Below are 144,179 nucleotides of genomic sequence, written 5' to 3' on the forward strand. Positions count from 1 at the left end.
TATAGTTTTCTTTCTGTTTTTACTCTCCCTGGTTTAGGTGTTAAAATCATATTTGTGTCACGGAAGGAATTTAGTAGGACGTCTATATCTATGTTTTCTAACAGTTTATGTAGCATTGTGATTGATCATTCCTTAGAGGCTTGAAAGAATTCACTTGTAAATTCCATCTGGCCCTAAGTTTTGTTTTGTTTTGTTTTTTCCTAAGGGAGCTCATTTACAGCTTGTCCAATTTCTTCCATTTCATTTAGATTGTCACTTTTGTTGGCATATAATTGGGCAAAATACTCCTAATAATTGCTTTAATTTCTTCTTCGTTGATTGTGCATTCACCATTTTAATTTTTATACTGGTAGTTGTTCTCTCTTTTTTAAACAAATTAACCAAAGGTTTATCTTTTTTTTTAATTAAAAATAGCTTCTAATTTTATTCAACTTTTTAAACTTTCAATCTCATTAATCTCTCCTTTGATTTGCAGGATTTTGGTGCTAGGAAATTTTTTAATTGGTTATTTTCTTAGTTTTATTAGTTGCATGCCCTAATCATTGATATGTTCTTTCTCTGTTTTATTGATATAAGCATTTATAAATATTTACCTTAAGTATTTAGAAATTTTATAATCGAATCCCCTCATTTATAGATGGAGAAAATAAGGCCCATAGAACTTAAGTTGCTCAAGTCACAAAGGTTGTAAGTCAGGATTTGAACTTAGGTCCTATGATTCCAAATTCAGTATTCTTTCCACTTTACCACATTCCCTCACTAAATTTTCCTAGATTTTTGTCATAGTCACATTTTGTCCTTAAGTTGGTAGGGCATGACTGATTCAATATTTCTACATATAGTTAAGCCTGAAAAAGGTAGTGAAGTATAATAGAAAGAGTATTGTATTTGAAGTCAGAAGATCTGAGTTTGAGTTCCAAGACTGCCACTTACTAGATGTGTAATTTTTATGAAGGCAGTTCCCATCTCTGAACCTTGTTTTTCTCATCTGTAAAGTAAGGAATATATACAAATATGGATATATGTGTGTATACATGTAAATATGTATATAAATGAAAGAATAAATAATGTAATGTAAATATACCCTGCCTCACAGGGTTGTTGGGATAAAAATGTTTTATAAAATGCTATATAAATGTGAGCTGTTCTTATATGTATAGTGAATGTGCATAGACATTGCTCAGAATCCTAAGAACCCTACTGATAAGGGATTTGTTGTGGCATTATTAATGTCTCTTAAGCAAGATGTGAAATTCTGTCAGCAAAGTTAACTCAATAAATTGTTAATTCTTTATGCTGTCCTAGGTGGCCCCATTCATACCACACTAAGGATTCAATTTTCAATTAAATTTTCAATTCATAAATCTGGGCCATAAACTCAGATCTGGGCCTTTAAATGGAAAGCTAGATAGATAGGAGAATAATAGTCAGGAGGTTGTAAAGAAAAATTGTTCAGACACAAGCAGGCTCTCTTTCCTCCAGAGGCAGCCATCCAGACAACATGCCATCCAGAAAAACATGTGCTCTAGGAAGTTATATGCATTAGTTTCCCAGACTAATCTTCCTGAACCTAGAAAAGAAATTCTTGGACAAAGTAGAAATTAAAAATGAGAGTCAGAAAGAGATGGAATCACAACATAGAGCAGCAAACCTGGACCTTGCTCTTTACTGGTACAGTGAGTTTCTTCAACTGTGTAAGTCTTAGAAAAGGGGACTCTACTCTCCAGTGACTCTGAGTTCTTTTCCCTATTTGTGGGGAGAGGGTAGCTAAGGTAATACTGTATGTATAGGTGCCATAGAGGGGGATTGTTCGACTCTTTAGCAGTCTTGAGTTCTTTCTTTTATGTTGTACCCTTCCATCCACCATGCCCTAAGCCCTGAATCCAGAGAAGTGATACTGAAGGATTATATAGTACCCCGGGGAAAGTTTGATGTTATGCCTGTCCGAGTACCTGCTAAGGGCCCTTTTCCTTTTTATCAGAGATGTAGACATATAACCAAATTCTGATATTCCCAGGGAAAAGCCTGGGTATGGCTAAAACAAATCAACCTTCTCAAGGAAAACTTTGGTTGAGCCATGAGGCAAATGAAGAGATACTTAATAAGATTTCTCAATATTTAGACCCAGTTAACGTGAACCCAGAATTTCAGTTGTCTGTCATAGGTTAGCAATAATTATACATTAATCTCCTGAATCAACTGGATAATGTTACTTATTGACAGGTAAGACTCCTGAAATGATTGGGTAGTAGGCCCTTCTGTTTTTTCATTATTTCATTTATTTAGAAATTACCTTAGTCATTCTTTCAGTGTCAAAACATACCTGCCATCATTTCTCTCAAAGTTGGAGCAAATTTGCACAGCTCACCCTGCAGACTTTAATGACTTCCTTCCTTAACTTTAACAGATTTCACTTTAGTCCACCTATTCTTTTACCCATTCTTAATCATGGATTCCTTTCAGGGGACCCAGGAACTTGGATGGGAAGAAGTTACATCTTTATTTTTACTGACCCCCTAACTGAAATTAAACATTTTATTCAATTAAAAACAATACAAAAAACCCCCCAAAAAACAATACCACCCTATTATTCTGAGAAGGGTTCACAAGCCTCAACAGATTGCCCAAAGGGTCTAGGACAGTGAAAAGGTTAAGAACCCCTGTTTTAATCTATTACCAAAGACTTGATTGTAAGTATTGACAGTAGGTGCATATCAATCTTATCATTGGGCTTGGAACTATATAAATCTTCCTTAAAAAGAAAAACACAAAAAAAATCCCCCACTGGTGAATCCATGTGACTTCTGATCCCTCCCTAAATACAAGTGAAATTAATATAGGCCGGCAATTTTCATACCTTTTAATATCAAGATACCTTTAACCTCTTGAAAATTATTGAGGACCCCGAAGAGCTTTTGTTTATTGAGTTATATCAATTGACACCTACATTACAAATTAAAATTAATCAAATTTCAAATTATTTATTAATTCATTTTAAAATAACCATGATAAACCCATTACCTATCAACAGAAATATAATTCTTTTGAAAAATATTTCCTCCCCAATAAGATAGTAACTTTTTTTTTAATATTTCTATAAATCTCTTTAATGTGTGCTTAATAGGAGACAGGTAGATTCTCATATCTGCTGCTATATTCAGTGTGCTATAATATATTGTTTTGGTTGAAATCCAGGAAGAAAATCTGGCCTCACACAGATACATAGTTGAAAAAAGGAGGAGTATTCTAAATAGGCAAATAATGCTTTAGTATTATTGTGAAAATAATTTTGACTTCACAGACCACCTGAAAGGGGGTTGGGGACCTCAAAGGTCCTTAGAGACCACACTTATAGAAACACTGATATAGAGTAAACAAGTTTTAATTATTACAAACGACAAACAGCATAATTCTGTATGCTTTCCATACAAACAGATGACAAGGTTCTTAAGGCAGTCTTAAAGAAAATTTTAAGGATTTTGCCGTTGCTCATTTGTTTGAGTTGTAGTCTTCTATCTGTGACCTCATTTGGGGTTTTCTTGGCAAAGATACTGGAGGGGTTTGCCATTTCCTTCTCCAGCTCAGATTATAGATAAGGAACTGAGGCAAACAAGGTTAACTGACTTGACTAGTCACACAGCTAGTAAGTGTCGGAGTCCAGATTTGATCTCAGATTTGTAATGCCTTACTGGAATAGTGGGAACCCAGTATAAAATAAGATGAATTAGTGGTAAGCAGAATATTCGGCCAACAAGATATATATTCAGAAGTTTGAGGCCTTCCTTAATTTTGCAATTTGCGTATTTGTTATTTTCCCCGTCCTTCTGGTTTAAGATATTTCACATAAGCACTGTGGAGAAGTAGACAGCTATTGAGAGAGAGTGAAGACATCTACCTCAATCTACATGAAATGTTCTTGTCTCTCTTTTTAATAGTAACCACTTAATCCAATAAGGGTTCTTAGCACAACATGTTTCAAAGTACATCCATCTTTCTCTGGGGCCTGTAAGCAATACGTGAGGTCAGGACAAAGCAAGAAGGGAGAGGAAAGAGAACTTCATTTAGTTCACTCTCAATATGATGAAGAGGCAGAGGTTTGTCCCGATTCCAAAATAAGATTTATTTCAAATGAACTCTTCAGTTTGCTGAAATAAAGTGAGGTGATTTTCATTTAAGTCTTTCATTACATAGTCTCATGATATCTTTAAAACCAGCTACTTGACTTGGTCACCTTGAAGACTAAACTTTTGGAAGAATGGGCAATGATTCATTTCCCAGGGGGTCTGAAGAAAACAACAATTCACTTGGCAATTTTGGCAGGCATCAAATATCGAAGATTCTTCCAAAATCTTGAGTTGTAAGGAAGAGACTTATTTGCCTTCCACTTTAAGATCCTGTGAGATTTCAGAAGCTGCAATGACTGTGGTAAGAATGTAAAGTCACTAATAGGTGTGAATTCGATTAAGATTATTTTAATTTTTCTTTCCACCAGTGCTTCATGGAGTCCACTTTCAAGTTCATATCTGACTTTATCACACATGTAATTTTCACTCAGGACAATGATTAGCCTTCTGCTTTTTTTAATCAATGAGTGGATGTCATCAACAATAGCTGATAATTAAAAATGTATATTTGGTTAGATCAGCTAGAAGGATAGCTAGGAAATTACAATCATCCGAAAATCTTTTAAATAGGAGTAATATAGCTTAATCTATTTGTGGACCTTATAAAATTAGGGTGTCTTCTTGGAAGTCATAGCATTACTCTCATATAGAAAATGAGACTAAAAAGCTATTCCCAAATAGAAAACAAAATTAAAAAATAATTTTATCAGGCCTATTTAAAATGAACTCGTCTTTTCTAAATTATAATAACCTCACATTTACATAATATTTGAATTTATAAAATGTTTTCTTCAAAACCATCACATAAGGGAGATAGTACAAGTATCATCTCAATTTTACAGGTAAGGAAACTGAATGTAGAAAAATAACATGACTTGCCCAAGTTAACACAATCAGTATGTGTCTGAGGAAGGTTACAAATTCAGTATCTGAATTTTAAGTCCAGTTTTCTCATTCCACAAATATAGGGATTAGACCCATGATTTGATATAGAGAACTCTCAACTTAGAAAATTGACTCTACCAATACAGGTAGTTAATTTCTCTGCAACATATAGTCTTAGAGAGTTGCCTAGACTACTAAGAGTTTAAGGGATCTGCTCATGGTCACAGTGTCAGTAAGTGGCAAAGGGAAGATTTTAACTCAGGCAGCTTTAAGGGCAGCCAGCTGTCTACCCACTAAGTTATGGTGCCTCTCAAATGTCACTTAATAAATATATTGCACAATACACACCTGTGTATAAAGAAAACAGTGATTTTCTTGATGACAAGAATGTAGAACAAAAGGGTACACACAGGACATCATTCAATTACCCCTTTGATCCTTCCTCAGTCAGCCTTTCTGATGTGCATGGATCATGCTTGGCATCATGGGATTGCTAAGAAGTTGAAAATAATTTTCTTAACTCTAAATCAAATACAATTTCACACTGAAAGAAACCACAAGTAACAGCAGGAAAAAAACAATTCAAAAGACAGCATCGAATGCCTGAAGTCTTTTCTAGCTAGTTAGCTAGGGGCAGTTAGTTGTTGTGGGTTGCCATCTCTGGAAATCATCTGAGCTTTTTAGAGCTAAGATTCTGTAGCTGTGGTGTAGCAAAGAACCCACATCCCAGCTGAAGACCAGTGCTGAAAGAAAAGCCCAACCACTTAGCACTAAATCAGCAGACACCTGCTGAGAGTGGCAGAAAACAGAATTGTGACATCATCAGAGAAGATGAGCAGCTTTGCCCCATGAGTAACCCCAGTCCTACATTTTTCCCCTGTCACTAGTAACATGAGTTAACCATTAGGGGAGTGTACAAGAGTATGTGTGGGGTGCAATTTTTCTTCTTACTTATGTGGTTTGATTAAGTATATTTTATTCTGAAATGACATTTTCTGGTTGCTTAAATAAAAACAAGCAAACGAACTGAAGAATGGATGAAAGAATCAACAGAAGAATAGGCTATTTCAGTTTTGGTGAGAGGCAGAGGTTGAAGTCATAAGCATGTCTTTAGAATTGCTTTTCTCCTCCTCCTCCTCCTCCTACTGATGGATTCTTTCAATCTAAACACTTACTTGAATTAGCAGGAGAAAATTCTTTTTAATGCCTTTCCACTCCTGCAATGCCAACTATGACCCATGCAAACCATAGGAGCTAGGTAAAGACTGAATGGGGCTTTGTCCAACTCAACTTTTGTTCTGCATTTGTGCCAGCAAAAAATTGCCCTTACACATACACACACACACACACACACACACACACACACACACACACACACACAATTCATTGATTTAGGTACTCCTACTGACATAGATCACAGCCACTCTGTCATCCCTGCAACTGAAAAACTCATCACTTTCTGGTCAATTGGATGGTGAACCTCTCCAAAAATTCATGAATAAAGAGATAATGATCATTTCTTATACTTATCCACTACCAACTCACCAATTTTCTGTATTTTTTTGTCAGCTGAGGCTTTGTCTTTGTAAAGACCAGTAAATATTTTATGGAAGGATATTACTTGTGCTAATTGCATAGTGGTTAGTTTCTTAATAGGGGGAACTGCTTTTGTTACACAAAATGTTTCATCAAAATAGGTATAGGATTCTGACTTTCTAGATCAAAGGAATTTGATTAGTTTAATATCAAAATTGATCTTAAAAACAATATGCCTACCCCACAGTTTCAGAGAAATGTGTGAAGCACAGAAAATAAACAGATTCTTAGAAAGGAAGTTATCAGGGCTACCACAATTAACATGTGTTTAGTTGCTGGGTAAACCTAAAATAAAAGCACAGATGCCAAAGATTTCTGTGTGCTGTTCCTTTTTTTTTCTTTTTAGAAAAGATGAGAAAAAAATAGTCATTTACAAGATTAAAATACTAAGTCATAACTACTTTTGTCCCTTTATCTTTTATTTAGACAGAAAACACTGGCTTCCCACCCTGAATTATCTTTGCTTACCTCCTCCAGGAATTATATCCCTTTCAAATATGCATAATTTATAGCCAAAATGTTTTTCCAAGGCTCCAGGTAAAATCTCTAGAGCAAACTTGTGCTCATCTCCATTATCTGGTTGGCAGTCTTTCAGGTAAGACACAAATGCATCATATTCTTTTCCATCTGAGGGGGAAAAGATTTTCTTTTAAGTTACTGGATATGTAAATAAAATTTGATCCATACCATAATGTGAAGAAAATGCTCAACATATTAATAATCTTTAGATGTCACTTGAATAAGTTATAATGTCAGTTTTAAAAGACATCCAGCTAAGAAATAGAGTATTCCCTGTCATATAAATACATTTTAAGGAAACTTGAGTATTTTAGGAAGCTTTATCTGATATATGTATGTATGTGTATATATACATATATGTATGTACACACACATACACATATGTATATATACATGCATATCAGATATGTATACATGTATAATCTTTATTTATATATATACATATATAATATATAATGAAACATTTTTATGGTTAAAATTTTTTCTGAACTTAGATAACTAATATGTAAAAAATCACCAAAAGATCACAATCAAAGGTGAGGAAAATATTCGCTTTAGCATACACCCCTACATATGTCATTTTCTCCTTTTAGAAGATTTGTTGAATTTCTGTAATAAATTTTAGCTGTAATCTTTTACTGAGTACAACATTGGGTAGAGATCAATGAGCAAGTATTTAGTGAATGCCTGCTCTGCTATTAGTTATTACTAAGTGCCTGTTATGTGCCTAGCATTGTGTTAGGCAGTGCAGGGGTAGGGAACCTGCAGCCTTGAGGCCACATGTGGCCCTCTAGGTCCTCAAGTATGGCCCTTTGACTGAATCCAAACTTCATAGCTGTGGCCCCAAGGCCACAGGTTCCCCACCCCTGGGTAGGGGATGGAAAGAAGTATAAGTTGCTCTGGGACTTGAAGACCTTTAAATCTAACTGCAGGGATGTCACACATACAAGAAAAAGTTAAATCATGGCAAATGGCTGACAAGCTAACTAATATTCCCGTGAGTTGATAATGAAGGAATGTAACCAATCATTTCTTTGTTACATGATAGCAGGAATGTCTGACCTTGGATTTGATTTATCTCTATGGCCAATCTCAATAACACTTCAAGTGATGGATATATTCAAGGGATAGAAAAAAATAGAGATAAAGATTGAGGAATCTATACTAGAAAGTGGTGTATAAGACATTAATATAATACACTCCTTGATGTGTCATTACCTTTTAATAAGAAAGCTTCTTCTGGCATAGAGGAAAGCATTACTCACTGAAAATAACACTACCCCTATTGGGTCCACAAGGATGTAATTGTTTGCTGCTCAAGGAACAAAGGGGAAAACTGAGGAGGGTTAGTTTTTTTTTTAAAAAGGACTTTTTGCATAATATTGCATAGGACACCCCTTCAAATTAGAAGATGCTCCAAACTTCTAGGATCTTCTGATCTAGTTGAAGAGACAAAACATACAACAATGAAATAATAACAATCACAAAGCAACATAACAGTGTGTGCAAAGTAACATGACATAAATTGAAAAGCCATGGATGTTAATGAGACAGAAAGAAAATGTGTTCAGAGTGTGAGGAATGTACATTAGGGAATGCATCCTAGGAGACATAAGTTTTAAGTCATGTCTTGAAGTATGTGATACATATAAATTAGGAGAGGAAGGAAGTATTACAAGGGATGGGAATATGAGAATGGTCTAATTTTGATGGCTAAAAGGACCTAACTGGCACAGATGGAATCGTAGGAGAGAATTCAGTATTCTTGTAAGAGTTGCACTTACTAATCCATTTAGCAAGTCATACCTGAAGGCTATTGTGTTTTTTGGTTAGATTTTTTTAATATAAAATATTCCAGTAGCATAATTCATCACCTCAATAAGCTATGCTTGAACTCATAAAATGTTGGAGTTGGAAAGGACCCTTTCATTTTACAGATAAGAAACATTTATACCTGTCAGCATGCTATTTTCTCTCCAACCAATTCCCATCACACTAATCTTGAATATCTTTCAGTCTCACCAGCTTCAGGATGAAATTGTTTCCTACTTTACCATTATAATTTTGATTGCTGAAGACTCATAGTAAATTTTCTTTTATATACTATCCCCCATTCCTTATTTTAATCAGTGTTAGGGCCTTTGAACTAAAACAGGGAGTCACTATTGTGAACTGTTATTTTCCTATTGTGAAAAATTATTAGTTAGAATAAGATTCTAACTTTCTGAGAAGTGCCACCATAACAGACTATGGAGCAAAGCTGGATCTCGAAACACAAGACATGTATAAAAGCACATATAATTGCATAGTTTAAGCACATTTTCAATAGAGGTAGGCTGTAAAAAATAAACTAAGACAGATTCAAACCAACAAATGAACACATCTGACATTACTGTGTATACAACCACAATTCAACAATATGTTAATAGTCCATCCTGAAGCAAATATATAATGTTTTAAAAATTATTCTGTGAATACTGAATTTTAGTCAAATCATGTGCTTTATAGAATTAGTAGCAGATGAGTTATGTGTATATGTGTTATGGACTTTTAAAATGTCCTAAAATAAATGCGTACTAAATAAGACACAGCTGCTTTGGATGACTACTTGTGAAGAGGACAGAATAATGAATTAACCAGCAATTTTCCATTCATCAAAATTGCTGAACTTTTCATTTTGGTATTACATCTGTAATGCCCACTCTCCCAAAGAATCATCTGTTCCTAAGTTTATTTCACCTTAAAAAATCAAGTGGACCCATATATTTCACTGGTCCTACTAGCAAAAAATCCCCAAAAACAAAAACATAATTTCAAAAAAAATGTACAAATATTCTATGATATAATCTGATCATTTAAAATAAACACCTAAATAAGCATTTCTATGAATTAGCCAGCTTGAGAAAAATGAGCAGAAAAACTTACACTTAAGAATATTTCCAACTCAGATCCAACATACCTAGAAAATACTTGCTTGAAAAACAAAGGAGGCTATTAAAATTGCTGGACTTTGGGTCCTTTATAATTTATTACATATGATTATAAATAACATTATAATATCATTTTATTATATATATTATAGTATATTATATAACATATTATCTAATAACTATATAATTATAAAAGCCAAATTGTAAACATAATAGATTTCTCACAGTTTGCCATAGCTTCTCTTCACCAGAAAGCCATGCATCTCACAACCAAGCTTATGAGCTTTTTTTTCTCACAGTGTTATTTTTTTAAATCTCCATAAATCCAACAGATTATAATTACCTTATCCTACATTAATTTTAGGGTCACAGAATCAGATTCTGGCAGCTAGTTGGCACAGTGGAGTCAAGAAGATCTGAGCTCAAATCCAGCCTGTACTTACTAGCTGTGTGACCCTGGGCAAGTCACTTAACACTGTTTGCCTTAGTTTCCTCATCTGTAAAACAATCTGGAGAAGGAAATGAAAAACCACTCCAGTAGTATCTTTGCCAAGAAAACCCCAAAAGGGTGTCACAAAGAGTTGGACATGGCTGAAAACAGCAAAACAACAACATAAATATAATACTTTAAAGTTTACAAAGTGTTTTACAAATATTATTTCATTTTATCTTCACAAAAAACCCTGGGCTATGATTATTCTTGTTTTAGAGAAGAGGAAACTGAAGCAGACAGAGTATAAGTGACTTAACCAGGGTCACATGGCTAGTAAGTGCATGGGTCTAGATTTGAACTCAGACCTTCGTGTCTCCAGATCCAGCACTCTATCCTCTGCCACCCAAGTCATTTAGTACTTATCCTTCATACTGAAAATGAGCAAACTCGGGTTCAAAATGACAAATGATTTGCCTGATGTCACACACTAGGGAGGGAAAAAGCTAATACTACAAATAACCAAGGTTTTGTGACTCTGTATATAATGTTCCTTCCATTACCCAACGTTGTCCTCTTGCCAGGCCAAAATAATCATAGCAATTCAGCTTAATTCAGCAAGTATTTATTAAGAATATAACACCATACAGCACATGCAAAAGAAAAAGATCTGTTCTCGAGGAGGTTCCCACATGTTTGAAGGGGACAAGACTGACAGACATATAACTATAAAACAACCAGAGCAGAATTCCTAGATAACATTTAGACAACTGGAAAAGAGCACAGTAAAAACTCATTGAGTGCTAAGGTAATTCAAAGTGTCACCTCAGATAATGGGAGGTATTGTTTAGCCCTACAACCCTCTTTACTATTATATCTAACAACAAATATTATGTCATAACAATGCAATACAATTAAATGCACACTAACTTCTCATTTGAGAACGGAGTATATACAAGAAACAAGAAAAGAAAGCCCAGTAAAGCGATAAATTTTACCTGTTAAAGTCTCATCTCTTCTAATTAGGTCCCTGTAACATAAAAGTATATCAACTCTATAAATGACACACATAATCACTAGAAAGATGAAAGCAGCTGAAGATACAAGGACAATAATGAAAATGTGTCTGGAAACATCAGCAGCACCTTCTGGGGAAAAAAGAGAAAGAAAAGAATTATTATTTTTTTAAATTAAAAATTTAATTATCCAGCCTCTTTAATGCCATCCTCTCCCATTACAGATTTACAAACTCAAGCATTTGCCCCTTTGGCTCAGTAGAATGCTCTGCCTCGAAGGCAAATTGGGATACCTGTCCCTGTTTTCCATCACAAAATCTGTGCAAATATTAATTTTGAGCCTTGAAGTAGTCATGTGGAAGCATTTTAAATTATGACGCCTTTAAGGGTAGAAACTTAATGTGAGAGGAAAAAGGAGAAATGAAGGGAGAAGCATTTGGAAATAATGCAGCTATAAACTCAGGAACACAGCTATTATTGCAGTGCCAACAGTGCCCTTAAAGTGGGGGAAAGTCCAGTTCTCTAGCAGGATTCTTAGTTATAGCCTTTCATTTAAGAACTCTTCATCAATATAATTGACCATCACGATTGCAGAGATAAAACAGACTACCCACCTTCTGTCATGGAGGTGACAGACTTAGGATGCTATTGAAACAAATATTTTTTAGATGTGACCAGTGTGGGAATTTGTTTTGCTTGACTTTGCATATTTGTCACTAGGGTTTTGTTTTTCTTTTTCTTTTTTCCCCTCAGTGTTTGGGAGGAAATGGGACGAAAATATTTTTTTATTAACTGAAAAAAAAAGTAATTTTAAAAAGAAATGAAAGTTTTTAAAAAAAGAAAAAAGATGAAGGTGATATAAAAGCAAAGTATCAATTAAAATAAGATTTTTAAAAGATGAAATAAAACAAACAACCACAGAAGTTCTAATATAATTAGCTATGAAAACAATACAGAAACGACTGTGGTTGTTAAGTAAGGAACCTGTCTAGTTAAAGCCATGTCAATATATCTCTGGACCTTTTACAGGACTAAACATCTTGGTTTTGCTATATTCCTCATGCCTAACCCACTACCATCCAGACCTCCTCCTTGGAGCAGAAGGAGCTTCATCTCTTGCCTTTCCTCCACAGTTGGTGACCTTGCATAGAAAGAGCGAGCAGGAGGAAAACTGGCGTGGCAGAAGCACTAAAGGCAGTGGAGGTTGGGGGACTGGAAGCAGGAGGAAAGGCCAAAAAAGAAGTGAGGAAGAACAGTAGCAGCAGCAGCAACCCCTTGGACTCACTTCATAGCCCCTCTCATCTCCTGGCCTCTAACCTAGGGTACTGTGCACTTACGAGTCAAGCAAAAATAAACTGAACGTGAAAATGATAAAGGACTTGCAGGCCTCCAGCTAGGATGCAATACATACATACATGTATGTGTGTGTGTGTGTGTGTGTACATGTATATGTATATATATATACAAATGCACATACACACACACACACACACACACACATATATACTTGTAGATGAAGTGTTTGATGTACTTGCATCCTCATGAAGAAAAATAATTATGGTTGAGAGTTTCATAATTCATCTAGTATTCCTTTGGTTTGCAGGGATGGGGAACCTGTGGCCTCAAGGTCCCATGTGTCCTTCTAGGTCCTTGGGTGTGGTCTTTTGACTGAGTCCAAGTTTTACAGAACAAATTCTTTTATTAAGGGGATTTGCTCTGGGAAGTTCAGATTCAGTCAAAAGGCCACACTTGAGGACCTAGAGGGTCACATGTGGCCTTGAGGCTTCAGGTTCCCCACCCCTGGTTCAAAGTGATGCATTTTTTCTTTCTTCCTTCCTTCCTTCCTTCCTTCCTTCCTTCCTTCCTTCCTTCCTTCCTTCCTTCCTTCCTTCCTTCCTTCCTTCCTTCCTTTCTTTCTTTCTTCTTCTTTCTTTCTTTCTTTCTTTCTTTCTTTCTTTCTTTCTTTCTTTCTTTCTTTCTTTCTTTCTTTCTTTCTTTCTTTCTTGCCAATTGGGGTTAAGTGACCTGGCCAGGGACACACAGCCAGTAAGTGTCAAGTGTTTGGTCTGAGGCCGGATTTGAACTCAGGTTCTCCTGACTTTAGGGCTGGTGCTCTATCCACTGCACCACCTACCAGCCCCTAAAGTGATGTATTTTCAAGTAGGGGAGATTGTTGAGTTGCAAGTCATTGTAGACTCCTAGAAAGTTCTGTCCATGAGAAAGTCACTGCCTGTTAACTTTTCAAGTTCTTCTCAGCTCCTCACCCATCCTCATCTTCCTAGCAAATCTGCCTTTCTTCTGATCCCAACCTCCTTTGCATCTTTCTTCCTGGGAACTTCACAGCCTAAGGTGGTAGCAGGAAGTGCAAGACCTGCTGTAGTCCTGCCAAGAGCCACTGACTGCAGGCATGAGGGTTATGGTAGCCTTCTACTGAGAAACACCTATTTAGAGCAACCATGTGAGAAGAAAATTGCTGATATGCCTAGCATAGTGATTCACACATGTTGGGCATGCAATAAATATTGGAAGGAAGGAAAGGAAGGAAGGAAGGAAGGAAGGAAGGAAGGAAGGAAGGAAGGAAGGAAGGAAGGAAGGAAGGAAGGAAGGAAGGAAGGAAGGAAGGAAGGAAGGAAAGAAGAGATATGTTCAAGGACTCTAAACCTAAGTGTCAATGAAAAGAGACTTGGGAGCCAGAAATTATCACTAATTTTTAATTTTCATGCCCCACCATTTGGCCCGAAACCTTACTTTATTCATCTAAACGTAAAGAGGAGCTGAGGAAGAAAGAGAGAAGAAGAGGCCCCTCAATTTCATGCTAACTGATTTCAACCACCTCCAAAGCCTACAACATTAGACTCTCAGTTCTTAGCTCTGGTCACTAGTTTCTGTATCAGAAATAGAAAACAGAATGAAATGAAAACCATCTTTCTATTTCCTCATCTGATATAAAGAATTATCTGTTTGTTATAATGGAAAGCAATGAGGTCTGGATTCTAGTATCAGTTATGGTATTAACTAGTTGTGTGGCAAATAACTATCTTTTCTGTTCTCAATTTCTCTCTTGGTAAAATGTAGTAGTGGTTGACACTCTATGATTTACAAACACCCTTCCAGAGATAAGACACTATCAAATCCCTGAAGTAAAATTGGGCTAACAAACCTTTCTTCTTCAAGAAGAATCCTATAGTCTCCAAGACTCCAGCAGATGCCAAGGTACAATTATACCAGACATTCAAATTCTCTTCTTTGACAAGTTTAATCTTCAGGAGACTGGAAACATATAACTTGCCATTTGAACCACTGTAAGAGAAGCTCAAATTTAGTAATAGTGTTTGCTTAATTAACATTACCAAAATACTACTTGAATAAAATAATCTGTATGTGGCCAGTTCTTCAAATGCACTGACTATATTTACCTGTGTAATTTCCCCCCAGTAATAGGTATTTTAAGAGGAGAGATAGTGAGACAGAATAACAGTAGTCACTCTAATGACCTATCAAGTGACATCAGAGATTGCTTAGGATCAATATTAAAAGAGTGATTCAGGACTAAAATTCTTGGGAGATAATGGTAATAGAGTGAAAATATAAAAAGATCAAATATAAAAAAATAATTAATTATTCCCCTCTCTCCCAAAATAAGGTAGAGACAGAATTTGAAATTTGAAACTACTTAGATCAGACCAACACGGACTTGCAAGGACTTTTTAAAAGCAAACCTTTTTTTTTTGAATTTGGAATTGTTTCAGAAAATCTTAAATCTAGAATCTTTCCTTCATATATGGTACATTCATAACTTGGGCCTCTGTAAGTCTAGGACTAACTAGAAGAGGAATTATACCACCATATCACATATGGAGATGTTGCCAATGAATTTTTCATGATGCAGAGAAAGTAATTATAAGACAATGAGAGCAAACAGGTCAAATCTTATGCAATGAAAGCATGTATAACAAAGATTTCCAAACTCCACCTGATAATCTTATTACTTATTCTTTTGCTTGACCTGTGATTTTATTGGTATCAGGAACTCCCAATTAAGGAAATTCCCTGTACAAAGGGTGCTAAATAGGTACCTTCTCTGCAGCCCAAAGTCTTAGAGATTTACCTCGTGCATTGCCCAGGAGCATGAAACCAATGTGAATCAGAAGGAAGACTTAAATTTAGGCCTTCTGATTTCCCAAGGCAGGCTCTCTATCCTGGGGACTCAAGTTAGTGCAACATTGTACCTCCATTATTTAGTGCAACAATATGTCAATTTCATTAAAAAGAAAATGTCCTGTCTCTTGGGTGGCTAGGTGGCTCAGTATATAGCATGCCAGGCCCGGAGTCCAGAAGAATCAACCTCCTGAATTCAAATCTGGCTCAAAACACTTACTAGCTGTGTGACCCTGGGCAAGTCACTTGATCTTGTTTACCTCATTTTCCTCATCTGTAAAATGAGCTGGAGGAGGAAATGGCAAGCCATTCTAGTATCTTTGTCACAAAGAGTTGGATACAACTGAAAACAACTGAACAACAAAAATAACTGTCCTTTGGAGTTATTTGCAATGGGATTTGTCCTCTAGTGTGTGAACGTATTTAAAAGTCACTTTCATGTTAGGGGAAAAATAGAAGGGAATAAACATTTATGTAGCACCTATTAAGTGCCAGGCACTGTACTAAGCTCTTTTACAAATACTATCATATTTGATCCTTGCAACAATGCTGACAGGTAGGTGCTATTATTATTCCCATTTTACAGAATAAGTAAATGGAAATAGGTTAAATGACTTGTCCAAAGTCACACAGCTAGTATGTTGTCTGAGGCTGGATTTGAACTCAGGCCCAGGCCCAGAACTCTATCCACTATGCTACCAGCTATGGTAAGGTTGCTGGTGCTAAGGTGACATATTAAAATAACCTTGTAATGATTTGGGGTAATGAATGTCTCTTTTGTATGAGTACTTTCAGGAACTTGTGGCTCTCTTTTTGCTTGACCCTGAACCCTTTGCTGACTAGGCAGGAAGAACAGTGGCCACTGACAATAACTCCTTGTACCAACACCTCCTGTGGTCTCAGACAAGCAATATTATCACTGATATTCACTGCCTATTTCCAGGGTAGTTCCAGGCATTTGCAGCCAGATGGCTCAAGGGGTAGAATGGTAGACTTCGGGGTTGATGTGGTTGGTGGTGATGGGGGGGGGGGCGGTGAAGACCTGAGTCCCAATTCTACCTCTTTCATGAAATAGCTGTGGGACCTGGGCAAGTCATTTAACCTCACCTACCCTCAGTTTTCTCCTTTGTAAAATGGAGATAACAATGGCACCTACTTTATAAGGTTGCTGTGAAGACAAACTAAATAGCATATATAAAATGCTTTGCTAACCCTAAATGCTATAAGTGCTGTGTAAATGCTCATTATGTAACTGAGTAGAGATGATTATTGAACCACTGAATAGATTTTTTTCCCTTTTAATTTGAAAAGCTGAAGAATCCATTTTATTTCCATTGTTATATATTAGCATAGCAATTTGTATTGTGCTCCATATTCCTTTATCAAAATATAGATTAGACTGCTATAATTGGGCTGCAAATTAAAGAAAAAAATTAATATATTTAAATCTTGAGCTTGAGTTCTTTTTAGAAATATGTTTTTCGTCACTGAAGAAACATTTGCATGTTACTGACTAGATTCAGGAAATAGGTGTCGTCTAATTGGATGGGAAATAATTTTCAGGGAATGGATTGTGACCTCATTCTGTGTGAAAGGATCTGACTTGAGGGAGAACAGTTGTTGATACATCATTTTCTTTGCAACAGGGGAGTTGGCAAATATAGGCTTTGGCAATATGAAATACAGTAAATGAATCTACTGGTTGCACAATATGCTGTTGCTAACAGCAAAATAAGAACATCAATTAGCAAATCCACACAAAACTTTTAGTGAGAGAAAGAAGTCAGATTTCCCACGAACTAGGAAAGTTGGTGTTTGGTGGAGGAATCTGTTGGTACCTAGGCAAAAGAAATAAAAGGTTTTTAAGTCCTCTGAAGTTACATGTTTAAATCGCATGATATTAAGTTAAATGTTTCCATAATAGATGTTTGAAAGGAGCCTAGGTTTCTTTATCTCTAAGATGAGGGATTGAGACAAACGTCCTTTGAGGACTTTTCCATCTGCAGATCTATGATGCTATTAACTGAGTGTGCTAAAAAGAAATTAAAGGCTATACTTATGGTGAATCACTATAAAGATTTGGCTCCACTAGATAAAGCTCCTAGAAAATAACAACTATATGCAGTGACAATTCAGAAACTGGATATACAAAGGACTATGTCTATGAAAAAAAGTGAAACAGTAATTTAATTGATTAAGAAGAGTCCCTTACCCACCCATTCAATGTAAGATCCTGACCTGTTTATACATATAATCAAAAATATAGCAATACAATTACAGACTGAAATTTCAGAGCTGAAAGGGACCCTAGAGATCATCTGGTACAGTGATGAAGCTCTGTGCCTATAGTTAGAAGGACCTGAGTTCTAATTCAGCCTCAGATACTTCCTAGCTGTGTGACCTTGGGCAAGTTACTTATCTTTTGTTTTCTTCTTTTTCCCCAACTGTAAAACTGGGATGATAAGAGCACTTACCTCCCAGGGTTGGTGTGAGGATCAATGAGATCATATTTGTAAAAAGTGTTTAGCCTAGTGCATGGTACATACTAAGGGTTATATAAGTGTTCATTCCCTTCTTTTCCCCTTCCCCATTTAGTCTACCCCCCTCATTTTAAAGCCAGGGTAATTGAAGTCTTGAAGTACTTTCCTCAATCACTCAGATAGTGAATGTGAGACAAATGACTCAGTCCTATTTCTTGATTCTCAGTCCAATGTTCATTTTATTATATCAATTTGTCTCCATCATGTTCACTAGAAAAAGAAATAATATTCATCTAGAAGGCCTGTGTAAAATTTGGGTGGGGATTTGGGTGTTCTCAGCATTTTTAGGAATCTCTCTCCTTCCTCAGAGAATCTGATGAAAAACTCTAGTAGGTGGACATCAATGTCTGCAGTATGCTAAAATAAAAACACCAAAGTAAATGCTACCATGACTTTAATTTTCATCATCAAAAGTCATAGGATCACAAATTGTGAGCTGGAGAGGCCATCAGAGTCTATCTGATCAAATGCTCTCATTTTATAAACAAGGAAACTGAGGTCTAAAAAGTTTAAATTATTTGTCTAAGGTCAAATAGATAGTAAATAGTCAAAGGTGGGTGTTGAACCAAGGTGTATTGGCTCCACAGCCAATGTACTTGGCTCCACATCCTCCTATACATCATTTCTGTCAGTTCAACTAATGAGATACCACATGGAATTGGGAGTTGGAAGGCAAGGTAGTATAAATGTTATTATCTCCTTTCTCCAAACAAGAAATCTGATGCTCAGCAGGGTAAGTTACTTGACCATTGTTACCCAAGATGAAGTGGGAAAGGGTGAAGTAATCTTTTGATTGAACACTTAACAGGAGTAGGTTTGCTTTGACTAGCATAGGAAGAATACATTTACATTTGGTTTAGACAGATGCAGCAACCCAGGTTTCTTTCCATGGTACTGTGTTAATAAAGAATAGAGTCTCTAATGGAGTCCTCTATGTTCAGAACTAGGAAAATATTCCCCTGAAGTTCCCAAATCCATGGACTACTATATAGCTACCCAGATATCTGCTGGAAAAGCCAAGCTTTTAAGTGTTTTTTTTGTGCTGACCAAAGGGAATTAAAAGGAAGTGAGTTAGAACTGTAAAGCCCCTTTCAGTTCTGAAATGTCCATAACTGTTTTTAGACTGAAATCTATAAACAAATTGAAATGATTCTGGATGAGTGGGTGGCTGAGAAACCCTATTTACCATTTCAATTTTTGCCACATGAGCGCAGCTCTGTGTATGGTCTAGTTTATGTGGTCAGTCTTCTACTTGCTTTTTCTGGTTTGAAGGTCTGTAGTAATTTCCTGCTCAATAAATTAGAACACAGCTCTGTGTATGGTCTAGTTTATGTGGTCAGTCTTCTACCTGCTTTTTCTAGTTTGAAAGTCTGTAGTAACTTCCTGCACAGTCAATTAGACTAGTCAAGTACTTAATCTGATTTGATAAATAAAATGGCATGCTACAAGTCATAATATCATGTGAAAAAAAATATTTTATATATTATAAAGTACACTCATATACCACCTGGATATTAGCTTCTCTTTATATATATTGGTATCATTATCATGCTCTTCATTCCAGTAAATTATACCAGTAGGATCCCTCAATAAAGCAGTACAGTTGAGTGTTTTTTCTTTCCCTAGAAAAAGATACACAACCTTAAGGAAAGATTTCCTCTTTAGTAGAACCCCAAAGCTACAGTTTTCCCCCCCAAATAACATTGAGATTTATACTGCCCAAATTCCCATCGTCACCAAAATATATTGAGTATACAGAACTAGACACTTAAAAATGTAAATATTCAAGTCTTGTTTTGAGAAACCTGATTTACAGAAATCTAAATGCAGGAAAGAGACAAATTAGGTGGTTATTTTTAAGTTGTTTCCAACTTTACAAATAGAGTGTGAGCCAAAATTTTATTTTTAAATTGATGTTTAGAATGAGAATACATTAATTATCCCATGGTAATAATGCCATCAAGGGTGGTTTAGGTTCCCAGGATAGGATGTAAAATAGGCTATTTTAATTCTAATTCTAGGCTATAGAATCATAGAATATCAGAGTGAGAAGAGATCTCAAAGGTCAACTAGCACAACTCATTAAATAAAAGATGGTGGATAAAGAATTGGCCTCAGACTTTGAAGGACCTGAGTTCAAGTCCCAGTTCTGATACAAATTGGTTGGGGGAGCCTTGAGTGTCAAGTCACTTAACCAGTCAGTGTCCCAAGCAACTCTCTTAAGACGATCAGTTACAGAAAAGGTGCCAAGCTGCATTGATTGAGAAAGTTGTTCAGAGAGAGTAAAATCAGTTCCAAGAATCCTAGACCCAAGAATTTGAAAGCAAGACCAGACCTTAGAGATAATCCAGTCTATTGGATTGGGAAATAGAGACCCTGAACACCTAAATAACTTGCTCAGGTCACACAGCTGATGTTTATATAACATTTCAAAATTCACAAAGTGTTTTATATTATTTTAGCCTCACCACCAATCTGTGAGGTTGTTATTAATATTATTTCACAGATAAACTGACTGAGGATCAAACAAGTTAAGTGACTTGCCTATGGTTATATAAGTAGTGTCAGAAAATTTAAAGCCAGGTCTTCTTAACTCCAAGTCCAGCACTCTAAACACTCCCTCATACTATGAATGCACTTTCCTCTGATTCAGAATCCAGAAATCAGCCAATGTTCCATGTTCAAGTAGCAAGACCAAATGGAATAATTATTTTCATAGTGTTTTTCCTAACTTTACAACCAAATGTAACTGTAATGGCACCATGAAGATAGCCTCTAAAACATTCGAGTATTATGTTCAATTCTAGATACTATAGTTGAAAGACATTGTGCATCTACAATGCATCTACAGAAGTGTAACCAAGATTGGGAAGGGCTGTGATTGAAGGAATTGGCAATATTTAGCTTAAAAAGGAGAAGACATGAGACAAGAGAGGGAACATAAGGGCTGTCTTCAAAATATCCACAAGAAAGTCCTGTAGAAGAGGGATTAAGCTCGTTTTGTTTCACCCCAGAGGAAAGAACTAGGAACAATGTGTGGAAATTATGGAAAGGCAAATTTAGATTTGATATCAGGAAAAATTCCCTAGTAATTAAACTGTCCAAAACTAGAATTGGGTGCTTGAAGAGACAGTGATTTCCCTATCACTAGAAGTCTTCAAGCTGAGGCTGGATGACCTCTTTCGGATATATTAGCAAGGAGATTCCTTTTCCATACTAGGTAATAGCTGAGCTCCCTTCCAACTCCCTAATTCCATGAAGATGAGAACTTTTAACTTCCCCTAGGATAGGATCATCAGCACAATGCCGGATAGACCACTGACCTAGATATTTGACCATTTCATTACCATGTAGTTGACCTATTCTAATTCATTTGGCCAAAGGTTAGTTAATTATTCTTTGAAACCCCATTTGCTCCAATTTCCTCATCTGTAAAATGAGGAAGGGAAGGAAACAGCAAACCACTTAAGTATCTTTGCCAAGAAAACTCCAAATTGGGTCACAGAGAGTTGGACATGACAGAAACAACTAAACAACAGCAATAACTTCGAAACCCAACTCTATTCTTTTCCCTACCTTCATATAAACTTACCACTTTCATACAAATATAGGACATAAACTCACCACTTCATATAAATATAGGATATATATGTATTATAAATATACCTAATTCAGCTTCGACATAATTAATGTTGTTCCCATATAGTGCTGGCATTATATCCATGTTATCTGGTTTTTTTTTGAAGAGAGAAAAAAATACATTATTCTTGTTCAGTGCTTTTCTAATGCAAACATTAAGGTATATGAACTAAATTCAACACACTAGAAGTTCATAGGTTTACCACATTTATGACATGTTTTCATTTAGCAAATTTTCATAACATCTCATAATAACTAGCAAATGTACAAATTATCTGGGGGTTAAGTAACCAAGACATACTCAAGACATTAAAAAAAACTGTAAAATTCCCTTTACAGAAATTTTTAAAAAGACTGAAATAACTGGCAGAATATTTGTTACACTTGGCGGGGTCCTATACATACAATAAAAATGATGATGCTACCTAAATTAATTTATAGATTAATGTTTTCAAAATCAAGCCACCAAGGAGTCACTTTACAGAACTAGACAAAATAACAAAATTTATTTGAATGAAGAAAGAGTCTAGTCTAGAATCTCAAGGGAAATAATGTATAAAAGTAGAAATGAAGGGGAAATAGCACTCCTAGACTTCAAACCATATGATAAAACAACAATCATCTAATCCATTTAGCACAAGTTAAAAAATAGAAAATTAGTTCAGTGGTAAAGACATATGAACAATATGAACAAAAATCAGAAACAAATTCAATAGCCTAGTGCTCAATAAATGCAAAAATATATAGTGTTTTTAAAAGATTTCCCTACTGAACAAGAAAAAAAAACTAGAAAAAAACTGGAAAAAAAACCTGGAAAAACTAGAAAGCAGTTTTGCCAAAGGAAAACAAGATAAAAAAAATTAATCTGACATCTTATGCCATATACCACACCTAATTTCCAATAGATAGTTTAGCTAAATATGAAGCATAAAACTATTCAAAACTTTTTCTTAAATGAGAATTCTTAGACAAACCATACATAGGAGTGGTCACAAAAGATAAAAAGACTATTTCAACTACATGAAATTAAAAATCTTTTGCAGGGACAAAATCACTACAGTGAGGATAAAAAGGGAAACTCAAGAGGGCAAGAAATAATCTTTGGATCAAGTATCTTTGATAAGGGTCTGACATGCAATATAAAGAGGGAATTCACATGCACTGTATATATATATATACACACACACATATATATTATGTATATATCATATGAAATACTATGTGAATATAAATATATGAGATCAAGAGCCATTCCCCAATGGATAATTGGGCAACAGATACAGCAATTCTCAAAAGAACTGCAGCTATTAAAAACAATACAAAAGATTTTTCCCAATCACTCATAATAAGAGAAATGCAAATTAGAACAATTCTGAGGTTTAACCTCACACTCAGCAAATTGGCAAAGACGGCACAGTTTAGTGAATGTGATGGGCTACAAGATGATAGGCATGCTAATATGCTATTGGTGGATCCGTAAGTAGGTTCAACCATTCTGGAAAACAATTTGGAATTAAATGGGAGAAAAAGTAATTAAAATATACACATTTTTCAACCCAGGACATGCTACTGTCTGGCATATCTCTCAGAGGGCAAAGACAGAAAGAAAGATCTCATTCACATATCAAAATATTCATAATCACTTTTTTGTGCTATCAAGTAACTGGAAATACAATAGATTATTCATTAGTTGGGGAATAACTAAACAAATGCAATTATATAAATGGAATGAAGTAGCATTGTGCTATACAAAATAATAAATATGAGCAATACTAGAAGATTTCATTAGCTCATAAAGTACTTAAGTGTAAATTATATCTAAGGCTCTAACTTACTCAAATTCACAAAAGGATCAGTGAGGAAAAACATTTTCAGCACAAGGTAAATATTAACTCATAAAAATGTTCCCTTACTCTTTTGCTTTTTGCTTTTGCTTCTTCCATGTAGTTAAGAGCTCAAAATAAAGTCTTATTCCTCTGTGGTCCACTGGTCCTCTGACTATCATAGAACAAATATAAAACAAGCCTGTAATTCAAAAACTCTCAGCCTTTTATTTTCCAGAATTATTCTTACCTTTTATTTTCACATTGAAAGTTTTAGTGACATTAAATGATCTTCTATTTTTATAAAGGAAAAATATACAGGTATAATTTCCTGCATCATTCAACACAGCATTCTTCCTAATGTATGGTTTGTGATTCCCTGGAATTGGAGAACAGTCCTGTATGTTTATAAAACAAAGAAGTTTAAATACTTTACATAAGCAAAAGCAGTGTTAATATCAGGTCCATATGTAATCTTGGACAACTAGGTGGCATAGTGGATGGAGCACTGGGCTTGGAGTCAGGAAGAGACATCTTCAAGAGTTCAAATACAGACTCAGACACTTACTAGCTGTGTGACCCTGGGCAAGTCACTTTACCCTGTTTGCCTCCATTACATTTCTTCATCTATAAGATGAACTGGAGAAGGAAATGGCAAACCACTCCAATATTTTTGCCAAGAAAACATCAAATGGGTTCACAAAGAGTTGGACATGAGTGAAAAAAACAGTAACAATCTGTAGTTATACGATTAAAGATATTTTGCCCTTTAAAAATTAAAACAGGGGCAGCTAGGTGGCACAGTGGATAGAGCACCGGCCCTGAAGTCAGGAGGACCTGAGTTCAAATCTGGCCTCAGACTAAACACTTGACACTTAACTAGCTGTGTGACCCTGGGCAAGTCACTTAACCCCAATTGCCTAAAAACAAAAAAGCAAAAATAAAATAAAAATTAAAACAAATGAAAAGTAGCAAATGATGAATCAAAAAGTTCTAGTAGTCTATGATTATTTCTAGGAGTATACTGGATCTCTGAAATAATAATAATTGATATTATCATTAATATTAAGAAATAATCCTTTCTTCACAGCCAGTAGTTTTAAGTATTTTGTTTTGCTTATTGGTATCATCACACTCTTTAGAGATTTTGCAAATATATCCTTTGCCATGTCAGTGTGGCAAACAGTGGAGGTTAAAGAAAACACCTTTTTTGTTAGCCATGAATCAAAATTGAATCACACACACACACACACACACACAAATGGTACTATTAATGTCAGAAAAAATTCACAGGATGGTAGCCCATGAAATCACTAGAGGTAGCTAGGTGGTATAGTAGATAGAGTGCTGTGCCTAGAGTCAAGAAGACCTGAGTTCAAATCCAGCCTCAGATACTTACTAGCTGTATGATCCTGGGTGAGTCACTTAACCTAATCTCTGTCTGCCTCAGTATCCTCATCAGTAAAAAGGGGTAATAATAACACCTATTTCACAGGCTTACTGTGAGGATCAATTGAGATAATATTTGTAAAGTTTTTAGGATGTAACTGATACTTGGTAAATATTTGTTTCCCCTCCCTTTTTTATTCAATATATTCACGTCTAATAATACTTCGCAATGTTCAAACAATTGTACCTCATTTAAGATCTGGGGAAAAGGAAAACCATAACTGTGTTGCATGAATTTTTAACAAACAAAAACAAAGTGTAGAAGGTGAGGAAGCTGAAATCCACTCCCACTCCACCATACCTACCCCTCCCCTGCCTTTGGTCAATGATGACTAGCTTTGAAATGGCAATGATCCAAGCCATCAAGGTTGAGTTTCCAACCACATCTCATCAAGGATCCTATTTTCACTTCTTCCAGTGAATGAGAAGTCTACAAGCCAACTGTCTGAAAAAATGCTAGGGGAAAGATGACAACTCTACTTTGAAGGTTTGTCCACCTCTGAGTTCTGGAACTCATCCCAGCTCCAGGTGTTGCTGTTTTGTTTTTTGGAATGCCATACCATGCCAAAAGAATGATCACCTTCACCAGGTTCTGACCTACTTGACAAGCAGTATAGCATAGTATAGTACAGTATAGTATAGTATAGCATAGCATAGCATAGCATAGCATAGCAAAGCATAGCATAGCATAGCATAGCATAGCATAGCATAGCATAGCATAGCATAGTATAGTATAGTATAGTATAGTATAGTATAGTATAGTATAGTATAGTATAGCAGGGTGAGAGCTGGACTTGGACTAATAAGCATAATAATGACAATAACTAACATTTATATAGTGTCTTATGTGCTATGTCTATCTATCTATCTATACATATATAGTGTCCACTGTGCTAAGTGCTTTATAATTATTAGATCACTTGCTCCTCACAACAACCCTGGGAGGTAGTTGCTATTATTATCCCCATTTTAGAGATGAGGAAACTGAGGCAAACAGCAGTAAATCTACTTGTGTAGGGTCACAGCTAGCAAATGTCTGAGGCCAGTTTTAACTCTGATCTTCCTGACTCCAGGTCCAATGCTCTATCCACTGCACCACCTAGCTGTCCCCAAGGACATCTGGAAAATCTAGACTTGAATCCCACCCCATTTGTTTAATAACCAGATGACCTTGGGTATCTCACTTAGGCTATCTGAGCCTCAATTTCCCTAAATATAGAAGGGTAATGACGAAAAGAACACCTACCTCTCAGAACTGTTGCAGATTTCAAATGTGATAAAATATGTGAAGTGGTTTGTGCAAATTTTAAGTCATTACATAAATGTAAGTTATTTTTATTTATATATTTTATATATTTTTATTTATATATTATTATTTATTAATCTGAGCAAAAAATGTGGAACTCTTATGAAAACATGCCCATGGGCTAGATGAAAATAATGACATTGGTGGTCATTCCATCAGATTGTATCTAGTGGCCAATTACGCTCAGGAAGTTCACTGAATAAACAATATCTGAATAAAGTACTCAAGATACACAGCATTAGCAGAAAGCACTTATCCTTATTTCAAAAGATGGTACAGAAAGGCTGATAGCGGTCTATGTCTGGAGTCTTAATGTAAATATTTGAAACTAATTTTAATCAGCTGCTCATACCCCTGGTACTACTCTTTGTGTTGTTACTGTTTTATGATACAGTATCACACCATGTCTGGAACACCATGAAAAATAAGATGCAGGGGCAGTTAGGTAGCACAGTGGATAGAGCACTGGCCCTGAAGTCAGGAGGAACTGAGTTCAAACCCAGACTCAGACACATGATACTTACTAGCTGTGTGACCCTAGGCAAGTCACTTAAAAGTCACCAAAAAGATTTAAAAAAATAAATAAAATTCAGTGGAACTTACTCTCCGGTAGATGATGTTTCATTAGCAATAATGACCAGTGGATATGTCCTAAATAGGCTTATGAATAATGATAGCTTATAAATTGATGGAGCATTTACGATTTATAAAATTTCTGGACTACATACATGTAAGGTAATTAGTACAAGTAATCTCTTCCTTATTGACCTGATGAGGAAACTGAGGTTCAAAGACAGTCACCTGCTCTCAGTCTCAGTGGTCTAATGAAGACATAAAGTAAGACATATTGCTCTTTCCACTAACTCATAATGCCTTTCAATCGATAAATTGATCAAGTTCACAAAGCTAAATGAAACAGTAAAAAAAAAAATAAAACAGGGGTCAACATATTTAAAAGGGATTAAAATCATCACTACTCTATACTGAATGCTCATTTTGATAAGTGTTTTTAGTTTTTCATTGCAATTCATGTTAAATGTTCTTAAATAAATTATTTTAAAATGCCTAAAATGTTCAAAGCAACTAAAATTAAAAATAAAAAACATACCAATGTGATACAAAAATACTTACTTAGCAGAATATAAAACCATAAGAGTAATTTTTTAAAAATCTCTCAGGTGGAAAACACAACTAAAACGCTGTAAAAATCCTTGCCTAATGAATGATTAGGCAAGCTGATCATTAAGCAAATTAACTTAAACAAACTGGCTTTCATCAAATCAAACCAAAAAAGTTGACTTGAGTTGAAATTTCACTGTTTCTCATGGAAAGGATGACAGGTAAAGGTAGTGTATGACTACTCTTTGTGGATTTATTCCCTTGGCCTGCCAAAGGCAACAGGGAAATCCAAAACTATCAGGCAACTCAGGAGATGATGCTTTAATCAGAGGCTTCTGCACCCATCTATATAAAAATATATGTCTCCATGAAAATTCCTTTCACCTCTAATTCATCTATCTGAGTCATAGAAAAAAAAAGTGCTTCCTTCTCCAATATGAGCCCCAATGAAGAATGACTGTGGAGGAACAGAATTGGTGTGCTCTACAAACATTTTGCTGCTTTCTTTCATGTAGGCCAGTTTATGCCAACTATGTGGTCTGGGAAACTTGTTTGGAGTATGCTATTCACATTTCTCCAATGGACTAACCCACTGCCAAGTGCCCATCTACCTCCAACAAAGCAAGAATGGACCAGTGGTAGCAGAAGCTAACTGCCTGAAAAGGATCTGGGATTCTAGGATTGCTACAATTTCATATGTAGGAGTGCCTTGCTCCTGTGTATAGCAAGTTGGATTTCCATCAAACAAATCAAATTTTCCCTTTCACTTTATTTTAAGGACTCTATTTTAATTTTTGATAAATTTCTGGTTAGCAATGGCATCTAGCATCAATCCATTGCAAGAAGACTACTTATCTTGAGTTGAATCCCTAATGGACATACGGCAAAACCAAAACCTTGTGACAAATTTCATCTCAACATTTAAATTGTCTCAGATCTTAATATTCAGATCAATCCTCCTCACAACTTTATAAAGCTTCTAAGACAGATTCAAACTAAAGCCTTTGGCTCCAATTAAAAAGAAATCTCAATGGAGATTGAGAATTTACTATGAAAGAAAGGAACAAAAAGTCATTGAACTGATAATCCTATAACTATTAATGAACTTTACAGATGAACAGAACAGAAGCAATACGTTACAAAGAGACTAGCCTTTCTTGAATTCTGTGTCTCCCCCCTTAGTCTTTACAGAACTTTTCAATAATTGTTACCTTAAATAAAGATATCTGATAGGCCTCTGTCTGGTAGTAATCATGGGTACAGTTTATGCTTAAGGATTTCCCAACTTCTACTTCTTTAGTCATTAAATATTTTGGGTGAAAACAACCATGCTCACTTCTTTTAGTGACAGTTATATTCCATTGATTTTCTTTGCGTCTGTATGGAGGAAAACGTTTAAGGACAATTTAAAGCATTTTAATACAGTGAAATCCTGCATGTGATTTAAAAAAAAATATTACCACCACCTACTTTCTCACCCTGCCCTATTCTATGAGATACTTTTTTTCATGAAAAAAAAAGGAAATGGAAAAAAAAACCGCATAGAATCACACCCACTTTCACACACCCAGACCCATTCTTCCTGCTTTGCAGCAGATTCAGCAGTAGCAATCTTACCAACCAACTATATTAGAAAATAGTAACTGGAGATGAAAAATAATCACAGAATCTTAAAGCTGGAAAGGACTTTAAAGATCAGATAATTCAACTCCTTTATTTTACAGATGAGGAAAACGAGGTCCAGAAGGGTTAAATTGGTCACAGAATGAAGAAATGGTGGACCTGGGATGTGAATCTTGGGCTTCATGATTCTGGCCCAATGCTCTTTCTATCATATCACACAGCCCCTCTACCACAGTAGCAGTGATCTTTAGGGGTAATCATCTTTTCCTTATAGTTTCTTTGCCAAAGAATAAACCATTAAAGACAATAACAACCCCATAAAACCTGGTTAAGTTCATCTTATTTATGCTGCTATATGTGCCCACTCATGAGGCTGGGGCACAAATTTATCATATTTGTAGATGACATAGAGCTGGGAGAATTAGAAAATACAATGGATAGCAGAACTGGGATTCCCAAAGCATTCTAAACAAGCTGAAACTATGCCCAATAAACTGAAATTTACTAACGATGAATAGATAATCTTGTCCCTAAGCAATATATACATATACATACATATGTGTATATATATGTGTGTGTGTGTGTGTTTATATGTGTTCAAAATGGGAAGATAAGAGTATGCATCATTCAAGTAGAAAAGACTTGGGGGATTTTGTAGATTAAAAGTTCAGTATAACACAATATTGTTAGGTAAAAAATTTTAAAACCTTAATAATCCTTAGGCTGCATTTGCAGAAATATAGTATTTTGAATAAGAGATGTGCCAATTCCACTGCATCCTGCATTCTGATAAGACCATATCTAAAGTATTGTGTCCAATTCAGGATCTACATTTTAGGAAGAACATTAAATTGAAAATTATAAGATGAGAATGGTAAGAAGATTCCAAATTATGATATAAAGAATTGGTTTTCTCTAACTTTTTATCTCCAGCCACCACCTTTATATTCTGTGTGTGTGTGTGTGTGTGTGTGTGTGTGTGTGTGTACATATGAGGCAATCAGGGTTAAGTGCTTGCCCAGGGTCACACAGCTAGTAAGTGTCTGAGGCCAGATCTGAATTCAGGAAAATGAGTCTTCCTGGCTCTAGGACTGGCACTCTATCCACTGTGCCACTTAGATGTCCCACATACATTATACTTATATACATTTTGGCTTCATATAAGAAACAACTTCCTAACAATGAATAGCATTGGAAAGGGCTATCTCAGAAATCATCCCATCATTACAACAATGCCAATGACTTTGGTGACAAGAACTTTCTGGGTCTTGGGTTGTTGTGGATGTAGCATCTGCAGGAGCAGCTGCCAGGCTAAGATCCCACAGGGATTGTTTTCCCAGGATAAAGGCTGAGTGCACTCAGCTAGAGCACCCTAAGGCTCCTGGGTTCAGGATCCTGGGCTACCTTCATTGGGATCTGGGGGGAGATGGTGGTCATGGTGGTAGGAGGGGAAGGGGTAGTGGTTTGACTTGTGTAGAACGTTCTGCTTTCTTTCTCTTCTTCGAGGGGCCTTGCTGCTTCAATTAGACTGGCTTGTCTATTCTGGGTGTGGCAGTTGTGGGGACGGCTGGCTCCTTTTCCATAGAAATTGCTCCCCTCTAGATGATGACTGTGGGTGTAAGGCTAGAAGAAGGATTGGTGGTGTGTGTACCATAATTCCCAGGGTTCCTGTCCCTATCTGATGGCTAATGGCAGTTGATCAGCAGTTTTTTTCTGGTGGTAATGAGCCAGATAGGTCCTCTCTCCATAATGATTTCTCCCCTCAATGATAGAGATGTGGGCTGCGCTTTAAGTAGGTCTAATGGTAATGGGGTGTAGGGATGGCTATTCCCAATACTCTTCAACTCAAGGTCCTGGGCTGTCTTTATCACAGTCATGTTGCTTAGACTCATACTCAACTGTGAGTCAGTAGCAGCATACTTACTCATGAAACCTAGTACAATGATTTAATGTCAAGAGGCAGGCTTTGTTGTATGACCACATTTTAACCAGTCCTGTTAAATCTGTGATATATAGATAATGCTAGTGAAACTTTAAAAAAATGTGCTACTATAGATAGCCTTGACTCTGAAAGTCACAATTAAATAGATAACAGTTGCCTATAAGGGTGTGGCTTGATGGGGACCTTTGTGGCCCCAAATGTTTCTCTCACTGGCGATAATCATGATGAGTGAAGTTTCTACCAAAAGAGATTCATTCCTTTGGGTTAAGAGGCTCAATTGTGATGAAAAACAAACACTTTTTTAAAGATAGCACATTTAGCTAGTCACTAATATCTTAGTTTACTGGGCCTTTTTTAGCCTAATAGTTATAAATTAGTGTAACAGTACATAGTGAACTGCCTGGGCAGTGAAATTCTACGGAAGTTTCAATTCTGTATTCTAAGTACAAATCAGTGTGTGAAGTTTTTCTAGCTCAGACTTGTAAGGGACCTCAGTTTTTGTTTTTGTTTTTGGTCCTGTTTCAGGTTTATAGCATTTCAATTAACTCTGCAAAATGGTCTTTAATCTTTTCCATACCTCCTCATATCAGTCTTTTGAGAACAGCTTTGTATCTTTCTAGAAAAAAATAATTTCTTTCTATATTCTGACAACCCTTGCCAACACTCTGCCCTTTCTTCTCCATGCACACTGACAAATTAAAAATAAAAAGATCAGTTGAAGAATCGTTGACAGAATTTTCAGCATCCTATGTATGAAGTGTGCAAGTGGCATACAGGATATGTCAGCTAAAAGTTCAGTATAATTTTTAATTATACTGGATCATGTAGTCTCAAAGTTACAAGAGACCCCAGACCTTGACTACATGTAATCTGATAGTATTTATTTTTTTTCCCCAATTACAGTTTAAGACAATTTTTAGCATTTAGTTTTAAAAGATTTTGAGTTCCAAATTTTTCTTCCTCCCTCACTACCCTCCCCTCTTCTGAAAATGGTAGGCAATTTGATATAAGTTATACATGTGCTACTATGTAAAACATAGCTCTGTATTAGTTATAGATGTGAAAGAAGAAACAGATCAAAAGGGGAAAAAACCATAAAAAAGAATAAAGTAAATGAAAAAAATTATGCTCTGATATGCAATCCGAGTTCATCATTTCTTTATCTGGAAATGGACAGCATTTTTCTTTGTGAGTCTTTTGTACTTGTCTTGGATCATTGGGTTGCTGAGAACAGCTGAGTCATTCATAGTTGATCATCCCACAATGTTGCTACTGTTCACAGTGTTTTGCTGGTCCTGCTCATTTTACTTTGCATCAGTTTGGACAAGTCTTTCCAGGTTTTTCTGAAATCTACCTGTTTATCATTTCTTATTGCACAATAGTATTCCATTACATTCAAATACCACAGCTTATTCAGCCATTCCCCAATTGACGGGCATCTCCTCAATTTCCGATATTTTGCCACCACAAAAAGAGATGCAATAAATATTTTTGCACATGTAGGTCCTGTCCCCTTTTTTGTGATTTTTTTGGGATACAGACCTGGTAGTGGTATTGCTGGATCAAAGGATATGCAGAGTTTGGTTGCCCTTTGAGCATAGTTCCAAATTGCTCTTCAGAATGGTTGGATCAGTTCACAACTCCACCAACAATGCATTAGTGTCCCAATTTTCCCACATCCTCTCCAACAGTTCATTTCCCTTTTTTGTAATATTAACCAATCTGACAGGTGTGAGGTGGTACCTCATAGTTGTTTTCATTTACATTTCTCTAATAAAAAAGGATTTAGAGTCCTTCCTCATAAGCCTATAAATATCTTTGATTTCTTCACCTGAAAACTGACTGTTCATATCCTTTGACCATTTATGAACTGGGGAATGGCTGGTATTCTTATAAATTTTACTCAGTTCTCTATGTATTTGAGAAATGAGGCCTTAATCAGAGACAGTTGCTATAAAGATTGTTTCACAGATTTCTGATTTCCTTCTAATCTTGGTTTTGTTTGTACAAAAGCTATTTATCTTAATATAATCAAAATGTATCTATCTTATATTTTATAATGCCTGTAACCCCCTTAACTTCTCCTCTAAGAATCTGGATGCTATACCACTTAGTGTATATGTGTTTAGTATTGATATTGCTTCATTGTCTATGGTACTTTTTAGCAAGTTGTCGTTTCCTTCCTCATCTCTTTAAATTAGGTCTAGTTTTGTTTTTACTTTGTCTGAAATCAGGATTGCTACCATTGCTTTTTTCACTTCAGATGAAGCATAATAGATTCTGTTTCAGCCTCTTACCTTTACTCTCTGTGTGTGTGTCTCTCTGCTTCAAGTGTGTTTCTTATAAACAACATATTGTAGGATTCTGGTTTTTGATCCACTCTGCTATCTACTTCTGTTTTATAGGAGAGTTCATCTTGTTCACATTCAGTTATGATTACTAACTGTGTATTTCCCTCCATCCTATTTTTCCTCCTGTTTGTCCTCTTTCTTCTTTCACCCCTTTCCACCTCACCAGTGTTTTGCTTCTGCCAACCACCTCCCCCAGTCTGCCCTCTCGTCTGTCAGTTCCCTCCCCCCTTTTACTTCATCTCCTCCCCGCCTACTTCCCTGTCTGGAAAGACAGATTCTTAAATTCAACTGACTGTGTGTATTATTCTCTCTTTAAGCCAATACTGATGAGAGTAAGGTTCAAATTATGCCCATCACCCACCCTCACATCTTCCCCTCCCTTGTGCCTCTTCATGTGAAATTTACCCTATTCTACTTCTTCCTTCCTTCTGTCCCCAGTGCACTCCTCTTTCTCATGCCTCAATTTTTTTATATCATTCCTTCAAATTCACCTTATATGCATAGACTCTGCCTATGTATATTCCTTCTATCTGTACTGTTGTTGATACAATTTTTAAGAATTACAAATACTATCTTTCCACAGTGAAGTAAAAAAGTTTAGCTCTTTTGAATCACTTATGTCTTCTTTTCCCTTTTTACCTGTTTATGCTACTCTTGGGTCTTGATATTGAAGATCAACTATTTGGTTTAATTCTGGTCTTTTTATGAAAGCTTGAAATCCTTCTATTTTGCTGAATGACCATTTTTCCTCTTGGAGTATTATGCTTAATTTTGCTGGGTGAGTAATTCTTGGTTGTAGTCCTAGCTCTTTTGCCTTCCAGAATATTATGTTCCATGACCTCCAATCTTTTAATGTTGCAGCTGCTGAGTTCTATGTCATCCTGATTGTGGCTCCTTGATATTTGAACTGTTTCTTTCTGGCCACTTGCAGTATTTTTTTTCTTGACCTGATAGTTCTGAAATTTGGCTATAATGCTCTTTGGAGTTTTTATTTTGGGATCTCTTTCCTGAGGAGATTGGTGGATTCTTTCAACGCTTATTTTGCCCTCTGGTTCCAGGACATCAGGGCAACTTTCCTTCATAATTTATTGAAAGATGCTGTCCAGGTCTTCCTTTTGATAATAACTTTCAGGTAGTCCAATGATTCTGATATTGTCTCTCCTGGATCTATTTTCCAGGTCAGTTGTTTTTCCCATGAGGCATTTTACATTTTCTTCTATTTTTTCATTCTTTTGAATTTGAGTGATTCTTGATGTCTCATAGACTTATTAGCTTTCACTTACCCAATTCTAATTTTCAAGGAGTTGTTTTCCTTGATTAGCTTTTGAACTTTCTTTTCTATTTGGCCAATTATACTTTTTAAATCCACTTTTCTTCAGTGGATTTTTGTATCTCCATTTCCATTTGGACAATTTTGCTTTTTAAGCAGTTGTTTTCTTTTTCTAAGCTGTTGACTCTTTTTTCATAATTCTCTTGCATCACTCTCATTTCTTTTCCCAATTTTTCTTCTAACTCTTTCACGTGATTTTTAAGTCCCTTTTTGAGCTCTTCCATGAATTCTTTTTGGGCTTAAAACCACTTCCCATTTTTCTTTGGGGTTTTGCTCATAAGTGTTTTGACATTGTTATCCTCTTCTGAGTTTGTGTCTTGATCTTCCCTGTCACCATAATAATTTTTTATGGTCAGATTCTTTTTTTTTGTTGTTTTTTGCTCATCTTTTTTTAGCCTTTTTCCTGTCTTTTGAATTTGAGCTCTGTTTCCAGGGTGGAAGGGGCAATGTCTCAGACTTTCTGTGCCAGGGGCTATAAGCCCTCGCTATTTGCCAGGTGCTACACTGATGTTGCCTTGAGGTCCATGGGGGACTCTTGTGTCTGATGCTATGTTGAGGGGGTAAGGTGAGGGGAGTGGCTAGGGCTGCTAGAGTCCACAGCTTTCCAGCAGCTCACTTGATGCTGAGCTGGGGACTTAGTGGTGGTGTCTCCTGTACTGAGGCCTGGTGGAGTGTTTCTGTCTTTCCCCCGGGATACCCTGAAGCACTTGGTGGTCTGGCTGGTGGTGGTGGTGGCTGGCTTCCTGTTTGCTTAGGCACCCATGGGGTTGGTATCTACCTGTTTGCCTGGGGCTTTGCCTGTGGAGGTCTGGCCACTAGAGGATGACTATTTGCCAGAGCCTACACTGAAGTATGTGGTAGTTCTCAAAGCTAGATTCTGCAGGTTGCCTTGGCTCTGCTGAGGCATGTGGGGGGGTTTTGGTATTGTTGTTTGCCTGCTCTACTACACTGAGGTTCAGGATCTCCTGCTGGTTTGCTAAGGTGGGGTTTGGGACTGGCTTGCTGGGATGCTTCCTATCCTGGACTGCACTCCCTTTTTACCTGAGATCTTTCAAGTTTATTGGGCTCAAAAATTATTTTGCCCCATCTTTTTGCTGGCTCTGTAGTTCCAGGATTTGTTTTAGGGTGCTATTTTATGGTTGTTTGGAGGTGAATATGGGAGAGTTGGGGCAGTTTACTGCTTATTCCACCATTGGTTTCCAGAAATGCTTTGACTACATCTAATCTAAAAGCATCAATTCCCTCTATTACAGGTCTGTACAACATATGGCCCTTGGGCTACTTTCGACCCACCAAAGCAGTCTTGGGCAATATGTTGCGTAGGCCTGCCCAACGGTATTAGGCCTCTTAATCACTTCTTATTAAAGGGCCAGTGAGCCATGTTAGCACCTCAGCTTTAGGGCCTGAGGATGACCTGAGCCACAGTTATATCATCTACATTTTTGCAAGCTACCTGAAATCCTTGAGTGGACTGCAAGTGGCCTATGGGCTGCACCCCACAGGCTGAATATTGTCCAGGTCTGATCCCCAACACCTAATCATTCAGCCTCTTCTAGGGAAGAGATGATTTCTGAGACATCCTTTTCTAATTGTGATAGCATTCATTATTAGGAAGTTGTTTCTTATATGAAGCCAAAATGTACTTAAATTTAATGTATATGAGACACCGAGGTGGTGTTGCAGACTCAGAAATGACTTGTCCAAGGTAATACAGCTAGTAGGTGACAAAATCAGCTAGGGGACACAGTGGATAGAATGCTAAGCCTGGAGTCAGAAGACTCATCTTCCTCAGTTCAAATCAGGCCTCAGACGCTTACTAGCTGTGTGATCCTGGGCAAGTCACTTAATCACATTTGCCTCAGTTTCTCATCTGTAAAATGAGCTGAAGAAGGTAATGGAAAACCACCCCAGTATCTTTGCCAAGAAATACCACAAGTGGGGTCACTAAGAATCAGACACGACTGAAAATCACTGTACGAGGAACAAGATTATGACTGAATCTGATGAGGTCTAGAGGTTTGGGGTGCTGGAACCCCAAGATTGCAACATAGGCCCTGCCTGAATGAATTCAACCCAAATCTTCTTCCAGCCAGAGAAAAAGTTTATTAGAGATAAATCATATAGGCCAGGTGACACCTGGCATAGACAGGCTCAGCGTTTTGGGCATGAGAGATTCTCAGAGTTAGAATGGGGGCCAGGGTGGAATCTTATATATGATAAAGTAACTTTGGGTGGCCAGAGGAGGGGGCTGGGAAAAGGGTCTAGGTAAGAATTCCAACTGAAAGGTCTGAGAGATTGAATAGACAATGGGAATAAATAATGAAGGGAACTGGAAGGCATCTGCATAAGATCAAAAGGTAGGGCTAGGGCTTTCAAAAAGGGAGATAAGGGGAGTTGATAAGGAAAAGTTTAAGGGTTTTCTGGGGCCATAGACAAATGGGAGCCAAATTCTTTTTGCTGAAAGGGGCAAAGGTCTCAGCTTCTGAAAAAATTGAATGATGGACCTATACCCCATCAAATCTACTTTTCTTTCTACTACAGCCTACTGGCTCTCCTGAAAAAGGAAATTTTTTTTATCAAATCATTTCTTGGGGAGCATGACTTAAATCATCTGAGAGGCTTATTTCAGTTGTTCTTTTATATTCTGAATATTCAGATCCACTATTTAACCTCCAAAGGGAATTTTTTAGCTCAAGTGTCCTACTGTCACTAATGAATTTGTGCTCATTCAATCATACCTTCCCTGTGAGTAGTGGGCACTTTTGTGAAAGACAGACCTGAGTGTGGGGGGTACCATCTGAGTGTTTCATCAGGAGCGCTAGCATGTAACTATTAACAAAGCAAGACTAACTGAACCTTACTGGCAACTATACTGCCTTAAAGGGCTGGACAGCAGACAGAGGAGAGAAAGAGGGGATAGCCTTATTCCCATGATAAAGCTGAATGAGTCAAGCACAGGCAGGGAGCAATGAAATAATAATACTAGGCAGGGAGTCTTAAATGCCACACAACAAAGCTTGAATTTAACTTAAAAGACAAAAAAAAAACCCAATAAAGCCTCTTTAGTTAGGAAGAGACAAGTTGAGAGCTGTAATTAATAACATTTACATAGCACTTCAAAGTTGGAAAACACATTTGCAAGTATAATCTCAGTTGTTCTTCAAACAACCCTGTGAGGTAAATACCATTATTATTCCCATTTTTCAGCTGAGGAATCTAAGGTTAAGTGACTTCCCCAGAATCACATTGCTCATCTGGAAGAGGGATTTGAACTCAGATGCTCCTGAGTCCAAATCTAGCACCCCAACCCCTATGCCACCTAGGTACAGCTAAAAACCAGTCCAGTCATAGCAGTAAGGAAACCAAGTTGGGGAAATGCAACCAGGAATGGAGTGAAGGAAGAAGACTGTGCTATGAAGCAACCAAAAGTTCCTGAAATCTTGAAAGGTTTCCTTAGACCTACTTTTGTGTGTGTGTGTGTGTGTGTGTGTGTGTGTGTGTGTGCGCTTTTTTTGGTGAGGCAATGAGGGTTAAGTGACTTGTCTAGGGTCACACAGCTAGTGAATGTCAAGTGTCTGAGGTCAGATTTGAACTCAGGTCCTCTTGACTGTAAGGCTGGAGCTTTATCCACTGTCCCACCTAGCTGCTCCACCTTAGACCTACTTCTAAATAACTTTCAGGTATTTCTTTAAAACACACACACACACACACACAACAACAACAACAAACAAAACCTCCCTTCAAAGAATGAAAGTTGCCATCCCTGAGAACATTGGTTTTCATTCAGTATGTAACTTGTGTGTACTTATTTATTAACACATTGCCTCTCCCATTAGAAAGTAAGATCATTAAGGAAAGGCTTTTGCCTATTTTTTTTTAAAGCCAGGACTTACTACAAGTGCTTCTTGATTGGTCGCTCTCAAATATTTCTTACTTCTTTCCCTTAATTTCTTTCTATGTTCTATGGTATTCCCTCCCAGTAGCAAGCTCCACAAGGGTACGGAATGTTTTTATAACTCTAGCACCTGCTGCAATGCTTTTTGCTTGGTGAATAGTCATTGCATCAACCTATCCCACTTGCATCTCAAACCCAACATGCTTAAAACTTAATTCATCATTTTTCTCTCTCAACCTGTTCCTCTTTCTAACATCTCCATTTCTATCAATGGCATCTTAGAGTCAGAGGATCATAGATTTGAAGCTGGGAGTGACCTTGGAGGCCATCTCTTTATTTTGGAGATAAGAAAATGGAGGACAGTATGGTGGTTAAGCGACTTACCCAAGGTCACCTAGGTAGTGGGCATTATTTCCCTAAAATTTTCTCCCCCTCTCTTAGCCACTTCCAGGTAGTAAGTCACCAAGTCCTATCAATTCTATCACCAAAATTTCTTTCAAGTTTGTCTCCTCCTCCCCATTCTGACGCCACCTCCCTAGTTCAGGCCATGATTACCTATGTTTTACAAGATAATTAGTTTCACTGGCTTCAGCCTCTCCCCATTCCAATCCTTCCTACACAGAAATGTAAAATTAATATTTCTAATGCACAGGTGTAAAATGTATTATTATGTTGCCCAACAAACTTTAGTGTTCCCTCATTGCCTAATGAATAAAGCTCGAATGCTTTAGCTTGATATTCAAAACTCTACAAGACCTAATTCTAAACTACCTTTTAACTTTATCTCCCGTATGCCTTCCTCATATGTTATCCTAGAACAACTCACCCTACTTATTTGCATGCTTTCCCATTTCTTCCCTTTTGGTACATTCTATTCTTTCCTTATGGGTAGGGAGGTGTCTCAGTGGATAGAGTGCCAGGTATGAGGTCAGGCAGATTCATCCTCTTGAGTTCAAATCTAGCCTCAGATACTTACTAGCTGTGTGACCCTGGGAAAGTCACTTAACCCTGTTAACCTCAGTTTCCTCAACTGTAAAATGAGCTGAAGAAGGAAATGGAAAGCCATTCTAGTATCTTTGCTAGGAAAACCCCAAGTAGGGTCACAAAGAGTTGGACATGACTGAAATGAGTGAACAACAATTCCTTTTTTATACCTGACTCATTGTTCTCTCTCTCTTGAAGCCCTAATCATCATTCAAGCCTTAGTTACAAAGTACTCCTTCATTAAGTCTTCCCTGAGTCCTTCAACCAATTGGGATTGCTCTCTCATCTGTACCGATAGTCCGTGTGTGTGTGTGTGTGTGTGTGTGTGTGTGTGTGTGCGTCCTATGTACTTACATTCTAATCTTTATTATAATTATTCCTGTTTATACCTAGTAAAATCCTCTTCTTGGCCTACAGGTGATCCTGGATTCTCAACATAAAGTACAAACCCTGACAGCTTCCTCCAAGCTGGAAAGTCTTTGAGCGTCATTCTCTGAACTCGAGTATGGAGAGCTTTGTTATCAAAGTGATTAATGTAACAGAAAAACTTTTTTAAGACCATCTATTAAATCATAGAGAAGCTATCATCTGTGGTTGTGGAAGCACTCACACTGGCAAAAGCATAGATCCCTTATGTATTGAAAAGAGTATATAGGTGCTTTATTTCCTGTATTAGACTGTAAGTTTCCTGAGAGCAGGGACCTTATTTTGTTTATGTCTCCCTCTACCACCCAGCAAAGTGCATCGTATAAAGAAAATAATAAATGTTTGTTGAATGAATGAAAGTCAAGAAGAATGAGTTCAGAGTGAGGAGGGAGAAGAAAGATGAGTTTAGTGGTGGGCATTTTGGATTTTAGGTGCAAAAAGTCACTCGGGTAGAGATGTATAGAATCCAATTAGAAATGGTAAAATGAAGTTCAAGAAAGACGGTAGACCTGAAGTTGAAAATTTTGGAGTTATGAAAAAGAGAGAGAGAGATGAGAGTGGAGGATAGAGGACAGAGGTTCCTTTTAGGTAACCCCTGCACTGGGAGGGAGCATAACACATTGGAAAAAACTTTGTACTGAGAATCAAGGCATTTGTGCCTCTGCTAACTTGTTAGATGACTGGGTAAGTCTAGACCTCTTTGGGCCTAAGGTTCATTATCTGGGAAAAGAGGAAAATAGATTAGGTAATATGATTCAGATGTCAGCTAGGTTGCACAGTAGATAAAGCACCGGGCCTAGTGGGCAAGTCACTTAACTTGTTTGCCTCAGTTTTCTCATCTGGAAAATGAGCTAGAGAAGGAAATGACAAACCGCTCTAGGATCTTTGCCAACAAAACCCCAAAAGGAGTTCCAAAGAGTCAGAAACAACTGAAAAAACAACTAAACAAAAAAATAATTCAGTAAGAAGGGATGTTCAATCAATCATAGTAGCAACTTTCAAGTATCTGAAGAGTTGTGGATGAGGGATTAACTTTGTTTTCTTTGGCCCCAGAAGATAGAACTGGGAGCAATAGGCTGGAAGTTAAAAAAAAAAAAGATGAATTAAAGCAAAAATGGAGCAATCCCTGCCCTCAAGGAACTTATGTTCCATAGGGAGAGACAATATGCAGAAACAACATGGTATAGTGAATGAGGCACTGGACTTGGAGTCAGGAAGACCTGGATTCAAATGCTGCCTTGGACACTTAATAGCTATGTGACCCTTTGTAGTCATCACTCAATTGCTCTGTGCCTCAGTTTTCTCATCTGTAAAATGAAAGGGTTGTATGCGATGGCCTTGTGTATATGTACATACACACATTTATTTTGCATGCATACATATGGATATATATGTAACATACTCCTTCCTTACTTCCACCTTTTAGAATCTCTAGCATCATTCAAAACTCAGCTTAAATACTACCATAAGAAACCTCTCCCTACGATCCTGACAAACACAGTTGACTAAGAACTGACAGAACCAGACCTGGTTTCGATTCCCAGGTCAATTAATTCCGTGGGGCTGACCAGACAAAGTCACTCCAGCTTCTGATTAACTTGTAAATTGGACTGTTGATTGTCATGCAAAATAACTTATCTGGTGAAACTGAAAGCTACCTAACCCCTCCCACCTGCAGCCCAGTCATTCTCTCTGCCTCACTACCCTATATAAACCTTGTTCCCAGCCCTCTGCTAGGATATCCCTGCACTTGCTCTGTGGCACTCCAAGCTGCAACACACTTGCCTCCATTATAGACCTCTATTTTTTGTATTGACTCTTTTTGTTAAAATTCAGGTGGACACTCCCATATGCTAGTGCAAGTACCTTATATTTATTTTGTGTATACACACACACACAGCCATCTGTACATAAATATATACATATATATATATATATATATATATATACACATAAATAATATATATACACACACGTATATATTTCATGTATTTGTTTTGGATGGTTGTCCTTCGTTCTTGAATAGGATCAAAATGACATCACTACGCTAGAGCCAAGCTGCACTGTGTCCAACTGTGGCTGATCACACCAATATGAGCTCAGAATGTTCTACAGGTCAGGCACATATAGTCCATGTGAACATTTGGCAGGGGGTTCTCCAAATCTGTGCATTTTGTGTTTCTTTTGAGCCACTTCAATTCTACTTTGCTCTTCACCTTCTCTGATGAAGGCTCACCATACTGGGCGGTCTGGTGCCAGTGAGAAACATTGAGAGTGTCCTTGTATTGCATATGTATACACACACACACACACATACACACACACACATGCGGTCATCTATATATGTGTATATTTATTTTGCATACATATATACTTGTATGTATATATATATATGTGTATATATATGTGTATATATGTATATATATATACACACATTTACACACATGTATCCATGCATATATCCAAGCCATACATATGTACAAGGAAATTTGAAGTGAGAAGAGGCACCAGCAGATGAGATCATAGGGATGGGTTAAGTTTTGAATGATACTAGGGATTCTAAAAGGTAGAGGTGAGAAAGCAATACATTCCCAGCATGGCTAAAAATCCTGTGTAAAGGCAGGATGATGGGAAATGTGGTACTGTGTTAAAGAACTGCAAAATGGCCAGTATGATTATACCCTAGAGTGTGTACAGGAGAAAAGTATGTAATGATACTCAAAAAGAATTGTGGAGCCAGACAGTAAAAGCCTTGAAATGGCAAAAACAGGAGCTTCGTTCTACCCCAGATGTAACAAAGAATCACTGGGGTTTACTGGGCAGGTAAGTAATATGCTCAGACTTGTGCTTTGAAAAAATCACTTTAGCAATTGTGTGGAAGATGACTTGGAGAGGAGACAGACTTTAGACCAGTAGACCAGTTAGGATGCAATAGCCCATGTAAGAGGTATTAAGTGCTTAAACTAGGGTGCTGGCTATGCTAGAAGATAGAAGAGAGATAGATGAGAGAGATATTGTGTAGGTAGAATGAACAAGGCTTTACAACTGATTGGCTATGTGGGGTCAGGGACCTATCCCTGTTTAATTTAATGTCACCTCCAACTATGCTTTAATTCCCCCTCAGTCATCAACTCCCTATTGCACTATGGGTCAGAACTAAACACTTCATGTTTTGATTCAAAACCTTTCATCTGGTTCTACATCACTCACTTATCTTGTCCAATTGCCCAGCCCATCCACCTCCATAAATCTACTCTTACCTCACACCTTCACCTAATCTGTCCACTTTATCTTCAGACCTGCTTTCCTGCCTACACCCCGTTCCTGGAACACCCTCCCCACCCCTACAATTTTCTCCTTTCCCTCATCCAATATTTACTAAAATTCCACCATAACTGTGAAACCTACCCTCAGTAGATGAAAAAGAGAGTGAATATTCTTGGCTATATCAATCTAAAAATGAAACCCTCATGGCCACCCTCTCCACCCATTACTATATGGTTTGCACTTTCTCCTTTGTTTTCACAATGTCAATTTATCAATTTAAAGCTGGTAGTTACTTAATCAAGCCTTGAGGCGGAGAAATAGGAGTGGTTTCCCTTCTCTTTTGCCTGACTCCTCTCTCACTTCTTCCTCTCTTCTCCATACTGCATCACCAAAAGTAGGGGAACAGGGAGGAAGTTAATTATGGATAAATGAGGCCAGGGGAGTTTTTCCTGAGTTATTCTTTTCCCACTCAGAAGTACTATAGTAATACTTTGATAAAATAATATAGTAATAAGTCCTACCAAAATGTTTGTAACATAACATAATATAACATAGAACTCCATGTCTTCACTGCTGAGATTATGTTCTGGAGAGTTCACCTATAGGGGGGAGAAAGACCCTTCTATACCAGACTAATTGTAAAGGCTGGAAAGAAATTAGGTGCCTAATGATAGTGAATGTTGGCAAAAGGTGTTGAGATGTGTGATGATTAAAAAAAAATCCTACGGTGTATGAGTATAATGGAATATTGTTGAATCTTAAGAAATTATGAGAGCCAGCTTTGGACTGAAGAAGACATAGGTTCAAATCCTGATATACACTAGCTATATGACTATGTGTAAGTCACAATTAGTCAGGGACCCAAGAATCATTATATATTGCAGAGGAGTTGCTAATATGCAGTGGTTGAGGGGTTTTCCATATCTTCCCAATTTGGATTTCCCAAAATGATGATCATCATAGAGAGGGAAGGAAGGAAGGAAGGAAGGAAGGAAGGAAGGAAGGAAGGAAGGAAGGAAGGAAGGAAGGAAGGAAGGGAAGGAAGGAAGGAAAGGAAGAGAGGAGGAGGGAGAGAAGAAGAAAGAAAGAAGGAAGGAAAGAAAGAAAGAAAGAAAGAAAGGAAAGAAGGAAAGAAAGAGGAAGAAAGGAAGGGAGAAAGATGAGAGAATAAGACAAATAGAGAAAATGAAAGAAAAAGAGAGAAGGACAAGGAAAAAAAGAAAGGAAAGAAAGAAGGAAAGGAGGAGGGAAGGAAGGAGGGAAGGAAGAAAGGAAGGACAAATATAAAGAATTCAAAAAACAAAGAAAGACACATGTAATGATACAGTTTGAAGAAAATAGAACAATATACACACTCACTACAACTATCCATCTGTCTATATATTGAAGAAACTCGAACTCCATATCTAGGTAGGCACCATTTCTTCAGTGTAAAAGTCTTAGGAAATTGCCTAGAGGGCTGAGGTAACAAGTGACAGTGAGAGGGGGTTCTCAGTTCTCACTCTGCAGCTAGGTTCCAGATAATCCATTTCTTAGATATAAGTGATCTCTCCCTTATTTCTTCTCTTACAGCTAAGAAATGGATTATCTGGAACCTAGCTGTAAGAGTGAGAACTGGAAACCCCCTTTCACTGTAACTTGCTACCCTTGTGCCATTGATTCCTGTTAATTCAATAAGCAGTTGTTAAACACCTACTATGTGCTGAGCACTGGGGATACAAGTCAAGTTAAGTCAACAAGCATTTATTGTATAGGCACTGTTCTGAGCACTGGAAATACAAATATAAATGAGAAAGACAGACCCACAAGGAGTTTTCATTCTAAGGGAGGAAGATAACACACAAATGGAGCTGAGAGTCTGGGGGGAATGTGGGGAGGTACCCTTGTGAAAAGTATGCAGCAGAGTCAGAGAGGAGAGAAGATCAAGTATGTCTGGTCTGAGATACAAAAATAAAAAATATATACAGTTCCTGTCCTCCAGGAGATTACATTCTTCCAGAGTAAGCAACAGTAAGAAAAAAAAATTGGCTTTTTTTGGTTGTTGTTCTGTTCTGGTTTTTGCTTTTGTTTTTGTTTTTGTTTTTGAGGGAAGACTGTGAACTAGGTTATTTTGAGGGAAGTGCCTGGAGGAAGATTGGAAAGAAGATTGGGAAAGGCTTAGGTGGTGGCACTGATATTAACATACCTGAATGGAGGAAGGCCAAACTAGCACATGTAAACACACACACACACACACACACACACACACACCCCTCTGTCACAGGACCACACCCATGAAATTAGCCCTGCCCTAATGCAGGAATGAATTCAATCCATATCAATAACACCTTGAAACCATAGTTACTTCTTTTGGTTGGAGAATAAATCTCTACAACTGGGGGCAGCTGAATCAGAATTACTGACAATGACAATCAGTCACCATAAATCCCCCCGGAATAATTTCCTAAAATATCACATGTAGGAGAATTATACTTTTGTTTTAGGTCATCAAGACTTGTTCCCAATTAAGCAAGACAAATCTGTTTAACCTGAATTTTAGACGATGAGGAAATGTCATATATGTTAATGGTGAATGTAATTAGATGAGAGAAACATTATTTGTCTGACTTAGTATGCATTTTGTTTGCTGATTGGCATAATAAATAATAAGACTTCAATGAACCTGTCAACGCATTGATAAGTATGGATAACAACAGCAGCAACAAAAAATAATGTAATCTTGAGAATAACTGAGACTGTATTTTATTTCATCTTTATATTGTAAAAGTGAGGCAGAAGGAGTGTTGGAAGACCAGGAACTTTTCAGAGAAGGGAATTTCAGAAGTCAAGATCATGGAATTAGCACAATTATGGGTAATGCTATGGTCTAAAGTGTGACTCTATTGAGCAGCAGAGTATAAGTCACAGGGGATAAAGAGGTTGATGAACTAAGAGACCAGAGTGTTTCAGAGGTCATCAAGTTCTACTGAAATCCCCAAGTATATGGACAGGGTTTAGAGTAGAAAGGAAGATTTGGAAATAAGTACTGATCTGTGCAAGGGAAAAGATAACCTGGAGTCTGGTAGATGACTTCCAAAAAGATATGCATAATAATGATACAGATGGAGTGAACCTCAGAAGAGAAGTTGTTGAGAAATGGAACACAAAGGATAGTCTGGAAGTGGCATCGAGAAACAAAGGCTTTTTCTATCCGTTGTCCTGACCCAGTGTGTAGAGGGGCATGAGAAAAACAACAACAATATTGAATAATGAAGATAATGGCCAAGCAGACAATGTGTTCTGGAGGGAGTTAAACTTCCTAACTGCAAAATTCTGGAAAAGGGTATGAAAGGAAGAAATCTAAGGTAAAAAGATATAATTTTTATGGTATAATGAGAATTCCAGAGAGCAGAACGAAAGAGCATGACATAAGAGGAATAAGTGATAAAGGAGAGGAGGTTTGGGGTGGAGATGGATAAGGATGAGAAAGCATGGAGTAGTCATAGGAAAAGTGGTTTCTCCTTAGCAAACAGCAATTTTGAATCACAGGTTTATGATAGGAGGAAGAAGCAGATTAATTTAACAATATATAAATATGTCAAAAATGAGTTACGAAAACTATGATATTTGGGATTGAGAGAATGAATGGCTCAAGGTGTGGAATATGACTCTAATTTTTGAGATTGATTTTAAAAAGGATAATCATGCTCTCCCTTGGGCTTCATGGTCCATAAAGCATCATGAAATACCAGAAAGAAAACTAGGCTTAGAATCAGAACACTGGGATTTGAATGCTGATTTATGAGCCAACCTCTCTCTACTTTTAAAATGTTTTCCCTCCTTGTTCACTGAACTTAAGGGGGGAAAAAATCATAATCTTTGTAGAAAATTAGTCAAGTAAAGCAGAAGCTTGATGACCAGTTGGGTATATGGTAAAATAGTTTTCTGTTTAGGGATGGGTTATATTATATGGTAGGCAACATAATGAAATGGAAAGAACTCTTGATTTGGACTCAGAGAACTTGGGATTAAATTGGATTAAATCCTAATTTATTTAGCCTTTGTGACCTTGGATGTCATGTCATTTCTCTAGGCTTCAAATTCCTCATCTGTAAAATGCAGGGATTGAACTACATGCCCTCTAAGTTCCTTTATAGTTATAAATTTCATACCATACCATCCTATGAACTGAAATGTCTTTAAATTCAGATGCTATAAAACCATAGTGGGAAATTAATAAACGTTTGTTGAGTCACACTGAATATTCTTCTACAGTTTCTGCAGCACTTTCATATATACTTAATCCTCACTAATAAATTTAAATTCATATTAAATTAATCAATATAAAAGAATAAATGTACTTACCCTACTGTACAAGTGTACATTCCTTCATCAATCATTTTAATTGGCCAAAATTCTATAGCATCATCATTAAAAATGATCCTCCCACTTGAGCTCAGGGGCACTGTTCTATTTGGTCCATAGCGTTTTGACCATCTGACAGTATGGTTTCGATAATGATGATGATCAGTAGACAGGCAGCATTTCAAGTAATAAGGTTCACCTTCCAGTGCAGTTATGTGATCTCGGAAAACACACAAATCTTCACAAAAAAAGTAGAGTTAAATGGGAAATGTGGTTAAAAAGTAAAATGCCATCTTAAAAAAAAGTTAAAACAAACAGGTAATAGAAAAATTACATTAGCTAAACAAAGGAATTCTAGAAGGCAGAGCTATTTCCAGAGGTGTTCAAAGATACTCCAGGGGCTTACTGGCCTCCCACTAATTAGATTATGTACCTGTCTCCTTCTCCCTCAATATTCTGATGTAGCTAAAATCAGGTTAAAATAAGTCTCAAGGATAACCTTGAAATGAAATCCCAAAAGGGGTAGAGCCTGACAGGTTTATATACAGCATCATTGAATCCAATCCTTCATTTTATAGATGAAGAAACTGAGGTAGTGTGGTTAAGTGACTTTCCTAAATCACAAAAGTCATACATGGCTGAGTGAGGAGTGGAATGTAGATGCTAGGACTGAAAACTAGAGGTCTTTCCTGCTATCTTTGAAAAGGGGAAGAATCTTATCACCATGGGAGAGTATTCCTACCCACTTTGCTTTGCTATTAGAGTGGGACAAGGGAAATGACAGGCAGCCATCTGTGGGTTTCTTCCCTACAGTCACCACCATCCTAAACCAGGCACAGAGAAAGGCAAGTGTATATCTATGTGAGTATGTGTGTATATTGGAGGGTGGGGAGGATTGTATAACCAAAAGTATGCATGATTTATCCCTTCTAAGGAAATTAACCACTCCATGACTTCTATCCATTCCCATAGATAATCAAGACTTAATTAAATGAAAATGTGCTCTTTATGTCCTCTGATCACACTCTTAATCTATCTGCCATCACCTGTCTTTCCTATGGCTGCCATCTTTTTTTTCCCCCTACAACCTTTTTCCAGTTCAGGTTAAAAAACAAGGACTCCTCCAAATACCGAAAATATAGGTTGCCCCGAAAGTCTTAGTGCAGCTTTAAAGTTAACTTAAAACAGCACCAAGACTTTCTGGACATCCTGTACACCTTCCCCTCCACTGAAACTACTAAATTCTCTCAGATTAGTACTACAATATTCCTCTCAGAAGTTCAGCCTCTTTGTTTTGAAAACTGATCTATTATTAAAAAGGGTAGAAATGTCCAGCCTGAGGTTTTCAAGAAGTCATGCTATGTATCCTGTAGTCCCTTGTGACCTATTTATTCAGGGAGTCTGACTAAACTTGCCCCAGATCCTAGCTTCCTAGAACTGGAAAAGTCTTTAATAATCACAAAGAGTTACAAAGGAAACAGAAAAATAAAAACTAATTAGTAATAAGTTGTAATAAACTAAGTTAAAATAAACTAAGTAATAAATTTCTTCTTTGTGGTGAAGGAATGCCTAACATCAAAGCATTAAGGCATTAACTAACCATGTTGATTAGTTAGTTACCAAGGAGAAGGAGCTGAAATAAAGTACATTGAAGATACTGCCTACCAATGATCATAAACATTCATCTTCTCCAAGGTCAAGGGATATTCTAATATTCATCTAATAAAAACATGACCAAAGTGACCCCTAACAGCATCCTAATTGTATGATCAATTTAATTGCATGTGAAAGTCTGTTCATTTGATGTCTGTGTCAAGACGGATTAAGTTCAACACTTAAATAGGAAAGTATATGCTTAAATCATCCAAGAGGCAGAATAAAGAAAAACTTATAAATGGATTATGGACTCCATGGAGGGAGTTTATTGAATACATACATTATGATACAAGCACTTACCTGGGGTGCTTCTCTCCATAAATACCAAAAATAAAACGACCAGGACTCTCAAAGGCATTTTGGATATTCAAGATTTTCCTGCAAAGATAAAATAATAGTGGCTCAACTAATGTGCTCAGACACATCTTCCTGAGTTCAAAACTGGCCTCAGAGATTTCCTAGCTGTGTGACCCTGGGCAAAGCACTTAACTTCTGTTTGCCTCAGTTTCTTCATCTGTAAAATGAGCTGGAGAAAGAAGTGGCAAACCATTCCATTTTATCTTTGCCAAGAAAATCCCAAATGAAGTCACAAAGAGTCAAAATATTTTTTAATGTGTCCTCAAGGTAAGGATGATCTGTGTCTGAACTCATTAGTTGAACCACTATTATTTTGCCTTTGTAGAAAACATATCCATAACTTTACAATCACAAGAATTAACTCCTATTTGCAGTTGAATAAACAACAAAGAAGACAGAGAGAGAGAACAGAGAGTCAGAGAGAGCCAGAGAGACAGAGACAGAGAGGAGAGGAGAGAGAGAGAGAGAGAGAGAGAGAGAGAGAGAGAGAGAGAGAGAGAGAGAGAGAGAGAGAGAGAGAGATTGAGAGAGATGGAAGGAGCTTTAGAAATTAAAAAATTTGACCTCGTTTCAGAGCTGAGGAAGCCTAGACCCACAATGGTTAAAGTAATACATGAAGTCACACAGTACTAGCAAAACAGTTAGGTCATGAACAGAATCCTACCCCGCCAAATACAGTTCATTACACTACATTGCGCTGTGAAGTAGCTTCCCAAGGAATCAGACAACTAATAACTTCCCTGGGCCTGAATTCCAACTGATTCTGGCTCTATCCAATAATCTTTTTACCAGGTGCGATTGAAGGAAATTCTAACTGTAATCTCAGTGTACGTTGCCGCATTACAAGGAACTTTCCTAGCGGGTGCAAGGACAAATGGGGACAAGGAGAGGCTCCTCACCTAGTATCTATCCAACTCCTCCTGGTGAGTAGAATGAGCAGGTAAAGTGTCAGTTTTACTAGTGAAGCCTTTGCCTCCCCAGTTTTGGGTACCTACTAACGTTCCCAGCACAAAGTTGCATCACAGATCAGTCTCCCCGCACCCCCGCCCCAAGAGGAAGGGTAAAGTAAAATCTTTTGCTTACCTTAAAAGAGGTATCCTTGAAAAGTGAGGTAAGGGGGCGGGGGAGAGGGTGGAGTGTAAGGAGATTACCCTAAGTGCTTTCGCAAGGGTAAAGATTTGGGGGTGAAAAAAGTACAAGAAGCTATCTGGATACTCCCAGAAGAGGCTGAGATAAGCAAACAGAAAACGTATGACCCTGGGGGAGAAGAAAGATAAAGGCAAATCAGCGGAAAAAATGAAGGAAAGAAAAAGGGGGAGGGTAACTTCTCACTTTAGGCAATAGTGAAAGTTTGGTTGGGCTGCAGATACCGAGCAGGAGGAAGGAGCCTTTGCTGAGCTGGGAGACGCAGAGTCTGGCTGGGCTGCGCGCTCGATCTATCCTTCTCTGTCTCTGCTTCTCTCTTTGCCTGAGCACAAGTGAGCTGCTTTGGCTAGCCAGCCCTGCCCGCAGGCCTAGTCTGTCGAATTACCTGCTCCAGCGAATAGCTAACGCGGCCATGCGCTCCCTCCCCCGCCTCGAAAAGTCGCCCCAGCCCAAGTGGCTTCCCTGGCCACCCTTGCCCCGCTGGGAGGTGGGGTGCGCCTAAGACTTCTCTCCCCACCTTCAGTCCAACAGAACGAGTGGGCTGGGGTGGCGTTTAACAATCTTTTACGGATGAGTGTCTTCACTTCTTTTGCTTTAACAGATTCTTAAGCGTGGAAGTAAAAAAGTCTTGGTTTGGTTTTTCGTTTTTCGTTTTTTGGTTTTTTGTTTTGTTTTGTTGTAAAAGGAAACGCAGAGTGATTATTGCAATGCTTCATAGTGAAAGCAGTCTGGAGAAGAACAGGGGAAGAAATTTAACAACAGCTCAAGAGAGGTGGGGCAGACTTGAAAACACTGCTTCAAGAGTTGTGGAAGGAGCCCTCCTCTCAGGAAGAGGTTGGGTTATGGCTTTGGTTCAGCCCAAACTGGTTTTCAGAAGCATGTTTTTTGGTCATAATTTTAAACGCAGCCTTCCTGCTGACAGAAGATTTATTTCTGTCCCACAACTATAAGATCTTGCATTCCACCTTTTTGCCTCTTTGACTTCAAAGTAGTCTTTCAAAGGGTACCTTCAAAGACAAAGGAAAAGAATCAAAAGGGATAGTGAGTTGAGGACTTTTCTCCCTTCTTGACATGGAATTAAATTCACAATGCAAAGCCCAAAGGCCATTTACCTTGTCGTTTTCTACCCTTTCTGCAATGTGCTGAACATCAATTATATATTCTTTGAAGTACTTTTCTGGGTGGCTTGCCGTAACTAGAACCTGGTACAGTGTGGTAGCTTTATATGATGCTAAAATTCTGTTTCCTCCACAATCATGATTATGAATCAAGGCTACCAAGTAAAGCATTATACCAAGTACAATAATAACGGCATCAACAGGAGCCACAGCAGTAGTGGTAGCAACAATTTAAAGTTTTTGAGATACTTTACATGCATCAATTATCTCATTTGTGCCTCTCAGAAACCCTGTTAGTATGGGGCTAATATGATTTCCAATAAACAGAAACTCCTGTTCTACTATTAGAGCATGTTCTGATGAACTTCTCCAAAACCACGTGACCTAAAATATACTTTATTCCAGTACAATCCCTTTAGGCATTACACACCTCCATTTTGAGAGCATGGTTGGGTTCCCAAGAAGCCTAAAACCATTCTCCCCTGACTCTTTCCTCCTCTTCTCAGTTCCAAGTATTGGAATCTTCAATGCAATTCAATACCTCTTTCCAGAGTCCACATGATAGACCACTCTGGGACCAAAACGCCCATTTCTAGATAACAGGTGGAATGTATGTGGATGTTATGTAACTGGTTCTAGTTGGCTAACCATAAGGCTGTGTAGCCAAAACTGTCAGCATCTTCAGAGAGGTCTGAGTTGATTTTGGGCCACCTCTTTGCTTCATTTGAGTCTAGGAGAGCTTGATGAATCTTCTCATAAGACCTAGTGAGAGATTATGTTGCAAGGGGAAAAATCTCAGAGGCTTTATCCTCTCTGAAAATATATTACCTTTCAAAACAAGCCTCTGCCCTTGGACTTTGTGAGGAATGATTCATTTGGACCCCTACTGTATTCCAATCAGTATTAATCAGTTTGATATTTCACATAAATCATATAGGGATAATTAGATAAGATTGGTTCTTATAGTAGGCCTTTATAGCAGGCTTCAGACTTTAATGTGAGAAGTTGATTTGTCGAAGACCCCTACTCTGTTCCAATCACTATCCATCAATTTGATATGATTATAAGTTCTCAATATTTGGCCCCAAAGATGCACATGGTAAGCTCGCTTGCCTAATCATAGGTAATTAGCTAGCGGCGCCCCCATCCCTGTCTTTCCTTGTCATGGTGACCAAACCCAGCATGGCAGAGTTGAGTCAACTATATGGAAAGTCTCCCCCCAATTTTTTCTTCCTCTGGGCCAATTTCTCTTGTCCAACATGAGCAGGTGTCTATCTTATGTCCACCTAGTCAATAGAGATGCCCTATCCTTCACCCATCTTATGGTCACCTTATGACTACCTAGTCAGTGGAAATATTTCCTGCCTTGCCCAACCTGTGACCCTGCTGATGTATTGTTTTGCTTATTTTAGTTTATGTATCATATATTAACCAATGGAATTATTCTGTATCTAGTACAGCTGTTCTTTAATGTTTTAGATTATCTAACCCTATAAAAATAGGGCCCTACATGGAGGGGGCATCTCAGATGGTGAGGAAGATCTGAGGTCCACTTCATTAGAGGGGACCACGGACCCTTTAATAAAGTTCTATTGGCTCAGAGCTCTGCCTCAGTTTCTCTTATTGTAAGTTGGAGAATTTTTATAGCCACTTTAATGGCGACTCCAGATGGGACAGCAATGCAAGGGACCCAAAGAGGAAGTGCATATCAGGTCGAATTTCTGTGAATGGCTCCCCCACAGATATCAGCCCTGGGAGGCTGGACTCCCCTCTCTGTCTGCACCCAAATTCTCTGAGCCCAGGTAAGTCTTTTCAAGATTGGTGAGTCTACCTTGATTTACCCTAAATTAATTTTCTTTGAGAAGGGTCCCTGATTGGGCTACAAGGGACTATTTGAATTTGTGACTAATCTGTCTAAATTTATAAGCTCTAGAGCACTCAAATTCTGTTTTTTAAAAATCACATGGCCATAATTTTAACTTTTAAACATAGGCTACTGTTTTTTTTCCCCCTCCACTTTTCTCACTTTCATTTTGTGAAGACCAGAGAGATTCAACAGTGGAATTGCTAGTTCCTCACTTTCAGCCAACTAGCCACCTAGCTAATTTTAAAACTTCTTGTTGGCAGGGTTAAAGTAGATTTTTTTTTGTCTTTAAATTCTTTTAGCAAGGAGTAATTAAATAATTCTTGTCATCAATAGAGAAATCTCTCAAATTGGGTTGAGAGAGAATTTTGGGGGCTTTAGGGGAGAGATTCCAGACCTCTACGGTAAACTGTCAAGGCTGTGACCATGCTGAGAGCAATCCCACCCTCTTTTGACCTGAGAAGTAGGCTTATTTTAGTTTTACAGATATGAGGAAAGGAAAAGGATTTTTCATTTGTATTTGCTTAGGATTGTCAGAGATAAATTTTCACGAAGTTTTAAAGGAAAGTAGATATAAATTTTGCTGAACGCTCCCCCCTAGTTAACCGGTCTTAGAAGCCTAGAGTTTAAGCCTGGAAATTAAGAATTGAAACTATTGGAGAAATCGCCAAACAAATCCCTGAATATTACAGTGTTAACTGCAGGAAAGACGTCTATCCAGGTGGAACTCAGGTGGGTAAGAAAGTATCCCCCTTGCTTCATATTTGAGGGAAATAATCGCCAATGCCTTCAATTGGAGAACTTCTTAGAAGGAATAGCCAGAAAGGTATGTATCTCTAATTCTATTCTCTCAAGGGAAGTTACTCAGAAGAATGTCATTCCTGGTCACCGACACCTACAGGAGAGATGGGGTTGGGCATAAGAGAAGAAACGCATCCTATAGGATCCCCATTAGGACAGCCTGGGAAAAGAGTGGACTCCCTGTCCAGGGGGCTGAGGATAACTAAACAAAGAGCTATTAAGCTGTGTAAAATTTGGTTTGAGAAGACAAAGAGTTTGGGGAATTGTTCTGGCTAAAACATAGAACTTTCGACTACTTAGAAAGTTATGGAATTTTATTGAATAACTTCCCAAATCAGCTTAGAACAAATGAACTATTGATAGTGCTAAATTCTTCATCATTCTCAGTTTTTCTTCCCGTGATTATATTTTGGCAAAAAGTCTAGAGGAATAGAACTTTAACCAGCTCTTCTATTAGGGACTTGTTCTAAAAACAAAGCACACTTTAAATGGGTGAACCCAATTGGCAAATTAGGCTAGTGTAATTTGTGTTGTTATTAAATTACATGTTTTGTTAATAAGATTTTATAAGCATTAACATAATTAGGATACAGAAGAATTATCTTTGGCTAACAGCAGACCTCAACCAAAAGATGGTCATAAGTTCTATACTTAATAGAGGAGACATGTAGGATCTTGACTTCAAAATCTCCTACAAAAAAACTTAGGAGAAGCTCAGGACCGATTTAATGTTGTATCTTGTTATATATTATGTGTGTCTGTTTGAAACTAAGTTTAGGAATAGTGGATTCTTTATTTCAGATAAAAAAGTACCTTATACAATCTTTTAACTTGATCCACCAAAAGAAATAGGCTATCAAAAAAAGTATTAAAAAAGGACAAATCTTTCTTTTTTCTGTTTCTAACACTGGCCATGTTGGAGATTGATGAGATGAAAGACAGATACAGAAATCAATTGAAAACTAAGATACAAAAAAAAAAAATTCATTGAAAACTAAATTTGTGAAAAATGAATAGTCAAATTTCTTTCACTCCTAAATTGTCACCTGGAACTAAGTGTTGCATCAAAAGAAATGAAGAGATGTGGGCCGGGTGAGTCAGTGAAAGACTAAGCTGTTTATTATTCTGAGGGTCCAGTTTAAATAGTGAAAGCTAATCACCCCCCACCCCACCCCCAGGCCTTTGACTAATCCCAGCCCTAAGGTGTTACTTTAATTATACACACCTGCTTGCTATCAAGGTTCAAGGATAGGTCAGAGTATTCTAACACCTCCCAGGCACAAGAAATTGGCGAGCCAAATATTCTGAATAATTAAGCCCTCACAGGTAAGAAAAGGAAAGAGTCAAGTTCTAACCTAAATTCCTTATCCCATATTAGACTCTTCAGCTCTGGCCCTCAATTCCCCATTTTTGTTTTTGAAATTGACTTAAGGTGCTGAACATCTATACCCAAAGACTTGAACCATGATTTACCCATTGCTATAAATAATATAACAAGCAACGTTGAGATATAACAAGCAATGTTGCCCATGAAAACAGATGAAACAGTAAAGCAGGTACCTTTTGAAATATATTGGTTAGGCCCAATTTTCCAGAATTTCTCAGGCTAGGTTCTAGGGCTGAGTCCCTGGGAAATTACTGTTAGCAAAAGACAAATCAAAATCAAAGATCTCCAATAAATTATACCTTCCAGGCCAATGCTCTGGTATATACAATAAGTGACACAGAGGATGCAATCCCACATAGCACAAATCAAAATCAAAGATCTCCAATAAATTATACCTTCCAGGCCAATGCTCTGGTATATACAATAAGTGACACAGAGGATGCAATCCCACATAGCACAATGAAGCTGTTGCCAAATGACATTGATGAGACAATAAGTGATACAAGGGAGACAATGTCCCAGATCAAAAATCACCTCTATGCTGAAACATATTGGAAACATACTGGCTTTCCCTTTGTCATGGTATAATCCCCCTGTAAGGTGGTAAGTAATGCAAGCATAACTCTTCCTGTACAATGTCAGTCATTTTAGCAATGTGTCCTGGGGTTGATTCTTCCCTTAAGAAGTCACATCACAAGGTAGAAGATAGGAGGCTTGATTCTGACCAGCTTGTCCTTGTAAAATGAAAGAGTACATTGTACAGGCACTGAAGAAAAACAACTCCTCAAGGCTGCAGAGGAAAATGAGAGTCAATGCTTTAAACAAACTTCGGGGTGGTCAACTGCAGCATGCTCATCATTTGTAATAACGTCTGTGTTGTCCTCCTCCGTTGTCTCGGACGTTCCCTTCTTGTTCTTTTGTCTCTGAGCGTCTGAAGTTTCTGGGTCACTTCAAGCACAGGTCCAGATGTTCCATTCAGGAACCCATATTGGTCTTTCTGTGCCATCTGGAAAGACAGAAGCATATACCCTCTTCCCCAGGTCAACAATTTATCTGGCCCAAACCAATAACTGGTTTTTGGGTCCTTTCACATGACTCTCTTGAGTCTTTTGTTCTTCATTATTATCTTTCCCATAAGCCTTAAAGTGTTTTTCAGCCAGGGTATAGCCTTCTCTATCAGGTGTAAGAAAATTTAGAGCATAAACCGCTTGTGCCAATTGTCTTTGTGGCCTTCCCCTTGCTTCTCCCCCTTTTTGCTTTTGAAGAAACATTTTCAGGGATCTATTTTTCGTTCCACAATTACTTGTAGGGTTATATGGGATCCCAGTGATGTTTTATTTTGAAAAGCATGAAAAACATTCCATTATTATTTTTCTCCCTATATTCAAAGGGCAGTCAATGCCACTAGACTGGTTAGAATTAGTGAAAACAGATGCATTATCTGTGGTGTCTCATAGCAGAATGACTGATTTTAAGATTGCATTTCATGTATAAATTAAGCAAGCATGGGCTGCTGGCGCACCTTATATTTAGTGATCTTACATGCATGCTGGCAAAATTTCTTCCTACACTTTGGAGGCACTACAGGCCTTTTTATCCAGCTACTGGTTATATAAGATACATGCAGAATGTTAATGCAGTGTTGTAATGGTAAAATGTGTGAAGTGTTGCTAATGGATATAACTGATAACAGATTAAATGTGCCTGACAAAATCTTGTACAACACACAGTATGTTAGGTTTTTGACTATTATGGACTTCAGTGGAATAGTCTTTAGATATTTCAAGCCTTTTGTTTTACTTACACAATGGTGCTCTATTCTGTGTTTTTTCTCCTTTCCAAGAGGCATTTGAACACTTGTATTATATATTACATCCAAAGGAGTCCAAATGCAACTGGCTTTTCTAAAAACTTTTGTTCCACAGTCACTGTATGATAGTTAAATTTCCACTATATTTCTTCTCATCTTGAAATATTTGTTTTACACACTCTGTGCTGACTTGGACCAGATAAGTCAGTAAAATATTACAAAAGATGAATTGATTCCACATTGCCTTTGGAGTGTATCTGTATCCAGATAAAGTTTTAACAGCTTTAATTTAAGCTAATAAAAACCAGGGACTTGCCATTCTCCAATAGTGCTTCTACATCAATGACTTCCCTGTGAAATGGTCACTTGCCATGAACTTCCATTTATAACTTTTTCCAATGGATTTGATCTTTGTATTTGTGCAGTGGCTCAGTGAAACAGGTTGCCATGAGTTGATATTTTAACCAATAAACAAGTGCTTTTAACCAGAAAAAAAAATCTAACCTGAAAAATTTCCAAACATCCTAAAGACTCATTGTAATGAAATTCAATTTCTCTAAATTCACAGTAGGACATGTCACTCATAGTGTCATTGTATTATTTAAATGCCTTGAAGTATGTGCAAAGAATTCTTTGTTGGCCATTTGTCTGCTACCTACTCTTTGATATGTTTGGAGAGTGTACTTCGGTTGTGCTGATAAGAACACCCATTCTAAATTAACAATTAACAAACGGTGAAGAAGAACTACTCAGAACTGCCATCATATACACGAATAGGTTCTAATAACAAAACCCAAGCTTCCTGAGCAGATGCCGTATTCAGGATAATTCTTTATTGTTGGAGTCCTAGTCAATGGTGTTACTTTCTTGTTAACAATAGGTGGTAGTTTAAGTACAATTTCATTATCTACTCTATCATCATTCATTTCAGCTGCTTGAGCTTTCCTTCTCTCTAAAAATGTTGGTGAATAAATGGGTGTGGGGCCCTGGCTGTTTGCAGAATTAAAGACAGCATCTGAAACACTCATTCTTTCCCTCTTGGGTAAATCAATTGTAATTGTTCTTGCAGCTGTGTATATGTTCTGGAAAGACATTTAGGGATTACATAACAAACTCTCCTATAAAATAAGGCTTTTTTTCCTTTTGAAAAACTTGAGATGCTTCTGAAAGGGCAAAACTCAAACAGATTCAGGAGTAGGAGAAAGCATGATGTTTCCTATACAGCTTTCCCAACACCGTTCTTGGAGGGGTGAAATAAGTCTATAACAGTGGACAGATAACTCGAACTATTTTTTCCACCTCGTGACAAGGTACACACTATAAGAACCATAACCAGCTCCTAATTTTTGTGCTTATACCTCCACTATTTGTTAGTAATAAAAGTTTTGAAAACTGCTTTTCCATTCTACTTGGGACAGTGATGCTATAAAGCATGTAAAGACTAGGAATAGGAGAATTTTCTTTCAGCTGTGAATGAGTTCTTGTAAAACTTACCAAAGAAACCTTTCAAAATCTGTTGTTATTAAAGTCTTTTTCTACTGTTTTCCCTCTCCTCATTAAAAAGAGGGAAAAATATCCTATGTACAAGTGAATCACCTTTTGAAAATCATGTTTTTAAGCAAAAACCTAAGCTGCCTGTACCTCTTGTTTTGTTGTTAAAAGTTTTTGATTTCTGTTCCTGTCAAGTGTTCCATAGTATTAGGTATCCCTATTCTGGACTTTATTGTATCTTCTGGTAATATATTATTTTGCTGACATCTAAGTTCAATCATTGAGTATTTAAAAGTCCCTCTTTGTGGTATCCAATAACAATTCTCTTTTTTCCAGATGTTTTTAGTTGATCTACTTTAATCAATTCTTTACAAAGATGTACCTTCTGGCTGCTTAAACCACGTAACTATAACTGGTCAATACTTTTCTAAGTTCCCAAAGGTTTCTTAACATGTTTTTCTGTTTGAGATCTTCAATATCCTCCACTTTCCTGACCTCTTTTTGATGGCAAATATTGGAGAGTTCTATGTGTCCTGCAGCTAATTGTTCCTCTGCTATTTGTTGAAAAGCCCTGATTTTTTTCTAGATTAAGGGGCCACTGGTCCACCCACATGGAAGTCCCTTAACAGTTCCAAAATGAACAATTTCCCAATTTCTTAATGATTAATCTCAAAACCTCAGAATCTATTAATATGTTTTTACCTATACAAAACTTTTCACAGTAAGTCTTGGCTGGCCAGGCCTAGACCCACAAGGAAAGGAATTTTACGATTTGTTGCTTCCCTAGCTGCAGCCCCCAAAAGTCTCTTGCTGCATTTAAAATCCTATAAGGTACAGTTACATACAGAGACACACACCAACACACAAACTGACAGGACAAATACAATACATAGTGACACAGTGCACACTTAATGACACAGAGAGAAAGAATTAGAGACTTGTTAGAAAACCCTTAACATGAATTAGCTATTATTATTGTTATTCTGAGGAATTTAAAGGGGAAATTGCAATTGTTCCTGTAATTCTGTGTATCTCCCTATTAACCCCTATTCTGATGTTATATTTTACTTGTTCTTGACATTGTTCAAAATATTCTGACTTCCAAATGAAATAATCTCTAGGATCAAGACATATCTTTACTATAGAATACCAGTCATATGGGGCTAATGCTGTATTGGATCCGTAATTAACTGAAGCCTGTTTTAATTCCTTTAACAATTTAAATTCAAACTGTCTATGAACTCTAATGTTTGTACCCGAGTTATTTACATCTTCCTCCTCATGTACTGGAAATAGCATGGTTTTTGGCACAGCTGATTTTAATTCCATGGGTACTTTCTGTCCTTTCCTCTGCTTTTATGATTTCTTCTTCTAATATCCCTTTACAATGTGTTTTGTGGCTTTTTTGATCTTTATTCGTCTCCTCACTATCTTCTCTGTATGAGCTTGATCTATGTGAAGGTGAGGATCTTAATGGTGCCGAAGGTGTGATAGGTCTTGCATATATAACCTCCTCATCCTCTTCTGCAATTCTAAGCTTCTCATCAAATACTCTATTCATCTCTTCTTCCTCTGTTCCCACCCCCACATCTGCCTTAAGTACTTTTGTTGTTAATAGTACTTTCTCTGGAGGAGTGAGACATATTTTTAGCACTTTCCAAATTGAGAATGTAGCTATGGAGAATGCACTTGGACCTACTTCCTTGTAGTGCTCACTCATTTGTCGGCCCACCATTTCCCATGTTTCTAAGTCTATTGTTCCTTCTGGAGGGAACTACGGGTAGCATGTTTCTACACATTCCAAAAATTCCTATAACTGACCATCTGTAATGAATAAACCTCTTTCTTTCACTATTTTCTTGAAAAGTTTTAGATAATATTCTCTGTCTTTGCTTCCGCTTTGTGTTTGACCCATACTTTCAATTCCAGGCACTCCTCCTAAAACCGAAAGTAAGTGCGTGTGGCCGCGGCACTATTCTTATACTCGAGCCCTTTTCCTTTTCTTTTCTTATGCTCCTGTTACCGAACCTTTTTCCTTTCCTTTCCCCCATATCCCCACTTCAGCCTGGTGTCCTTTTAGCCCTGAAACTGCTAAAAGATTGGGTGTTGTGACCGTAGCTCTCTTTACCTTGATTCCACAGTGTTGAGCCGCCAAGGACTTTGCCAAGGGTTTTCTTTTCTCTGGAGTTCCCAAGAGAACCACTCCTCTCCTACCCTCTTCCAGGTCCCTGTTCATGGTGCCATCTGTCGCCCACGACAAAGTATTGCATCAAACGGAGGCATGTGAAATGAAGAGATGTGGGCCAGGTGAGTCAGTGAAAGACTGAGCTGTTTATTATTCTGAGGGTCCAGTTTAAATAGTGAAAGCTAACAATCACCCCCTGAGGCGTTCATGACTAATCCCAGCCCTAAGGTGTTACTTTAATTATACACACCTGCTTGCTATCAAGGTTCAAGGATGGTCAGAGTATTCTAACCTCTCAGGCATGAGAAATTGGTGAGCCAAATATTCTGAATAATTAAGCCCTTACAGGTAAGAAAAGGAAAGAGTCAAGCTCTAACCTAAATTCCTTAGCCCATATTAGACTCTTCAGCTCTGGAACTCAACACTAAATTACAATTTGAATGTTTTTATAAAATATTTTGATGAGCTTGTAAGGGTACTACCAAACTCTCTAGCATTTAGTGAAAACAACAACAAACAAACAAAATTCACAGATCAGTTATTCCTTAAAAGGGACTTTTATAACGACTAGGGATTGACTTAAAACTGAAGTTACTTTTTTTTCTGGCTTTGTGGGGTTTTTAAAAAATTTTTTTAATACTGAAGTTTGCATTTTAAGAACTGTCTTAATAGTTGTAAGATATGTTCAGGAGAGATTCGGTGAAATAGGAATTCAGGAAGGTGTTAAAATAAGAAAAACTTAAGAAATAGTATAGGAAAAATTAGATTAAAAATCTTGTGTGTTTAATTGATTCCACAACTCAGAATTTAAAGAGGAAACACATTTGCTAAGCCTGAAGAAGTTCAGTTAGCCAATCTCTAAGTCTTAAGTTTTGGACTATCAATCTGTGAAATTGGTTTTAATTTTAATGTAGAATAAAGATATACTTAAAAACTATACTTAAAGTTGGGATAAGTTTATCATAGGAAGGAATTTTTATTGTTACTAGGCAGAATAAGGAAATTTTAGATCATCTTCAAAAAAGAATAAAAGTGGGTAGAATTGGAGCTTATTTACCCTCCTATCGTTTACTGCTTTTAAACAACCAACCAAGTCCTGATTAGAGGTGCCAGATAGAAGGTGATTTCCAAAGTGCTCCCAGAAAAAAGGAAAAGCTTGTTTTGAAATTTAAAAGCAACTGAAAGTAATTGAAGTTTAACAACACAACTGCAGTTCAAGTCAATTGTTTAGGTAAATTAAAACACAGTAAAACTTGTGTTAAAATTAATTAGTTTTCAAATTACATAAATAAGGCTATATGTAATAAGGGAAAGAATAATTGAAGTAGAATTAAACAAGAATATGTATACATAAAAATAGATATAGGAATAAATTAAGTGCATGCACACCTAATAGAGGTGCCATCTGTTGGGGTTCTCTTAGTCTTATAAGCCTGGACACCAAGTCCATGACTGGATCTCCAGAAGCCTTTCATAAAGGCTGAAGGGGATCAAATCATGTGACTCTTCAGGACAGAAATAGGGACCCCCTATTTCTCTTACCCTAAAATATAAGGAATAATTTAGTTTACATAAAAAGAGGAAAAAGGAAAGGGCAATGCTGCTCCAGTGTCTATGACTGGAGGAGCAGGACACTGTGATTCCAGCTGCAGAAAGTAGGGGCTAGTAGTGGAGCCCAGTAACCCTTTAATAGGAGAGAAGGGGCCTGAGTATCTTTCATGGTATTAGGGCTGATGAGAGCCACACTAAGGCTATTTTGAGCAGCTCACAGTGATAGGGGCTTTGCAAGTAAGGATGGCCAGTCTGAAAGCCATGAAAAGCCATAAATTATAGTAGTCATCAATGATCAAGGGTGCTCAGATTGGAAAAAAAAATTAAAATGAGCATATGGCTTGTAAAAGTACAAAATACTGAAATTTTGAGAGGGAAAGCCAGAATTCACACATTATTTAAAAGAACAAAATAAATGGACTTAATTTTGAGTGATTTGAAAGGAAATAGAGAAAAAGTTACACCCTGAATCCTTCAGAAAAGTACGATCTCTATCAGTTAGTTTTCCAGTGGTACGATTTCTGTTAAATCCCTGTGCCATAGTTGGGCTTTGGATGATCCCTTTGGGCATTGTCAAAATAACTGGAGGAATGCCTTTCCAGCATGAAAAAGGTCAACTTTGAGAAGATTGTCATCCTGCTTACTGAAATCTGTGACACCCTAAAATGAAGAACTTGTGCTGAGCGAGTTGTTTTTGTTTATTTGCCTATCGCTTATAAAAACTAGGAGATTGTAACTAATTCCAATTGCCCAAAAGCCCTTAAAGAAATTGATATTAACTGTACATTTGTAACCACTAAAGAACCAAAAAGACGTTTGCTAGAGGAATTAAGCAAGTTTAAGAAAGAATGATTAGTGTTGTATAAGGAAATAAGGATAATTTTTATCCCACAAATGTAATGTTCACTACTTGTTTACCAGTTTTAAAGCTCACTTGAACAACAGCAAGAATGTTGACAAAGATATCTCCATCCTGTTTTGCTTAAATTCCATATTCAAATCCAGCATTCTCTGGAAAGTCCACCAACTTATTTTTGCACCTCTGGACCACCATCTCTTGCCCATCACAAGCAGGTGACCATCTTATGACCACTTAGTCACTGGAGATATCCAATGCTTTGTCCAACCCATGACCCTTCTCCTTGCCACCTGATATATTATTTTTTAGCTGATGCATCATTTTTGGCTTTCAAAACAAGGTCTATCAACCAATAGAATTTTGTTTTTTGTGTTGTCTCTCCAGACTGCCCATGTCCAGGTATTAAACTCAATATCAAACCCTATAAAAATAAGGTCCTGGAGATCAGGCGTATCTCAGATCATGAGGAAGATCTGAGATTCACTTCATTACAGGGGGCTCTTTAATAAAGTGCTATTGGCTTGGAGCTCTGCCTCAGGGGTTTTTCTTGCAGATCTGACAATTTCAGACCCCACATATTTTTGTTTATTTTTTTTTCTGTGGTAGGTGAAGTGAGTATAGAATCTTTAACCTTGGTCAGAGCAGATGGCCATAGGAATCCAGGAATTGAAATGGGTTTTACAGCCAGCTCAGCCTCAATGTCCTGAGTAAAAAAGAGACCTCTTTGGGAGTGACCATTGAGACCCCAGACCCATGTAAAGACTGACAAGGCAGTCACACTACATTTGTACATGAACTCAACAGGATTAATAGTTTGTAAGAGCTGAGCTAAGTTATGAGATTAATTCCCAGACTGAGATGGTATAGGGGCAATTATGCTTCTTCATTATTAGGGGAAATGCTTCTACTTTTTTTATATCATAAATAAATATCCCTTTGTAAAAGCTACATGAAGTTAGTTGGTTAAATGGAAAAGGGATACTAGTCAAACGCCCTTAAAAATGGAAGGATACAGCTGGTCAGGGCTTGAGTTGATGGCATTAAAGTCACCCGCCAATCACTTCAGGTGCTGTTTTGGGGTGGTGACCTCTACAATAATAAGAAAGCTCAGAAGGGAGAAAAGTTTTGGGGAAAAATAATGAATTCTGTTTGCACATATTGAATTTGAGACACCAATGAAACAACCAGTTTGATACGTTCAAGAAATAGTTGGTGATGTATGACTATAGCTCAGCGGAAAGATGGTTGGAAATAGAGATTTGGGAAGAAGTAAAGATGACAGTTGAACCCATGGGAGCTGATGAGATTACCAAGTGAGATGTTTTAGAGCAGGAATCACCAAACTACAACCCATGGGTCAAATTTAACCCATACCTATTTTAGTACAGTCAGAGAGTTAAGAAGGTTTTTTACATTTTTAAACAAAGTATTATTATAACACAACAACACTCATTCATTGACATTGTCCATGGCTGTTTTCATGCTATATTGACAGAGTTATGTCGTTAGAACAGAGACTGTATGTGGGTGCTTTCTTTGCTATACGCAGCACTATAAATAGCAGTGACCCAGTTATAATTTGACAGCATATTGGAATACAGCATTTTTTATTCTTATTACCATCCCCACTTCATACCCATCATATCAAAACAATAAATGGGAAGAGGAAGTTATTACAATTTTTTGAGCTCCTGGCTGAGATTGAAATTTTTCTGAACAAGAACAACCATCCTTAATCACTAGTATTGAACAGTAATGGCTTTGGAAATTAGCTTTTGCTGCCGGCTTGAGAGAGTTTCTTAATGAAATTTAAACTAAAATTACAAGACAAATCAGTATTCATGCATATATGGTAAAGCAATTTGATAATTGAATCACAAGTAATGTCAATCTGCTTCATAGACTTCCCATGTTGTCCGAAGTTAAAAAAAGAAGCGTGATTTCCATTCCCACACAAATTTGCAGTAGATATTTTTCTGAATTCAAACTATACTTCTAGCAATTTTTTCAGATCTCAATGAAAGTGCAAGAAGAAATTTCCTTATTTCAAAATCCCTATGCAATTAACTTGCACCTAATCTTCAATTAGAAACAATTAATCTGCAATGTAATGACCACGTAAAAAGAAAACAGCAAGAGAAGAATCTAAAATAATTCTTCAAAATACCTTCCAAGTGATAAATATCTTCAATTAAAATCATATGCTCACATCAGTTTTTGTTAATTGATATTGATATCAGTATTTTTTTAGTAGTTATCTATGTGAAAATATTTTTGAAGATGAAATACATAAAATCTCATAACATATAAACATGTGTTTTGATGATAGGGAACATTAATTTTGAACCCCATTTAAGCAAAAAGCTATCCTCCCAAAAAAGAATTCCATTCTCAGTAGATTATTACAAATATTGTGGACAATTGTAGACAATATTACAAATATTGTACTCAGTTATTATTATATTTTGAATTTTGTCCAAAAATTGTGGAAATTTGTTTGCTGTCTTGTTATATAGGTACTTCATTTTATTCCAGGCAGCAAAGTGGGGCAGAAACTACAGTGCTTAGCTTGAAGTCAGGAAGACTTATCTTCCTGAGTTGAAATCTGGCTTCAGACACTTATGAACTGTGTAACCTTGGGCGAGTCACTTAACCCCATTTCTCTCAGTTTCCTCATCTGTAAAAATGAGCTGGAGAAGGAAATGGCAAACCACTCTAGTATCTTTGCAAAGAAAACCCCAATTGGGGGCACAAAGAGTCAGACATGACTGAAAACAACAACAAATATTCTCCATTTGCCTCTTAGCCTACAAAACCTAAAATATTTACTATCTGCCCCTTTACAGAAAATGTTTGCTAAGCACAGAATAAAAAGAGGAGGTCCAAGACTGAGAAGATGAAAATCCACATGTAGTGGATGTGACAAGAATGAAGAATGAACAAAAGGGATTGAGAAGGTGCAGTTGAACAGATAGAAGTAAAACAATCAAGAGAAACACAAAGAAAGAACAGAGGCGGAGGGTACTGTGGTTCTCAGGATCTGCCTCCAGATGAGGGTGATGGTGTGGCAGCTTGTAAGATGGCTTCCTAATTTTGCTCTTTTGCTTTTCCTCTCTGAAGTGTGCTAAGGACACTCCTTTTCCTGGATTCAGTAAGGCGTTTGATGTGGAACTAGGTTTTATTTGTTATTTCTGCTTCCAAACTGATCCTTTGAGAGCTTGGAACAATTCAGTTGATTGAAATGGATGAGAACTGTAGCATCAGAATGTCTTCCCATCTATTCTAGGTCATCTAATAAAGGGAATATATAAGAATTTACCTGAAGTCCCAAGAGCTATAGGGTTATTTGGGCCTAAGTGGATATTAACTTATGGAATTATGTATGGAGAGACCTTCTGAACTTGCCTTCAAGGTAAAAGCAAGATAAAGTTAGAATCAATTGAAACCACATCAGTACACAGAGTAGTAGCCAATTACAGATTACTTCCCTAGAAGTCATGTCTATAAACTGATGCCATTACTAAGAAAATAGCCTCGGCTTATTTTTTCAATTAAAGGATCAAAAGCCCTCCAACAGAGGTACTTGTAGTTTTTAACGTTTGAGCTTCTGTATATTTTATATATGTTCATGTGTATATATATATATATATATATATATATATATATATGTGTGTGTGTGTGTGTGTGTGTGTGTGTGTGTGTGTGCATGTGCATATATGTATATATTTATTCTTTCTTTCTTTTTTTTTAGAGGCAATCAAGGTTAAGTAACTTGCCCAGAGACACACAGCTAGTAAGTGTCTAAGGCTAGATTTGAACTCAGGTCCTCTCAACTCCAAGGCTGGTGCTCTATCCATTGCAACACCCAGCTGCCCCTATGTATTTTTTCTAACAAGAAATATCCATTCCTTTTCATTCCTAGAGGAAGGATGACACTTGGAATAACATAATTCTAAACAAGCATATCATAAGAAAGGTCATAGAAACCACAAACCCCAGAAAATCAATAAACAAACTAATTGAGATAACTAATAATTTCACAGAAGTAGAGGATATAAAATTAATCCACAAAAATTGGTAGCATTTATATGTAGCACTCTAATGCAATCTAGGAGGAATTAATAGATAGGGAAATTTCATTCAGAGTAATTAGAAAATAAATAAAATACCAGGATATCATCTTAAAGATATATTTTTAATGCCTAGATAAAATCACAAAACACTCTTTAAATAGTATCTTAAGTAATTGAAGGAATAGCCATTGTTCATGATTGGGCTGTGTCAACATAACAAAAATAATAACACTACTTAAATTAACTTACACATTTAGCACTAAAGATCTTGAATATCAGTGGGGGAAAAAGATATTAATAAAGGGAGACAGCTATTTCCATATCTCAAATTACATCTTAAAGCCATAATGCCCTAAACTATTTGGTACTGGTTCAAAAAGAAAAGACAAGTATATCAGTGGAACAAAATCAGAAACAAATGAACTTTATAACCCAGTTTGCAATACAAATTATGAGAGGGGAAAAAAACTCTCTTCATAACAAGAATTGCTAGGAAAACTAGAAAGTGGTGCAGCAACCAGAATCTTATACCATATACCCAAAGTGCTCCAAATGTATTTTTGACCTAAAAATAAAAGGTTATACCATCTTAAAAATTAGAGAAAAATTGGTAGAGGTAATGATGAATTCTTAGCCATGAGGAAGTAATGAAAGATAAAATAGAGAATTTTATTACATGAAATTAAAAGGCTTTTTTGTATGAACAAATCAGTGCAGGTAATATGAAAAAGGAAGTTGTTCAAGAACAAAATCTTCACATCAAATATCTCTGATAGGAGCATAATATAATATTTATAGGAGATTAACACAAATATATATAGACCAAAAGTCATTCCTCAGTGGATAAGGATACAAAAAAAGATTCTCAAAACAGTTGCAAACTATTAACAGATATTTCAAAGCTTGTACCAAATCATTAATAATAAAATAAATCCCAATTAACATAATTCTAAGGTTTCATCTCACAATCAGTAAATTTCAAAAGATGACAAAAGAGAAGCAATTAATGTTGGAAGGGCTATGGGAAAAGAGGATCAATAGCAATACTTTGTCAGTAGATACATGACTTGGTTCAACCATTATGAAAAGCAATTTGGAATTTTGCTAGAAAGAAAGTAAAATATCAATACACTTTGACTCAAGGATCCTACTAGTAGGGTATATATCCTGGAGGTCAAAAATGGGTCCTATATATAAAAAATATTCATAATAGCTCTTTTTATGGCAGCAAAAGGAAATACTAGAAATAAAATATGTACATGGGCACATGGATTGGAGAATGGCTAAATAAGACTTATGAATTGACAAAGAGTGAAATAAGCAGAACCAGAAAATAATATATGCAATAAATGAAGAAAATCTTAAACTGGAATCTGTGCAATTATATTAATCAAGCATTGACACAGAGAGGAAAGGAGGAAAAAAGAAAGAGATAGGGAGGAAGGGAGAGGGGAGAGAGAGAAAGAGAGAGATTGAGATTGAGGGTGCCTAGAGAAAATGTATTGCTAGTCCCATAGGTAATGGCAGAATGAGATCAAGGACGTTGATTAAATCCAAGGAATGCCATGTGAGAAGGTCTTAATTTTTTCAGTAAAGTAGAAGGCCTTTCCTGAAAGCTGTCAGCCTCTCACTCTACCCTACTTCCTAAGCAGCACTAAAATAAGAAATTGAGTTATGAGATTATTGAAACTATGGTAATGTGTGGCAACAGGAGCAGCTTCACTAAATGGCAGCCAACTGCCTATGGGGTGTCATAAGATGTAGGTGTGAAAGACTCTGCTTGCTGCAGCCCCCCTCCCTCAAAAAAAAGTTTTCTCATCAGTCTGAAAATCATGTAGCTAAATTAAAATCAGACAACCAAAAAAGGTTATATAGAAGCCCAGCTAATATGAAGATGTTTCCCACCTTTTTCCATTACTACATTAGTAGGAAATTAGTTTTGCAAATTACCTAGTATATATCCTGGTTTCTAAGGGGACAAAATATAGAGCAAAGAAATTTTCATAGGGAACATGGTATGGACAAGCTCTGAGTGACAGAGGTTTTTCACATCTATTATTTCACTTGACCTTTGACAACCCTGTGGAATAGATAGGACAGGTACAATAAAAATAAATCTTATATGAATTAAAATTACAGATTCATAGAATATTGTATCTGAAAGGAGAGGATTCTGAGAAGATAGTGGAGATAGGTCAGAAAATTCCAAGCTCTCCAGGTTTCCTCCACAAACAAGACAAAACAGCCCCTCAGGGTGAACATAGAGCAGCAAAGATAAACAAGAGTTGGGGCAAAACAGAGGTCCTCCTGGGATTACTGGAGATCTGACCCCAGGATGGAGTTCAGCAAGCGTGAAGTGTGAACACTTCCAGTCTATCTCCATGGAAACAATAAGCAAATGATAAACAAACAATAAACTCTGGGGGCAGCTGGGTTGGGAGGTAACCTCAGCCTCAGCCACAGAAATTCTCACTTCATAGATAGCATGGGGGAGTCTGACGTCTGAGCAGGGGAAGATTGAAGGCAGTACCAGGCCCAGCTGTGCTGCCGAGATACAGTCTAGGTTGAGAAAAAAACCAGCTCACGACCAGTGACTGCAGCAGTGGGGTGGGGATGCTGCTGGCTGTGGGCACTTACAGGAGAGATGAGTTCTCAGTTTCAGTCCCAGGCTAGAGGAGAGAACTGAAGGTTATAGTCACTGGAAGGTCCTCAAAGAGCAAAGGCATTTCTAGCATAGTGTGCCTTGGGGCCCTAGCTGTGGTTTGGGGCAGGAAAGGAGTGCAGAGGTCAGGCCCAGGACAAAGCTCAAAAAGCACCAGTAAAAGGACCTGAGGCCAGAGGCACCGACCCTCATACCCCAGGACTAGAGGTGATTATAATAATAGCTGCTAAAAAACAAAACAAAACAAAACAAAAATGAGCAAGAAAAGGAGAAAGAACCCAACCATAGACAGTTACTATGTGAATAGAGAAGACTGGGGTTCATTTTCAGAAAATACTGAAGCAAAAAAAGCCTCTCTTACCTCAAAGAATAACATTAAAAGGTCACCTGCCCAAGAAGAATTCTTAGAACAACTTTAAAAAGACTTTAAAAATGAAATGAGAGATTGAGGAAAATTTTTATAAAAAATAGCAATCCAAGAAAATCAAGAAAATTATGGAAAGAAAGTCCACCAAATGGAAAAGGAGATCCAGAATTTTAAGAAAGAAAATAACTCCTCGAAAACTAGAATTGGGCAAGGGGAAGCCAATGATGTTATAGGAGACCAAGAAATAATAAAACAAAATAAAAAGAATGAAAAATGGAAGAGAACGTGGAACACCTCATAGGAAAAACAACTGATCTGGAGAACAGATCAAGAAGAGAAAACATAAGAATGATCAGAGTACCTGAAAGCTATGATAAAAAAGAATATTGATACAATAATGTAAGAAGCAACTAAAGAAAATTGTCCTGACATTTTAGAACAAGAGGGGAAAGTAGAAATAGGAAAAAAAATCTATTAATCACCACCTGAAAGATATGCCAGCATGAAAACCTACAGAAATATCATACCCAGCAAAGTTAAGCATAATCCTGGGGAAAAAAAAGATATTCAATGAATTGACAGAGCTTAATAGAAAAATTGACATACAAGATCCAGGAGAAATATAAGGTAAACATCAAAGGCCAATTACAAGGGAAACAAAAGGACAGATTGTTTACTTTTTATATGTAGAAATGTAAACTGCATGCCTAAGATTGTCATTAGTAATTGGGTAGTTCAAAAGGAAGATTGGGATACAGCTGAGTATGACTTGATTCTAAAAAGCAAAATGGTGTAGGAAAAGATATAAAGACTAATTATCTCACAAAAATGAGGCATGAGACACAGAATTGATACAGAGGAAATAGATGTGGAAAGAGGGCTGGTAGTGCTGGAACCCTACTCACAGTAGATCTGCGTAAGAGAGAACAACATATACATTTAGAAGGGTATAAGTCTTCTAAATTTATAAAGAAATAAGAAGGCAGGGCAGCTAGGAGGCACAGTGGATAGAGCATCAGCCCTGGATTCAGGAGGACCTGAGTTCAAATCTGGCCTCAGACACATAACACTAGCTGTGTGACCCTGGGCAAGTCACTTAACCTCACTGCCTAACCAAAAAAATAAAAAAAGAAAGAAAGAAATGAGAAGGCGAAGGAACAGAATAAGAGGAGGGGTACAGAAGAGTGTGTAGATTAATAGGAATGAGTTAAAGAGGGAATAACATATCTAGAAGTGTATAAAAGTTTTCTAAATTCAGAAAGAAACAAGAGGGAGAGGTCAAGGGAGCGATTCTTGGAGGAGGGGTAGATTAAGGAATAGGAGGACAAGGTAGTGGGTTGAAGTAAAGCAGAGGAGTGAGGAGAGATAGGGTAAATAGGGTGAGAAGGATAGTGAGGAAAAATAGGAAGGAGGAAATATACAAATAATTATAGCTTAGAATGTGATTGGGATGAATTTACCCCCAAAATGGAATCTGATAGATTAAAAACTTGAATTCAACAATACGTTGCTTTCAGGAAAGGCTATAAAAATGAGAGATACAAACATAAAATAAAGGTAAGAAGTAGAATTTATTATGTAAAAAAAGCAAGGGTAGTAATCTTGATCTCAAAGGAAAAGCTAAAATAGATTTAATCAAAAGAGAAAAATAGGGAAACTACACTATATGTCAGCCATATTATTCAACGTTGTTTAGGACATTTAAAATATTTAGAACAGTATAAAAAACCTGAGAGTATACCTGCCAAAACAGACGCAAGATCTATATGAATATAAACACAAAACAAATAAAGTTAAATCTAAATAATTGGAATATTTATTGTTTATGGATATATGATAAAAAACATGACAATTTTACCTAATCTAATTTATGTAATGCCAAACTAATTAAATTATTAAAAAATTATCTGAGTTAGAAAAGAATAGTAACACAGTTCATTTGGAAGAGTAGGAACTTCACGGAAACAAGGGGAAAAAGATGTGAAATAACCAGATTCAGTAGTATCAGACCTTAAACCATATTACAAGGTGAGAGCATTGTTGAAGTGTAAAATGGATAATTTTGATTATTTCAAATTAAAATTTTCTTGCATAAATAAAGCCTATGCAGCCAAGGAATATAGAAAATTGGGGGGAAAACCTTTCATAGATGATCTCTCAGATAGAATGTGATTGGGTTGGAATATTGCTGTGGTGTAGGAAATGATGAATTGGTTGATTTAGAAAAATATGGAAAGACTTGAACATATGAAGGAAGATGTTATCCAGCTTCAGAGAAACAGATGACAAGGTGGAAACAAGCATAGTTCGGTCTTATGTAAATGTGTATGAGTGTATATGTGTATGTATGTGTCTGTTTTAATCTATATCTATATATCACCATGCTTAATTGTAGCCTTCCTGGGGGTGGGGAATAAAGTAAAACATGCACAGTAGAAAACAAAAGAAAACCTACAAGGAAGTAAAGAAAAGCTGAACAGCTTTGAAAACAATGTGCAGTATTTATTATATAGGTTTTCTTGAAATGGAAATTTATTACTTTAAATTGAATCTTCTCATGTTCTGTACATGGCAATTTTTTTTTCTTTTCTTATTCTGTATGTAAGTTTAAAATGAATTTTAAAATATAAAAAAAACCTGAGACATCTCTTTCACTATTGTTATTCAATCCTGTTTGACTCTTTGTGACCCTGTAGGGTTTGTTTGTTTGTTTTGAAAGGACGCCTGAATGGTTGGCCAATTCCTTTTTTAGTGGATTAAGGCAAACTGAGGATAAGTGACTTGCCCAGAGTCACATGGCTAGTGAGTGTCTGAGGCTGGATTTGAAATCAGGGCTAACCAGATTCCTGGTCCAGTGATCCACTGAGCCATCTAGCTATTAGCTATCATCTAGTTCAAAGTTTATAACTTTTTCTGTGTGTTATGGACTCCTTTGGCAGGCTTATAATGCATATAGACCCTTTCTCAGAATAATGGTTTTAAATGCATAAAATAAAATATATAGGAATACAAAGGAAACCAATTACATTAAAATAGTTATAATTTTTTTCCTCTTAAATTCATGGACCTTAGTTTAAGAACCCCTGATCTAGTTCAAACACTTCCTTTTATAGCTAAGGAAATTTACATTTAGATAAGTGAAGACGTCTTCTGTTAGGATATTATTTCAAAAGTGAAAAAGGATGGATAGAGGAGTCCCCATGACAAACTTTAATTGCTTCCAAATTTTGCACAACAACAGCCTGACTTGAAAGTCTTGAAGCTGTGTCTTTTCTCTTCATAGTACCTTTCTGGGAGTCATAGGATCATAGATTGAGAACTGGAAGGGAACTCAGAGTCTCTATGATATAATCCCCTCATTTTATGGATGTAGAACTGAGGCCCTAAGAAGTTAAATGAGTTACCCAACAATATAGATGATGTCAGAGCCAGTATTCAAATCCAAATACTTTAACTCCAAACCCAGCATCTTGGAGGACTGGGCTGTGTAGGAAAGATCACTGGACAAGGAGTGAAAAGTCCTGGATTCTAGTCCCAGCTCAGCCCTTATTTATCAGTGTGATCTTAAGCAAGTAACAAGCTCTATGGGACTCATTTCTTTCATCTTAAGGACAGTAATACTTGCTTTGCCTATGTCACAGGGCTTAAATAAGAAAATGTGTGAAACCTCTTTTACAATCATGAGCACATAATACACATAGGAATTATTACATAAATCATGTTATTATGTCTCCACATTACAAGGGAATACTTCCTTTTTAAATGTCTGCCTGTATAGGTAGCTAGATAGCACAGTGGATAGAGCATTAGACCTACAGTCAGGAAGACCCAAGTTTATATTGTATCTTAGATGCTTACTAGCTCAATGACACTGAACAATATGCTTAGCCTCTGTCTGCCTCAGTTTCTCCATCTATAACATGGGAATAATAATAGCATCTACTTACCAGAGTTGTTTCAAGGATGAAAGGAGATGCTTTTTTTGTAAAGAGCTTTGCAAACTTTAAAGAGCTATTAAAATGCTAGCTATTATGATTATATGTGGATTTTTCCCAATAGTAAAATGGAAATAACAATATTTGTGCATGCAAATGTCATAGGGAAAAGTAAAATGCCTTGGGGACTGTGGGGGTAGGAATAGATGCTTTTTTTTTCATTGAAAAATATGAGAAGAGGTTTGATATTAAAAGTGAAAAACCTGAATTCCATATTTGGATAATATATTCAATATGAAGAGTACAAAATAAAACAAATATGAGACTTCTTTGAGCTGGTTTCTTAGTTTATGTACTCTTCATGGAAATAAAATATTTACTGAAATTTTGGCATTTAGGTTAAGGCCAAATATTCATTAAGGCCTCTTTGTATGAAAGTATTCTGGAAGTACTCCTTGATCACTGATGAAAACCTAACCCTTAACATATTACTCCAGTTTTTCAGAATGTGGATTGTGGTGACTAAGGATATATGAGCTAAAACAAGACTTGAAAGTGGGAGGGAGAGAAGGTTTCCCTCATACACACAACTTGGGTTTTGGGGTATGACAAAAGAAGAAGGAAGTGGTGAAGAAGCAGAAAAAAAGTGGAAAACTTTCTGAGCCATTTGCACTGACTAGAAAGTAGGACAGAGGAATGAGAGCTATCAAAAGAGTTCTTAAAGTATTTACTGTCTTTATGTCTTTGCTTACTCCCTTCTCTCTATCCCCATCCTCTAGGTCAAATATCAACTTACCCTTAAAATAAAAAAAATCTAAAGACATATTAGATATGAAAGCAAGCATTTTTTTTGTCAGTAGGAGCTTGGGAAAGCCAACAATAATGTCCAAGTCTTCATATGCTGCTGTGAAGTGGATCTAAGGACTTGCTTTTCGCTGGCATCAGGTACTGTACACGCTTCCAAAAGTTGGAGTTAAATGATCGTTTTTTGGTGACATGATCTCCCTTCCACTCAATGGTACCTTGCTTTTTAATAATGTGCTTGAGAGAATCTGGCAGTTCTCTGGTGTCATCAGTTGTTTCCATTTCAATAAGGATTACTTTGGAGTCATTCTGTATCAAAGCACAGTGTAGAGCAATCTCTTGCTCATAGGCAAATTCCTCACCATGCTCCACCTGGGGATTCAATATAATAATTTGCCGTCGGCTCTTCTGTATGGATTTTACCATTTCACTGGCTGCATCTGTTAATAAAGGAGAAAAATGATATTTTTTATGCTTCCTTTGCTAGTTTGATGGTGTGGCATTTTAAAAGTTCAAGAGACATAATTTCTGGGTAACTTAACCATTTTATTAATAAGGCTAGCATGTTTGTTAATAAAAAGAAGTCAGTGGCCCTCTTGAATGCCAACGACTCCTCATGGCGGTAGGCTCACAGTTTATATGCCTTTGGAAGAGTGGGTGTTCTTGAGGGTTGCAATCAACTGTGATTGGTTAATAATTAATGAGAAAATTAATATTACAGTAAGATGTGGGCTCGTTCTAATGAGGGTCTTGGGGTAAGTGATTTGGATTACCCAAGTCTTGGTCAAAGAGACATCAATTTCCATATCACCTGTCTGACAAAAGAAGAATCAATATTTCCCCAGAGTTATCTGAGTAAACATAATGAGTAGGAATCTACCCATTAGCCTAAACTTAAAATTTCTTTTATTATCTGATTAAATCTTAGCCTGGGTAAGTCTTTGCCTAAGATTTCCCACACTGGTTGATTTCTGGATGAAGAAGTAGAAAAGGGGAAAACTTTTGGTGCTGATTTAATAATTAGTTATTAATACAAAAAAGAAATAATAATTTCTCTCAATGGCTACTCAGAGCATATTACAGACTTTTAGAAATTCTCTTACTGTGATTTGGCAGAGACTTCACAACTACTTGCTCAGTTCATTAATCTTGAAGAGTAAAGAATGCAATTGAATAGAGAAAAATATTGCCCTTCTCCCAAACTTTTCTGCTTTCCTATTCCCTCTGCCCCTAAATCAGGGCACTCATATACCTGACTGCATTGGCTTCATGTGAGATATATCAGTACCATTGGGATTTTTCTGACTCCAGTGCTCTAGCAACTACACCATACTGCCTTTCTAGATCTTTTGTAAGGTTCCTTCTAGCTCAAAAGCTATGATTCCTATTATATGTCAACTATTTCTATAAACAACCACCTATAATCTTAAAATTCCCATATTTCTTCATGGTATAGTAAATAGAGAGCTGTGCTTGAAGCTAGGACACATCTGGGAACATTTAGAACACGAACATTTAGAACAAGATCTGCCTTGATCCAGGAGAGATGACTCTGAAGAATAATGCCAAGAATATCGGACTTAGATTCAGAAAATTAATTCCCATTTCTATCACTTACTATCTTGTGAGCTCCTTGAGGGCAGGGACTTTCTTTTGCTTTTTTTTTGTATCCTCAGCACTTAGCACAGTGCCTGGCACATAGTAGGCACTTAATAGATGTTTATTGACTGAGTACTAGTCATGTGACTTTGGGATATACTAGAAATTGTACATAGCTTAGATTAGAGAAAGACTTTTTTCAGGAAGGTATAAGGAACCTACATTTTAAAGTACATTTTAAATTGTCCTGCATTTAATTTTTTTTATAATATTCCAGAAGCTATTACTGAAGATATTTTTTAAAAAATGTATTTTATTTTCAATTCATGAAACAAAACAAGCATTTCCATAACACAGTACAATAAAAAGATGATTGCGCGTGAAATCACAGATGTACCATGTACAACTTGCTATTCCCTCCAAATACACAACAAAGTTACTATTTAAATTTTTTTTTCACCTTTCTTTTCTTCCCTTCCCACCCACCCCACCTCCAGTTCTAGAGATGGCTACCATTAAACACACACACACACACACACACACACACACACACACACACACACACAATTATTCTGTACCTACTTCTATTTATCAGTTCTTTCTCTGGATGCAGAAAGCATCTTTCTTTACATGTCCTTTGTATTTAATTTGTATATTTATAATAGTCAAAATGACAAAACCATTGTTAAAACAATATTGCTATTATTGTATATGATGTTCTCTTGGTTCTATTCAGATATTTAAAATTACTCTCATGTTACATCCACATACTGCCCCCACTAAAATCCTACTTGGGGGGTCAGCTAGGTGGCACGGTGGATAGGGCACTGGCCCTGGAGTCAGGAGGCCCTGAGTTCAAATTTGGCCTCAGACACTTGCTAGCTGTGTGAACCTGGGAAAGTGACAAATAGAAAGAAAATCCTACTTGGATAACTTTTTATGATAAGTAGATGACCTTGGGCTCTTGAAAAGCTGTTAGTGTAGTGCTGGCTGTCCTTAGGTTCTTCCAAGATGAAAAAAGGCTACAAGTGCCAAATGATGATAGATTATAAGCCTGTCATGCAAAGACAAGCTCTATTCAATTTAGATAGAATCATCACCAGAAGAATGGCCACAACAACTCATCAAACTGTTTACTAAGACCTGGAATTGAGGGTAAGGATTATTTCATTTTTGTCTTCATATCTCTAACACCTAGTACAATACCCAGCAAACAGTTGATTTACCAGCTGATTCAAACAAGAAACAATTATACCAATGAATCATAGATTGTCTAAGTACAAAAGTGTTACATTTGGAGTGAACCTAAAGTCTGAGTGCAGTTTTCAGTTATTAAAGCTTGAAACTCCATTAAAGATTTTTGAGACATCTTTATTATAATTTCTGGCAATCTTATCAGAAAAAGGGATGTAGCAGTCTAGCTCACCAGCCTGCCAAAAAAACTTGTGTTCCCCAATCCGACTTCCAAGTACCACTTCAGATCTTCAAGATAACACTAGGGAATTCCTGTGTTCTCCTAGTATTTGTGGTAGAAAGAGTAAGGAGCAGAAAAGAAGGAAAAAGGTGCATAATTGAGCACTGTCAAAGTTTAAGTTTTGGGGGAGGCTTAACTTCCAGAATTTTTACCACTGATACAGTTTCAATGTAGTTACATTGAAACTTGGTGACTGATTGAGCTTTGAAGAACAAGGTATAGAAGAAATTGTGCTTGAAGGTACGGAAGAAATCATGGCATAGGTCTAAGCTCTGAGCCTCAGGAACTGGTCTGTCTTGTTCAGATATCCATTAGTAGTGAATGAGATGAGATAAGCATTTATATTTGACATCCTTTAATAAGGAAAGTGAATTGTTGCAAAGTAATTAAAAGTCTCACCTTCTCCAGGCAGAAGGTCTCTTCCATAGATACATAAGTTATATCCACATTTCTTTTCAAGAACTTCAGGCAGAATCTGGTGAACAAAATATTCCATGGAATTAACGCTCTCAGTCCTGTTTTTGTAGTTTCTGGGATAGATGATATAAGCATCATATAACTTTCCATCTGAAAACAAAAGCAAATCAAAGTTCTATTAATGTGTTTAAATGGTTATTTGACTCTCAGAGAGAAGGGGGGGGCATGGGTGAGTATGGGTATGTATGTACACGAATATACATATATGTATGTGTTGTTTTGTGGTTATACATGGGTGTTTTCAACCCTACAAAAATGTTAGGCATTTAATTATAACAGCTATTTGCTGCTAAAAATCTGTTAACCACAGATTTCTCATTTTTTTGTCTCCAACTAAATACAGTAGATAGAGAAAAAATCAAAAGTGTGGTCTGTTTGAGGTAAGCCAGTCTGAGTCATCTGATTATTAACCAGGATTTTCTAATCAGTCCACAGGTATTTATCAGTCAATGACTTTGACATGAATTCAGATCTTCTTGATTCAAAATTCAGCTCTTTAGCCTCTGTACCAACTACTTGCCTATGTGTATACATATAAGAAGTTGTTATTAACAGATGTATTAAAATATATCTGTTAGTTCAGTGAGCTCCACCATATGCCCATCATTTTATTAGGTCTATGGAGAATACAAAAAAGAAAGAGAGAGGAGATAAAGATATGACTTTTGTCTTCAAAGGATTTTAATCCATCAATCAAACCAACAAACATTTAATATTCATAATGATATAATTGAGGACACAAAAAAACCCCACAAAGTAGCAACTAATTAAGTATGAAACTATATAGTATTATTACTCTTGTTAATAGGAAATAATGAAAATTATGGATAAATAAATTTTATGGGGAGTCTTCTTGATCAATAAGATGAAACCATTCAATTTTGTAACTGAGTTCATAGAAAGTAATTAAATTTGCTAATGTAAATTTCCACTTTTCATTTTCTTTATTTTTCCCTCTCATAGGTATAGTCATGAAAATCCTAATAGAAAAAAAAAAGACAACAGCAAGAAGGAGGAAGAGGCTTGTAACAGTTGGGGAATAAACTGAAAACATAATAGTTATTTGCTAAATAATAGATTATACGGATGAATCTAACATACATCTAACCTAAATGAATTAACCTTATTTGTTAAGTGGCTCAGGGGATAGAGTGACAGGCCTGAAGTCAGGGAAACTCATCTTCCTGAGTTAAAATCTGGTCTCAGACACTTACCAGCTATGTGACCCTGGGCAGGTCATTTAACCCTGTCTACCTCAGTTCCTCACTGTAAAATGAGCCAGGGAAGGAAACAGCAAACCACTCCAGTATCTTTGCCAAGAAAACTCCAAATGGGGTCACAAAGAGTCAGACATGATTGAAAAGGCTACACAGCAACACTATAGGGGGCTGGAAATCATACCTTACAAGGATCAGTTGTAGGAATTGGGGTATGTTTAGCTCAGAGAAAAATGGGCTGAAAGGAGATAGGATTCCTGTGCGCAAGTACTTGAAATGCTATCACATGGAAATAGGGTATGATTTGTTCTGCTTGGTAAGGAAAGCGGAACAATGAGGAAATTGTTGAGAGACAAATTTTAGCTTGATGTAAGGAAAAAATTTCCAACAACTGCTGCTGTCCTGGTATTACAAAAAACCAGAAATGCTAGGCTAGGGGTTGGATTGTGTCCTGGAGGCTCTAGGGTGTTTTGAAGGTGTTTCTTTGTTTGTTGCTGGTGGTGAGTGGTTTGCTTTTTTGAGAAAAGGAGTACTGTCTTTTGCATCATTAAAGGTCTATAACCATAGGCTGAATGGTCATTTGTTATAGGGAGTATTCTTTTTCAGGTGTAGGTTGGACTAAATTGTCTCTTAGGTCCTTCCCAGCTCAGATTCTATGAATTTCTAAATGAGTATCATAGCTTGGATTTGTATATTTGAAGACTTTCAAAGCATTTTTTATATATTGTTTAATTTGATTCTCACAACAATTTTGTAAGGTGAGTGCTATTACTGTCTTCATTTTACAGATGAGGAAACCAAGAGTGAAAACTTGTCCAAAGTCACACAGCTAGTATTTGTAGAGAAGAATTTGAACTTGGGTCTTCCTGATTCCAAGTCCAAAACTCTAGCCTCTATACTCTCTAACTGCCGATGGGTATGTATGCATATATACACATACGTGTGGACATACATGAAATTGCTATTAACAGATACATTAAACTGGCTAGTTCACTGACCTCTGTTCACATTTGGGTAGTGGGCACTCAAACAGAATCTGTATTTGTTTTTAATATCATAATGTTTTGCTAATATTAATAAAAATAACTAGCATTTAGATAGGTTTCAAGGCTTGTAAAGCACTTTACAAATATTTTCTCATTTTATCTTCACAATAATCCTGGGAGGTTAAGTACTAACATTCATGTTTCACAATTTATCTTAAACAACTCTGAAATTGGGCCAGTTTCTGCAAATGAGAGCCTCAGTAGCAATTTTTAAAAAATCTAATTGCAAAACATATTAAAGTTTGGATAATAGTCTCAGCTTGGAAACTGGCCTGAGTATAGCTCTCAGCATAAGTCACTGGCAGTATATTCATGATTAAAATATTAACAACACATAACAACATTTTAATTGAATTAATAAAGGACCCATAGATGAAGAATCTGAAAATAATATGTATCTTTTATGAAAAATTTCCAAAAAAAAGAAATTTTGAACTTAATACTCACCATTCCTGGATTTATAAGGTCTAGCTACCTCTCGCCATAGCAGAATCAAATCAATCCAGAATATTTTTAATATTACTATTAGTATAATAATTAGGATTAACAATGTACTAAATCCTGCAAGTATGTAGTAGGTGCTTAGTTGACCAGCTATTTTGAAAAAAGTGGGGAGAGAAGAGATAAAGAAGGAAGAAAAAAAAATGTTGTTACAACTAAAGCAAGGTAGGATGAATAACATTACATTAAAAAATGTTTCAACCAAAAATTAGTTTTCACTTGCAATAACATATTTGTTATCTATTCAGAATTTTCATGGCTTATATTAGTGTCAATCAATAAAAACATATTTAGTACCATGTATAAGACCTTGTATTAGGTACTGGAAAGAATGGAAGCTGCAAAGAAATGTAAAGACAGTTTTTAATGTAGAGACATTTTGAATCCAGATGATAAAATAAAATAGCTTCCTATGAAAAAGTCATAAATTAAACAAAAGTAAGTATGTAATAGAAGCCAAATATAAATAAATCTTCGACTCTTTGGATTCTCTCATTGTCCCATAATTCTGTTTATTTTCTCTTTATAATGTTTCTCTCTGCCCCTTTTCAGACCCACTCTCTATTTTAGCCTGGGCCCTTATATCACCTCATACATAGACTATGGCAGCAGTCTCCAAATTAGAGACATTCAAATGTAAGAGAGGTTATTCTGGTCTAGAATAGATAGATAGATAGATAGATAGATAGATAGATAGATAGATAGATAGATAGACAGATAGATAGACAGATAGACAATGTACGGATAGATATGATGGGGTGTGGCCCAAGCCGAGGTCTTCACCCCTTGACCCAAAAGGAATCTGGCTCCCCTTTGTCTACAGGCCCCAGCCCCTCAACTCCCTTTTGAAAGCCTTAGCCTACCTTTTAATCTCATTCAGATACCTTTCAGTTCCTTTGTTATCTATTCCCATTGTCTATTCAATCTCTTAGACATTCCAATCTCTGGGAATTCTCACCCAGACCCTTTTCCCAGACCATTTTCCCAGACCCTTCCCTGGTCACCCAAAGTATATAAGATCTGCCCTGGCCCTCATTGGGGGCTGAGAATCTCACGCTCAAAAGGTTAAGACTTTCTCATGCCCGCCCATCCTTAAGGGTGTCACCTGGCCTAAGTGTTTTATCACTAATAAACTTTTCCTCTGGCTGAAGAAGATTTGAGTTGAATTCATTCAGGCAGGGCCTGGTACCATGATCTTGGGGTTCCAGCAGCACCCCAAAACCTCTAGACCTCTTCAGATAGGTAGATAGTAATTAATTATTTATTAAGTGTTACACACTGTATGAAGAGATGGGGATATAAATATAACCAAGCAAAATGGCCCCTACTCAAGTAATATATCCTAATGGAAGAAGACAAAACCTATAGAGAAGGAAGGCAAAGGGGGAGAAAGGAAAATGGTACCTAATTGGCAGCAAGTTAGGAGGTGTGAAATGAAGAAGAAATCCAGTTATGTCCAGATGAAAACATGGCCGCATGGCTGGGCTCCTTCATAAGATGGTGGTCCAAAGGAGGAAATCATCAATCAAGAGAGCAGGACCACAGGGTGGGAGGCTTTTCAGTGGGGTAAGAGACAAGATGGTCACCTATGTGGTGAAGTGTATAGAGTGCTGGGCCTGGAGTTAGGAACATTCATCATCCTGAGGTTCAAATCTAGCCTCAGACATTTACTGACTAGGTGACCCTGGTCAAATCACTCAATCCTGTTTGCCTCATTTCCTGAGCTGGAGAAGGAAATGGCAAAGCACGCCAGCATCTTTGCCAAAAAAAACCCCAAAACAAAACAAAAAACCCCAAATGGGGTTATAAAGAGTCAGACATGACTGAAACAACTGAACTACACAAAAGAGAGAAGATAGGTAGAGGAAGAAGACTAGAAAGTGAATTAGGGAAGTCCAGAGTGTTCAGGAAAGGCTTAATATAATGATAGCAACATTTTACAGCACATTAAGGTCTGCAAAGCTCTTTCAACACATTAAAACATGTAATCCTCACAATAACCCTATAAGGTAGTGAATGGGATGTCCCGGTGAAGACTCCTCAGTGTAATTCAGGTTTGGGATAAGGCTGAGTGGGATGAGCAGTCCCATGAAAACTTTTTAGAAGAATAAATATGAATTGTATTAGACTTAAGGCAGGCATAGCAGCCTGACAGGCCTGTTTCGGTTTACTAGAAATCACCTGATTTACGGGAATTCAACCCCAAGTACCAACCCCCCCATGCCATTGTTAAGTAGTTAAAGTTTGCCAAGCCTGAAACTCCTGAAGAAGCCCCCTCCACCCCCGTATATTTCGGTTATGGTGACCTGGCTACACAGCACAGTGACTGCACATCTTTAATTGCTTCTTTGGTATTACTTCAGCAAACTAAGAAATATATTGTGTTCATTGTTTTGTTTTCAGTTTCAATGGTACATTGAGACTGTGAGCCAAATAGTGGACAGTTGGTGGGAGGGGGGAATTTGCCCATTAGGGTATTTAATCAGGTCCTTTGCTTCTGTCTGTGTCTCCTTTCATCAGAGTATTCTGGTAGAGGGACACCCAAATCTCCAGGTTTGAAATAATAATAATAAAAAATTAACTTTCTGTTTCTCCTTGGATACCTCTGTGTGTTCTTTAATTTGAGTGGCATCCCACACATTAGTTACTACAATTGTTATTTTCCCCATTTTATAGTTGAAGAAACAGGGCCAGAAAACTAAAGACACTTGCCCAAGATCACACAGCTAGTAAATGTTAGATGTAGGATTCAAACCCAGATGTTACTGACTCCTTCAAGATACAAACCCATGTCTTGCTGGCTCTTGCACAGTACTTTTTGCAAGACAATATATTGCCTCTTAACGTAAGATTTGAGGTGGGCTGTAAGGAATGGCTAGACTTTAGAGTGGTAGAATGAAGGACATTGCATCAACAGAGTAGGTAAACGTAGAAACAGAAATGTATGAGACGTGTTTGGGGGATAAGGAGTAATTTAGCTTGGCTACAGTAAGGGTTTTGTTCTGGGGAAATAAGTTTGAACAAGTAGAATATGGTCAGATTATGAAGGATCAGGAATGCCAGACTAGGGATCAGATTTCATGCTCTAGGCTAGAAGTGGTCATTGAAGTTTGGTTTGCTTGTTTGTTTGTTTTTGTTTGTTTGTTTGGTTGGTTGGTTGGTTGGTTTTGGTTGCTTGGCTGCTTTTGAGCAAGGGAATAACATGAAGAAAGAAAGCATTGGCCAAAGAACAATTAGTTTATTATTATGGCACTATTCAAGATGACTTCTCAATCAAAAAACAAAAGGTGTATTTTCAAATACTGCTTAATGGTCCTGATGAGACATACCAAGTTTATCTCACACTTCTTCCTAATTAAGCATCTTAACAAATGGTAGTTAACAACTGAGGTTATTTTCTTCTGCATTTGGTTCTCTTTCCAAACCTCTCAAGTCTTTGCATTTCCCCTCTATCTTTGCCTCATAGATTGTCTCTCTTCCTTCAAGGTTGGAGCTCAACCACCATCCTTTAAAAGAAATCTTTCCTGATTTACTGCAACTTTTAGTCCCTGAAAACTACTCTGGATTTTGCTCATTCCATTTGTATGTATTTATGTGTATGTATGTATACACACACACATACACTTGTCACAGAGAATAAACTCATTACCCTGGGGAATAGACCTTGCTATCACAGAAATGATTAGATGATTAGGTTAATAAGAAGGCAACAGAGGCTAAGAAGCTCGTTCCTAAGAATATCGACTCATGATATATTTGCTGGGGTGGTTGTTGTTATGCAAAAGGCAAGTTTTTTTTTATGGGAAGACACGCTCTTGAAGAAAACAGAATAGAATAGGCAGCAGTGATCTGTGTCACTCTCATGACAGCTCCACTCACTTCCCTACCAAAAGAATAGAATACTAATGATAATTCACATTTACGTGGGGTTTTCAGGTTTATAAATGGCTTTCTCCACACTAGGCCTATTCAATCAAAAATATTAAAATCTCCCATTTTGCAAGTGAAGAAATTAAGACCGAGGCGAGAAGTGGCTTTCTCATCGTCATCCAGCTGGTGCTCATTAGAGATAAAATTTAAATCTCAGAGCTCTGATTCCAAGTGGCACCCTTCCCACTGATGGTACTGCCTCCTGAATCATCATATCTCTGTTTTCCTCCCCAGTAAAAAAGGCAGCAGCAGGTAATACTCCCTCCCTCCCTACCTCCCTCCCTGTTTTACCTCTTCCCTGTCCCAAAGCCAATATAACCAGGCAATCAATTAGGCTGCTTAAAAAAAGGTTAGAATGTAACCATACTGTTTGTTTTTTAAAAATGATTAGCATGTTTAAATGATTTTTTTAAATGATTTACTTTTATCTTTCTGATATTTCTTTGAGTGACAAATAATATGAGCATTAATAAAATTTAAGTGAAGTATATTTTAAATAAACTAGGCCCCCAAAATAGCAACAAGGAAATTATGAGACTACAGAATCTCTCTTTTAAAAAAAAAAGTTACTCCTTTGTTTTTTATTTCACAGTCTTTTTCTTTTTGGTGAGGTGATTGTACCTAAGTGACTTGCCCAGAGTCAGACAGCTAGGACATATCATGTGTCTGAGGTCGGATTTGAACTCAGGTCCTCCTGAATCCAGGACTGGTACTCTATCTGGCTGTGCACCACCTAGCTGTCCCCGACACAGTCTTTTTTTTTTTTTTTGTTATGTGCACCTTCAAATATACACATTACACCATGGAACTTCCTTAATATAATAAAGTTGAACAATACATACCAAAACAACAACAGTATGTACAACATTCAGCCCCTGAAACTGTAATTTCCCCCATCTCCACCCAGATGGAGGAAAGTCACATTGTTTTCCAAAATTTGCCAACTCTCTAGACTAGACAGAAGGATGGAAAATTGTGTAAGAATATACACTAAATAGAAGAGGAACAGTGGATAGATCACTGGTCTTGAAGTCAGGAAGACTGTATAAATTTGGCCTTACACACTACTAGCTCCATGGCCCCTGGGCAAACCACTGAATCTCTCTCTTGTAAGAAGGAGATAATAATAGCATCTACCTCCAAGGTTGTTGTCAGGTTAGAATGAGATAATATTTGTAAAGTACTTCACAAACATTAAAGCATTATGTAAATGCTTATATGTAAATGTTATTAAAGTACAAAAAAGCTGTGTATAAGCAATATAAAACTACACATACAAATGTTAAACAGTTGAAGTAATAAGAGACAATGCATTTTGTAATTTCTGCTTTTAAAAAAAAGGAACGATGATTTTTGCAATTTATTTTATTCTACGATTAAAGGTAAAGTATTCCAACAGGGAATAAAACTTCAAGTCATTAGGTTTTTGTTTGATACACACAGCTACCAAAGCGGAATGTGTCACTTGTTTGCAAAGAAAAATATGATACAGACCAGGCAGAACATTTAAATGAACAAAGACCAACTGAGAGTAATTTTAACGCACAGATAACTAGAAAGCCCTTGTCAAACAGTGCAGGAGAACATCTGAAGGTCAATGTCCGGCCTCCTGACAGAAAAACATTTGAATAACCTGTATACACACGTGGTTGTTTAAATCTATCTTAAATATTTGGCTTCCAAAGTTCATAACTGCTCCCCCATAACCATGAAGCTATCAAATGGAATAAGGGTGAACTACATAATAACAATTCTCAGAGTCAGTTAATAAACAGGCTACCTCCAGATTCAAATCAAGTGATCAAACTAAGAAATCTTGTCAGTCCTTCATAATGGAAGATGACTTAGTAAGTGCTGGTGAATTTGTCTTGTGCTCAGGTTATGTGTGAAAGAAGATTTCCTATTTGAAAAAAAAATACCACCACAGAAATAGCAGGGTCACTCTTCAGAGACCGACTCTCTATCCACTGAGCAAAATTACCTCTCGTATACTGTTTGTGTGACTCTAGACAAGTCGTTTATCATCTCAGTACCTTAGGCACTTTTCTAAAATTATATGTTGCAAAGAAAATGTTGTATACATTCATAAAAGGTGGGAGTTCCCTACTTTAGAGGATCACATGAATCACAAGCCGCGTTGTATCCCCCCCCAATCAGATTAAAATATAATTAGGAAATATTTAACAAAATATATGAAAATAACATGGAACATAATTTATATTTTTCAAAATAAATGTAGCTTAACAAAATAAATAATAGAAGATTAGTTTTCTAACTTAATATGCAGCCTCTAGGAATATATATTTTGTTTCTTTGTAATCATTTCCTGCCTCCTTTTTCTATTTTAGTCCGACCCTACTGTCCTATATCAATGAAATCGTAGGTTCATAGTCCCCCCAAAATAAGTAAAGGCACACCAGACTCAGGAAGAACTGTGCTGAAAAACACTTGGTTTCATATTTTCAAATATAATTCATGCTATATTACTATGCTAAAACCTAATAATGTGGAGCAAAATCCCAAGGAGGCTATTAATAATTTATCATTTCTAATTTGCATAAAAATACTAATTCCACTTAATAAAATAAATAGAAAATTGCTGTCATGATTAAGCTATATATAATAATAGAAAGAAGTATGAAAATATCACAGTACTTGTATATGGTAACAGAAGTGTAACATCATTATTTTTTGCTTTTCGGTGAAGCAATTGGGGTTAAATGACTTGCCCAGGGACACCCAGCTAGGAAGTATCAAGTGTCCGAGGTCAGATTTGAACTCAGGTCCTCTTGACTCCAAGGCCGGAGCTCTATCAGCTGTGCCACCTAGCTGCCCCAATAATATAAACGTATGCAAAGAATTAAAAAATACGGAGTTTAGGGTAATGGAGAGAGAGCTACCCTAGGACTCAGAAAGACCTGGGTTCAAGTCTAGTTTCTGGCACATACTAACTATGTAATCCTAGACAAATAATTTAATTTCCCAGTGCATCAGGAAACTCTCTGATATTTTAAGCTATATTGCAAGTGTTGATTTACATTGGTGGAGAGAATTTCCTTACTAAGAGTTCCCTATGCCAAAGAAATTTCAGGTCTAGACCGATCCCTCCATCCCTTGTCCCCCGTTAAAGTATGTGATCTATATGCTCAGCATATATAAGATATAATAAAGCTAAATATCAGAATATAGTGATTTGATCAGTTTAATTCAATAAACATTTATTGTGTCCACTCTCCAAGGAACTGTTATTCATGACTATATCTTAAATGAGTTACATTTAATAGGATCATTAATTTAGAGTTATTAAGAACCTTCTAGGTCACTTAATTTAAACATCTCCCACCCCCATTTTATAGATAAGTAGACAGGCTTACAGTGACAAAATAGTCATTTTGCCCACACTTAGAAAGCTAGCAATTGAGTTGGGATTCAAACCCAGGCCTTCTGACTCTTGCACCAGGGATTTTTCCATTAAAGATGAGTATTGAACCTATTATCTTCTGAAGCTGAACAAAAATATGGATCTCTCACCTCTATGATCATAAAGTGCTTTCATTGAAATCATATAGTAATACATATATATATATATATTTCATATAGTAATACGTATATAGTAATAGAACAGAACATAGATCCAGAGCAGACCTCAGAAGTCATCTTATTTTCAGTTCAGTCATTTTTCAGTCATGACCAACTCTTTGTGACCCCACTGGGGGTTTCCTTGGCAGAGATACTCTAGCTCATTTTTCATATGAGGAAACTGAGGCAAACAGGGTGAAGTGACTTGCCCAGGGTCACACAGCTGGTAGTTGTCTGAGGCCAAATTGGAACTCATGAAGATGAGTCTTCCTGACTCTAGATCTTGCACTCTATCCATTAAACCATCTAGCTACCTAGGCATCTTACTAGACACCATTCCTACCTTACCCCCTCAACTTTATAACTGAAAAAACTGAGGCCCAAAGAGGTTAAGTATCCAAAGTCACCTAGCTATTAAGTGTCAGATGTGAGGATTTGAACCTAGGTTTACTAACTCCACAAGCAGCATTCCTTCCAGTGGTCCACATTACTTCCCAAACTTAGTAAAAATAGGCATAGCAGCTTTGTTAACTTCAGAAACAACCAAAAGTGTGTGTGTGTGTGTGTGTGTGTGTGTGAGTGTGTATGTGTGTGTGCTCGCACACATACATTTGTTGAGGAAGTTCATGTGTTGGCTAAATTATAATAATAACATATATAAATATTACAAATAAGTTACCTGCTATATATAACAAATTAGAGGGCCAATAATAGCATGGGAGTCCAGGAAAAGGAAAAGACAGTACAAGAACTAAATTTTGAGAGAGAGGAGAAAGACCCATGAAATATTGTTCAGTAAGCTGGGCCACGGGAAAGCTATGTTCTCAAAGCTTCCTGGCATTAGTTGCATTCCATCCACCCTGGAGTCAAGAAAATGCCCACAGTTTGCCCCAAGGAGGGAATTAAACCAATGTTGTTGCCCAGGGTTAGACAACAGAAGAAAAAGAAATATGGGACAAAACATCCAAAAATATCATCTAAACTTCCACAGACACATCGACTTACTTGTCTTTTTTATTCTGATTCTTACTCTGTGTTCTTTTGCTCCATGTTCATTCAAGGCCCAACAATAAAATTCCAAGGACAGGTCTTCTTTCCTCAGGTTAGCTGTTCTTAAAATGACGTTTCTACAGTATAAGTTGGTGATAGACCTAAGAAACCAAATTGTTACCTTTAGTAGTTATTCTGCAGGTTGTAAAATTTATGAAAGGAAGAAAATATTTAAGGCCAAGTAATATTACTTTATTTCTTTGTTTTCCTCATGAAATCGAGAATTTTTGATGCAGTTAATACTGTTCTTCTCTTTAATACACCATCCAACTTGATCTATCATCTGAGAGCCTTTTCCCAAGCAAGCTTTACATGACATATTCACATTGGTTCCTAGACAGAAATGAAAAAAAAAATCATTGATATATTTTCTCTCTCTCTCTTTGTTTACATTTTAACTTATTTTTTAGGTGAACAAACTTTTATTTTTCTCTCTCTCCCACTTTCTCCTTCCTCACAGAGGTGGGGAGAAAAGCAAAACTCAAGTTAACAAATATGTGTGGTCAACCATTTGTACAAAAATATTTGTAGCAGCTCTTTTCGTGGTGGCTAAGAATTGGAAATTGAAGGGGTGCCCATTAATTGGGGAATGGCTAACAAAGTTATGGTATATGATTGTGATGGAATATTATTGTGCTATAAGAAATGATAAGGGGGCAGCTAGGTGGTGCAGTGGATAGAGCACCGGCCCTGAAGTCAGGAGGAGCTGAGTTCAAATCCGGCCTCAGATCAAACACTTGACATTTACTAGCTGTGTGACCCCAGGCAAGTCACTTAACCCCAATTGCCTTAAAAAAAATGATAAGCAGGGTGATTTCAGAAAAACCTGGAAAGACTTACATGAACTGATGCAAAGTGAAGTGAACAGAACCAGAGGTCGTTGTACACAGTAACAGCAATATTGTACAATGAAGAACTGTGAATAACTTAGCTATTCTCAACGATACGATGATCCAAGACAATTTCAAAGGACTAATGATGAAGCATACTATCTGCCTTCAGAAAAAGAACTGATATTGTTTGAATACAGACTTCATTGGGACTGTGTGGCATGATGGCACGAGTAGTGCAAAGTATGCATGTCATGTGTTCAGAGCCAAGGCTTAAGTGAAGTTGCATGGTGCAAGTGCTGCCAGAAACACCTCCCATTCATTATGTGTTTGATTTTGAGTTAATTTTTGGTCATTACTCATTCAGAAACCTTTTACAGTTGCCAAAGTTTTGTGACCTCCACATTCAGTTACTTGATTCCATATGGGGCTGTGACCCACAGTTTAAGAAGTGACAGACTACAGCAGGGTTGGCAATTAGCCTTTAAGCTAAGAATGGGTTTAACATTCTGAAAAAAGGTTTTGTTGTATTTAAAACTCATCATGAAGGGCACAACTTCCAAGAATAAGGAGGTTATAGTGTTTCTGTACCCTTTCTGTGTCTTTGAATTGTTTCAGTTGTGTCCAACTCTCCATGACCCAATTTGAGGTTTTCTTGGCAAAGATACTGCAGTGATTTGCCATTTCCTTCTCCAGCTCATTTTATAGATAAGGAAACTGAGGCAATCAGAGTTAAATGATTTGTCTAAGGTCACACTAGTAAGTATCTGAAGCCAGATTTGAATTCAGGTCTTCCACTAGGAATTCCCAGTGTAGTCCTCTTTATGGCACCACTGGCACTGAATTTACCTCATTTCAAACTTATAAATATCTTTTAAAAGTCATGTCATCTGCAGAAATTCCCTTTCCCATTCCCTATTCCCTTTACCTTGCATTACTTACCCTGGCACTGCCCACAATTCCATCTGCAACCTCCAATTGGACAATGTAGCATGTCAAAAGATGACTTGTCTACAAGTACTTAGAAACTCCACCCACCCACCTACAAATACAGATTCTTTTGAAAACCAAACTATTAGCAAGGAGCAGAAGAATATGATAGGAATCTTCTGCAGCTACTGTCAGATTTTCTTTTCTGGCACCCATTTGATTCCTTTCATGTCCCATTAGAATGTTAGCTGCTTGAGAACAGGGGTCGTCTTACTTTTCTATTTGTAGTCCCTGGCTACATAGCACAGTGCTTTGCACATAAATGTGGGGTTTTTTTCCTCTTCCATTCATTCATTCATTCATTCATTCATTCATTCATTCATTTGGAGTCACATGGACTAAGACTTATTATGTTCATGCTAGACCAAGTGACATCAGGGAAATGCTCTGAAATTGTTCAGAGCTCCAAAACGTGAAATGTTATTATTACCTAATCCCTACTAAAGCAATTGTGAAGCTCCTGACCAGTAACCTAAAAGTTATAAAATACAATCCCCAACCTTCCAGTACACCATGATAGTATTTGAAGAAATTCTTACCAAGCTCTACTTCTATGAGGTGATTGTTCACAGGGTAAATAATTTCTGGACGCATGGAGTAATTACTTTCACCTTAAAAGCAAAGGAAAAGAGAGTATTGAATATTAATTGAGTTAAGAACTTGAAGTTCAGATTCTGAGTTATCATTTATTTATGGGATGTTCTTAGATGGAATCAGAGAAAACTAGGGAAACCTGATGGAAGAAGCCCAATCACAATCAGGAATCAGTCTGTCTTCTGAACTGTTCACAGTATTCCACCAATGTACTAGATTCCTAGAAGGGGAAAAGGCATTCCTACCATTATAAGAAATTTCAGTTTTCAGTACCTTTCAAATTACACAAATTTAGTTGTCAATCCTGGGAAGCCTGAATCTAGAAAGAGTACTTATAAAGACAATAATGGAGATTTCATAGACTGGTTTAAAGAAATTATAAGCAGAAGTTTCCAATGTTTGTTTTTATTTTAAGATTTTATTTGTTTGTTTGGTTTGGTCCACAATTTTATCCCTATAGGGAATTTCTAGCATGGAATTCCCCAGCTCTCCCAGTTTAAACAGTTTGACTATAGCCAAGGTATTCCACCTATGTAGGATTCATTTTCCTCATCTGCAAAATGGGAGTGTTAAATTAGATAATTTCTAAGGTTCTTTTCATCTTCAAATTCTATGATCTACTGATGCACATTGACAACTTCTCAGCACCTTAGAGTTTTGGAGGAGATATTTGGAACTCTGAAATATTAATTAAATTGCTCAAGGTCACACTGACAATATATTTCACAAGATGGAACTTGAAAGCAAGTCTTTACAATACCAAGGCAGCTAGCTAGGTGGTATAATGTATGGAGCACTGGACCGGGAGCTAAGAAGACTTGAGTTCCAATCTGGCCTCAGACACTAACCGAGCGACCCTGGGCAAGTTAGTTAACCTCTGCCTGCCTCTCAGTTTCCTCAGCTGTAAAATGGGGATAATAATAGCACCTACTTCCCACAGTTGTGTAAAGCACTTGGTACAGTGCCTTGCCTATAATAGGCACTTAATAAGTGCTTGTTACTTCCCCTGTCCTCTTTCTAAGGCTAGTTCTCCATCCACTATACCCTGTTGCCTTCATTTAATGAAGTGGCAAATATATCAGGTAACATGATTTAATCTTATAGACCACATATATTAGTGAACCTTGTCTTCTCAGAACTCATGATACACTGTCATTTGTTTCCTAGAGTGATCTCTTCCTCATTCTCCTTGAAAAATTCTATAGGGGAATATATTTAAGAATTACAAGTGAATTTAAAAAAAATTCATTGTGTTAACTGTTGCTGAGTGGTTTTAGTCATATCTGACTCTGCGTGATCCCAATTGAGGGTTTTCTTGTAAAGATACTGAAGTGGTTTTCCATGTCTTTTCTACCTCATTTTACAGATGAGGAATGAGGCAAATAGGATTAAGAGACTTGCCCAAGGTCACACAGCTATTAAGTGTCTGAGGCTAGATTTGAACGCTGGTCCTCCTGGCTCTGGGGCTGGCACTCTATCACCTAATTGTACAGCATCTCCAAAGATAACCTCTCCTTAACCCTGATGTCCTTTCAAGCAATCCTCATATCTCTCAGACCTTTCACTGCTAAACTTCTGGAAAGAATTCTCAACACTCAATTTCAATGCCTATACCACACCCACTCAGGCCTCAGCCTCCTTCAACCGAATTCTTACCACTACAGTGAAACTTCTTTTTTTTAAGTCACTAATGATTTCCTTACCACAAAAGTCAAGGAAAGACTTTTCATTAGTACTCATTTTTCAGCTTAATAAAATATTTTGATACTGTTCATCTCCCTAACCCATTCTTAGCCTCCCTTCTTTGGATTCTAGGATACAGCACTGGACTAGTTTTCCTCTCTTCTGATCCCTCCTTCTAAATCTTCATTGCTAGCTCTTCTTTCTTCTATCTCCTAAAGATACTGGAGTGGCTTGCCATTTCCTTTTATAGTTTGTTTTACAGGTGAGGAAACTGAGGCAAACAGATTTTAGTGACCTGCCCAGAGTCACAAGGTAGGAAGTGTCTGAGATGAGGATCTCATTAGACTTTGTTCTTGTCCTTGGTCTGTAAACTTTTGTCCTTTGAAACTTCCTGTTTCTGAGGCTACAGTTTTCCCCACTATCAGATAAGATGCAAGTCTCTTTCTCCAGCTCTGACCAACTCTCTGATCTCTAGTTTAACATTTACAGTTGTCCTCTGGATATCCAGAATATTAATGAATTCAAAACTGAATTCACTATCTTCCTCATTAGATCTACTCCTCTACTAAATTATCCATCATTCACAAATTCAAAATCTCAGACCTATTCTTGACTGTTATGATTTCCTTTTCCTCCCACCTACCCTATTGTCAAGTCATGATGACATACCACCACAATAACTTTTTCATTCACCCCTTCTCTTCTATTCCTGCAGCTACTACCATGGTTGAATTCTTAAGCACCACCCCACCATTTGTATTATTCTCTTAATTAATTTCTCCTCTTTTCTCTCTAAATCATCCTTCACTCAGCTGCCAGGGAATCCTCTTAATGCCTAATTATGACCATGACTACTAAACCCCTTTAGTAGTTTCCCATTGTTTGAAAGACAAACTAGGACATAAAATATAAACTCCTTAGCCTGGCATTCCCGGCCCTCTACGATCTGGATCTAATCCATCTTTTTATCCTGATTTTATACTATTACCCTTCATACCTTCTACACTATGGTCTAACTGTACTGTGATGGATTTGGGGACAAAAGACCTAATTTCAAGTACTGGTCCCATTATGTAATCCCTGTGTGTGACCTTGGGCAAGCCATTTAGTCTTCATTAGCCTCAGTTTCCCAATATGCAAAATGAGGTGCCCAACTAGATAAGGGAGCTCAACCACCTTTAAGGATCCTTCCAGCTCTAAGTCTAGAATGCTATTAATCTATGTCCCTGATGTTCGGTGATGCATAGGTAACGGGAAACAGACAATATGGAAAGTCAGTGCTCTCATTGTCCACTATTATAATATGGTTCTAAAGCAACTTCTATATAAGGGAAATGTTCTGTTAACAAAGGCACTTATCTTTGTAAAATGAAATGGCATGGGAAAAGGAAAAATTGTGATTTGGGGACACCCATCTTTAATAATTATCATTATGGGAAATGACTAAAAAAAAGTACATTTTTTGAAAAGAAGAACTATGCTTTGTTTTTATCAAAGACTTCACTGTCATATAGCAATTTACCTTGAAATATAAATGACCTAGATGCGGTAACAGTGAAATTGGGTCCATTTTCACTGTAAATGAATTTACAGGTATAGTCGCCTGTATCAGCAGCTGTTGGATTTTGAATTATCAGGTAATCTTTCTTTGCAAAGTAATGTTGTCCTTTGAGAGCTTTACAATTCTGAAAAACAAAATTGTATTCAATTTCTAGCTACCCTTAATTCTCTAAGTTAATTATCTAGCATCAATCAATACCATTGCTCTCTCACTTACCTTAAACCAGTCCACATGTGCTATTTCACCATAATATTCAATTCTAGGACAATGAAGCATTGACTTTTTAGATGTTCCACTTATTACTGTATACAACAGGTCGTTGGGGATAACACAAGTTTGCGGATATATTGTAATATTCACATATATACTATAAGAGAGATTGGAGCTGTTAAAATAAAAGGAATCAAAATAAAAAATTTTAAAACCAAGGTTGCCACTGACCAGTCTGAAAAGAAATAAGCCTACCCTAGTCATTATTTGTTATTTTTATGAAGGCTGATATAGAATGAGACTTTTAGGAAAATGAAGAAGAAAGTTGCTGCCCTGTAATTTCCTCCTGAAAAATAAGTAAATTAAAACTCTGAAAAGAAATAAAATTGATAAAAATCCTTACAAGAAAATGAAAATTCACCTAAGAGACAATGAATAAATTGATGCAATTCAAAAAATATATTGTAGGAAAAGAGAAGCAGGAGAAAGATATTGGAAAAGGTGAATAGTGAAAGAGTATGATCAATAACATCAGAAATGATGCAAGATATTTAGTGCTATAGACAAGGAATCAAAAGAGCAAGACTAAGTCTGTGTTCCCTTTTGAAAAATAAATGGATTACAATTTGACAAAGAAAGGTAGAAGGTAAAACAACTCTAAATTTATGTAAGGATTAAACTCCGTTATGGAAGTCACAAGTTAATGAATGTATAAAATCCAACAAATATGTTCCTTATAAGAAACATATCTCATGCCAAAAGATGTCAGGATATACACAAATTCAAACTAATCTTATTTATCACATAACACCCTGCTCAAGAAAATATGCAAATTTAGTGAAGATAGCTGACAATTTTTTAAAAAATAAATCATATCATACTCAAAGATACTTAGAAAGCACATTAATTTTGAATAACATTTAAACATATAAAGAAAAAGTTTATTGTCTCCTGAAAAATAAAAAGTGAAAATTAGTAATGGTAGGAGATTTCAGAATATGGTAAACCTACCAAAACATACATTTGGAATACATGATAAAGCTTTAAACAGAGTTTTAAAGAAACTAGATTTAATAAATATATTAAGATAATGCAATGGAAAAGCAGAGCATATATATTTTTTTTTGCACAAATACATGGAAATTAAGCACAAAATTAATCGCGTTCTAAGTTATAGGCAAATTTAGACATGAAATCTTCAATGGTACATGCAGAGTAAAGCTAGTAATCAGAATGTGACAAAAAAATCAATAAATTTATCAATAAAATCAATAAAATTTATCAAGGCTCTGTTGGACAAAGCATTGGTTAAAAATTATATGGAGAGGGAATGATTAGGGGACTTCTAATAAAATTGAATGTTCCAATCATATTAGGGGCATCAAGCCCTAAGTAGCCCTTTTGTAGCTTGTCAAAGGTATGGGACTTTGCATATACAATGATTAGGAACCAGCTCTATATAGACAAAGAATAGACTTGGCCCTTTGTATAATTTGCCTCTGTACATCTCTTTCTCTGCCTTGTGCCCACAGTAAGATGTCCGAATTTAAAAAAGAAGAATATTCTGGCTCAAGTATTGGCAAGGAAAGAGAATCTGTTGCCAGGGCAAGATCCTGCTTTTCAAGGGATGAAAAGCAGGGCTCAGAATCTGAGGGAACCAGACTAGGGAAACTTCCTGCTGATTCTTCTAGGTTAAAGTTCTGGCTCTTTCCACGATTCAATTACTTTTGCATTAATTCTAGCAGCTTACTGGCTTGTCTTTCTTTCATAATCTATCTTGACTAAAGTCACATCCATGCCATATAAGTTCACATAGCAGTACCAGAGGCCAGGATCCCAAGACAGTGGAGACCATGACTGAGTGGTGGAGTCATATGCCCAACATAGCACAGATGTTGTGTCTTAGTAGGAAATACACCAAATAAGTCCATTAATGATGTTATGTACAGTTGAGGAATGAACTCCAGAAACCCAAACAATTGACTGACTCAAGAATGATACTGTGTCCATTGAGGAACGGTTTGAGAACACCATGAGAAGAAATCATTGGCCCTGAGGTACTAGAGATGAAAATTGCCCTTCCACACATCTTCTATATGTGTGGGTCTTTCTAGATGTGCTCAATCTCTCCACTGATGATGTATATACTTGAAAGAGAATGGGGATTTTGTTTGTTGGGGTAAGCATTCTATTGTTAGACTTACTATGTTATACTAGTAAATGCCATGGCTAAAAGCCAACTGTGTCCTCTGGCTGATTAATGAATAGAAACATATCGGTGGAGGCAATAAGCAGCTGCTAAAGAATGCTTCATGATCAGAGGATTGATAAGGTCAGGCCTGGGCTTCAGGAATATCAATGTGGCAGTTGTGTTGAGGATGAATAGAAATGAGGAAAGATTGGAAGCCTGGAAAGCAATTAGGAAGTGTTTGCAATAAACCAACAGAGCAGAGATAAGGACCTAGTTAGAGGTAAATTTGTAGCACTAAATTCCTCATTGTGTCCCATCTATTTAAATTAGAAAATGGAACAAAATACCAAAATAAAAGCAGAAAAGGGGGGGAGATCAAGATCAGAGCAGGTATTAAATATAACAGCAATTGAATTGATAAGTAAACCAATATAACTAAGGGAAGTTTGGGTGGGAGCTTTTAAAAAATATCAATGAAACAAACAATTGGAAGATTTCATTTTTATAAAGGGAAAGAGAAAAATAAAATAACCAAAATTGAAATCAGAGCTTATAACAAGTGTAAAATAAATTAAGAAAATGATCAGAAATTACCAGCCCAACTTTACATTGATAAAATGTATAATTAAAAAAAAATAAAATAAATATACATCCAGAGTTAGAACTGATAAATAAAAGTATGTATAGAATGAATTTACATACACACAGACATATATGCATACAACATATGCATATTTGTATCTAATGATAGCCATCTCTAGGGTGGGGAGAAGAAGAGAAAAAAAGGGAAAAAAAGAATTTTACATGATAACTTTATTATATATTTAAAAGGAAGAGCAAGTTGTATGTAATAGACTTGCAGGTTCCTGTGCAGTCATCTTTTTAAAATCATACTGTTATGGAAGTGTTTGTTTTATTCTATAAATTAAAAATAAAATAAACTTTAAAAATTTAAAATAAAAGAAATAAAAGAATATGTTACCAGACTAATAAAACAGGAAACTGAAAATTTTAAATAGACAAATCTCAAAATTTGAGATCTTTAATGAACTGCCACATGTTGGTCAGTGGGCTCTAGTAGATTAGCAAAGAAAATTCTTCTAAATCTTTAGAGAATAAATAATCCTTTTATAACCTAAAGATAACATCCTATCCACTTTTCTGTACAAGGTGAATATGCTTATATTTCTTTGATAATGCAAATGTAAGAATCTAAATTTAAAAATATATAATGTAATAGAATCTTTCTTGTGTTATCTCACAGAACAGTTTCAAAATTTAATTTGATCATTCCAGACACTCCCTGTTTTACCTGCTTCAAGTTTACGGTTTTTTACGTTTTTGTCTCTCAGAGCTTTCTTATTTTTTCATTCTTATTTATTCCCCAAATTCAAAGCTAAGCTATTTCTCTAAGGCCCCTCAGCCCTTGGTAAAGCCATGTCTTTTTTTTTTTTTGCTTTTAGGCAATTGGGGTTAAGTGACTTGCCCAGGGTCACACAGCTAGTAAGTGTCAAGTGTTTGGTCTGAGGCAGAATTTGAACTCAGGTCCTCCTGACTTCAAGGCCATGCTCTATCCACTGCACCACCTAGCTGCCCCAAGCCATGTCTTTTTTCTACTGAGCTTCACATGCTTCATTCAGATGCAGGTAAAAATCCATTCCCTGTCACAGCTACTAGCAATATTACAATAATTTTAGGTTCATAAGATGGTTTAAGGGAGACAGAAAAGAAAGAACTACTTAAAGAAATAGCTAAAAGAAGAATGGGAGAATGCCATGGCTAGAGATTGCTGGAATTTCACTAGTATACCAAATTGTTACTATTGAGTCATTTTTCAGTCCTGTTGGATTCTCTATGACCTCATTTGAGGTTTTCTTGGCAAAGATACTGCAGTGGTTTGCCATTTCCTTCTCCTGTTCATTTTTATAGATGAGGGAACTTATGCAAGCAGGGTAAAGTGACCTGCCCAGGGTCACACAGATAGTGTCTGAGGCCAGATTTGAACTCAGGAAAATGCATCTTACAAGATGAGGAAAGTCCCTGTGCCAATGACAGTTGGTACCTTCTCTGCAACTTATAGTTAGGGAGTTGACTCAGGCACAGAGATTACTTGATTTGCCCAGAGTCACATAGTATGTATCAGATGTGGGATTTGAACCCACATTTTTCTGGCTTCAAGGCAGGACTAAGACACAAATCAAAATGACTGACATTCATAGGTTGGCTGCCTGACGATTTTTTTCTTTCATTATTTTCTCCTTAGGTCTACATACCTTTTTTTAATGCAAGTATATATTCCAGAGTCATTCATTGAAGTTGGTAGAAATTTGAGTTTGGCCCCTGAGGAATATATCCGATTTCTTTCACTGGTAGTAATGTTTTTATTAGATTTAAAGTAAGTCCAGTAAACTTCAAATCCAGTTTTTCTTCCAGGACACACCACAATGAAAGCTTCATTTTCCATTGCATTATAGTGTCGAGCTGCAAATGAAGAAGACAAATTAAACAAAAGTCATACTCCACGATAATCTATACATGATACTACATACATGATACTCCGCTGTGTGTGTTTTTGTTGTTGCTTTTGAATAATTTCAGTCATGTCTGACTCTTCATGACCCCACTTTGGATTTTCTCAGCAATGATACCGGAGTGGTTTGCCATTTCCTTCTCCAGCTCATTTTAAAGATGAGAAAACTGGGGCAAATGGGGGTAAGTGATTTGCCCAGGGTCACCCCCCATTATTAATCGTTTGAAGCTGAATTTGAACCTAGGGAGAGAAGTCTTCCTGACTCCAGGCCCAGCACTCTATCCACTGTGCCATCTAGTTATCCCAGCCATGTATAGCTTTGAAAAATATTTCCTAGTGAAATATGCATTCACAGTTGTATCAGAAATGAAAATTCTAACTTATGATCCAGCAGTGAAAGGATGCTAAAGAACACCAGGTGAATAATCATTTGGCTGGGTGCTGTGGACCCCCTGTTACAGTATAAGGAATAATAATCATAGGCTCTGAAGTCAGAGCCTATGATTCAGCCTCTGATGCTAACTATCTGTGTGGCTTTGGACAACTTCCTTAAGTGCCCTGGGCCTCAGAAGGAAGTAGGTGGCAGAGAGGACGGTGAGCTGGACCTGTAGTCCCAAGACCTAAATTCAAATCTGGATTAAGACATTCACTAGCTGTATGACCCTGGACAAATCATTTAACTTCCATCTGCCTCAGTTCCCTGAACTGTTAAGAGGGGGATACTAATAGCACCTACTTCAAAGGGTTGGTGAATATCGAATGACATAATATTTGTGAAGTGCTTTAAAAAGGCGCAGAGAGAGAGCAGCCGCGGGGAAGAGGTGGAGGAGGCGGTGGGGGAAGAACTCTCTCTCACACTCAGTCCATCCTCCGTCCCTCCCCCGCCCTCCAACACTCTTGCCCCCCGCCCTCCACCCGGCTTCTCGGATGCCTGACTGTCTCAGTCCAGATATGACTTCATGGGCAGCAGAAGATTCAGTCTCAGAAGAAAAATGCCGAAAAAAAGGCTGGACAGAAAAAGAAATAAGGACATGATCAGAAGACTACTGCTAAGGCTGCCTTGATATATTATACCTGCACTGTCTGTAGGACACAAATACCGGACCCCAAGACCTTCAGATAGCACTTTGAGAGCAAACATTTCAAGATTCTGCTTGCTCCAGAATCTGCTAACGTTCAGGCATAAAGTTGTTTACAGGTGAATTCATGGCACCCATTGACTCTTCTACTATCTCAGACCTTAGGTAACAAACCTGCAGCTGCTCTTCTAACAAATTGTTGATCAACAATTTTTACTATGTGCCCTTTTGGGCGTCACACAAAGACAATTCTGTGTAAATGTACAGTTGGGCCCTGATTTGGAAATCCTGAAAATCAGTGCATCCTTATTATAATTATTTTTTTACAATTGTAATTATATTGCTGTTCACATTGTGTAAAATAACTCATTTAATAAAGTACTACTTTGATTTTACATCACAGGAAAATATAAAAAATAATGGGCACAGAGTAGGCACTTTAATAAATGTTTGCTTTTTTCCCCTTTCCTCATCTGGAAATATGAGTATTGGTCTAGAGGGCCTCAGAGATCCCTACCAGCTCTAGAGCTATGGTGCTATAATTTGGAACTGGATTCACTGCAATACTTCAAAGGAAAAGTTGCTTGTCTATGTAAAAGCAGGTCCATTTGTCAAAAACTCAAATGATTTTAGAGCTGAAGAGATCTGCTCTCTCATTATTACAGATGGGAAAACTGAGGGACAGAAAGGTTGAATGACTGACTTGATCAACTTGCCCAAAGTCACAAATGGCAGTTAGGACTAAAGTCCAAAGTCAAATGAATCTCTTGTCCCAAAGCAACAGGACTGAAAGAAAACCAGCACAACACAAAAGGGCTTTTGCCTTGACAGCTTAGTTCCAGCAAATACTCTAATATAAAGTAAAAATATCTGAAATTAATTTTGCTTAAAGTCAGACAAGAGGATTTTTTTAAATTAAAATGTTTTTTAAAATCAACAGAAAGACAGAATCTTACCTTGAATTGCTGCTGTGGACTCTATAAAAAGAGCTGATAAAGCCAGGAAGCACCAAAACTCCATTTTTTCCCCAATTTAGTACAATTTAATTAAATAATGAACACTGGAATAAACTGGTAGCACGTGATGGCAAAGATGATCATCCACTAGATTGCAAGGCCTACAGAAGGTAGCAAACAATATTTGCACACACACACACACACACACACACACACACACACACACATACACATCAAGAGAGGGAGATAATAGTTATTGAGCATGATTTACATCCACACTGAGCTTCAAAAAATGAATGAATCACTCAACCACCCAACTGCGCATTTTCACCAGCTGCCTGTCTCGTAAGGTGTAGAATTCTTTCCTTCTTCATCTCTGCCTCCTGACTTCCCTGGCTTCCTTCAGGTTCCAGCTAAATTTCTACCTTCTGCCTTTCCTGATCCCCCTCAAAGCCAGCACCTGAAATTTATTAATTATTTCCCATTATCCTGCATATATCTTATTTGTCCAAAGTTGTTTGTATGTGGCCTCCTCCATTAGACATGAGCTTCTTGAGAGGAAAAACTATCTTTTGCCTTTCTTTGTATATCCAAAGCTTGTAACAGTACCTTACATGTGGTAGACACTTAAAAAATGCATGTTGATTGATTGAGCACCTACTTTATCCCTAACATTATTTTAACTACCCAGAACTATATCTAGCCCTGCTGGTCCAACAAAGCAACATTTTATAATGGATATTGTCCCGAAGACCTAGATTCAAGGCCTGCCTCTGGTCTGGACTAACTGGGGCACCCTAGACAGATTTCTTTGTATCTCTGCCACTCAGTTTCCTCAGTGTAAAATGAAGGAATTAGACCCAATGATCCTTTTATCCCATGATAACCCTTCTGACTTTTGATGCATTTCAATGGCCACTCCATTTTATAGTTTCGTTTCAATACCCACTTAGGGTATTAAAGGTGTTGACAAAGTATACTAAGAAAGAATTCAAACATTTTACAATTTTAAAATTAACTTATATGCATTATTTCATTTCATCCTCACAACAACCCAGTACATAGGTTCTGCAGGAATTACAATGCTCATTTTGTAGATGATGAAGTCAAATTCTAGAGATTTTAAGTGGCTAGCCCAATGTCACATTGCTGAGAAGCAGAAAAAGTAGGATTTGAATCCAGGTTTTCTGATCACAGATGCTGTAAAAGATAATATAATAACTTTCTTCCCCCATCTCAACTTTTATTAAATCTTTAACAGCTAAAAACTTTTCAGAGTCAAGGGGAAATTATTAGAAATTATTCAGGCAAATTATGTATGTATGATTAAAAATAACTGACATATATAAGCTATGAGGTTTAGAAAGCAATTTACATTCATTGCCTTATTAGAGCCTATAACATGAGTATAACAGGTGTTTTTAGCTCCATTTTACAGATGATAGAACTAAAACTCAAAAAAAGTTAAGTGATTTTCCCATATTCCCACAGCTAGTAAATGTTAGTGCTGTATTTCAAACCCGCATTTCTCTCCTGACTACAAATCCAGTTTTCTTTACACCTCACCAAGGAAACCAAACTACCTGAATAGACTTCTCTTCCTTCCCTTCCACTACACACATATAAACACGTTCCTGAAGTATAAAAAGCAAGTGGAAAGCTAGGGAGAGCAATTAAGCACTCTCATCTTAATTTAAGCAAATGAGATCTTTCAAACTAGTTTGTGTCAAAAATCATTTGGACTTCTTCCACTCACTAAACTTCAGAGTAGCTACTTTTGCTACTAGCCCACCTGTCAGGAAGAAACTTTGTGGGGGGAAAAAACGTACTTTTTTTTCTTTAAAATGGTATGAGTAGGAAGGTGAGAGAGTGGTGTTGGGAGTTGGAATTCAGGGATAGAAATATAAAACTAAAATTTTAAATACAATAGTAATCTTTCAAAGCTTTCTAATATTTTTCCCCTCAAATTTATTTGCAAAAATCACTATTTCTCTTAATTAGTTTTGCATTATAGACGGATAGTTATTTTGTACTCACCCAGATTAAGGGACCAAAATGAATGTACTAATCTGGCTAGGGACAGATTCCAAATTTGGGGGTCTTATTCTAAGCCATTAGACACCCCTGTTCAGTATTTAAGTGGGAGATAACCAGATAAAAGCTCTTCATGCCCAAGTTATTTCCATTTACCCACACACCAAACATCCCACTAAAGTTTATTTTAAGCTAAAATCAATGATTTGATCTAGCATGAAGAAAAAATATTGAAACTGTAACTCTTTCCATTAGTACAGAAATACTTAAAACATCATTTCAACTTCTAGAGGAAGAATTTGTTTTAGTAAATTACCAAATAGTCTGAATTCTGCCTGGTCAGTTGCCTTAAATAATATTTGCTCATCTCAGTAATTTCCTCTTATTTTTAATTTCTGGCTCAAGCTGGAAGATATTGGTCTGTAGGCTATAGAATCTGCTACAGAATCTTTCCCTTTGTCTGGAATGAAAATGAGATAGCTCTTGAGGCACGAATCCCCTTTCATATATTAAATTCTGTTACAAACAAAAGTCAAAAGAATTGGATATATAGTAGAAGCTCCCCAAATTCATGTAAATGATTCATTGAAACCATTGAATGGTTTCATTCAAAGAAGTCAAGGTCAGGCATACAGTTCAATAAGTTGAACTGAAATCCCCTTTGAACAGAAGGCAGTTTTTACAAATTAGGGATGGACGCAAAGAGTGAACAGATTAGCTGTCCTTCCCCTCAGGGAGTCCTGCGAGCCATCTTGTATGGTTAATCTGAGTGAATTTTCCCAGAACAGAGTGGTAATCACCCATGATATTTGGAATGGAAAGTTCTGTGTTCAAAAGCTGTCTCCTACATTTTCTTTCTTTCTGCCTGCTTGACTTTGGGCTAATCCCTTCTTTCTAGATATCATCTATAAAATGAGAAGGTTAGACTAGATAATAAAGAAAGACTACTCCAGCTGTAAATCTAAGATCTTCTGATGATCCAGAGCTGCTAAGATGTCTCTGTCAACTGATTCAGTTCTATAAACATTTAATTAAGCACCTACTACAACCATGTTCTTTCTGTGTGCTTATGATTCTCAATTTGTAGATATAAAAGTATGCACTAGATAGTCATTGATGTTCTTTTGGTCTCCTCTTTTTTTGTATTCAAACGGTTTTAGGTTTTGGGGTTTTCCCACACACATCAATTGCGTCAAACACTTTCAGATAACTTTTGATTCACTGATGCCCTGACAACTGTATCATGTCTAGCTCCAATCTCGTCTGCATGCAGTTAATCCAGTCTGGCTGCCCTTCCTATCTTTGTTCTTCTCAACGTCATTTCTTGTTGGGTTTTTTTTTCAATTTATTTTTTAAAATAAGAAAATTTTATTGATATGGTTTATTTTTTAGGATGACCAGAGTCACATAGCTAGTAAGTTTCTGGGGTCAGATTTGAACTCAGGTTTTCCTGATTCCCGGCCCGGTACTCTATCCACTATGCCACCTACCTGCCCCCTAATTTGAAATTTAAGCAATCTTAAAAAAAACTACATCAATAACATTTTCTTATTTAAAATAAATAAATAAATAAACAGCATGGAGAATTCTCTTTGCTTCCATTTTATATTTATCTTCCATTAATGTACCTATTGCCTGTAAACACCTCCTACTTGTCCACCCTCCATGACCAAGTTAAATTAGGTCAAACATCTTGTCTTTTTATCCACATTTGATTTCTCTAAGACCAAAAATTGTCCTTTTTGTAACTTCTGTTCCCTTCAAGGCTGATCTTGGCACTCATTTTGAACCTGTTTCTGTTTATAAAAATGTCTTTGGATACCACAATTTCCCCTGTGTCCTGTAATCTCCATACATGAAAATATAGAGATAAGGTGAAAAGTTATGTCCCATTACACTTCACTCACTGACTTAAGCCTCATTTCTAATATATTATTTGACTTTGTATCATTCCTGTCTCTCAATGGAATTCAAAAGAACTATAAATTCACAGAATAACCAATACAGGACAGTTTGAAATATGTACAGATGAGCCAAAGGAAGAGCATTTATAGACCCCCTCACTGATGAATACATAATTTTTAAACTTTCTAAATAATAATTTTTATTGATAACAATAAGGCAAAATTGCTTATATCATCTCATTTGATCTTCATAAGAACTCAGTGAGGAGAGTGCTATTGTTATCCCCATTTTACAGATTGGGAAAAGAAGGATGAAAGAAGTTAAATGACTTACCCAGGGTCACATAGCCAGTAAATGCTGGAGATAGTCTTCAAACCTAGGTATTTTTGATTCTAAGATCAAAACCCTGTCTGATATGCCAAGTTGCAGAATGATCTGACTACATATGCTTTCACACAGAGCACAAAGGCATCTTCTATTTAATAAATATCTAATAAACATCCCAAGAAAGATGATGACCCTGGACTGGGCACTTGAGGTACTTCTATCTGGATGGCTGGAGACATGCCAATAGTAAGCTTTCACAGCTTACAATTTAATTCAAGCCTACTTCTGAATGTAAAATTCTATGAGAAGTAAGCTGAGGGTTGAAATTTGGGTTCCTTAAAGGGTTCCTTAAAAAAAAATAGAAGGACAAAGCAGGTCCTCATTAAGAATGAGACTAGACGTGGAAATATGTTTAAAAATGATTGTATATGTATAGTCTTTATCAGATTGCATGCCATCTTGGGGAGAGGGGGAGGGAGGGAGGGGGAAAAATTTGGAACTCAAAAATCTTATAAAAGTGAATGGGGAAAACTAAAAACAAATAACTACTTTCTAAAAAATAAATAATTTTTAAACAAACAAACAAGCAAATAAATAAATAAATGAATGAATGAATGAATGATAAGAATGATAAGAATGAGACTACAGACCTAGCAGAAGGATTTGGGACCAATACCACCCATGCATTGTGGCACATGAACATAGAGTGGACTTTGAAGTCAGGAAGACCTGGGCTCAAGTCCTACCTGTAACACGCACTAGTTCTATGATGCTGGATAGATCACTTAACTTCACAATACGCTTAGGCAACTTTCTAACATTTTAAGTAGTAGAGAAAGTATCAGCCCACATTGGCAAATGTAATTTCATCACCTGGAAGGGACTAAACCAGGGAAATCATAGATCCATTCTCTGTCTTGCTAACCTTGCTAATTCATTGAACGGTAAGAAAGGAGGAGGGAAAAAAACCACAGTATTTCTTTCCCTGATTTGTTAGCCAAGTATCTTGACCTTTCTGTCTAAGAAATGGCAAATTAAGATAATTCCTTATGATAAGAAAGAAGGATTCATGTCCATAGGTTCCCCTAGCTCCCTTCTCTTACTGTGAAGGGAAGCTGGCATCCAGGTCCATGGAAAAGTATTTCAAACGTGAGTGCAAAATAAAATTGAAGCAGATTTTCATTCTAAAGCTACAATTCAACTCAGTTCAAATCAACAAACATTTGCTAAACACCTTCTAGGTACCAAGGCAATATGTTAGGGTTGGCATATGAGACCCCTAGAACTGGTAAACAATTAGTAATAATATCTATTCCCCAAGCATAATGAACAATTAGAAAACATTTGTTAGTGATGCTAGTTTTGATTGACAGTTTCCATTCATCATACCCTTAGGTAAGCAATCAACAATCAAGTCTTGGTGAACACCTATAGGCAGAAGTACAAGAAACATAATAGAGACCTCCATTCTTTAGCCTGGATTTAGAGAAAAGCAGACCTGATTTCGCAGAAATGAGGGATGCTCTACCTATGGAAATAGAAAATAGATTCTAAAAGACAGTAAAGGTAATTAGCCTAGGATACAATATGTGAAGTAGCTTTCAGATGCAAGACAGTAAAAACCCTTTCAGATATAGGATGATGAAAACTCTAAGTAAAACATCTTTTTTTCTGAGGCTTTGGGTGGAGGGGAGGAAGGAGAGAGAAAGAAGGAAAGAAGGAAGAGAAGGAAGGAAGGAAGGAAGGAAGGAAGGAAGGAAGGAAGGAAGGAAGGAAGGAAGGAAGGAAGGAAGGAAGGATAAAAAGGGAGGGAGGAAAAAGAAAGAAGAGCAAAAGAGAGAAAGGAAGAAAGAAAGAGAAAACGAGCAGTATTTGCTTGTTTCAAGTAATATAGAGTTTTCAGTATTATCTATTTTCTGTGTCACAGCAAATCTAACTAACTCTTTTTTTTTTACCCCTGTGATCTGATCAGCCAAGAGAAATAGAGTGAAAAGAGAGAACTTTTCTGCTGAAAACTTCAGAGCTTTCAAAAGATAAAGTCTCATCTCTCTGTTTCTAATTCTGGCTAAGTTGAAGACAGAGAGAGAGAGAGAGAGAGAGAGAGAGAGAGAGAGAGAGAGAGAGAGAGAGAGAGAGAGAGAGAGAGAGAGAAAGTAGATCCTCTCCCCATTTGCAGAAATTTATGGAATTTCAAATTAATTAGAGATTAAATTTGTGACTGAAATGTAATCTATTTTATTTGTATGTCCAAATTATGATGAGTATAGTTAAGCATTTTTATATATACTAAAATATCCTAGGAGGTTTGGGGGAAGCAGCTCCCTAGGATTGTTAAAAATGAGAACTTTATGGAATTTGCATACAGTTAGGACTTAGACCCCCTCTATCACTCTCTTCTTTGCTTTGTGTAGTGGAATAAAGTGATTTCACCAGCTAGAGAATGCTTAGTCCTTAAGTAGAACTCCACAGTATGGAATCAAGGGATGAGATAAGAAAATCACTGCCATCTTGAAGGACATAGAGCAAGAAGGTGTAATTAGGAATATAATAAGTCGATAAAACTCTATTTTAGCCAGTTAAAAAAGCAAGTGTGATAAGTGGAAAATTATAGGAGACAATTATAGGAGAAACTTCACGTCAAGGCTAAATTTATCAAGAGAGTCCTTCCAGATATTTTGGAAAAGATTGATGAAGTAAAGACCATGATGGACCTTGTTTTTTGGTCACTGATATAAGTACTATGTTCTTTGCAGTTCTAGGGGCAGAAAAAGACAGGAACAGTTTGCCTTCACATGGCAGAGCACAGTAAAATTTTGTAGATTGCCAGGGAGATATGTTACTAGCACAGTGTTATGCCATAATCTACGAAGACAGGACCTAGATAAAACTGACTCAGGCATCTGACTTGAACAGCATTATATAGATAATATGTTAGTTAGATAACATAAGTAAAAAAAAAAAAGAGGAAGCTACTAAAAGGATTATTAAAAGATTAACTAGGACAGAATGGGCTGTTGTCCCAGGAAAGGTATAGAAAGGACAATTATTAGTTAAATGTTTGGGGGCAATTTGGATTTCAGAGACAGTATCCATTTCTCAACCAGCAGTAGAAAATGTTTTAGCTTTAAAACATCCGAAGGACAAAAAGGAAATTGGATCTGAGGTAAGGTTTCAGGACAGGGAGACACATGGCCTCTGGCATCATTGACTACAAATAAAAGATACATTTACTGCAAAGCCCTAGGAGATCAGATTGGTGATTTGTTCCGTTAACTGCCATTAGTGTTTGTGTTGCTAATAGAAAATATAAACTAATGTTAGCATGCATTTGATTAATAAAGGTTGATTGCTAGCATTGAGAAATATGTCTAATTAATTCCCCAAGCTATACATTCAAAGTTTGACACCCTTCCCATCAAATTCCAATTCCACAGTGAATATAGCAAATAGTCATGAACATATATCATCAATTTGGAAGCAGAAGGAAGAAAAAACAGTCTTGATGTTTGGGAGAGCAAGCCATTTGCAACCAGATGTTAGCATAGAGACTCTAGGAACTTGGGGAACAGAGAACCAAAAAATAAAGGGAAAATAATAATAGGAGAGTTAACTGGGCACAGGAGACAAACTTTGCTTGATTGAGAGAAATTGGCATCAGAAAACTCTCCCTGGATTCTCTAACTAGACAAAATAACTGCTTCGAAAACATACTTGAGCTTTTCATTTAACATTACCCCAGGGCCCACAAGCCACAGTTTTAAGAAATACTTTTTTCTAGGAAGAAAGTTCGGGTATTGTCACAAAGAATTCAGACCTATGTCCTATGCCAATATCTTGGTTTACCAGGAAACTGCTACATTTGCCTTCCTTAGATTCAAGGCTTTGATTTTTCTCTACCTGCTAAACTTTTCTTTGTGTATTATTGAATCCTCAACTTGAAAGACTATGATTCCTGACCTTCCTTTGTCCCAGTGGCCAGAGCTTTACTTAATCTCCTATTGTTTATCTTGCCATTACTTCTCTATCTTGGTGCCTATCTCCTGCCCTACTTCCTTTCCCTTCATCTCTACACACTGCACAGCTCAAACACCTTCTATATAAAGCCTTTCCTGATCTGCCCAGTGGCTAGTGCCCACTTTCCCTAGCTACATATCTGTATATCTATATCTTTATCTATATCTACATATCTATATCTATACACACATATAGATATAGATATAGATATACATCGTTTTCTCCACTAGAGAGCAATAGAGAACTATAAGTTCCTTGAGAGGAAAAATTGTTTCACTTTTTGTATTTGTATCTAGTACTTAGCACACAGTAGGTGCTTAATCAATGCTTACTGATTGTTAGATTGATTTTTGCAAGGGAAAAGAGAAGATACTAATTCAGAAATCAGATGCTAGAGTAGATTAACTCAAAATTCATATAAAGGAAAATATCACAGCATAATCTTGAGCAATTTTAAAATTCTCCAGGCCTTGAGTCACCTGTTCAAATTCTTCAAGTCTGAACAATACTTCCCAAAACATCCTCAAGTCAGTTTAGAGATCTCCTCACTAGTGTGCATTTGGGATAAAGCTCATATAGCTATTCTATAATGCTGACTCATAGTCAATCAGGAATCAGGTTTTTAGTGGTTCCAACCACATTCCTTGCTAACCACTTAGCTAAGTAACTTCTCTTTCTCTGACACTAGATTGCTACCTAACCCCCATAAACACTATAAAGAGGGAACTAAAAACAGGTAAATCCAACAGTGTTTCTCTTTCCTTAGCTCAAAAATCAGAATAATTTAACCCAACACAGATTGCTACCCAAAGATCACAAATGGCAGTGATGTAATGAAAATAATTCTGTGCTTGTAATTCAGTTTCAAGGTCCTCGTCTTTGAAAAGTTGGCATCTCTATTGACTTGGCCTGAGCCCTAATTCTCACTCACTCACAACGGGGTGCTCCTAGTCTCTTACCTGGACTTTAAGAATAGCCTCCTAATTGGTGTCCCTGCTTCCCATCATTTTCTAACCTAATATCAAACTACTCTGGTTTGTTTCAGCAGGAGAATATTCCTTACCAAGACTAGGAATCTGCATTTTGACTTTTAGCTTTCTATCATCTACTCCCTAGAGAAAATGTCAGAAAAATTCCATTAAAGTAAATACTCAAGGACATATAGTTAGATATACATATGAAAGTCTTTGTATGTTAGCTTGGTCAAAATTTGTTCCTAACTGTCAAATGTGTTTGATTTCAGCTGACCATCAGTTTCCTACCCTTATGATCAACTTAAGTCATGAGCCAGGAAACACTTACCAGTTAAACTGATACAATAAAACAAAACCAAACAAAAAGGAAACATTGGCCTGTGAGTCAGAAGACTTGAATTCAATTTCTGGCTTTGCCACTAATTAGTTAGTTAGGTTGACTTCAGCAAGTTGCTTACCCTCTCTGGATCTCATTTAATAAAAATATCAAATCCCCTTCCTGGAATTTAAAGTCCTTCATAACCTGTTGCTTGTCCAGTTTTATTTCATCTTCTTCTCCTTCACACATGCTCTATTCCAATCAAACTGACCCATTTGCTAGTCCCTATATGTGACATTCCATCTCCCATTTCTGTGGAATCATGCCTTTGTATGTGAAATTCCCCATGTTAGGAATATACTCTCCCCTTACCTCTTAGAATTTTTAGTTTCCTTCAAAACACAGTTCAAGTACTACTGCCTTAAACAAGGCCTTTCCTGATACCCTCAGTTAATAATTTGACTCTGTAGAAATTAATCTGTATTATAAAAGGCAATCTGGGGTAATAGAGGCTGGCCTTAGAATCAGGAAGATCTAGATTTGAGCCTCATCTATGACATATTCTGTTTGTAGAACCATATGTGAGTCCCTTAATCTCTCAGTGTCCTAGGCAATGCTAAAGGACTATAAGTTGCACATTTACTTGTGAGAGAACTCCCTACAATAATGAAATTGTAGGTGTAAACCACAACAACCAGAAAATTTTTTTTTCATATTTATGTTTATTCATATATCTGTGTACATATCAGATCCCTTCCCCCATAAAATATAAGTTCCTAGAAGATGGGAATGAGCTCATTTTTATCTTTATTTCATTATGTTATCTTTATCTCAGCACTGTCCTAGAACAAACATGTAGTAGCACTGATCAAATTCTAATTGAATTGAATTTTGTTGGATTAATGCCTACTGTTGGGTATTAATAAATGCTAGCCAGTCTTTGAGTAAACAGTGTTATTAGAGGAAGAAGCCCAAGTTCCCTGAAATTTTTAAAGTCTTTCTAATGAAATCATTCATATGAACTCAAGAAATTCAGTGTGATATCTGATTTACTCAATATACTTATAAAAATGCTTTTTTGAATCAGTGTTAAAACATCAAGAATGCTAGCCAAAATACTTCTTTAACTCCTATATTTTAAAGCATCAGCTTTACATCCACTCTAGGGAAAAAAAGTTTTCTCTGACAGAATAGCAACAATTTATAGAATAAACAAAATTTTCTTGGAGCAATTAATTTTATCAGTTAACATAGCTTCATTTCCAAAGTCCAACAGTAGCAAAATTCCAACAGATTAATTTATTTATTCCTCAGGATAAACAAATCCATTTCATCCAACAGGATGCTATGCTAAATATTAAAAGTCTTAAGATTAACTTTAAAATAATTGTGTCAGGATTTTTTCCCCATAAACAAAAGCTTCAAATATGGTTCAGTTATGTTAACCCTCTATTAGGAAGAGGATGATAACCAATCCTTTATTAAGCCCTTTCTATCTGTCAGGCATTGTGGTTAGCTTCTTATGAATGCAACTGAGATTTCAAACAGCCCAACGTATTTACAATCCTCTAATACTTCTTTTGAAGGAGGAATTAAAAATCATTCAAGTTCTCAAATTTCAGCCTAATCATTTTGGTTGTTATCAGAATAGAATTGATTAGTTAACAGGTTAACAATTAACATGACAGCTTGAACCTGCTAAGCTCATCAGTGCTAAGGCAAGGCTTTCTAATATTGTGCTTCTTTCAATTCTAATTTTCTCCTGAGAAAACTGGGAGTGATCCATCCAGTTTTTTCTTTTCCACACTTGTTGACTCATTCTTCAGAGTGGATCTAATTTACTCTACCCCAATTAAGCCAGATTTTTCTTGTCTTGCATTTACAAATTATTTAACCATGACCTACTGAAATAGAAACCTTTTTCTCTGGTTTGTTTCAGCAGGAGAATATTCCTTACCAAGACTAGGAATCTGCATTTTGACTTTTAGCTTTCTATCACCTACTGCCTAGAGAAAATGTCAGAAAAATTCCATTAAAGTAAATGCTCAAGGACATATGCTCAGTTAGATATACATATGAAAGTCTTTGTATGTTAGCTTGGTCAAAATTTGTTCCTAACTGTCGAATGTGTTAGATTTCAGCTGACCATCAGTTTCCTACCCTTATGATCAACTTAAGTCATGAGCCGGGAAACACTTACCAGTTAAATTGATACAATAAAACAAAACCAAACAAAAAGGAAACATTGGCCTGTGAGCCCAAAGACTTGAATTCAGTTTCTGGCTTTGCTACTAACTAGTTAGTGAGTAGCAAGTTGCTTACCCTCTCTGGATGTCATTGTCCTTTTCTTTAAGTTTAGAGGTTGGGCTACAACTCTGAAATTTTGATTCTAAATCAAAACAGAATCAGCTTTTCATGTTACGATTCTTTGTGTATGTATGATAAAGAGGGAAATGCTTCTCCTTCCCACTGTAGCCACACATATAATTAGTATAATGACAATCAAAATTATTTAATATTAATTAACCAATTATGCACTTTACTATTATTTTGTTATAATTTTATTATATATTGATATTATATAGCATTATTTATATCATGCATGAATTAATATAAATTACTCAATCAATTATTTAATAATATTGATTATTATAGAAGAAATTAGTACCCTATTGTATTTAAGTATCATGAATTTTTAGTGAGCAAATTGGCATTTTTTCATGACTTCCTCTAGCAGTGCTAGGTAGCCTGGGAATGAGAAGGGAGAGTGCAAATGGTGGCATTCAATCAAGTTTATAATAATCAATGATGATAATGATAATTACTGCTATTATCAACGAGGCAACTGGATTACTATGGTCATTTACCATAATGTAATTTGTACCTAATCTATTCCACTGATTCACCATTCTATTTCTTCATCAGCACCAGATTGTTTCGATAATTACTGCTTCACGATATGAGATCTGGTACAGCTAAACCACCTTCTTTTGCTTTTTTTCCCCCATTGATTACCTTGATATCCTTGAGTTTTTGTTCCTCCAGATGAATTGTATTATTTTTTCTAGCTCTATATAATACTTTTTTTGATAGTTTGATTGGTATGCCACTGAATAAATAGATTCATTTAGGTAGAATTGTCATTTTTATTATATTGGCTCAGGCTACCCATGAGCAATTACTGATTTTCCAATTGTTTAGATCTGACTTTATCTGTGTGAAAAGGATTTTATAGCTGTGCTCATATAGTTCCTGGGCTTGTCTTGAAAGTTAGACTCCCAAGTAGTTTATACTGGATACAATTACTTTAAATGGAATTTCTCTTTCTGTCTCTTGCTGTTGAACTTTGTTGGTAATATATAGAAATGCTAACGATTTATGTGGGTTTGTTTTGTATCCTGCAAATTTGCTTAAGTTTTTAATAATTTCAAGCAGCTTTTTAGTTGATTCTCTAGGGTTTTCTAGGTATGACATCATGTCATTGGTAAAGCACAATAATTTTGTTTCCTCATTGACTATTGCAATTCCTTTAATTTCTTTTTCTTCTCTTACTGCTACAGCTAACATTTCTAGTACAATATTAAATAATAGAGGTGATAATGGAAATCTTTGTTTTATGCTTGATTGTATTGGGAAGGCTTCCGGCTTATCTTCATTACAGATGATGCTTGCTAATGATTTTACATAAGTATTACTTATCATATTAAGCTAAGCTCCATTTATTCCTATGCTCTCTAGTGTTTTTAAAGGAATGGGTGCTGTATTTTTCAAAGGCCTTTTCTTCATCTATTCTGATAATCATATGATTTCTGTAGGTTTTGTTATTGATATGGTCAATTATTCTGGTAGTTTCCTTAGTGTTGAACCAGCCCTGCATTCCTGGTGTAAATCTCACCCAGTCATAGTATGTGATCCTTGTGATATATTGCCATAATTTCTTTCCTAGTATTTTATTTAAAAATTTTTCAGCAATATTCATTAGGGAAATGAATCTTTAATTTTCTTTTGCTGTTTTGGCTTTTCTTGGTTTGGGTATCTCCACCATATTTGTGTCATAAAAAGGAATTGGTAGAACTATTTCACTAATTTTTCCAAATAGTTTATATAGTATTGGGATTAATTGTTCTTTAAATGTTTGGTAGAATTTGCTTGTGAAACTGTCTGATCCTGGGGATTTTTTCTTGGGAAACTCACTGATGGCTGTTCCAATTTCTTTTTCTAAGATTGAGTTATGTAAGTACTTTTTCTTCTTCAGTTAATCTGGGTAATTTATATTTTTGTAGATATTGATCTATTTCATAGAATATAAGTGAGCAAAATATCTCCTAACAATTGTCTTAATTTCTTCTTCACTGGTGGTGAGTTCACCCTTTATAGTTTTGATACTAGTAATTTGGTTTTCTTTCTTTTTTTAAATCAAATTAACCAATGGTTTATTTATTTTATTTTCCCCCACAAACTCAGCTTCCAACTTGATTTATTAGTTCAATGGTTTTCTTGCTTTCAAATGTATTAATCTCATTCATCTCTCCTTTGATTTTCAGGATTTCCAAATTGGTGTTAACTGGGGATTTTTAATTTGCTCGTTTTTCTAGTTTTTTTTTCAGTTCCTTGCCCAATTCATTGATCTGCTTTTTCTCTATTTTGTTAATGTAAGCAATTAGAAACACGAAATTTCCCCCAACGAATGCTTTGGTTGCATCACATAACTTTTACTTTGTTGTCTCATCATTTTCCTTAATGAAATTATCAATTGTTTCTATGATTTGTTCTTTGACTCACTTTTTTTAAAGGATTAGATTATTTAATTTCCAATTAATGTTTCATCTCTCTTTCCATTGTCCATTACTGAATGTAATTTTTATTGCATTATGATTTGAAAAATATGAGTTTACAATTTCTGCTTCTCTGCATTTGGTTGTGAGGTTTTTATGTCCTAATACATGGTCAACTTTTGAGTAGGTGCCATGTACTGCTGAGAAAAAGATATATTCCTTTCTATCCACATTCAATTTTCTCCAGAGAGCAATCATATCTAAAATTTCAAGGATTTTATTTACCTCCTTAACTTCTTTCTTTTTTATTTTTTGGTTGGATTTATCTAATTCAGAGAAGAGGAAGTGGAGATCTCCCACCAGTATAGTTTTATTATCTATTTCCTCCTGTAACTCATTCAACTTCTGCTTCAAAAACTTAGGTGCTATAATTCCATTTGTTTCATATATATTTAGTATTGCTATGACTTCATTGTCTATGGTACCTTTCAGCAAGATATAGTTTCATTCTTTATCTCTTTTAATTAGATCTATTTTTACTTTTGCTTTGTCTGAGATCATGATTGCTAACGCTACTTTCTTTGCTTCAGCTGAAGCATAATAGATTCTGCTCAAGCCCCTTATCTTTGCCCTGTATGTATCTCTCTACTTCAAATGTGTCTTTTGGAAACAACATATTGTAAGATTCTGGTTTTTAATCCATTCTGCTATCTGCTTTTATTTTATGAGTGAGCTCATCCCATTCACATTTATAGTTATGATAATTAACTGTATTTCCCTCCATGCTATTTTTTACTTGTTTATCCCCCACTCTTAATCCCCACCCTTTCCCTCCTCATAAATGTTTTACTTCTGATCACCACTTTCCCCAATATACCTTCCCTTTTATCAGTCCTCTCTTCTATTATCCCGGACCCTTTTAATAGGGCAAGATTAATTTCTATATCCAACTGAGTGTGTATGTTATTCTCTCTGATCCAATTTTGATGAGAGTAATGTTTAAGCTTTGCCCACCAACCCCCATCTTCTCTTCCATCATAATAGGTCTTTTATGCCTCTTTTGTGAAGGATAATCCACCTTATTCAATCTCCCCCTCCCAGTTCAATTGTCTTTCTCACTCCTTTATCATCCCATCAAAGCCACCTTACATCCACACCCACTGTCTACATATGCTCCTTTTAATTGCTCTTATACTAATAAAGTTGTTAAGAGTGAGTTACAAATATTATCTTGCTGTGTAGAAATATAAACAGTTTAACCTTATTGAATTTCTTATGTTTTCTTTTTCTTGTTTCTTTTTGACCTTTCTATGCTTCCCTTGAGTCTTGTATTTGGAGGTCAAACTTTTTATTCAGCTCTGATATTTTAATTAGAAATGCTTGAAAGTCCTCCATTTTGTTAAATATTCATTTTTTTGCTGAAAAATTATATTCAATTTTGCTAGGTAAGTCATTCTTGGTTGTAATTTTAACTCCTTTCCCTTCCAGTATATCATATTCCAAGCCTGCCAGTTCTTTAATATGGAAGCTGCCAAATCCTGTGTAATCCTGACTTTAGCTCCATGATATTTGAATAGTTTCTTTTTGGTTGCTTGCAATACTTTCTTCTTGATCCGTTAGCTCTGGAATTTGGCTGTGATCTTCCTGGGAGTTTTCATTTCAGGATCTCTTTCAGGTGGTGATCAGCAGATTCTTTCAATTTTTATTTTGCCCTCTGTTTCTAATATATCAGGGCAGTCTTCTATGATAATTTCTTGAAAAATGTTGTCCAGGTTTTTATTTTTTAGTCATGTCTTTTAGGTAGTCTACTAATTTTTATATTATTTTTCTTACACCTATTTTCAAAATCACTTGTTTTTCCAATAAGAAATTTCACAGTTTATTCTATTTTTTTAATTTTATTTTATTGTATCTTGAGTCCCATAGAGTCATTAGTTTCCATTGGTTCAATTCTAATTTTTAAGGAATTATTTTCTTCAGTGAGCTTTTGTACTTTCTTTTCCATTTGGTCAATTCTATTTATTTTTTTTCCAATTCTATTTTTTTTTGGGGGGAGTTATTTTCTTTCATAAGTTTTTGTATATCTTTCCCCATGCTATTGACTCTATTTTTCACGATTCTCTTGCATTACTATCATTCCTTTTCCCAATTTTTCTTCTCTTCTCTAATTTGCTTTTTAAAATCATTTTTATGCCCTTCTAAGAATTCTTTATGGGCCTGAGACCAAATTACATTTTCCTTTGAGGCTTCATGTATAGCCATTTTGACATTATCATCCTCTTCTAAGTTTATGCCTTGATCCTCCCTATCACCACAGTAACTTTTATAGTCAAGCTCTGTTTTGTTTCTTTTTGTTTTTGCTCAGTTTTTCTGCCTTTTTTGTGACTTGATGTTTTTATGTGAGAGTTGGTCTCTTGTCCTGCACTGTCCCAAGCTTTTTGTGCTGGGGCTCTGGGTCTGGCTGCTTGCTTTCCTTAGAGGGCAGGCTTCCCTTCTGGCTTTCACCGGGGGAGGTGGGAGCTCCCAGTTGGCCTCCCCTGGGTGTGAGGCTTAGCTGTTGCCCTGCTCCTGGGGTGGGGCCTTGGTGCTGGGTTGCTATAATAACAAAGTCTTTCTGGTGGCTGGCCATGGAGGAGGGAGTTTCTTGCTGGTGTTTCCCAGGGGTGGGGCCCTGCAGCTTGGTTGCTATGGACATAGGGTCTCTCTGCTGGTAGGCTCCAGGGTCTAGGTCTTGCTGTTGGGCAGCCCAAGGGTAGGGATTCACTACTGATCAGCAATGGGGTCTAGTTCTCTCTGGTGGCTTGTGGTGAGGGTGGGGTGGTGGGGGTGGGGCCTTGCTGCACTGCACTGACTGCTCACCTGCCTACAGGACTGCTGCCTTGCAAAAGAGGGGTGCCTTATACTGGTGGATTGCTCCAGGTTTGGAGCCTTGCTGCAGGTCACCTGCTATGAAGCTGGCTGCTGCTCTTCTCCCACCCCAGTAAGATAGACCTTTCCTGCTAGGCTGGTAAGCTGCTTCCCTGCTCCTGGATCAATTCTGAGGTGGCTTTCTAGTTGTTTGGAGAGCAATTTCGGAGGGTTTCAGAGAGTTCCTTCATCACTGCCATCTTGGCAAGGAAATCACAGATTTTTCCAAAGGGACAGTTTCAACAAGGCTAAGGCATAGGGGAGGAGGAGGAGCAGAAAGTTATCCCATTAGGAAGTCATAAACACCCAGGAAACACATTAAAACCATTCCTCTAAGAAACGGTAAATTTCTATAAACTGTCAGAAAGAGAGATTAATGGCATAGATATTCAGATCCTCTAGACCTAGGAAAGGTAAGCCTTTGAGGCTAAACTAAGCTAATCTCAAAAAAGTGGAATCTGTGCTACCTGTGGGAACATCCCTAGTACTATGCATTGGGAATCCTCGGAAATTAATTTTTGAAGGTTTATGTGGTTTTTTCTCCCTTCCTTTTTTCCCCCTCCCCATTAATAGAACTATGTTTGTATGTTTAATTACTTCTTGAAAAGTAATTTTAACCTTCCGTTGTTCTTATTATTACTAGTAACAATTTATAATTTGAGCTAGACCATAGCTTGGGTTTTGTTGCTGAAAGAATTTTTTTCTCATTCGCTTGACATATTACACTTCAGTTGTTTAAGTTAAAGTATCTTTGTGCTTTTTCATTGATGATTTTTCCATTATTTGACCTTTAAAATTCTGTTTTAGTCTGGGTTTTGTTTAAGATTGACTATTTCTTTTGCATTCCATGGAATATTCGCCATGCCAATTGGGAATTTTTTTTCTACCATAAACCATCATCTCCTTTGGCACGCATTTTCCAATTGTTTTGGTTTTCCTTTTTAGATACGCAGATGTGTTACATTTTGTATGTGCTGTAGGAAGCTCCTATTTTTTTGGTAATTTCATTTTCCATGTTTGTTGGGTGTCATCCCCAAGCCTCAAACAGAAATGCATCATTCCTACAAACTATCCACTGCTATGAAAATACGGTTATGTGAAATCTTATCACTTCTGTCTTTGTGTCTCCAGCATCTAGCCTAGTGCCTAACAGTTAGTAGGTATTTAATATCATCCTTATTGATCAATTGATGTTATTAATTGATAAGCTAAATTGATGAAGCAGGACATTGAACACTTGAGCAAGTGTTTTAATTCACTGTATGTTATATAGTTGGTACATGAAAATGTTATTGATGCTGTTTTTCATGATCTTGAATTTATTTCTATTGCACTGATATAAAGTTGCATATTTTCTCATTACGTGTCTTGTATTAATTAATGAAATCTTCCTTACTATGCTATTGTGATATAACATGCCATATTTATTGCTTGAGTTAACATTGTTAATTTTGTTGACTTTCTTAATCACACAGCAAACTTGAAAAGACGAGTGTCAAATTGGTTTAAAAGTATTTGCAAAGTTATTGGTGTTGAAATGCAGAGATCTGATAACAGAAGTACATGACGATTACAATTCTGATGACAAAACAAAAATGTGGAAATGTGAAAGACTTGAGAAATTGCTAAGTAATGTTTTGTAAAGTCAGCCCAGAGGAGAACACTCAGAGAGGGCTCTGTGAATGCCTAGACCCATTTAATCAATCAAGCTTTAGTGATGTACTGATGGAAAGAGACAGTACCTGGAAACTAATCTGTATACCACAACTCCCTTCCACTAAGTCCACCCCCAGGGAAAAAAAACAAACAAAAACCCTTCTTTTTTAAAAAAAGTACTTCAGTGCTTTTGCAAAGGAGAGATTAATCTTGAAACATTTCTTGAGTGTGAACTGCAGAAAGAATGCAATAGAGACACACAGCAGATGTAGAGTTGGAAATATTTAAGCTCCTCAGACCATTTTTAATTGTCATAATTGAATTTTGTCTGAGCCTCTGAGTTTAGATAAGAGAGAGATGGAAGAGTGAACAAAATCATTTTCCTTGGAAAGGTGAAGGACTAATGGAAAGAAAGCCATGAAGACTTGAAAGAATACCTTGCTGTTCTCCACAAGGTGCTCCATCCCCTGATTCCTTGTATTTTCACTGGCTGTCCCCCATGCCTGGAATGCTCCTCTTCCTCACCTTTGCCTCCTGGATGTCCTGGCTTCCTTCAAGTCTCAGCTAAAGCTGCACTGTCTGCAGGAAGCCTTTGCTATTCCTCCTTAAAGCCTTCCATTTGAGATGATCCCCAGTTTCCCTGTACAGTATATATCCCACTTGTACAAAGATGTTAGTATGTTGTCTCCCCCATTAGACTGGGAGTTCTTTGAGAGCCAAGACTCTTTTGCCTTTAATCTTTGTTTCCCAAGCACTTAGCACAGTGCCTGCCACATAGAAGGTGTTTAATAAATGTTTGCTTAATAATTGAGCCTAAACAGTCCACATCAAACCTAGGAAAAGTTACAAGAGATTCCAAAACCAGGGTTTTCACTTTATAAGATCCCACTTTCGCACTTGGAATTAGGAAGAAATCTTTCTCTTTCTGGTCCTACCAGCTAATTCAATTGGTTGGGGAGATACAGGGGAAATGGGGTGAGGGAGGTATTTAAGGTCCTTACACCATTTTTATTGTCACTTTTGGATCCTCAGTGCCTAGCCTAGTGTACAAGGGTACATAGTATGGGTTTAATAAATGTGTATTTTTTTCTTTTAATTAACTATGGGGTTCTTAAATTCACCATTCCTTAAGGCACATACCCTTTCTTTACTTTCAAGCCCATAGGAATCAATTTCAAATTAAGGCCTCTGAGAAAAAATTTGAATGTTTCCCCTTCCCTCAACCACTCATCAGTCTTTCCTCATGACTAATTCTCTCAAAAGACACTTGGACTACCACTACAGCCTTTTGATGTAGGGAGGCCAGAAATCAAAGGATCATAGACTCACAGAATCTCATAGTTGGAAGGTAACTTAGAGAATGTCTTTTTTTTTTTTAAGACTGAATCTCCCCATTTCATCCAAGTTGGAGGATGACTACTCATGGGGCTGATCTCACTACTAATTACATGAGATCTTTGACTTGCTTCATTTCCTACCTTGGCTGGTTTTGGGAGGGCACCAACCAAGACATACTCAGAACTTACATGAACACAACTACAAAACACTTATAGAAATGAAATCTTTAATTGGAGAGACATTAACCATTCATGGTTGGACTATACTATTATAACAAAGATGTCAATACTTTCTAATTGACATATGGTTTAGGACCATATCAATCATATTACTTAATGGTTACTTTGCAAAACCGAGAAAAAGTAGCAAAACTTATTTAGAGAACTACAAGGTCAAAAATCTCAAATAAATAATTTTAAAAATAGGAATAAAAGTAGGAATAAATAGTAGTACCAGATCCCAAACTATAATATAAAGCAATGCTTATCAAAACTATCTGGTAGAAAGAAATTGTACAACCACTGTCTGTGAAAAACATAAAGATATGTTTACAACCATATCTAAAATATATAGAAAACTGAATCAAATTTTTAAGAATACAAGTCATTCCCCAATTGATAAATGGTCAAAGGATATGAATAGACAGTTTTCAGATAGAGAAACTAAAGCAGGGGCAGCTAGGTGGTGCAGTGGATAGAGCACCGGCCCTGAAGTCAGGAGGACCTGAGTTCAAATCCGGCCTCAGACCAAACACTTGACATTTCCTAGCTGTGTGACCCTGGGCAAGTCACTTAACCCCAATTGCCTAAAAGAAAAAAAAAGAGAAATTAAAGCTATCTATAATCATATGAAAAAATACTCTAAGTCACTATTGATTAGAGAAATGCAAATCAAACAACTCTTATCAGATTGACTAACATGACAAAGCAGGAAAATGATAAATGTTGGAGAAGATGTGGAAAAATTGGAACACTGATGCATTGTTGGTGGAGTTATGAACTGATCCAACCATCCTGGAGAGCAATTTGGAACTATGCCCAAAAAGCTATAAAAATGTACATGCCCCTTTGACCCAGCAATACCACTTCTAGGGCTGTATTCCAAAGAGATCATAAAAAAATAGGGGGAAAGACCCATATGTACAAACATATTTATAGCAGCTCTTTTTGTGGTGGCAAAGAATTGGAAACTGAGGGGATACCCATCATTTGGGGAATGACTGAAAAAGTTGTGGTATGTGAATGTAATAGAACACTATTGCGCTATGTGAAATGATGAGCAGGCAGACTTCAGAAAAACCTGGAAAGACATGTATGAACTGATGCTGAGTGGAATGAGCAAAACCAAGAGAACATTATATACAGTAACAGCCACATTGTGTAATGATTGACTGTGATTGACTTGGCTATTTTCAGCAATGCAAGGATCTAAGACAACTCCAAAAGACTCATGATTGGAAAATGCTATACACATCCAGGGAAAGAACTATGGAATCTGAACGGAGCTTGACCAAACTATTTGCTCTCTCGTTTTCTCTCTTTACTTAAGGGTTACTTTGTAAAAGTGTGTGTGTGTGTGTGTGTGTGTGTGTGTGTGTGTATTTTGTTTCTTATTTTTTGTGGTTCCTCCCATTCATTCTAATTCTTCTTTACAACATAACTAATGTGAAAATATGTTTAATAAGAAAATTCTCTAAATCACTAATGTGAGAACTTCAAATTAAAACAACTCCAAGCTTCAATTTCAAACTAATAATCTTGACAAATATGCAAAAAAGAAGAAAATTACAATTATCAGAGGGTCTATGGAAGGACAGACACACTTGTTGGTGGAGCTATGTATTGGTCCAAAAAATTTGGAAACACATTATTTTAACTATGCTTAAAGAATCACTACACTATACATACCCTTTGACCCTAGTGCTAGGAATTCTCCCACCCACCTCACCCCCAAAAAGGTGAAAGAAGCAGGGGAAAATATCTATAATAAAATAATTATGCAGAAGTAGGAGCAAAGTGGGTAGGATGGAATGCTATTGCCCTATAAAAAGTGACAAATATGGCAGCTTCAGAGAAATTTGGGGAGACTTATATGATTGAAGTGTAAATTGGCAGCTAGGTGGTACAATAGATAAGGCACTAGACCTGGAGTCAGAAAGATCTGAGTTTAGATCCAGACTCAGACATTTACCAGTTGTGTGCCGCTGGGCAAGTCACTTAATCCTTATTTGTCCCAATTCCTCATCTGTAAAAGAGAGACACACTGGACAAGGAAATGACACACCATTCTAGTATTCCTTTCCAAGAGTCCATGGGGTCATGTACAGTTGGATATGGCTAAACAATAACCACAAAATTGATTAGTATTGAGAAAATAATTTACCCAATGACCACAGTAGTATAATAAGGGAAACTAGCTTTGAAAGATATCAGAATTCTAATCAATGCAGCGACCAATCAAAATATTAATGATGAACATGCCTGTCTCCTGTTGACAGAGAGGTGATGGACTAGAAATGCAGAATGAGTCACATTTTCCAGCTTGTTAAGTATTGATTTATTTTGCCTGACTATGATCATATGTTCAATCAGGAGAGGATTTCTATTTTCAATGGACAGTGGAGCAATGAACAGACATGCCCCACAAAAAGAAGAAAAGAATGGCAGTGAATCTTAAAAAAAAAAGTAGAAGATAGTTCAGTAAGGAACATGAAGCAGCACGGTCTTATAATTATGGTGTTAAATTTAATATGTACTTTAAAAAGCAGCCATGTCTATATAAAAGAAGTCCACAAAATCACATATATAGTCTTTCGTTCTCTGTATATTGAAATGTTCGTTTGTTGATGTTCCCTAAGTTTATAATAAAAAAAATTAACGAAGTCAAATTATAAGGCCTTTTAGGCCTTTTCCTACTCTAAATTTGTGATCCTATGAATTTCTGAGGCAGTCTATTCTCCTTTTAGATAACTCTAAATGTTAAGTGTTTTTTTCCTTACATCAAACCTACATTGAAATTTCCAGCCATTGTTTCTAATTGTGGCCTCTGGAATCATGCAGAAGAAGTCTATTCCTCTTCCATGTAAGAGCTCTTTAAATACTTGAACATGACTATCAGTGTTTCCCTAAGTCTTCTCTTCTCCAGGCTAAACACGCCCGGTTTCTTAGACCAATACACGTATAAAATCTTTTTGAGACCTTTCAGCAACCTAGTTCCCATCAGCTGGAGCCACCTGATGGCTAATCTTCTTCTACTTAAAGTCTACAGAGCATCACTAGAAAGAGTTATAAAATCAAATTTATTTCACTCACTATAAATTCATAGTATGCACTCTGCTGGCTTCTGGTTATTATGACCATTCTTTTCCACAGTTATATTGCATCCCTTTGTAATTCCCCATTTCAAATTTCAAACTTTTCCCTTACTTTTTAAACCCACAACCACACCACACCCCCATACTTACAGCAGATGATTTAATCTTCCCTTTCATTGAGAGAATTGAGGTTATCCAACATAATTTCCCTCAGCTCCCTTCCTTCATTCCTTGGAAGTTGTCTGGGTCATTATCTATTCTCTCCTCTTTTTGTCTGCTCAAACATCTCTATATTTCACTAAGGCTAATCCAGTCCACTAAGACTGGACCCTTGATTCTGATCTCTTCTTTCTAACTTGAGCAGACATCCCTTATCCCTTATGCATTTCCAATTTAATCTCTCCACTGGCTTCTTCTCATATGCCTAGAAACGTGATCAAAACCTCCAAGTCCTCCCTACCCACCTCCCACAAAACCCTTCTCTTGACTCTCTAACCAAAGAAACTACCAACCCATCTCCTTCCTCTTCACTACTAAACTTCTTGAAAAAATTATCTACTTTTGGTGTCTTCATTTCCTCTCCATCCACTCTTTCATGAACTTTTTTGCAGTCTGATTTCCACTGTTGCGAATCTACTGAAACTGCTCTGTCTAATGTCACTGATGACAAGTTAATCACTAAAAACAATACTTTTTTTTCAGTTATCATCTTTGAGGTCTCAACTTCATTTGATTCTGTTAACCACTCCCTTGTACTGGACAATCTTTTCTCCATTAATTACTCTATTTTCTTTTTTATAAAAAAATTATTTTTCCCCAATCAAAACCACATGCAAGATACTTACTAGCTGTGCAACTCTGGGCAAGTCACTTAAACCCACTGCTTAGCCAGAAAAAAAAAGTTTTTTAAAAACATACACAAAATAAATAGAAAACAACAAATGAAATGAACAAAATGAGAAGAAAATCCAAATGCTTGAGCCCTGAAATTAATACCAAAATACCACGGTTTAAAGTCCTATTCTACTACCTAGTATCTGTATGACCCAAGACTTAGTTAATCAACCCCTTTGAATCTTAGTTTCCTCAACTATATTTCACTATTAAGAGGCACTACTGGTCATTTTCTTAGTCCTACTCAACAACTTGAAACCGGCTCACCAATTCACAACTGGTATTACAATGTAGTATAAAATAGAGGCAGTTTTATAAGGAAGAAATTCAAGCTGTCAATAGCCAAAATAAAAAATGTTCCAAAACATTAATATTTAGAAAAATGCAATTAAAGCAACTCTGAGATGAGCAACCTCACACTCATTAGATTGTCAAAATTGACTGAAAGAGAAGGAAAATGATAAATGATGGAGAGACTGTGGAGAAACAGGTACCCTAACCCACATGTACAAAAATATTCATAGCAGGTCTTTTTGTGGTGGCAAATAATTAGAAATTGAGAGGATACCCATCAACTGGGGAATGGCTGAATGAGTTGTGGTATATGAATGTAATAGAATACTATTGTGCTATAAGAAATGATGAACAGGCAGATTTCAGAAAAACCTGGAAAGGCTTATACAAACTGATGCTGAGTGAGGTGAGCAAAACCAGGAGAATGTTGTACATAGTAACAACCATGTTGTTACTAAACAATGATAGACTTAGCCTTTCTCAGCAATGCAAGGACCTAAGATATCTCCAAAGGTTTCATGATGGAAAATGCTATCCACATCCAAAGAGAGAACTATGGAGTTTGAATGCAGATCGAAGCATGCTATTTGATATTTTTTTCTTCTGTTTTGTATTATTTTCTCTTTCTTGTGGTTTCTCCTATTGGTTCTAATTCTTCCTTACAACATCTCTAATGTGAAAATATGTTTAATAGGAATGTATATGTATTTATTAAACAGGAGAATATCAAGTTCTCTCCTCAAGCTCTCTACCTCTGTCCCCTAGCTCCACCCCTCCATAAGTGGTAGCCCTTCTCTTATTAATCCATGTATTATCTAATGAGCTATTTATGGTTCCTCCACCCACGGAGAAAAAAAAATCTAAATATTTTCTTTCGTGTTTCATTTTCATTCAATCACACTAAACTAACTTAATAGAGAAGAGCATGCAAACACAATTTGACATATGGAGTTTTCTTTTTTATTCATATCCGAAAAAGAAAAGAAATGAAATCAAGTACACTAAAACAACTCCCATATAGTTTGCATTCCCTTAGCTTCTTCCAGACCCACGAAGTTTCAAGTGACTGTAGCCTTCAACTAGTTCATTTGTTGTGGTGGTGCTGGTTGTTTAGTCATTCAGTTGTGTCTGACTCTCCATGATCCCATGGACCATAGCTTGCCAGGTCTGGGCTCTATCCACACACCACCTAGCTGCCCTGTTTAACCAGTTCATAGACATAGCCAAATCCAGGAGTTCCAGGAGCACATTGCACTCATACCCAACTCTCCATCTCTTGATCGCCCCTACAATTTGTACATTTCCCAACACTGTTTACCGTTCACTCCTGGCCTCCAATACAGTCAATGTCCAGTTTGTGAGATTTAGAGTCTGGGGTATCTTAGTCTCTTCAAAAGCAGCCATGGGCAGTCTAGATTTAGAAACTAATTCATTCCCTTGCTGATCAGGTCTGATAGCCAGATGTCCACTTTTCCTCGGCCATCCCCCCACCTTTTCCTGCCTCACAAACCCCAAGGCCTAGCATGGCTCTCAAAACTTCATCATAGAAATGGGGTTACAAGGCCAGAAGCAGGCTGTCTCCATACAGATGCTATCTTGTCTTTACAATGGTGTCTCTCAGAGCTACTTCTCAAACTGGCACATGAGGATGGGTTTGCTTAGAGTGTAGCTGATATCTCAGATTCCAAAGTACACCTTGTGTCTGCACTCATAACATTATAGGGCATGACCCCTCACCATGAATTCACCCTGAATTCATCTTTAATAGTTAGCCAGGAGACAGAATTAATTCAAAGCAAACACATTTACTAAGATAATATAAAACAATAGTGGCTATGACCTCCCTTCATAGACCACACTCTTTCAGAAATACACATAGAATCAGTGGGAATGGTGAACAAAAACTTAGAGGGACAATACTTGGGAGGCACAGTCCTAGGGAGCACAGATGGTCAAGGCAATTCATGCCTCCATTACTGCAAGGTTTTGAGGTCTTCTAATTTCTGGTAATGTCCTGGCCCAGAATTCCTCTTAGCCTGGAATATGTGCAAGATAGGACACTGATACTCGGTCAGGTTTGTTCCTCACAGGGCAACTGAGGTCTCTACTACCTTTACCTTCAAGCTTACATGCAGTCTTTGGCTAGAGTACTGCTCTGTTGTTTCAGAAAAGGCAAGGGAGATGCCTCTCTCTGTCTGTCTCAGGAGGTTGGCTTTGAGGTCTACCACACTTTAGGGAAGAGGAAGGAAGGTGAAGCTCAGCCTTTTAGACTTAGCTTTTCCTTGGTTTCTCTCTCTCTCTCTCTCTCTCTCTCTCTCTCTCTCTCTCTCTCTGTCTTAGTTTGGATTAAATAATATAATGCTACTCAGAAAACGTAGGGATTGGAGCCTAGCAGAGAACCTCTAACCTAAGGGAAAATTCATGTGGACCCCACAACGGGAGAAAAAGACTTCTCCAGCTAAGAGCTATGAATAATCCTTTTGCCATATGTGCTCTCCATTACAGACCACTTTTGTCTGGACTCTATATGTACTATTAGTTGGGTGTGCCTCAAACTCTTAGGGAGAATATTCTGCATCAATTAGTCTTACCATGCCACCCTGGTAAACACTGTTAATAAAAATTCCTTATACCGGCTAACTGGCATTTTCTCTGGCTATCCCACGTGCCTGGAACACTCCTTGTCCTTTGCTCCAACTACTGATCTCTCTGGCTTCCTTTAAGTCCCAAATAAAATCCCACATTCTACAGGAAGCCTTCCTCAACTCTTAATGCTAGTACCTCTCCTCAGTTAATTATTTCCTGCATATCCTGTATATAGCTTGCTTTGTATATATTTATTTATATATATTTATTCATAATTATATATATATTGTCTCACTAATTAAATTGTAAGCTCCTTGAGGGCAGGCATTCTTTTGTCTCTTTTTGTATCACCAGCACTTAACACAGTGCCTGGCATACAGAAGGTGCTTAATAAACGGTTTATAGATTATTGATTCGTTTATATCAACTGGATAATCATCTATTGGTGGAAGCTCATAAGCTATGGTACTAGAGAAGTCACAAGCCCTCAGGATTACCCCAAGAATCATAAGCAGGAAAAGTAATCAAATGCCCTTTGGGAATACAATGTGCCTGGGAGAAGAAGAGTGAGGAAAGTAATACGGAACATAAACTTGACCAGAAAGATGGTGGTCTGTAATTCCTATACTAACATCTCTCTCACAAACTGTTGTCACAGTTGTTCACTACTGATATGTTGTACCGCAATTTATCTAAAGGAAAATTATGACTAATTATAGATGACACTTAAAATTCACAATGCATTTTACCTATGCTATCTCAATTGAGCCTCACAACAACTCTGTTAAACAGGAAATACAGTTGTTATTATTATCCCCATGTTGCTGAAGGGGAAACTGAGGCTCAGCAAGGTTTGTTGACTTGCCAAGGCTAATTATAAATAAGTTCTAATGGCAGACTTTGATCTTAGGGCTTCCCAACTCTTAGCTGAACTCCCTTTGGAGATGCCACTCTAGCAGTGGAAATAAAGGTCATCATTTGTAAGATTACTGCTACCACCTCTCTCAGTAGCAAATAAGGACTTAGTTATTTGCAACCATCAGTTTAATGGTAGTACTTTATGGTGCCTCCACAAAGTGTCATTAAACAAAATAAATGCTAAATTATTCTATGAAATCCACCAGTAATATTGTCTGATGATAGCTTCAATCTTATGGGTACACCAAATACATGTGTCCAACCTTATTATATAGATATATGTACATATATATGTGTATATATCTTCCAAAAGATAAGCATACAAACTAGATTAAATTATGGAAAGATTCTTTGCTTCACAAAAGAGTTCTCCCTAGGGCTCCTTTAAAGGGTCATGTACTATCTATCTCTCTATCTATGACATATATGTATGTACATATACATACATACACACATACATACATAAATAAAACATGTATGTTATCATTGATCAGAAATCCATATATGTGGGAGCTAAATTATTTTCTGTTGAATCAATGAGGATATTGGTTTATATAGAAGATAAATTTATATTTATATAAATTTTATACAAATATATATATAAAAAATTTTTGTATATAATTTATTTACATATGCATAACTTTTTTATTTTGACTAAAAGTTTCAGTGTTCCATACCTCCTCAGGCTCACCCATCTGGCTCATAGGACCCCATATTGGAGGTCCAGTTTTTAAAGCAGAGATAGTTTTTTAAAATAATTTTTTAATTGGTCATTAACTACTTGACCCTCAACTCTAGTAATCCTCCAGTGCTACATGCCGTCCTGTCAATGACAAAGGTATCTTGAAGGCTCTGATAGTATTCTAGCAGTACTTACCTGGTTAAAAAATTTCAAGAATAGGTCTGTTGATAGACTTTATATTTGCCGTCTAATAACTATCCTATGAAAACTCTAGAGGCTCATCTCCATAATAAGTTGTGGAGAGAGTTTTAATCTATTTCATTGGAGTAATGAAGCAACTACTAGACAGGGACTCAATAGATATCAGAAAAACAATGTTTTAGTGGCTACTACCAACAGTAAGAGATAATGATAAAGCATCTGTGAAAAAAATTGAATTTGACTTGCCAAAAAAATTTTCCAATATTTTAATAATAATTTTATTGTAGAAACGCAGTTAGGTGCAGTGGATAGAGCAATGCACTTGAAGCCAGGAAACCTGAGTTAAAATTCTTGCAAGCTATATTGTCTTGGACAAGTCACTTAGTCTCTGTCTGCTTCAGTTTCCTCATATATAAAGTGGGCATAATCATAACACTTACTTCACAAAATGAGTGTGAGGATCAAATGAGATTATACATGTAAAATGTTTTACAAACCTTAATGGTTTATAGAAATGCTAGCTATCTTAAAGCAAAGTATATCTTTTCCCAGTAAAGACAAAGTAACATGACATAAAGAAAAGTTTAAGAATAGACTGGTCAAAGGATAACTTTTATGATCATGAGAGCTAGATTTGGAGTTGGAAGAGACATTTAGAGATTATCTAGTCCAGCTCCATTTTTGTGGAGAAGAAAACCAATTGCTCTGTCAAACGAGCACTTATTAAACATGCACTATGTGACAGGTATCATGGTAGGTGCTGGAAATACAAAGACAAGGGTTAGAGAGGTGAAATGTCTTACCTTCATCCAGACAGCTAGAATGTGGTGGAATCCAAATGCTTGAGAAACCTAAGAAAGCAGTTTTGAAATATGCAGCCTGGGACAGGGCTTGTGATAACACAGATATGTCAGTTATGACGCATTTGGGAAGACTCAAAATAGACTCTGCCAAATTTCAAAGATGTTAGGCATAAAGGCTCCTCCCCAATATCTGTGAAATTTGACCATCCTGGGGAAAGATCTTTCTGCTTTTTCAGCTCACATGCTGATGTTTCTGAGGCTTGTGTTGGCTGTATACTGAGAACCTGGCTGTTTTCTGTCTGGCCTACCCAATGGAGTAATGCTCTTCATCCACTCTTCAGGTTTGTTGACTCCTGCTGTTCTTTTACAACTACACCATTACAAATGCAACTAGGTTGCAGTGGATAGAGTGCTGGGCCTGGAGTCAGGAAGACTCATCTCCCTGAGTTCAAATCTGACCTCAGACACTTACTGGCTGTGGGACCCTGGGCAAGGCATTTAACCCTGTTTGCCTCAGTTTCCTCATCTGTAAAATGAGCTGGAAAGGAAATTGAGAAAGAAGATACTCCACTATCTTCTCCAAGAAAACCCCAAAAGGGGTCATGAAGAGTTGGACGTGACTGATCCTGTTCACTCAGTATCAATTCATACTTGTCCCCAGGTTTTTCTGAAACCATGCTTTTCATCATTTCGTACAGCACAATAACGTTGCATCACATTTATATTATAACTTCTTCAGCCATTCTCTAATTGATGGGCATCCCCTTAATTTCCACTTATCTATCCCCTCTAAAAGAACTATAGTTTTTTTTACATCCTTAGAGTCTGTTTTGCTTAGGACTTATCCCTCTCTTAATCTACCCTCCCTCTAATTACCTCTCCTCCTCCTATTTCTCTGTTGAATTAAATGAATTTCTATACCCAACTGTGTATATGTGTTTGGGTATATTCCTCCTTCTTTGACCAGTTCAGATGAGTGAGTTTCAGGTGTCTGCTACTTTGCTCACTCCTTCCTCCCTGTCTGCATAGACTCTATTTCTGCATCCCAATCATGTGAGATTATTCTTCCTAATCTTATTTTCCTTACCCCCATCAAAGTGTCTTTTCCTCAACTTTCTGGACTGTAACAATCCCATTCTACCACTCAATCCCTTCTAGCTCTGATTACTTTTCCACCATGTGGATAAATTCCATTCTAGGATTTTTTAATAACCTTGATAGAAAGATAGATATTTTTAATAGAAAGAATTTTTTATAACCTTGAGCTTCAGTAAGAATTCTACTATACATACTTCAGTTGCTTTAGAGAGACAACCTGATGTAGTAGATAGAAAGCCAGACAAAGTCAAAACCTGAATTTGATCTTTTCTCTGACACAGCCTATGTGACACTGGGTAGATCATTCAACTCCTCAGTGATACAAGCAAGTCTAAGACTATGTTAGGTAAAGATTGCCAGTCTGCTTTAGTGGAGGAAGTTTCCATGCTGGGACCAAAAAAATTAACAAATAAACTCAAACTTAATATACACATACAGTCTTGAATACATAGAGAGTTAACCAGCTCTTTTTATAAGAGTCAGACCAGAGTTCCTCATCAATGAAAAACTTGGCAACTATTTTCCATTCAAATAGCTGGGGGTTTTTTTACATCTCTAAAACTGTGCCATTATTAATACCACCACACTCACATTTTTCGTAGGCATAATAATTTTGTTTTGCACTGGACTTATGATTTCATCAGCACAGCCAGCTCTTGATGAGAGACTTTCTTACAGATGAATACTGGTTTGTTCTACAAACTGTTCTACAATTTATAACCTTAGAGTTGACTGGGGCACTGAAAAGATTGATGACTTGCCCAAGGTCACATAAGTAACACAGATTGAACCCAGATCTTCGTGACCCTGAGACCAACTCCTTATTCCCTTGGCCACATTACCTCTAATATAACATATATTGCAAATATTGTTTCTCTATCTGCAAGAGATGTTTCATTTTGTAGCTATATTCCATTCAGATCTTTAAAAAGTGAACAATAGAGGAATTATGCTACCTCAAAGCATACTTACCATCAGCCAAAGTGATCAGTTGCTTTCTTCTCCTACCTTCTTGCACAAAACTTAAGTAACAGTTTCTCTAAGTCAAGTAACATTTACCCTTATATTCATTAATGCTAACATTTTTCTTATCAGTTAAGACACAGAATCTGTTACTGATAAGCGCAAGCTTTGGCATCATCATCACCCACATTGCTCCTGTCTTTGAGAGACTGTTCGTGAAAATGCATTTTCCACTTTAAAGAACTCTCTGTATGATAAGACCTCTAGAGGTGTTTTCGAAGTTCACTTCAGATATCATCTTTGCTGTAACCACACTTACCAATAACCATTTGGATTAGGATCAGTGAGGAGAAGAGGAGAGGAAAGGAGATAACTTCTCAGATTTGATCAGGGGACAATGCCTAGCAACTCAGCTTACACTAAATTCAGCTCACATTTATAGAACAATTGCCCTCTCCCAGGGTTATTACTGTAAATGTCAGTCGTCATTACACCACAGAATTAGAATAGGTTGCAAATAGAATTTCAAGTAAGCAAGATTTGGCTTCTCTTGACTTTCATAAAATCAGTCAATAAGCATTTATTACGTGCTTACTTAAAGGCCAGGGAGTGCCTAGGCACAAGCACAAGGATGAAGCAATGTCTATACATAAGGAGCTTCTAGTCTAATGTAATTCCAATTATATCTTTTTATTCTATCTAGCACTTGGCCTGGAGTCAGGAACACCTGAATTTAAATCCAGCCTCAGACACTTACTGGGTGACTCCTAGGCAAGCCATTTAATTTCTTTGTGCTTCACTTTCCTCATCTATAAAATGGAGATAACAAATAGGGTTGTTGTGAGCATCAAATGCAATAATATTTGTTAAGTGTTAACACTTATATGTTAACGCACATGGTAGGCACATAGTAGGTATTTAATAGTTGCTTTTTCCCTTTCCCTTCTCCTGAAGAAAGAGATAACAAGTACAAATGGATAGATAGATAGAATAAATGTAAAGTTAATTATACAAATATATACAAAGCAGTTAAATGCAAGTAGGAAGAGCAATAGCAGTGGGGAATATCAGGAAAGCCTTCATGCAGCTCATTTTAAAGGAGAAGAAGAAACTCTAAAGAAAGAACCTGAGTTATTTAGTGTGACCCCCTGCCACACATACAAATTCCTTTGATGACATCGCTGTCCAGGGATCATCAAGCCTCTACTTGAATGCTTTTAGTGATTGATGGTCAACTCCCTATTGTACTTTTTTTAGAAAGTTCTAATTGATAGTTCTTTGTTACATTGGGTCAAAGTCTGCCTCCTTCTAACTTCCACATGTTGCAGCTACACAGAACCATTATAATCTCTTTTCCATATAAAGCTATCATGTCTCTCCAATTTTTTTTCTATTTTAGGCTAAACATTGGCAGTGCTTTCAGTATTTCTTCATAAGATGTGGTTTTGAGACACACACACACCCCCAGCACCCAAATCATCTTCTTTTGGATGCCCAGTATGTCAATGACCTTCTTGCAATGTGGTGCCTGAACTGAACTCGTTATTCCGGAAGCCATCTGACCAGTACAAGACATTTTCCCTTGTTCTAAGCGCTGGAATTACAACATCACAGACTCTTAGAAGAATTGCCAATAGTGAGATTTCAGGGACCTTGAGATCATGTAGGCCAATGGGACTCATTATACAGATGAGGAAATTGATTACCAATATACCATACTATAACATACTCTTACTAATATGCTGGAGATAGTGTCATGTTTTATGGTTGCCACATCATATCTTATTTCACATTGAATTTTTAGCCAACTAAGTCCACTGATGTTTTGGTTTTGTTTTCACAGGAACTACTATTAAGCCACATTTCCCATATCCTTTTTTTAAATTTAATTTAAATTTAATTAAAAATTTAAGTATCTGGTTTTGGAATCTAATGGCAAGACTTTATATTTCCCTTCCTTGAATTTAATCTAATAAGATTCACCCCACTGTTTCAACTTGCTGACATGTTTTTGGGTGGTGGTTTTCTCATCCAATATATTGGTTATCTCTCCTAGTTTTCTATCTTCCTCAAATCTGGTAACTATGTCATTTACAAATTCTTTGAAATCAATGATTAAAAAATATATATGTCAAATAGAATGGAGCCTATACAGGAGCCCTGAAGCAGGTCAGTTAGGATTCAGCAGTCTTCCTCGAGGCTCACCTCTATCCTTCAGTCAATCTGAGGGGAAGCAGTGAAGTGCAGTATAAAGAATACTGGTCTTACAGTCAGAAGATATGATCTTAACTCAGTTCTAGTGCTTATTAGCTATGGAAACTGGGACAAGTGACTTAATCTCTCTGAGCCTCAGTGTCCTCATCTATGAAGTGGAAATAATAGTACTTGCCTCCCACCTCACAAGATTTTTGCAAAGAAAGTGCTTTTTAAATCTTATATTGAAAGGGCAAAGTCAAAAAGGTAGAGTAAAGGGAGCGTTCTGACTGAAATATCCCAGCATTCCCCTCTAAATAATTTTAAAATAATGCATCAAATCTAATGCTAAAGCAGCATAACCAAAGAAAGGTTGGGGTGAGAAATTTTATAACTTAAGAGGATAGAAGGAGGGGTTTGTAGCACTGGAGTGGAGGCTAGCTGGGAATGCAGTGCTGTGGTAAAACCAGCTGTGGGCCTTGGAAGTAGAGGCAACAGTGGTGCTAGGACCTCGCACCACCCAGAGGTAGTGAGAGGATTAAACACCTGGTCAGAAAGAGATGCCAGGGGACCCTTGTGCTAGCACTGGGTTGCAAAACCAGGTACCATTTGCAAATCCCATCTCCCATTACTCAGTTCTGGGTTGCAGTTCTAGGGCAGAGAGGAATGCTTAATAAGAGACCACGAGCCCTACCTGTGTGTGGGTCATAGTTCCAGAGAGGAAAGGAGTTGTGGTCCTGAGACAGCAGGACTTCTACCTGGGTAAGGAGAGCAGTGACCCTACCTCTCCATGGATCACATCACACCAAAAACTTATAGTCCTCCAGAAGTAGATGTGAAAACAGCAAGGCAAAAGAGCCTGAAGCTCAGAACAGTGACACCAACACTCACCCCAGGGTTAAGCAGGGCCCAACTCTAACATAAAGACCTTTTCCCCTCCCTTCCCACTTGTGATTCATGTATATAATCTCTGTCTTCACTTCAGCAAGGTGGAATTCTGATCAGGAGAATTCTTACTTTGCAAATCTGTTTCTCATAATGAAACTAATTAATCAAAGGGATACCTGGTTACGGGCACTTTTTCTCTGGCTTGTTGTTTTGTCATTCTCAGGTTAGAGAATGGCTCAGTAAAATCCTGTTAACAGTTTGAATGGTTATGGAAAAAGAATTACCCTATGTTGTTAACAGGATTTTTACTGAGCCAGTCTCAGTAGCTGAGAATGCTCAGAGCCACACCAAGCAAGCCTAGAGACAGTAATAATCAAGTAGTTTGATTAATCAATTTCAGAATGAAGAATGTTGTCATGGCTAAAGTAAAAGCACAGGTCATATACTTAAATCACAGGTGGAGAAGAAGGAGGGGAAGGTGGATTACAAAAATCATTCAGTAGTTTCCCACTAGAAACCCAAAGTCCCACAATGCAACAATTCTGGAGTCAAGTCTTTGGGGGTTGTCACCATCTTCCCTAGACTTCAGAATCAGAGTTCTCTGACAGGAACCAGTTCTACAACCCTTGATTCTCTTCACTTAAGGTCCAGTGATTGTGAGCATTGTCAGTTTTGATTAATCAGTTTAAGCTGCATTGTGATCTCTGACTTCCACCCAAGAGAGGAAGTTCTTGAGAAAACTACATTATTAGCATATTCATTACACATATCATATTGATTAATATGAAAATTATAAATTCCTCTCTCAACATAAATTCAGAGATAGGCACCCCAACAAAGAAAACAACTTTGTAAACAATTACCACATTGGAGCAATCACAATACTAAAAAAAAAATGTTCTCATAGCAAAAACAATTCTAAATCAGTAGATATCTATTAATCAATAATCAATAAACATTTATCAAGCGCCTTCTATATACCAGGGGCTGTACTAAGTGCTGGTGATACAAAAAGAGGCAAAATAATTCCTGCTCTCAAGGAGCATACAATTTAGAGAGTGACACTATACATACATACAACACACACACACACACACACACACACACACACACACGCACAAAGCAAGCTATATATAGGACACGTAGGAAATAATTAACTGAGGGGAGGTACTAGAATTAAGAGTTGAGGAGGAAGGTGGTATTTTAGTTGGGACTTAAAGGAAGCCAGAGAGATCAATAGTTGAAGCAGAAGACAAAGAGTGTTCTAGGCATGTGGGACAGCCAGAGAAAATGTCAATTAGTTAGCCAGTATAAGAAATTTTCATTAACAGTGTTTACCAAGGTGGCATGGTAAGAATAATCGATACAGAATATCCCCTCTAAGAGTTTGAGACATACTCTACCAATAGTACATACAGAGTCCAGAAGAAAGTGGTCTTTAATGGTTAGAAAGCACTTGTGGCAAAAGGGATTGTTCATAACTCTTAGCTGAAGTCTTTTTCTCCCTTTATGGGGTCCATATGAATTTTCCTTAGGTTGGAGTGGTTCACTGCTGGGCTCCAATACCTACCTTTCCTAAGTAGCATTATATTATTTTATAGAAAGAAAGAAAGAAAGAAAGAAAGAAAGAAAGAAAGAAAGAAAGAAAGAAAAAGAAAAAAAAAAAAGAAAAAAGAAAAAAGGAAAGAAAAAAAAAAAGGAAAAAAAAAAAAAAAAAAAAGAAAGAAAGAAAAGAAAGAAAGAAAGAAAGAAAGAAAGAAAGAAAGAAAGAAAAAGAAGAAGAAGAAACAAGGAAGGAAGGAAGGAAGGAAGGAAGGAAGGAAGGAAGGAAGGAAGGACAAAAGAAAGAAAGGAAGAAAGGAAGGAAGGAAGAAAAGAAGGAAAGAAAAACAGAGAGGGAAAGGAAGAAGGGGGGGGGAGGGCAAGGCTAAGTCTAAAGGGCTGAGCTTGCCAGGTAACTGCCTCCTGCCTCTTCTCTAGTGTGGCAGACTTCAAAGCCAGCCTCCTGACAGAGACAGAGAGGCATCTCCCTTGCCTTTTATGAAACAACAGAGCAGTACTCTAGCCAAAATTGCATGTAAGCCTGAAGGTGAAGGTAGTAGAGACCTCAGTTGCCTTGTGAAGAATAAGCCTGCCCTAGCAGCAGTGTCCTATCTTGTACATATTCCAGGCTAAGAGGAATTCTGGGCTTAGAATCTTGCAGTAATGGAGGCATGAATTGCCTTGACCATCTGTGCTCCCTAGGACTGTGCCTCCCAAGTATTGTCCCTCTAAGTTTTTGTTCACCATTCCCACTGATTCTATGTGTATTTCTGAAAGAGTGTGGTCTATGAAGGGAGGTCATAGCCACTATTGTTTTATATTATCTTAGTAAATGTGTTTGCTTTGAATTAATTCTGTCTCCTGGCTAACTATTAAAGATGAATTCAGGGTGAATTCATGGTGAGGGGTCATGCCCTATAATGTTATGAGTGCAGACACAAGGTGTACTTTGGAATCTGAGATATCAGCTACACTCTAAGCAAACCCATCCTCATGTGCCAGTTTGAGAAGTAGCTCTGAGAGACACCATTGTAAAGACAAGATAGCATCTGTATGGAGACAGCCTGCTTCTGGCCTTGTAACCCCATTTCTATGATGAAGTTTTGAGAGCCATGCTAGGCCTTGGGGTTTGTGAGGCAGGAAAAGGTGGGGGGATGGCCGAGGAAAAGTGGACATCTGGCTATCAGACCTGATCAGCAAGGGAATGAATTAGTTTCTAAATCTAGACTGCCCATGGCTGCTTTTGAAGAGACTAAGATACCCCAGACTCTAAATCTCACAAACTGGACATTGACTGTATTGGAGGCCAGGAGTGAACGGTAAACAGTGTTGGGAAATGTACAAATTGTAGGGGCGATCAAGAGATGGAGAGTTGGGTATGAGTGCAATGTGCTCCTGGAACTCCTGGATTTGGCTATGTCTATGAACTGGTTAAACAGGGCAGCTAGGTGGTGTGTGGATAGAGCCCAGACCTGGCAAGCTATGGTCCATGGGATCATGGAGAGTCAGACACAACTGAATGACTAAACAACCACCACCACCACAACAAATGAACTAGTTAAAGGCTACATGAAAGTTGAAGTTCCCTTGAAGCTTCATGGGTCTGGAAGAATCTAAGGACATGTATAAGGGAGTTGTTTTAGTGTACTTGATTTCATTTCTTTTCTTTTTTGGACATGAATAAAAAAGAAAACTCCATATGTCAAATTGTGTTTGTATGCTCTTCTCTATTAAGTTAGGTTAGTGTGACTGAATGAAAATGCAGCACAAAGAAAGTATTTGGAATTATTTCTCAGTGGGTGAGAGGAGGAACCATAAATAGCTCATTAAATAATACATGGATTAATAAAAGCTACCACTTATGGAGGGGTGGAGCTAGGGGACAGAGGTAGAGAGCTTGATGAGAAACATAAAGAGCTTGGCATTTTCCTAGAGCAATCTCTGGTGCTATCTGGAGCATTACCAATATAATGAATGTAGGCTGGCCTGTGCCTGGTTCTTAATTTTCTTTGTTGTTTTTTTTAAATCAATTTCCTTCTTAATTGCCAAAAACTGATGTTCTTTTCCTCATCTCTCTCTCCCCCTTCCCACTCCACTTAAGAATTCTTGTTAGCCATATTCAAAAAAATTATGTTTCATTCTGTACCTCAAGTTCCTAAACTCTTTGTCAGAAGTTAGGGAGCATGCCTCTTCTCAGATCCCCTGAAATGTCGGTAACTGTGTTGAGTTTTTAAGACTTTCAAAATTGTTTGTATAATGTTGTGATTATTGTAGAAACTGTTCTCCTAGTTTTGCTCACTTACCCTTCACCACTTCAAACACATCTTCTCAGGTTTTGTTGAAACCACTCCTTTCATAATTTCTTATGGCATAATAGCATTCCATTATATCCATATACCAGAAATTGTTCAGCCATTCCTCAACTGATAGACACTCCCTTAGTTTCTAGTTCTTTGTTAATATAAAAAGATTTGCTTGAAATATATATATATATGTATCTCCTTTTTTTTCTTTCCCTGATTTCTCTGAAGCTATTAACCTTGTGGTGGTTTTTCTGGTCAAAGAGTATGCACAATTTAGTGACTTTTTGAGGCATAGTTTTAAATTACTTTCCAAAATAACAATATTATATCAATTCACAGCTCTACCAACAATGCGTTATAGTACTTGTTTTTCAACAGTCTTCACTGCTTAGTATTTTTCTTCTTTTTTTTCAACTTTGACAATCTAATGGATGTGAGGTTGCTCACCTCAGAGGTGCTTTAATTGCATTTTTCTAATTATTAGTGTTTTTGAGCATTTTTTCTTATGGCTATTGACAGTTGAATTTCTTCCTCTAAAATTTCCTGTATTTTATACTACCCTGCATGACCTGTTTCATATTGCTGAATAGGACTAAGAAAATGGCTAGTAGTACCACATAGTAATGAAATATAGTTGAGGAAACTAAGATTCAAGGGGTTGATTGGCTAAGCCTGAGGTCATACAAGTACTAGGTAGTAGAACAGGACTTTAAACTGTGGTGTTTTGGCATCAAATCCAGAGCTCGAGTGTTTGGATTTTCTTCTCATTTTGTTCATTTCATTTGTTGTTGTCTGTTTATTTTGCATATAGTTTTGATTGGGGAAAAGTAATTTTTGCAAAAAAAAAAAGAAAGAAAGAAAATAGAGTAATTAATGGAGAAAAGATTGTCCAGTACAAGGGAGTGGTTAACAGAATCAAATGTAGTTGAGACCTCAGAGATGATAACTGAAAAAACATATTGTTTTTAACATGTCAGCAGTCACATTAGACAGAGCAATTTCAGTAGATTAACAGTAGAGGAAATCAGATTGAAAAAAGTTCATGAAAGCGTGGGTGGAGAGGAAGTGAAGACATCAAAAGTAGATAATTTTTTCAAGAAGTTTAGTAGTGAAGAGGAAGGAGATGGGTTGGTAGTTTCTTTGGTTACAAAGTCAAGAGAAGGGTTTTGTGAGAGGTGGGGAGGGAGGGACTCAAAGGTTTTGATCATGTCTCTAGGTATATGAGAAGAAGCCACTAGAGAAATTAAATTGGAAATGCATAAGGGATGAGGGATGGCTGCTTGAGATAGAAAGAAGAGATAAGTATCAAAGGTCCAGTCAGAATGATTAGTCTTAGTGAAACATAGGGATGTTTGAGCAGACAGAAAGAGGAAAGAATAGATAATGACATGTAAAACTTTTGAGGAATGAAGGGAGCTGAGGGAACATATGTTGGATAACCTCAATTTTCACAATGAAAGGAGAGACTGAGTTATCTGTTCTAAGTATGGGGGTTGTGGATTTTAAAAATGAGAAAAAATTTTGAAATTGTTGCTGTAAGGAATTACAAAGAAATTCAATATAACAGTGTAGAAGAATTGTCACACAATAACCAGAAGCCAGCAGAGATTTCATACTATGAATTTATAGTGAGTGAAAACAATTTGATTTTGTAACTCTAGTCATGCTCTGTAGATGCTAAGTAGGAGAAGAAGGTTAGTCTCCAGATAGCTCCAACTGATGATTGGAGATCATCTTAGTATGATGCTGGAGGGCCTCAAAAGGTTTAAATATATGTACTAGTCTAAGAAACTAGGAATATTTAGCTTTAAAAGAAAAGATTTAGGGAAATAATGATAGCTTCCTTTAAGCATAAAGGGCTCTTAAATGAGAGGAATAGACTTCTTCTGCATGGCTCCAGAGGCCAAAATCAGAAACAATGGCTGGAAATTTCAGTGTAGGTTTGATGTAAGGGAAAAACCTGCTTAATATTTAGAGTTATCTAAAAGGAGAA

At 36.8% G+C, this 144,179-nt stretch overlaps 2 protein-coding genes, 1 long non-coding RNA gene and 1 pseudogene across 7 annotated transcripts; 2 read left to right on the forward strand and 2 right to left on the reverse strand.

The window, feature by feature from the left end:
• Nucleotides 1-3,364: 3,364 nt before the first annotated feature.
• Nucleotides 3,365-51,609, reverse strand: IL18R1 (interleukin 18 receptor 1). Of its 5 annotated transcripts, none has more exons than XM_020987887.2 (12): nucleotides 51,373-51,606; nucleotides 50,793-50,966; nucleotides 49,653-49,730; nucleotides 47,697-47,934; nucleotides 28,746-28,911; nucleotides 23,911-24,058; nucleotides 21,865-21,927; nucleotides 19,706-19,820; nucleotides 14,661-14,800; nucleotides 11,483-11,632; nucleotides 7,074-7,232; nucleotides 3,365-4,611 (listed from the first exon to the last, which is right to left on the reverse strand). In XM_020987887.2, the coding sequence occupies exons 3-12, from the start codon at nucleotides 49,708-49,710 to the stop codon at nucleotides 4,301-4,303; spliced, it is 1,548 nt and encodes a 515-aa protein (XP_020843546.1). In that variant the 5' UTR covers nucleotides 49,711-49,730; nucleotides 50,793-50,966; nucleotides 51,373-51,606; the 3' UTR covers nucleotides 3,365-4,300. The 5 variants fall into 5 exon arrangements, 4 of the variants coding, with proteins under 4 accessions (XP_020843546.1, XP_020843545.1, XP_020843548.1 ...); XM_020987886.2 differs by having other exon boundaries at nucleotides 51,080-51,606; XR_002324801.2 differs by adding an exon at nucleotides 5,358-5,502 and having other exon boundaries at nucleotides 4,528-4,611; nucleotides 50,793-51,609.
• An 8,881-nt stretch (nucleotides 51,610-60,490) lies between these two features.
• LOC144454883 (uncharacterized) lies at nucleotides 60,491-67,495 on the forward strand. Its single transcript, XR_013483430.1, has 2 exons — nucleotides 60,491-61,633; nucleotides 66,768-67,495. It is a non-coding gene; the product is annotated as an uncharacterized LOC144454883 (long non-coding RNA).
• Nucleotides 67,496-72,575: 5,080 nt separating this feature from the next.
• IL1RL1 (interleukin 1 receptor like 1) lies at nucleotides 72,576-103,415 on the reverse strand. Its single transcript, XM_020987882.2, has 10 exons — nucleotides 103,260-103,415; nucleotides 100,968-101,175; nucleotides 96,510-96,678; nucleotides 96,255-96,417; nucleotides 92,995-93,066; nucleotides 90,827-90,968; nucleotides 90,591-90,736; nucleotides 82,023-82,169; nucleotides 79,235-79,402; nucleotides 72,576-76,202 (listed from the first exon to the last, which is right to left on the reverse strand). The coding sequence occupies exons 1-10, from the start codon at nucleotides 103,321-103,323 to the stop codon at nucleotides 75,853-75,855; spliced, it is 1,629 nt and encodes a 542-aa protein (XP_020843541.1). The 5' UTR covers nucleotides 103,324-103,415; the 3' UTR covers nucleotides 72,576-75,852.
• LOC110209450 (zinc finger protein 706 pseudogene) lies at nucleotides 101,725-102,410 on the forward strand (annotated as a pseudogene).
• Nucleotides 103,416-144,179: the final 40,764 nt, after the last annotated feature.

The sequence above is a fragment of the Phascolarctos cinereus genome, unplaced genomic scaffold (genome assembly GCF_003287225.1).
Source record: "Phascolarctos cinereus isolate Bilbo 61053 unplaced genomic scaffold, phaCin_HiC Scaffold_7;HRSCAF=346, whole genome shotgun sequence".
Taxonomy (NCBI): domain Eukaryota; kingdom Metazoa; phylum Chordata; class Mammalia; order Diprotodontia; family Phascolarctidae; genus Phascolarctos; species Phascolarctos cinereus.

What these genes read in the sequence shown, in the direction of transcription:
- IL1RL1 (XM_020987882.2), bottom strand. Translation starts at nt 103,323, where the DNA reads ATGGAGTTTTGGTGCTTCCTGGCTTTATCAGCTCTTTTTATAGAGTCC. An exon ending in GTCCACAGCAGCAATTCAAG is followed by an intron (nt 101,176 to 103,259) that starts GTAAGATTCTGT and finishes CTTCATTTGCAG; the next exon opens with CTCGACACTATAATGCAATG. An exon ending in CCTCATAGAAGTAGAGCTTG is followed by an intron (nt 90,969 to 92,994) that starts GTAAGAATTTCT and finishes ATTTCTGTCTAG; the next exon opens with GAACCAATGTGAATATGTCA.
- IL18R1 (XM_020987889.2), bottom strand. Translation starts at nt 49,710, where the DNA reads ATGCCTTTGAGAGTCCTGGTCGTTTTATTTTTGGTATTTATGGAGAGA. An exon ending in TATGGAGAGAAGCACCCCAG is followed by an intron (nt 47,935 to 49,652) that starts GTAAGTGCTTGT and finishes TTTTTTGTGAAG; the next exon opens with ATTTGTGTGTTTTCCGAGAT. An exon ending in TTTCAATGTGAAAATAAAAG is followed by an intron (nt 21,928 to 23,910) that starts GTAAGAATAATT and finishes AAAAAAAACCAG; the next exon opens with ATAACATGGATATAATGCCA.